The sequence below is a fragment of the Trematomus bernacchii genome, unplaced genomic scaffold, assembly GCF_902827165.1.
Source record: "Trematomus bernacchii unplaced genomic scaffold, fTreBer1.1, whole genome shotgun sequence".
NCBI classification, from domain to species: Eukaryota; Metazoa; Chordata; class Actinopteri; order Perciformes; family Nototheniidae; genus Trematomus; species Trematomus bernacchii.
The window spans coordinates 346,744-490,922 of NW_022987578.1; the positions used below are offsets into that span (position 1 = coordinate 346,744).

General features: G+C 42.6%; 4 protein-coding genes across 8 annotated transcripts; 1 reads left to right on the plus strand and 3 right to left on the minus strand.

Annotated features, from left to right (window-relative positions):
* The first annotated feature begins 14,236 nt into the window (after nt 1-14,236).
* LOC117479868 lies at nt 14,237-15,993 on the plus strand. The gene is made up of 4 exons (XM_034126972.1): nt 14,237-14,528; nt 14,720-14,939; nt 15,142-15,359; nt 15,832-15,993. Exons 1-4 carry the CDS (start codon nt 14,394-14,396, stop codon nt 15,991-15,993), a joined length of 735 nt encoding a protein of 244 aa, XP_033982863.1. The 5' UTR covers nt 14,237-14,393.
* A 14,195-nt stretch (nt 15,994-30,188) lies between these two features.
* LOC117479852 (NACHT, LRR and PYD domains-containing protein 3-like) lies at nt 30,189-42,620 on the minus strand. Of its 4 annotated transcripts, none has more exons than XM_034126953.1 (9): nt 42,577-42,620; nt 42,211-42,490; nt 39,300-41,091; nt 39,044-39,217; nt 38,722-38,895; nt 38,400-38,573; nt 38,077-38,250; nt 32,116-32,162; nt 30,189-30,912 (listed from the first exon to the last, which is right to left on the minus strand). In XM_034126953.1, exons 2-9 carry the CDS (start codon nt 42,479-42,481, stop codon nt 30,347-30,349), a joined length of 3,372 nt encoding a protein of 1,123 aa, XP_033982844.1. In that variant the 5' UTR covers nt 42,482-42,490; nt 42,577-42,620; the 3' UTR covers nt 30,189-30,346. The 4 variants fall into 4 exon arrangements, with proteins under 4 accessions (XP_033982844.1, XP_033982843.1, XP_033982846.1 ...); XM_034126952.1 differs by having other exon boundaries at nt 39,300-41,103; XM_034126955.1 differs by lacking the exon at nt 38,722-38,895 and having other exon boundaries at nt 39,300-41,103; nt 42,577-42,619.
* Nucleotides 42,621-59,147: 16,527 nt separating this feature from the next.
* On the minus strand, nt 59,148-81,355 carry LOC117479860 (zinc finger protein 277-like). Its single transcript, XM_034126966.1, has 12 exons — nt 81,301-81,355; nt 75,593-75,785; nt 74,569-74,657; nt 69,153-69,235; nt 67,699-67,790; nt 65,021-65,131; nt 63,598-63,730; nt 61,885-61,952; nt 61,658-61,754; nt 61,477-61,519; nt 61,151-61,325; nt 59,148-60,711 (listed from the first exon to the last, which is right to left on the minus strand). The coding sequence occupies exons 1-12, from the start codon at nt 81,326-81,328 to the stop codon at nt 60,531-60,533; spliced, it is 1,293 nt and encodes a 430-aa protein (XP_033982857.1). The 5' UTR covers nt 81,329-81,355; the 3' UTR covers nt 59,148-60,530.
* Nucleotides 81,356-93,417: 12,062 nt separating this feature from the next.
* Nucleotides 93,418-110,192, minus strand: LOC117479854 (NLR family CARD domain-containing protein 3-like). Of its 2 annotated transcripts, none has more exons than XM_034126957.1 (8): nt 110,166-110,192; nt 109,754-110,033; nt 105,951-107,805; nt 105,695-105,868; nt 105,373-105,546; nt 105,051-105,224; nt 101,598-101,644; nt 93,418-94,453 (listed from the first exon to the last, which is right to left on the minus strand). In XM_034126957.1, exons 2-8 carry the CDS (start codon nt 110,022-110,024, stop codon nt 93,885-93,887), a joined length of 3,264 nt encoding a protein of 1,087 aa, XP_033982848.1. In that variant the 5' UTR covers nt 110,025-110,033; nt 110,166-110,192; the 3' UTR covers nt 93,418-93,884. The 2 variants fall into 2 exon arrangements, with proteins under 2 accessions (XP_033982848.1, XP_033982849.1); XM_034126958.1 differs by lacking the exon at nt 110,166-110,192 and having other exon boundaries at nt 105,951-106,423; nt 106,511-107,805; nt 109,754-110,140.
* Between the last annotated feature and the right edge of the window lie 33,987 nt (nt 110,193-144,179).

Here is a 144,179-nt window from a genome sequence, read left to right on the forward strand (position 1 = left end):
TTCACTTCAACATTTAAAAATAATCTTCACGGGGGTGCATGCCCCCGGACCCCCCTAGAGGAGGTGAGGACCCCCCTAGAGGAGGTGAGGCCCGTCCACCCCCAAATAAAGCAGGTTAAAATAATTTAATTGCATGCATGTTCTTTTAGTAAACACTGCAAATGGGTCCCACAGACCCAAACAGCACACAAAGGTTAAAGGTCAGCATATCATCATGTTAAAATGTGCTAAATATATACACTGCAAAAAAGAAAGAAAAAGAGGAGTAAAAGTAGCCCCCGACTTGTTTTATTTTTTAAAAGTAGCCCTCACCCTAAAAAAGGTTGGTGACCCCTGATATACACTATATTATTATATTTATACTCCTTCCACTTTACAGGATTAGGGCCAGAAAACTCTCCGAAAAATGTCCCTTTCGTTCAGATATCAATTCTGAACAAAAGGGACATTTTTCCTAGATTTTCTGACCGTCTTCTTACTTTTTTTGTGTGTGTGTGTGTGTGTGTGTGTGTGTGTGTGTGTGTGTGTGTGTGTGTGTGTGTGTGTGTGTGTGTGTGTGTGTGTGTGTGTGTGTGTGTGTGTGTGTGTGTGTGTGTGTGTGTGTGTGTGTGTGTGTGCACTGCAAAAACTGAAATCTTACTAAGATTAAATATCTTAAATCAAGACAAAATATGCTTATATTTTGTCTGCCAAGATATTTCCTCTTACAAAGAAGTTTTTGCGGTAGTGAATTTCACTTCCATTAAGTGTTTTTTTACTTCATTATCTTAATGAGGTTTTATTACTTGTTCTTGAGATTTTAATACTGATTCTGAGTAAATTAATGTTTAAATTGAGAAATACCATAATTCTAAAGGTATTAGATCAACACTGATAAGTAGAAAACTGCTTTTTCAAAGTCAGAATATCTTATTGCAAGCATCCTATCCTTTTTCATCTCTTAACATGTTAAAAACAGATAATGACCAAATGAAATTCATTGTTTTATTGTCAGTGGTTAGGCTTTTAAATGCTTCAACATCATCATATCAAAGAAACACACTATGAGTCATTTGAACTGTTGTGCAATTCCATTACATCCCCAAGATAGTATTTCACTTGTACATAGGTTTGGCCCTTTCTGCTGATTGTGTAATAAGAGGTAAAATCAACCAGCTTTTCGGCATCCACTAACTCAGTGGCCTGTGCAAGGTGTGGGACCTCAACTTGATAAGCCATAACATTTATATCAAAGCATATGGACTGAAAAGGCTGATATTCCAAACAATAAAGCTTAGAATCAACAAGAAATATGCTTTTGACAAGTCCAAATTCTGGTGTATTACCATTTAGTACATTGGCAAGGATCAAGGACTTCTCAGTAATGTATTTATTACCATTTATCACAAGCCATTTCACTGATACCGCATGGTTAATTTCACTGAAACCTAGGAAGTCCCTCAATTTTCCATGTAAATATTGTAGATCTCTAACCTCAGATACAGGACCCATCTCCTTTTCATTTGAAAAAATTGGGTGCTTGGAAGGGTCAACATTTTGGCAGCTTTCATATATTTGGTTCTGATTAATCAAAGACTTGCATACATTTTTTAAATTGAGCTTGGAGGCCCATTGCTTAAATAAACAATGCTTAGACTCGAACCGCATACACATATGTCTGACCATGGGACCCAATGATTCTATCTGTGATGGCAAATGTATCATGTAATGCTGCTTAGGTGTAACATTGTGGTCTGGAAAAAGCTCCTTCCAATGCTTCAAATGACTTTCAATCAGTAACTTTAACCTTGACACAGTTGCAATGGTAAGAACAGGTGCAAACACTATTTGAACAATCTCTATTAAGTCCATTATCAACTGCACATATGCATTGACTTTCAAATGTTCCAAAACAAATGGCAATACCCTCAATAGGACAAGCATTTGCCCTGATGACTGCCTTAGTTTACCATCAGTTGACATAAGTGTACTCAGAGAAATTGGGGATGGTCGATCTCTAACATCTAGCGGCGAATAAGGGAAACCAAGAATAGCTGAATTCACAGAGTCCAGATTTAACTCTCCTGACTGAATAAGATGATTCAAAACACATTTAATTTCCAAAGGAGCTATACCCTCTAGAATGACATGCATAATGTCTTGCGGGGTTTGCCGAATAATATCAAAGGATGGGAAGTCAACTAACTTGCTCCTTCGATTGATCCCATATATTGTTCTAAGGCTGTTGTGAAGCAAGTCTGTGCTAGCCTTTTCTATTTCATCACACTGTCTGACATGATTCTCCAATGTTCTTTTAATATATGCATCCTCGTTGAATTGTGACTGCATGTCCTCAAAAGAACACTCACAGTGTCTGCACTTACTGTAAGCAAAGCCTACTCCCTCTTTGAACCCTGCAAGTTCATGCTGTGCCAGGGTGTCGCCACAGAGAGAAACCATAGCACCATGTATTGTTTTCTCCCCGTTAATAGTTTGCATTTTAACACCACTGTACAATGCATCCATGTCTTCCTTTATTCTATTCAATATTACATCTACACCAGATTGACGGAGGTCTGCTGATTTAGCCATCGCAAGTAGCCTAATAGCAGCCAGCTTAGACCTGTAGTTTGGATTTATATTACCTAGGGTGTAGTACACCATTAACAACTTGTTCTTTGATGAAAAGGATCCTAGTGGATTACAGATCTCTATTTCGTCTACAGATGGAGCCTCTTATTTTGGACTCCAGCATACAGCTTCCTGCCGACTGCCAGCCAGTTGCCTGCCAAAGACCAGTATTCAGGAATGTTAGGCCCTCCCACTATTCTCCAATTTCAGGGTTTAACCAGGAGATGGCGCTATATATTAAATAACTAAGACTTAGTTTTTCACAATAGAAAATGCAGATATTATATAAAAAACTAAAGTTAAAATCTTGTTTTTAATGCCCCAAGAGCAATAACATCTTGTCACAAGCTTTTTGGAAGAAAAAGACTGACTCAAGAGACCTGTAGTTGACTAATTACAGGCCTCAATAAAGTTCTGCCATTGGTTGTGAAAAACAACGGTGGACATAGTGGAAAATGAAATTGACATTGTCGAATTTAATAAAAATACAAAATAATGTATCTGTGTACGTGTTTTACTATGTGATCTGCACTTATCAAACATCTAATTAAGGCGAGACACCCCAGGTGAATAGGGTATTTTTAACTTAAAGATATCAGCTAAATATTTCTCCAGTTAATTACTTACAATAAGGCAATTGTTTTTTGTATTACAAGTTTTCTGAAATAGCATGTTTAAATATCCAAATGAACCATTATCTCATGAAATATGCGCATATTTTAACACATTTCAGGAACCGAAATCTGAACTTTGGATAAAGCCAGGATCAAAATTATTGTTTCATTTTGTAGTCATATTAGTATCTAAGGCTTTTACAGAAGGGATTTTGGATATCTCTTTGTATCACTCCATAAATCAGAAAATACTGTCAACAGCCCTAAAATATCAATTTTCACCATGTTTTTAGGTATAAAATGTTATATAATTCAGGCTATGAATTATATATGACCAAACCCTTCTGTAAAAGCCTTCATAATATTGATAGGAATATAACTGGAAGGTTTGGTGTATGTAACTGCTGAGTGATTCTACAATTTAGGGTACATTCCATGTCCATTGATGTCCATTGATGATAATTATAATTATTCTAACTATTTTCTTCAAAAATATCATATTTTGCCTATTATTGGAAAGCATGTTATAATATCACACAAACATTATGTGTATCCTATGCTTTATTTAGCTTGAAATGTGTCATGATGTTCTTAAATTGTCAGTTTTTGCTATGTCCGTTTTTCAGTTGAGGGTGTCTTGGATTCAAAATAATGAATAAAAACCATTAAAGTAAATTTAAAAAATGATTCATTTATTTCAAAAGTCTAAATACTAAAGAATAATAACATATTTTTAATTGATTTCCCCCTTTAAATAATTTAAATATCTTAATATATGAATGTCCGCAAAAGTTCTGTCAACTATGTTTCTAACAGAACTTCCCCCTTTAACTCAAAAATTGTTTGTCCCAATACCATGTCACCAGCATCACATGATGCCATGTTCCTCTTTGGCAGACATTTTGAACACACTGTGGTGATTGTCCTCTACATTTTTACAATATTTTATGTATAATAGCACATGGTCAATTAATATACTCATTGACAATCAACAATGTTACGTACATTGTTATGATTTACAATTGTTTAATGATTTTAATTCAATTATATGTGCAAATGTGATGTTAACCTGTTCAAGAAAATGACATGTGGTCATCCAGGCAAGGCCTACCATTGAAATGATGGGTCAAAATAGGGAAATTGTCAACTAGGTTACCTGTCAACTGAGTTACCCAGTACTGTAATAACTGTAGTAACTTAGTTGACAGGTAACCTAGTTGACAATTTGTACGACATGTAGACGTCATTACACATCATTATCAATGGAATTTTGCACTTCTGCCTTGAAATTAACATAGTGCTGATGGTTAATAATGTGTCCAGTCAACTATGTTATTTGCGTCAAATGTTTGACTTTCATTGTCAACTATGTTGCACCTCATTTTTTCAAATTTAAAATATCTAAAATAGTGCTTCTGATATCCTTTATAGTATAATGTATATCTACACAGGTTGGAGTTTTACATGACATCTCTTAAAACTATCAAAATGACCTGTATGGTAGTTTTATAATACAAAATATCCCTAAACTTAATGACAGTGCTGAACATATCACATGAAAAAACAAAACTTTAATACAATTATTTTTTAAACTTTAAAAAATCTTTGGATATATGGTAGAATAGACTCAAGAGCCTTTCAAATTTGATTTTACTTGAAGTGCAGGACTTAATCAAATGATTGTAATGACATCAAGTTTGTCCGTAACATAGTTGACAAACTGAGTAGTGAAAACATCCTTTCCCTTAAAATAAAAAAATATATAAAAATGTTTAAGCTTTGCAACTAGTGGATATGTTACACTGAGGAATATACTAACTTGAACCACTGATTGTTCTATCTATACATTTTATTTGGCATTAGTAAATAATTATGCACATTTACAGATATTTTACATGATATGAGTGATAACACGTGTTATAAGGGCTATTTCGCACAATAGGTGTGCCTTGAGATTTTTACTTGTCCTTTGGTGTGCCTTGGGCACAAAAAGTTTGGGAACCACTGCTGTAGAGAAATGTAAACGTTCACCATCCCCCACCCGCCTACTGTATGTTGCTTTTTGACATGTAAATGAGTAACTACCCCCCTCTGAGTGAATACCTGTTGTACCTGTCCGGGGCTAAGCCCATAGGACGATGCTCTGATGTCATCACCCTCGCACATTGGTCATATGTTTACAAAAAACGATGTTAACACTTTCTCGTTCTTAATATATGCTATATTTAGGGTCGATATGTGTTGAATTTACTTTAAAATAGCAGATCACTGTGATTCACTTCTCCGCGGCTCCTCCGTGCAGAGAGGCCCCCCCCCGTTGACAATTCACGAGCGTCTAACTCTCTCCCCCCTGTGAAGAGATATCACAGGGGGGGGTTGGGACACACACATTCCGATGGCCAATTCGTTTTAAACAAAGAGTGGGGTGGGGGCTGGTGAACGGTATGGTCAATGTTTGTAAACACTGTGACATTTTGACTTTATTTGATCATTTCAGTTAAAAACTAACGCTCATATTTCATATTACTGTTTTGCCTGGCTGGACCTGTAATTTACAGGAAAGGAGTGCACGCTACTAAAGAGACACGCTACCATGGAAACCAAACAATGGTGTTGCTGTATTGAAGTCCGAGTGGAAACAGTCATATTTGGAGCGTTATGTTAGAATGAAACAGCGAGGTCGTGACTCACAAAAAAAAAGTGTTACTTCACTAACTGTAAGCTTGTCACTCAGAGTAACCTACAGTTAACTTAACTGTTGGAAAAGAAAGATCAGAGTTAGGAGTGTGAACACACAGCTGAGAGCTGCCGTTTCATTCTGACTGTTTAAAAAACGGTAACAACGGACTATTTTTCTTAGCGGATGCATGTAAATTTAAATCAATACATAGAACTATGTTTTAAATCAATTAAAATATTTTCTAAATCCATAAAAGCATTTTAATTAATATTGGGAGTCATGTCGTTACTTTGTTGAGAATGTGGCCATGTAATAAGCGGGATAATTTGCAGCGACTTGGTCATTATGGGGAAAAATAACACCCAGGGATCAAGATCCCTCCGCGACGCGGAGGGATCAGTAATTTTTAGTGAATTACTGAGTTTAGGCACGTTAATAACATTTTAATGAAGTTGAATACAGTATATTCATATTTGTCAGTGATTTCATGTCAATTCGGCGAACATAAACGATTAAATTAGGATTAAAAATCGAGAGCCGGCTGCTGTTCGTTACGGTAACCCAACTAGGACACTTGACACAGTGGCTTTTGGCAAAGCACACAAAGAAAACAAAAAAAACCGAGAGAGATGAGTTATTGTTATTACAACGTGACTTCACTATTATTTAACAACTATTTTTATTGGGTTCTTTTATTTGGGGTTAAGTACATTGTCAGAATAAGTGAGAAATGGATTTAACTTCTGTTAGACAGCTATCATACTGAATAAATATTTATGCAAAAATGTATGGCATTAATAATGTATATCTAATTACATTTAAAAATGTATGGCATTAATAATGTATATCTAATTACATTAACTGTGAATGTCTTTCATTTTATTTAAAATGAAATAAAATTACATAAAACATTTTCCATAAAAAAGTTGATTCAAGAACAAATCAGTACTTTTCTTATTTGACTATTATTGCTAAATTTGAAAGGTCTTTACCAGCTTTGGAATTATATATATATATATATATATATATATATAGCACCTTCTGCCATCCCATCTCTACTGACATATGGATCTTAACAAAGATCCGCTATACATTAGTACCAGATATACTGTACACGGACATTTTAGTGAACCAGACCAGCTGTTTCCGCCGGGTCTTCGCTTCCCGGGCATCACGTTGTTTACAAGTGTGTTCAGATGCTAAATGACAAGTGCAAGTGACAATTGTTGTCGTCTTCTCTGTGAACGTTTTTTTTCTCCGTTATTTTGCCATTTTCAGATTTAAATTTCGAGCGGAAAGCTAACCAGGAAGTAATAATTACTTAAGCGGAGAACGGAGAAAGTAAACGTTACAGCAGGCATAACAACAGCCGGTGTTTATTTTATTATAATATATATCATTTGTTTTAAAGCTCAATATATAGTTCTATCCGTGACATATGGATCTTAACAAAGATCCGCTATACATTAGTACCAGATATACTGTACACGGACATTTTAGTGAACCAGACCAGCTGTTTCCGCCGGGTCTTCGCTTCCCGGGCATCACGTTGTTTACAAGTGTGTTCAGATGCTAAATAAAAGTTTAGCTTGTACTTTTGATACCCCGCCTCTCGGCACCACAACATCCAGTTTACTGTATTTCACATGAGCGATGTCGAACATTGAAAAGTCCTTATAAAATCTCTGTTATTAGATCAGTACTTTTCTTATATGACTATTATTGACTTGAACACTGAGAATGTATTTATTAACTTCAGACATTTGAAATATTTGAAATCAGATGAAAACAAACTGTAACGGACCCTGCCGTGTTATCTATGATTACTATGCCTTACTGTACATTCATAATTTCAGCCGGAGGTAGGTGGTAGGCGTTGCGGAGGAGCAGATTGCGAGTGAGGTGCCTGTTCTAAACGAACTATTCCAGCTGTTATAAAGCATTAAATAAAAAGTAAGCAAGGAATACAGAATGTTTCGTTACGTAACTTTGTTGAGAATGTGGCCATGTACATGTAATACATGGGATCATTTGCAGCGACTTGGTCATTGTGGGGAAAAATAACACCCATCCTGATCGTTTCAATGAAGTTGAATACAGAATATTCATATTTGTCAGTGATTTCATGTCAATTCGGCGAACATAAACATCAATGATGATGATTAAATTAGGATTAAAAATCGGGAGAGCCGGCTCGTTCGTTTTTTCCGACTAAACAACATCTATTATTTAGAAGTTGATTTCACATGACTCCAGTGTGGAACCCCACTGCACCCCCTGGTGGATCAATGATCCATTGCAGCTGGCTTCACAATAATTAAATGTATTTATCATGGGGGCGGTATCAAGTCTGACTGGGGGCCGGCCGGCCATCACGGAACGTGCATGAACCGATCACGACCCTCGCACTTTAAACTGTCCAAAATAAGACGCTTCATCTGTATATACAGAATAATCTGCAGTGCATTTGGTTTCTCTGAAAATAAGGGATGAGATTTTAAAAGAGAACCATCAACAAGGTCATGAAAAAAACCTTCACTGCACCTCTGGGGTCCCTCTTCAATCATAGTCAAAATCCTCGGATGTAATAGAAACTGCTCTACACTTTTGACTAATGGTACATAATAAAATAATTTGTCTTTGATGACAAAATCTGTTGATCCTCCACGTTTCTTCCTGCATATGGTTCGAGCAATTGGAATTTCCTCTGCATCCACACAACAAAACTGCTTCCTAATAACACTGTTCTGGCGAAATGTTGTTGAAACATTAGCAAAGGGGTCAATGAAACCGTCAAATATACCCATTGCATCTTTTTCAAGTTGATTGGTTGTACTTCCTGAATTCTTCTTTAGAACTTCCTTCATCTGCGTCCTGAGGTTGTCCAATAGTGATGATTGATACTGCTGTACCCCAGCAACAATGTCATTTTCTGAAAATGAGAGATCGAAAGTGATGTGATCAATCTTTGATGTTGGAACACATTATCATGATCACTGTAGCTTTATGTGATATACAGTTTTGCTTATGACATAGACACAACAGTAAAGTGGATAACCACTAAGACTGAACTCGGCCATCAGTGAACCACTATTAACTGCTAAATGTGTACAATAAGTAGCCAAATACTGTGCTCTGTTCTCATGTGTAAGGAAGCATCTTACCTGTGACAGACGATGCTTGGATCGGGCATTGATAACAAAGGCAGTGGCATGTGTTGTCAGATCCTACAATACAAAATGTAGTAACTTGACATTTGCAGGTATAACATTACTCACTGTGACAGAAATATATAACCATTAAATGTATGCACATCTGATGATAAAAACACTGGTGAGATGCGGTGAGCAAAGATAGATAATTTAATATTTTGTAACTCTGACCAAAACATATCAAACATTAGTATTCCAACAAGACAATAAGCCGTTCTAACTCTTTATGTGTTCATTTAGTTTTGCTAGTACAGCACATAGAAATACATCTTCACATATACCTCTAGGTTTTATGAATCATTTGGTGAATTTAAATGAAATATTTTGACATAATATTGATATATAAATGATATGCTAGGCCAATATTAGCCACTACTATATCAGCCTGACCTTTATTTAGCATCCCTTAATTTTCAGTAGATAGTCAACAACAAAGAAAACATACTTGGTGCACTGTGACAGCTCCATCTTGGTCGATGCCCATTTGCTCTTCAACTGAGTCAGGTGTGTGAAGGTTCTGATCCTTGCTGCTGGAGTCGGCTGGAAGCTGATCGGGTTGAATGTTGTCCTGTGTACAACATATCAAAGAAACAAGATTGTTTGAAATTGTATTTAGCTTCACTAAAAGAGCAATTTAAATATTGAATTCCTATCTATCTAAGATTATTTTCACATTAAACAAACTTTGGGGGTAAGAGTTATTTCAGCAACAATTACTAACTTTAAGTAGTAGCACTTTGTCCATTGTCTGGGTAACACTCTTTATTACATTTTTTCAGTCCAGAAAACAAAACCATGAAACTTTTTTTTCTAATCAAATCTGAAAATGTATTTATTTTGTTTTAAGTTTAATAGTGGGTAAAGAATTTGGGATGTATTTCTGATTAGCTAAAACTGTGAATTCAACAAATCATGTGCAGATCCTGACAGTGATGCATGCACCTTGCAGGATCTTGCAGAGTGAAAAAGTGGAAAACCATAATTTTTGTGATTTACTGTTGTTTGTAAGTGTGGCCAAACGTTACCAACGTAATGCATATTTTTTAACGGTTTTTTCATCCGCACAAAAACACTACATAGCTAACTGCTGATTTAAAAATATATGGTTGACAGATGCCGCCTGCTTGTAGCCTAGCAGATTGATAACTAAATAATAACTAAATGTGGCTGATCAGTATTGGCTAACGCTATCTGTAACATCACAAAACGTACGAAACTAACCCTGTATCCAAGTTTTTTAAGCACGTGGCCCAACCACTGTAGCTAACAATCTTAGCTCACTTAGCAGACGTTACTTACTTTTTGCTGCGGTGCTTGGGTTTCCTCCTGTCGGTTTTCATCTCCACGTGTGGCGTCGCCAGGTCTGGTGTCTTCAAGAAGATGTTGAAAGTGTCTTCTCTTTACATGATGGTAGAATGAGTTGTACACTCTATATTCCTCAGTGCATCCATCAATGCCACAGAGCAACCTGAAGTCAGGGCTGCGACTGTGCAGTCGATTAATATGGCTCAATAATAATTTCAGTGAAAAAGTTATAAAAACGCAGCAGATAACGCACCGCCAAAGCATCGTGAAATCTTCCAAAAGTTAAAGTTATTAAAACGTTTCTGCAGCAGGCCATGTGTTGGGGAAAATAACTAATGAAGTGGGTTTATCACATTCTCTAGCTGTATAGGGGAGGCCAGTGAGTCATGTTCCTATATATATATATACACGTTCTAATAATGCCTGGGAATAACTTGTGGAATGATGTGCATCTTGAAACAGATGTTTGAAATGTTACCTATGAACGCATCAGTTATTAATATTCCTAATATTTGCAACATATTCAATATCTCTGTCACCCCTCTTTAAGAATAGTTGGTACCTTCCAATGGGAACCACGAAGAGGGTCCATTAAGGGCGTGTGTTAGGTCAGGTGCACCTAGCTTCAGGGTTGCTGGCTAGCTTCCCTTCAGGCAGAAGACTGAACCTCCGCAAGTGATTTCACATTTAAAGCTCCCATGTCATGCTTTTCCGGTTATTACCCGTCCCCTTGTGTGTTATGAAGGTTTTTATGCATGTAAACGGTGTGCAGAGTCAAAACCCTCAAAGTACACCCTGTAGCGAGTAAAACTCTAACACAGAAAATACCTCCCCAAAACGCCTCGTTGGAGATACGTCACTGCCCATTTGATTCTTCCGGGTACCGCCTGATGTCATGCGGTACCCGGAACGAAATGGACCAATCCCGAAGAGCTATGGCCACACCAGCAGCGGCGTGTTCCTCCTCCAGAGGTTCGAAGAACCGGCATTTCACAGACGAAAGCTTCCAAAACATTGCCCAGTTTGAGGCCGGATATGCACAGCTTGTTTGGACCGTTTGGAGCAGGGGAAGATCTGGGTATACAACCTGTAAGTTTGCATTGTTATTTGTGTATTTATCAAACAAGACTGTTTAAATGTGTAAACTGTGTTGGACTGCTAAGCCATTGACACAGTGCTAACTAAGTTGCTAGAGTTTCCATATATCAACTCTAATATCAGCAGATGGCCTTGCATACATGTATCTCATAGCAGGAGAATGTCTGCATTCACACACAAAATACCTATTGACAGTATACTCCGGGTGATTTGCCGTGCGGTCAGTCACGAAACGTAATTACATTATAGCTGGCGTAGCGATCTAACACACGGAGCTAGAGCTAGTTTTGGTCGGAAAAACATTTTTGTGATGCTACGTTGCTAGCGTTTAAATATATCAACTACAATGTCAGCAGATGGCCTTACATGTTTGTCATGGCAGGAGAATGTCTGCAGTCACACACACGGAATACTCATACAGTATACTCCGGTTTACCGTACATTGTGACCGTACATATACTGCATGTAGCTAACGAGGCTAGCTGTATGCTAGCGCAAAACAATGTATTCATGCAAGTTACATTGTATGGTAGCAGAATACCCGTATACGATTGCAATTATAAACACGTTATTGCTAGCCTAATATGAACCACTAGATTTTGTTCATAGTAGTTTTATTACACTGCATTATAGTTGCCTTTCCTCCAAGCTAACGTTCATATCGTGTTAGCTACCAAGGTAAACAAAGCTAGGTTAGCATATTAGCAGGCAAGCTGTTCATTACACAACTACTACTAACGAATCTAAAACAACTAAGTTTCTCTAATATTTTGTGATTTGCATTTGATTTCGTCCAGCCAGATCCTGGCGGACAATCCATGACGGGGAAGGGACTTCTACTGAGGCCTCGTGCTAAAAGGCACCGCACCGACTGTGCGCAGGCAAGATGCGAGGAGGAGGAATATACCGTGTGTATATATGTATATTTATGTTCATTTTGTACATTTCTAAAAATAAAGTTTAATGGAAATACTTAGTAGGCCTATCCTTTCTTCCCTGAATTCATATATAGCAAACCATGATTTGATTTCTCATCAAACAGTAGTAGTTTATAACGGGTAAAAATAACTTACTCTTTGTTATGAGAGTAGCTCGTAGGCCACAACGGAAAGACAAGGAGACATACACGAGTTTACAAAACCACAGCACATTTATTGTGGTAAATGCAGAGATAGGTGGTTGAGAGGATCGCAGAGTTAGTCTTCCTGCAGCCGCTTTGGAGAGAGACTGGGGCCGTCGTGTCCGGAGGTGTCCGTGATCGTGCTGATTAGCCTCTTCAGCTCCACCCCATCGTAAGACAAAGGCCCTGGGGCCGTCACACTCTTCTATAACAACAGTTCCGTACCGACGCCATGATAAGACTGATGTTACGCTGAGAGCAGCCGGGAAAAGCACTGACATGGGCGCAGCCTCTCTGGTGGTTGACTAATCAGAACGAGTGGCCGAGCTGACCAATCGGAGCACACTAGGCTCACAGGGAGGGGGGGGCAAGAGCTCCAACGAGTCGTTTAGTGGAGAAAGTGAATACTGCTGAATACACATGCTTGACAGAGATGCTGTATGCGAAACCAATGTGAGTTTGGAAAATTGCACAGTATAAATCTATTTTAGTATACCTCAACAATGTAATTATGATCAGTGGAAATGGCCATGACATGGGCCCTTTAACTACGCCATGGATGAAAATGGAAGAGATATCACATATCCGGGCATGGATCCTATAGCAACTGCAGCATTAAAAGGTAATGTAATTGTGTATTTTATGCTGCACCTCTCCAGCAAGCTTTACATTATTTTAATCGGTTGGACAACAAGTTAGCATGCAAAGTAAGCTAGCTAGATGGCTACATATCTAGCGTTAACTTAGCTAATATCTACTGTAAGCTGTTAATAACTGCACAAATGACAAATCGTGGTTAACATTTTAGTTGATACTGTATTATTGCCAGAAATAATGTCAAGAAGCAAATGAGCCTTCCACGACTGACAGTAGACAGCATTTAAAAATGCGTTGTTGTATGATAGTGCAGGCTATTGAAACTAAACTGTCCTTTGGATATAAGCAGGCTTGGGACGTAAATTATGCTTATTTGAATAAAGATTTCAAGGTAAAGACACTGTTTTGAAAAATCTTGTGAAGCCAGCCAGAAATGTACATTACTCTTTCATTTTATGTATTTAGATAAATATGTTATTAGTTGCTTTTTACCTTATTATTAACTGTGTGGTTAAATCTGTTTTCAGCTGCTAATATAAGCAGAGACATGCTGCCCAGCCTCTCTAAGGAGGACTTGCGCGATCTCCTTCCCGGGCCTGAGCACTTCTTCAGAAGAAGAACCATTTGGAGACTCACTCATGATGAAAATGAGGTAATTCCAGATTCTAACATTTGAGGGACTTTAAACCTGTTACCAAGTAAGCCTTTCCTAGTCATCATGCAGTTATTTGAAGAAGTGGAGTTTTTTGGTTGTGTTGATTTTTGTTTTTTTGCTCTTTTCATTGTAAATACCATGATATGCATCTTTTATACAGGGCCAGGAGACAGACCTGTGTAGACCGAGTACCTCTCATGGGACTTGTGATTTCAGCCCTATTCCCACCCCCCAACCTTCCTTGTTTCCCTCCTCCTCCTGCCCCAACCCCTCTCCATCCCCCGTCTTTTCTCCACCATCCTTCCCCTCTCAAAGCCCACAACCCCAACATTGTGCCAGCAGAACCGTACAGCTTCCTAGTCCACTGTATGTCTTATACACAGACACAGAATTGGAGCAATCACGAAGCACCTTTTCTGAAAAGCAGCGCGCTGGAGAAGAAGGAGACTACGTCCTTTCCAAAGATCTTCGCTGTCGATTAATCAGGAATACAGTCACAAGCATGCTTTCCATTAAAAGAGCAGCTGGGGATGACTTTAACTATCCATGCAGCCGTGAACTCACTGTAATGGCGAAGCGTCTAATCGAGTACTACCCAATGCTTCGGGACAGATCTCAAAACAGTAGAGCTGAGTGGGTATGTCCCTATTCAAGTTTTCAACTCATGGTTCAGACAAAGCACTGCAATCATTTGCCTATCAAACTGGGAGTGATGTGTTTCAGTTCAATAAGAGCTCTGTGCAACTGCTTGTATGGTGTATTTTGTTTGATACAAGTTTGTTTAATGTGAGTTATAACACAACCTGTTGTGTGTGTGTGTCTTGTAAGGAAACTGTGAAAAAGCAGCTTTTGAAAAGGGTCCAGAATGTGACAACCCCCAAAAAGAAGCAGGGTTCAACTCCTTCAAGAAAGAGGCCTAGGAGTTTAAGCTTTCAGAGCAGCCATGAGACGTCCACTGATGAGACTGATGAATCCACCGCATCAACCTTGATCTTGGAGAGATCACCACCATCTCGATGCAGCGCCCCGGAGGTTGAACAGTTATGTGGTAAGTACAGAAATTGAAATAGTAGATGGTTCAATCTCTTCAAGAAAATGTAACAATATCAATAAGCTATTTTAGAACCCTTTTTTATTCAAGATTACTCATCTATGTTTGCCCTGTGTCAGTCACTATGGCTGTTTGTGTGTTAATGTCTCATTTACATTTTAGCATCAGAAATGAAAATAGTGGGGTTTATGTTTTCTAGCATCAGAAACTGAGAGCCCACAGTCCCAGGCGAGACACGATAAGACTCTACAGGCGATGTATAAAACCAAGGCCAGACCAAACAAGATGGATGTTGCTCAGCTCCTGGACCTCGAAATCCAAGCGAGAAGGGCCTTCATTGACTCTGATGTTACAAAGGAGCAGGACAGGCCTTCCAAGATTCTTAAAGCTTATCCTTGCTTTGGAGAACTGGATCATGTAAGCAGATGTCTTCGTTTTATGTACAACTATGCTTCCTAATTCGGTTAACGTTAGACCAAATTTGAAATGAGAAATGGTATGACAATTAAATCAGATCTGTCTCATTATTTATAAATGAATGACTCATATGCTTATTGAATACAAATATTTATTCTGCATAGATATATAAAAACCCTCCACTTATTTAAAAAGAACACATTTCACAAATGTGCTTCTGATACACACAACATTATTTTGTTAGTAGTATTGGTCCACAATACGTATTTGAAAATAGTGTGTGCATCAGACATACATTTGCAAAAAAACACATATTTCTATGTGCACTGTAATATTTTTGTTAAGTGACTATTTAAATCACATTATACACATATTCATATTTTTTGGGAAATTCAGTTATGAGACGAATTACTAACCCTTGGAATGTAGATTTTAATATTTCTCCTATATATTTTCTCTCTCGTTGTCTTAGCTAATGGATGAACTACGGCGGGTCCTCAATCAAGGCAACTCCCACTTCTTAACGGAACTTAAGACCCGGTGGGGGACCTTTTGTGAGAGGGCACAGTTTTATGGAGTTTTCAAAAAGCTCACGAGGCGTCCGCAGCTTGACAAAGGTGATTATTGTCTCTGACCATGTCTGTTTATTAACTGACTGCAGGAAACGGAATGACACTTTTTTTCCCAACCGTAAAGCACTCAATTGCCATGATGAAGGCTTTACCAGAGATGTTCCCATCACCTATGGCCCCACCCAAGAAGTTAAGGCATGCAAGTGAGGCTGTGCTCCACGTCCTTGAGGTAAGAACATTTATAAGAACTTTCTCATGTCGATACAAAGACTGAAATGTTGTGATCATATTTGTTTCCCTTTTTGTGATGATTTCTTTGTCTGTTTTTGTGTCAGTCTGCAGAAGACCCCAACACCTTTCTCCAGACACGACCACTCTCCAGCACTGTTGTCATCATCTGCGAAACCAACTGTATACTGGCCATTGGAACCATGCCCGTGCTCATCTTCCCAAAAGAGGACATTCATGAAAGCGTGATGTATCTCATGTTATTACACCTTTCACCTCACCTATCCTAAGTGCATTGCAACACTTCTGTCTGTGGTGCAGACAGAAGTGCTCTTGGACGCCATTCACGACCGTGACATGACTACTTCATACAAAAAGGCTATGGCCGACTGGAAAGAGTTCATAAGTGATTAGGGCACTTGTATATGAGGGGCCGCTAGGGACATTACTCAGAAATACCGTTCACAGACACATGTGAAACGCTCTCACACACACAACTGAAACCAAAATCATTTACAAACATATGTAAAAATCTCTCATATACACATATGAAACGTTCGCATACACATGAAATCCAAAGTTATTCACATACACATGTGAAACGCACTCATATACACATATACACATGTGATACGCACTCACACCTGAAACGCTCTCACACACACATGAAACGCACTGACACACACACCTGAAACTCTCACACACGAAACGCTCTCCCACAGATATGGGATAGTGTGTTTTATGTGTGTGTGAGAGCGTTTCAGGTGTGAGTGTGTTTCACGTGTGTGTGTGTGAGTGCGTTTCATGTGTGTGAGAGCGTTTCAGGTGTGTGTGTGAGTGCGTTTCAGGTGTGTGTGTGTGAGTGCGTATCACATGTATATGTGAATAACTTTGGATTTCATATGTGTGTGAGAACGTTTCATATGTGCATATGAGAGATTCTTACATATGTTTGTAAATGATGTTGGTTTCAGTTGTGTGTGTGTGAGAGTGTTTCACATGTGTATGTGAACGGTATTTCTGAATAATGACCCTAGCGGCCCCTCATACTTATAGTCCTATTGAAAATTGTTCGCTGAGTCAAAAGTGTCATGAGAATTTCACTTGCGTTGCATTTTACAGTGAAATAATGTTCTCTTTTTTTCTAAAGACATTTCTGATGACTGACCTTTACTACGCAGTTTGAAAACAATAAAAACATTAAAATAAATCATTTGAGACTCATATTTTTCTTTATGCAAGCAGTTAAAGTTTATATCTTGATAGGATTAAAGATTTTTGAAGGTTTTGTCTCTACGTTTCTTGGTATTTAGCCTTATTTTAAGAATACTTTAATAGCACCAAATGCTGAATTTAAGTAGATTTTTCTACATATTAAGAAAATAATTCTTAAATCTTATCTTTGTATCTAGACAAATGTACCTGTTTAAAGTGAAGCTGCACTGGATTTAAGATATGTTGCCTAACATACAATTGAATTTTGGGACAATAGCAGTAGAATATGCTGAATTCAAGCACATTTTCCTTATAATTAGATTATAATTCTTAAAGATATTCCTTGCTTCAATTCAAATGTACTTATTTTTGGTTTAAAAACACTTGTTTTAAGATATCTGTAGATCTTTTTAGGCTAGATGTATTTACTTGTTTTAAGAAGGTCTTGGCAAGTGCATTTTTCTTGTTCTGTTGGTAGATAATTTTTCTTATTTTAAGTAATATATTACTCATTTTACTATTTATTTTACTTGTTTTTTGAGGCTTAGTTTTTGCAGTGTGTGTGTGTGTGTGTGTGTGTGTGTGTGTGTGTGTGTGTGTGTGTGTGTGTGTTTACATGCACTAAAACCTATAGAACACACTCTACAGGAGAGGGAAAAAGCAGAATAGGGCCTCTTTAATGAATCAGGAATTATATCACAGTGATTCAGTTATTCTGAAAGAGCCCATCTTCATAATGATTATTTTTATATTTGGTACTTTAAGTTTATTTTCATGATAATACACTTGTACTTTGACTGAAGTAAACAAACGACTGCAGGACTTTTACTTGTAAGAGAGTATATGACCACATCTTTTAATTATTCAAAGGATCTGAGTGAACTACCTGAAGGTCAGTTTTCCATTAAACCATGACTTTAAAGTCCTTTCTCCTGAATATTCCTGCTCACAGAGTCCCGTCTTCTGATTGTCTCGGTGCGCTCGGCAACCTTACAGAGAATTAAGGGTCCGGACATTCATCAACCTGACGTTACTCATATTCCTCCTCTATCCTTCTGCTGGCATAGCGCCATGTTATAAATGAGTTTGAAGGGACAGAGTGCATGCACTGGAAAAAGCTGCTTCAAAATCAAGTAAAAGAATAATAAAAACAAGGTGTGTTCTCTTGTAATAAGTAAACAAATCTTCCAATAGAACAAGGGAACATTTGCCTGGTAAGATCTCTTGAAATAAGGAGGGATATTAAGATAAATGAGATCCTGTAATCAGCTGGGATAACTTTTGTTGAACCAGGATCAGGACATGTTGTGTTGATTTTCCAATAAATTGTAAATGAGATGTTTTCGAGAGTCTGATTTAACAAGATATCTATGATGCATCTTCTAAAAACAAGACCCTATATCTCACTGCATTGTTAAAGTTATTAGGTCTTATATCAAGTGTAAATACATGTTCTGACTAGAAATTAGACGAATACTTGATAAGATTTGAGAGGATCACAAACAACTCACACTGATGAAGCTCAGCATGAATTCAACCAGGAAGACCGTCTTTATATCTGTCATTCACATATTTCCTTCTCACTACGCTCACCCCTCCAATCAGTAATTGGCATCACTCCCCAGCTGAACCTATCACTTTCGTCTCTATTCCCACAAGCCAATCACAGCGCATCGTCACACCTTTAAATCTGCTCTCCCCCCCTCCTGACAGCGTTGGGGTAAATAACCCAAATGAGTACGGAGACAGGAAGGCTGGTTTCAAAGTTTTAACAGAAGGCGAGCTTTATAGAGTGGTGCAGGAACGAGTCCTAAAACCCTGAAGTGAGTTAGCATTTCCCCACTTCCTGTTCCCTCGTCTCAGAGCCAATGGGATCTCTCCATAGGATTTTGGAAAATATCTGGAAATAAGGTCTGTGGTTGAGACACATTGAAGAGACGGATCACGTTTTGTTCTACGACATTAAATCCATCAGCAGTGACCCCACTGGTGATTTCTGAAGAGTTGACGTGTCTGAAAAACGATGGTTGTTACCAAGTGGCTGAATAGGACTACAGAAGTTGTGGAGGCCGTTGTACGTCATTACGCCGAACACGTAAACACTCTAAGTTTGTTTGCCCTGTTCTGATTGAAAGCAAGTACCTGCCTCCTGCAAACTGTTCAAACAAACGCTTCAACTCGTACCATTTAGAATCTGTGTGTTTGAATATGGATCTGAAGTTGGCGTGACGTTGAAGTCGTGCTGCTGGACTCGCCTGTAGTTCCTTTATAGCATCACGTTAGCATTTTGCTTCTGGACATTAGATTTATGATTAGAAAATTATAAAAGTAGGGTAGACATGTGGAGATTATCCGGCTGAACAAAACGTGCATTTATCAAACAGGTTCGTTTTCCACAGACATTATTTTTTACAATATTCCAAAATCTTATGGAGAAATCCCGTTGCTTTTTGTCGAGGGAACCAGCCGCTTCCTTCAGGGTCGAACTACACAAATACGTCATCACTGCACCGCTTTATTCAAAAGCTGATAACATGAGGAATACATTTCAAAACCTCCATCAATCCCTTCATGCCTCCACCACCACCAGGGTCTAATAGTTTTATCTGATAATGATACTCCCGCACAACGGGGTAAAAAATAAATACATTTTCAAACTAGTCTCTCCTGGTTGAACTGGTTTGCTCTTGTGTTTTCAGGACGAGAAGAACCAGGTGCTGACCACCAACATCTGGCTGCAGCTGGTGAGTCTCACTCTGCTGTTTGGGATACAACCAGTGCTGTAGATGAATTATAAACCTGCGTTAATCACACTAGATATCTGTGAATAATCATGATTTATTATACTTTTGAAACGCTAGTATTTCCTTGCTGGAGATAAAACAAATACACGTGTGGTGATGTAATAAAGAAATGACAAACTGATGAGAGAAATCAGAGCTTTTACGTTATTATAATAGGATTTCTGACTTTAAGGCATGAAGTCCAACGTGGATATAACTGTATATATACTGTTAAGGAATAATTCTTCTAGATATCTAACCTTTTACTCTGACATGTGTTATCTCCTTTAAGGAAAGGCCTTGGTGCCATATGTGTTGTTGTCACCAGTGTGAGACCGGTCAACTTGACCGGCACGAAGGGTAATTGTTGTGAGAACACTGAGGCACTTCTTTATCGGTGTTTGTGGGCTCTCGGATGTGAAATCCTTGAGGCCATGAGTGTCGGACGCAGATGATTCAGTGTTTAGTCTACTCCTTCAGAGATGTTGATTTCTCTCTGTGAACCTGTTAAAAGGTCTAGCATAGAGAGAGGTTCTTCAGAATTGATGTGGCAACTCTACCGTGTAGTCAGAACCTCTGACTCTTTGAATTGTGATGTGAATCCTCCGGCCGAATACTCTGAATAAACCCATCAGTGTTTGACATCAAAGCTCCAACTCTCACCGTGTCTCCTTCCTGAGTCGGTGACTCCATGCATTACTACACAGAAGTTTCCTCCACAAATTGGCGTTGTCGGCAGGATGCCAACATATCTTCAGAGACTGGTAAGTGTGATTTCAAATCTACATTTGGACATTGCCTTACCAGAATCTGTGATTGACGGTATCCTAACATTATCTGTGAAGCTAAGCAGCTGCGTTTCGTTTTGGTTAATGAACATTTGGGGCTATTAACCCCAGGGGATCATCCAGGGACTCTGTCCTGGCTGGTTCCCTCTGTGTGTGCTGCTCGGGACTTATGTGCCGTGCAGGCATACACGGAGATGTTTAAAAAAGACCTTAATGAGGGCAGCAGTAAAGTGGAACTTCTGTGTGAAATCAAAATAGAGATTTGTAATGAACAAATCGCCGAGATTCCGGGGGTTTCAGCGGCCAACACTAGCAGTTAACTAAAGCAGCCATAGATATTACCCCCAGCGCCTCTAAAAAAAACACGGCTCCAGCTGCTGCAGCTCCGGGGAATGTGTGTAACATACCTCCCCGTATCTGCATGAGCTGGTGAAGTGAACTCAGAGGGAGAAAATCACAGCTTTTGTCTATAGCTTTAACTCACACCACCGCCGTCTCTATTAAAAACGAGACTGTTTAAAAGCACTCTCGTGGCTTGTGGCCATTTACATTCAGAGGTGTGCTGGCAGGTGCGAGGTGCGTGCATTACCTGATGCGACAGGCACCCTACATTGCTGAGGAGCTGATGTCGGTCCGGGGTGCATACATAAAATTATAGGCTAATTGATCATGGGTGGGCAGTGGTATGCAAGTGTAGAGCAAAACTGTGTTTCATCGTTGGGATGAGCATGATGGGAGGTGTATAGGCTGGTCGAGTAGGACTACAGTTAACTGTGTGGTTTCGGATAGAAAGGGTAGAGGAACAAAGTCTATGTGCTCCAGATCGGGGGGGCATAGCACCACTAGAGCAGGGATAGTGGAGTCGCAAGAGGATAAGCTAGTTATTGCTCTTGGACGGTCTTCAGGCACCGATCTAAGGACTTGTATACAAGGGTGGCGGCACGAGTCAAGGTGCCCCACTGGATTCCCACTGGGAGAGATCAAATAGTCCCTACCCCCTCTGAAACCTCTTTAATCCGGACTAAATTGAGCTGGATGAATTTTTGCTGTCACGCTGGTGTTTATTATGAGTTCATCATGTTTGTTTGTCTGATTGTTTGTATCAGGGGTCTATATTGGTTTGTCTAACCGCCGTCTTGTGCATGTTTTGTAACAACTAATAATGAATCAGTCCATAGCCAGAGTAAAATAAACTAAGCTTTAGTTAACTCACCAAAAGTAAATGACTTGAGAAAGTTAAATAATATATAGTGTTTTGCAAAATTCTGGTAGTATAGATGTGCTGCAAAATGAAAATAAATAGCAAAAGAGTGTTTTTATGTCCTGCATCTGAGTGTGCAGAGGAAATGTAAACAAGGAGCACACTGTTCAGGGTGTGCGCTGTAGGTGTAAGAAGAAAATAAGATTATATTACTTTTAAGAATACATTCTTAAATTGTATTGCTGGTATGTTAAGATATGTTTGTGACCTTTTATAAACCCTATGCCCCGTCCTGCACCCTGAGACCCTAAGAGGCATCACTGCTGGTCGTAAAAACCCTGCCTGAGGAGGTCAGGGTGGCAAAATCTGTCTGCTGTTTTAGGTCAATGTTGTATTATTTGTTTCATTTATTCTTAAATCTATGTATTGTATGGTAATAATGAAAAAAAAAAAACGTAATGTATTGAACACATTCCGAAACAAAGCTGATAAGACAGAACTAGACTCAAACATAATACAAATTATTGTTGAAACCTTTTGCGCTGCTGCTGCAAAATGGAAACTTTGTTGATTATCTGTTCCAACTGGCCACTGGATTCAGATAATTAATATAAGTTGAAGTTTAATTACAGTTTTAAATATAGTTTAACATTCTTTATTAAACTGCTTCAAATTATTTCTCGTATCAACCAATTGGTCTCCAGAGACATTACTAAAATTCTAATAGTTGTTAAACTACTGACAAGTTTTCTGAAACCGAGTTTATGAACAAAAGAGTAAAGGTCGCTGGTTAAGCCAGGATCAATATATTTGTTGACGTTTTCATTACAGTGTGCATAATAAATGTGTTAAATGAATTGAGCAATTCTTTAAAAAGTATAATGTTGCAATCTCTTTACAATAAGTAATTACAGTTAACAGAGAAGTAGAGGTTGTTTTCCAAGGGCCTCTCCTTCACAGGCCTACACTTTAAATCATGAGACTTTCAAATCATAACAGACAGAGATCGGTATCACTTTGTGTTGCAAGCCAAATCCATGTAAAGGTTCTACTTGAGCCCAATTTAAATACCATAAAGAAAGTATTGAACCCAGCTCAAGCTAAATGTCAAATGTATTTAATTAAGGTGCAAGTGTTTTTGATTTATTTAAAATGTTCCAGTCTAGCTTCTTTCGAGTTCAGTCTAAGCAACAAATTGTTTCTCATAACATTCTCACTGCTGTCCCAAATGTTTTAACCTTGGGCAGACAAGCTGTTCACACACCCACACACACACCCACACACCCACACACTTTGGATAAGTAGTCACCTTATCCACATTGTAAATTGTTGCCTTCTTTAAAGTTATTAGTAATTTAAGATTAATTATTAAATTAAATGTGGTACATAAGATAAAATAAATAAAATAACTTTGACTTGATCATTTTGTTCACAACATTAGACCTGTCCTCTAATCTCTACTAGAATAAGATAAGTGTGCATGTTTGGATGTTTTATCACTCCTGTGATGTACCTAATCTTGATATCCTTTTCATTACAGAGCTGGGAAAATGGTGTATTGATTAGATTCTGATCCGTGCACGTCCAATTTTGACTGACTTTAGTTTTAATGTTAATTTGACTTCAACCCATAAGTAATTATTTGAATTAACTCTAAATTTCACATGATGATGGATTAGTGTTCCACATTTCTTCCACTAATTTGTTTTACAATTAGGCCAAAGGTAAAGAGAGACATTGATGACCTGGTGTCCCTTTTGTTAGTACGTGGTTCCATTTTGTCTATGGCCTTGGACGGCTTCACTAAAAGTCACCCAGTTCTGCCCTGCTGCAGTCCGGCTGAGTGCAGTCACAGAGATGCTATGGCTGCTCTACATGACATTAATGGTCTGGTCTGAATGGACACCATTTCCTGCTCCCAGAACATTACAGCCGTTGATACTGTCTCACATGGGTCTGCTCCCCCCCACTGAGCCATGAACTGAAAGCATGACATCTGCTTTGAACACTTGGAAGCCTCCCTGTCACACCAGCACCAACCCTTGGGTCAGTCAGATGAGACTAACGGCTTCACTTAGGGCATTTGGTTCAGATACATGACTCTCGTTACCACAGAGTGGGTTGTTTTTAAGGCTATTCATACTGCTATGCAGAGGATGCCTGTATGTTGGCGAGCTGGTAAAAGCCCCTACTATTGTTCAAATAGGCCTAATGTCAGGGGTCTCTTAATGTCTAGTTCTACATGTATTCACATTATATAGACAATGTTTCCACCTGGTAAAACTAAAGGCTGCACAAAACTCAGGCTACAATACAACCATTCTGTTCTGCTCTAACGATTCAATGTATAGATTCTACATCAAAACAATTAGCTTTTATTGTTTCCAATGATAACGTCACCTTCAGTGGAGGAATGCAAACCTGTTTTCAAATGTAAGGTTTTGATTTTGTTTGACATTTCTCAGTAATGACACCCTCAGACACCCAGTATCATTCATGCTATGCCTTCAGTAATAACTCAGATGTTAAAGGGATGAAACTTTTCCTCCCAAATCAGATATGCTTTGTTTTTCAACAAATGTATCAATTTCCTGCATAATATATGTTTATCACAATGGTTTTTGTAAGCTGCACACAGGTGATACTGAGTCTTCTCGATTAATAGATTATAAACTATACCATGCTTAAATAGACTCCTAAGTTATTATTTCATATGTACCATATGCAAGAAAAGGGAGGGAAGAGTCAATTATATTGAGTAATTTATTATATTTCTGATAAACTAATATGTTATCAAAAGGTAAATGGTGAATTAATATACATTTAGAATCATTGAGAAGGGGTTATATCCACAGGGACAAGCTCACCTTTAATTTACAATAACATTTCTCTGCTATGGACTGATGAGTATATGATTCTTGCATGTTCAATGACTAACACAAACCTTCAAAATGATAATGTGCATGTGTCAGGAAGGCTCCCAAATAATTCTGAGGGGCCTATCCTATTTTTGTAATTAAATGATAATGTGCTAATCCATTACTTTGAGTTGTCTTCACTCAGAAAAAACATCCCTATCAGGTGTTAACCCAATAACTAGGACAGCTCTCAAGGCCAAGGGTCAGAGAGAGAGGGTCACACTCTCCGGGTGCAGAGAGCACCCCCAGCCATGTGCAAGGAAGCACGAGGTCGTTCGAGATGGGATGCTTCTCTTCACCTTTCTGATAAGATGGGATGCTTCTCTTCACCTTTCTGCTAAGAGGGGGTTCTTCTCTTCATCTTTCTGCTCGGTGGGCTCTAGCAGACAACCCTGCAGGACGAGCGAGGGCTTCAGAGGCTTCTATAATACAAGGTTCCATGTTTCTTGGAGGAGTTTGATGTCTTCCTAACCTCTCCCATCACGGGGGGGACACCTGGATGCATCAGGACTACGCAGTTGTACTCAAGCAGATAGCAGAAGGAATACCGGCAGATGAGCCTCCGTCTCACTGGGGGATCAGCTACAGTGCTCACTGGATGAGCCACACAAAAGCAGAGCAATTGGGGGTGTTGAAATATGGCGCTCTGATGAAGAAGAGTTTGAGCCAATCAGCACCTCAGTGCTAATCTACAGTATCAGGATGCCTTTACATACCAGACACTCAGTGTCATAAAGGGAGGAGGAGAACGAAGACTGACGGACATGTTCTTCCAGCTCTCGTACAAAGATGAACTTTGAATTGAATGACCAGATGTTTAAAGATGTACAATTAATGATTGTTTTTTATATTTCCAATGACCAGACATGTGTTAAATAGTGGTGATAAATATATTTAGTCAGATCAGATTACATTTTCACACTAAACAAAATTAATAAATAAATATTCTCAGATTATAAAGTATTGAATAATAAGGTATTTCTAATATTATAACAGATAATGTTAATATCCTTAATCATCCAGCAATCAGGCTTAACAACACAACTCTTTAATGTATTACCCATGCACAGACAGACCTAACATGATGTTTCAAGTACTGGATTAATTTCAGTTTTGGCCCAAAACAAATATTTATAATAATTGATATAACAATTATGTAGCATATTTGATCCTCAAATTAGAGAATTATAATTTAAAGAAATTGATATTCTATATTCAACATTAGATAAACACAGAAGAACCCTTTCCAAGTACCATAAGTAGATGTTCAGGTAAGTATGGCTAATAAGAATAAGTGATAGACTTAATTTGGTACAGATCAGTTGTAGCATTTACAAATGTATGAATTAAAGTTTTAAGAATGTTTAATCTTTCCTTTCCAGGTTTTTACAAAAGTCTTTGAATATTTGCCTAACTTTTCCTTTTCAGACTAAAATGAATGTATTGATTTTACTAAGACTAAGTGCCTTACTCTTGACTAAAGCGTAATGAAGTAAACGTAAAGTAATCCTAAAATTGAGGACACTGCAACTTTGCCGATTACAGATTGATCAAATCACCACTGTGAATGTTATGCCTTAGCTGGATCTCTGATGATCCTAAGTTTTAAATGCTTTTGACTAGTGATTGCCTTAAAGCAAATCTTTAAGCTGTTTCTGGTTTTGATTTTATAGTTTGATAAATGACATTAACTAATGGTTTAAATGATAAAAGATATTAGTTTAAAACAAATATTTTGCTATTATGTATCTGTGTTTTTATGTGTGTTTATTATTGTACTTATTGACAAAAGATGCTCCAAACACTGATGAGAGATAATTGTTCCTATTATGATTGCCTGTATCAATCATTGTGATTGAATGTTTCAATCTTACTCTACTTTGTGATGTAATTGAATGTAAGGTGAGACCACACTCGAATCTGAAGACGCCTATTGATTTAAGTATTGACCAGAATTATTAGACTAATGTTTTAAGGTTATCAAAAATGATAAAAAGAGAGGAACTGTTAAGGAATAATTCTTCTAGATATCTAACCTTTTACTCTGACATGTGTTATCTCCTTTAAGGAAAGGCCTTGGTGCCATATGTGTTGTTGTCACCAGTGTGAGACCGGTCAACTTGTCTGGCACGAAGGGTAATTGTTGTGGGAACACTGAGGCACTTCTTTATCGGTGTTTGTGGGCTCTAGGATGTGAAATCCTTGAGGCCATGAGCGTCGGACGCAGATGATTCAGTGTTTAGTCTACTCCTTCAGAGATGTTGATTTCTCTCTGTGAACCTGTTAAAAGGTCTAGCATAGAGAGAGGTTCTTCAGAATTGATGTGGCAACTCTACCGTGTGGTCAGAACCTCTGACTCTTTGAATTGTGATGTGAATCCTCCGGCCGAATACTCTGAATAAACCCATCAGTGTTTGACATCAAAGCTCCAACTCTCACCGTGTCTCCTTCCTGAGTCGGTGACTCCATGCATTACTACACAGAAGTTTCCTCCACATATACCTGTATGTACTGGACCTGTAATTAACTGATTTTGCAAGTTAGTCGATAATTTTTCCATATTTTTGAAGCTGGCATTTTCCCTGAGTGTCAAAGACCGCCGCCGATGGGAATACATTGCAATCAGTTGAAAGCTCTTTGCGTCCGTTTATGAAGCTGAAGGAGACTCGGCGCGTCACAAATGCACGCCAAAGGACCCTGACCAAGCGTCGCTCTTGGACGATCAGGGAGTACTGTGTACTGTGTTGGTCCCTGACCCTCCTCCGTATAATACATTCCCCTCTTATTTTTACGCTGTATTTAAATCTGCTATGTTTAGAATTTCTATATGTTTTCTCTTTGTTAAAAGACAGACATTATAACACCAATAGCTTCTTAGTTCATATTACATGTCATGGTTACATTTCATTATTTATCCACAGCACACAAACCATGAGCTTCAATACAGGTCCATATTGGTTACTTCAAAACTATCCCTGATAAAGACAAGAATAAGAATTGTTTGTAATAAACTTGAAAGAAGTAGATACGTTTTACTTCATGTTTATTAGAAATATATAATATTGAATAGAAATGTGTTAATAGTTAACTGCATAACACAAGTGTTATTAGTCAACAAACGCATACTTTGTTGGTCTTTATTAAAGTACTTCTGTATATAAATACTTGTACATGCTACAGAAGGGAAACAGGGAGCCAGAGAATCTCCTCTTCTTCTCTCCTCTGCTTCATGATCTCACTGCATCCTCACAAAGTCACAACATGATGTGAAACTAATGAAACCTTTACACCAAAAAAACCTTAAATAGTCTTGAGATCAAGTCACACATTGAGGAGATGTTCCTTCATAGATACAGCTGTAAATATCAGCAGAAAGGTTACTGAGGAAAACACAGACTCTCCACACCGCGAGTGTTTCAGGTGAGAGTCACTTTTTAAAAACACAAGGTCAAATCAATCAGATCTTCTGCACTTTAAAGGGTTCTGCTGATGTTCAGGTGTATGTAACATTGCTCTGTAACACTCAACACACGATCACATGATGTATGTAGAAGGTTCTTTTCAATGAGGAGTAAAACATAGAAGGAACACAATCTGAAGTTGTGTAATTGATACGGTTTTTACTCAGTCCTCACACACCACCTCGAGGTACCGACAAACTCCCTTCTTTCTATACTACCTCCATTCATCAATTTTACACCATTGAACTTTCCCCTGTTAGTTTCTCCCTTTAGACTTTGATCACAGACCTTAATGAACACACCTCTGAAACCTTGGGATTCAATACCCGTAAAGCACTGCTGCCGTATTTCAGATCAATCGATCACGGCGACCTCCAATATGACCCAGAATTCAGCAACAGAGTTACCTAGGTGCGACTTACCCGCTGTTCTCTCTGGGAGACTGCAGACTCCGTCAGGGATCGATCCTCAGCCAAGGAGACAGGACGCTGGAATCAGTCTGGACTCAGGACTCAAGCTATGTGGGAACAGGTTACATTTCCGTCTCATTTGTCACTTATCCAGCAATAATCAGAAGGGCTACGTGAACTTTAGTTTCCTCTCACAAGTGTGAACAGGTCGTTTTATTTAAAGTTTCACAAGTTATAACACCACACACTATAATGAACTGCGTTTAGCTCAGATATAGATGATATCTGCTCCGTCTAGGTTTGCCCCACTACTAGTTAGTATCGGGGGTTCTTCAGTCTTCTGCAAGAAGAACTGAGTTCAAGAGGAACTGATTTCAAATGTTCTTCAGTCTCCTTATATCCTCTTTGTTCACGTGGTTTGTCACATCAGGTGTCCTTCTTTGTTGCTTTATGGTTAAATGTTCACTTCCCGCAAGGAAGTGCATAACAGATGTTCATCTCCTGGAAAGAGGAAGTGCGTACTTTGCTACATAGGTCTTTACAAGTACCCATGTAAGGATTTCTGTTATACATCCTGTTTATATTGCTAAAGCGTTAAACTATACGATACATGACTATGGCATTCAGAGTTTAACACAGTTTTTAACATATTTAAGCTTTATATAATAAAATACATTGTTCCATTTTCTTCCTTTCTTCAACAGTTGACATAGCCGCCATTTTATTAAACATTAAACAACACTTTGGGCCCTCAGCTAATTCAGACAGTATAATGAGATATGGCCCACAGATTAAACTTGTCATATATTGTACTACTTCAATATATATGTACAAATATATATCACGGTATTCATGTGTGCCCACCTTTCTTTCTATCTGCTCTCATTATAATCACTCTGAAGTTTCTGTTTGAAGGAATGAGCTGCTAACTCAATAAAGTAAACCCTCTGGAGAGCTGAGATGAAGGCTGTTGTGTTTCTTAAAGCATTTTCAAGAATCAACAATCATTGACCTTTTGATTCATCTGTCCAACTTATAACTGAACTGATAAGGAGAGATTCATCACCCAATGAAAGACTCTCTGGGGACACAGCCTTCAGAATAAAAGACTCTCTGGGGACACAGCCTTCAGAATAAAAGACTCTCTGGGGACACAGCCTTCAGAATAAAAGACTCTGAGGACACAGCCTTCAGAATAAAAGACTCTCTGGGGACACAGCCTTCAGAATAAAAGACTCTCTGGGGACACAGCCTTCAGAATAAAAGACTCTCTGGGGACACAGCCTTCAGAATAAAAGACTCTCTGGGGACACAGCCTTCAGAATAAAAACACTTCTGACAGTAAAGACACAATCAGTGAGCCAGATTTAAAACAGCAACCCTTAAACCCAGGACAGGAAGTGATCTCCTCCTACAGAGGACACAGAGACACTGAGGAGTCATATGACCAGAACCCTAACCGAAACCCAGCGTAGAGAGGTTCAGTGAATGTGGTTCTGAAGGTGTGGAGGTGGGTCAGTGTGTCAGAGGAGACTCTGTAGAAGGAGAGAGAGCCAGCAGCATGATCCAGATACACTGCTACTCTACGAGAGGAGGAGGAGGAGGAGGAGGAGGAGGAGGAGGAGGAGGAGGAGGAGGTGCTTGTTTCTCTCTTATTGTGCCGGACAGAGTAACCTCTATCAGAGCATTTCAGACTCCAGGACTGATCATTCCTTCCAAACTCACTGTCATCTCTGCCTCCTTTCCTGCTGATTCCTCTGTAAGTCACTGCTATATGAACCCCTCCTCTCCTCTCGACCTCCCAGTAACAGCGACCAGTCAGAGCTTCTCTGCACATCAGCTGATTCCAGGAGTCAAACCTCTCTGGATGATCAGGATGTGGCAGACCCTCTCCCACATGTGTCACCTTCCTGTTGTCCTCAGACAGTTTGAGGTCTCTCTGTACTGTGTTTGAGTCCAGGGTGAGTCCACAGGAATCTGAGGAGAGACACAGACAGCAGTTTATCACCAGACTCACCTGAAGGCTTTCCTCTCTGTTAGTGATCTTTCTATAACAGCGCTCTATAAGAGTCATGTATTATTATTATAAAGTTTAAAGGTGATGCAGCTAGTTCAGCAGGTTCTGACCCAGTTGCTGAAAGACTCCAGCTGCACATGTTCAAGTGACATGCTTCAATCACTTTGAGCACACCATCACTAGAGACCTGATCTAAGGGGGTAACACGCTGAGAGAGCGAGAGAGAGAGAGAGAGAGAGAGAGAGAGAGAGAGAGAGAGAGAGAGAGAGAGAGAGGAGAGAGAGAGAAGAGAGAGAGAGAGAGAGAGAGAGAGAGAGAAGAGAGAGAGCGAGAGAGAGAGAGAGAGAGAGAGAGAGAGAAGAGAGAGAGGAGAGAGAGAAGAGAGAGAGAGAGAGAGAGAGAGAGAGAGAGAGAGAGAGGAGAGAGAGAGAGAGAGAGAGAGAGAGAGCAGAGAGAGAGAGAGAGATGAGAGAGAGAGAGCGAAGAGATAGAGAAGAAGAGAGAGAGAGAGAAGATATATAGATCTCAGATAGATATATATATATGATCTACTATCAGATCTTATCTATCTATATATAGCTCTATCTCTCTATCTATCGACTCTCTATCCTCTCTCTCTCTCTCTCTACTCTCTCTCTCTCTCTCTCTCTCTCTCTCTCTCTCTCTCTCTCTCTCTCTCTCTCTCTCTCTCTCTCTCTCTCTCTCACAACGGTCGGAGGAGCGTGGTGTGAGTGAGTTACTAACTTTTTCACGTCGGTGTGAAATGTCTTTTTTAGCTGTTCTGTCGTCATTCCCTGCGATCTTCTTCTGCAGTCAGTCAGAATGAATATTAATACGGGGCGTTTCTTTGACTATTTATAGGCAAATATGGGCGTTACGTGAAGCCCGCAAAAGCTGCGCCGCATTTCGAGTTGATTGTGATTTATAAAGGGAAACCGGCGTAGGACGTGCCGCACGCAAGGCTTTATAAATGAGGCCCCTGGACCCACCTGAAGGCTTTACTCTCTGTTAGTGATCCTTTCTATAATAGCGCTATATAAGTGTCATGTATTATTATTATTATTATAGAGTTTAAAGGCGATGCATGCCAGTCATGTTTTAATGAATAAATACCACCTCCATCATCTTTGTCTTTAGAGAGAAGCTGACTGATCCACACTTACACTTCCTCAGACCTGGTTTTAACCTCTGCTCTCCACCATGGTCCAGCCTGGAGGAAGAAACACAGTCAGGATGATGTTCTATCCAACATGAGTCCTAGCTGCTGGTACCTCGTGGAACAGAGGTTACTTTCTTAGAGCAAGCTTTTTTATTCTGAAAAGGTTGGCGTTTAGTGTCAAACATTGTCACAGCATATTGTACATTGCATCTTTACATGAAGGACATACATCTATTCATAGTTCTTTTCAGCAATATACACATGATGACACAAAAAACACAGAGGAGAGAGACATAAAGAAAGAAATGAAAATAAAATAGAACAGTGAACAATTAGGGAGTAGACATTTCTTTCCAGCAGAGTTCTGGATCTGTGGAAACTAAGTCAGGCCTTTAGGGCTTTACAAAGTGAGTCCACTTCTCACAGGTTGGAGTAAATTGACCAATGTATGATTGACAGATGCTGTTATCTTTTCCATATTATAAATATCCATTGAGATGTCCATCCATCCATTTAGAGTCGGCCTATGCTTCGATAACCACTTCCTGGTTAATGCCTTTTCAGCAGAATGTTCAAGAAGTATTTGTCCTTTCTCAAATTCCTAAAATATAACATCTTGATCTCTAGAGCAGTGGTTCCCAAACTTTTTGTGCCCAAGGCACACCAAAGGACAAGTAAAAATCTCACGGCACACGTATTGTGCAAAATAGCCCTTTTCACACGTGTTATCACTCATATCATGTAAAATATCTGTAAATGTGCTTAATTATTTACTAATGCCAAATAAAATGTGACAAAGACAACTATATTACTCATGAAATAGTTATTAACGAAATATTTCAATTAATTTGAAACTTTATCAAATTAGGCTTCATCAAAGCAGCAACACACTCATTTAAACCAGACAGGTCACAAAATAAAAAATGAGGCAAAGGAAACTCAGCAGAAATTCAGCACAGAGAACTGTCAATGCAAGGAAGCTGCACTGTCCATGGTCCTGAACTACAAATTATAAATGTAACATTTCAGCATTGAAACATGTGCTATTGTAAATATTTTGCCGACTTACAAATTAGTGAGATACATGTGCCTGTCGGGGCGCGCAGATGTTCAACAGAGAGCCGTGACCTCCTGTTGTTCTTCATGTAAACCAGAGTAGAGAACGCCAACTCACACAGGTAGGTAGTGGGAAAAAGAAGAAGTTGCTCAATTGCGTGGTGGGAGATGCTTGGGTACTCCGATGCAGAAGCCAACCAAAACTGATCCAGTGGGAGCTCACTAAATTTGAGTTTCAGTGTGCGGTCCACACGGAGCTCTGCGCACTCCTCTCTCTCTTTCATAGTGAGCTTTTCTGTTGGGAATTCCGGGTGGAATGGGTCTCGGATCCAGTCATAGTCCTCGATGTCAGCCACATGTGGAAAATAGCGGTCGAACCTCTCTTTTAAGGTCTGAAGGTGTTCGGCATATACAGCGCGCTCCCTTGCTGCCTGCGGCGCAGCTGATGCCAGCGTGAACATGTCCATGGAGCCCTGTTCCAAAGCCTCGCGCCACAGGATAAGTTTGCCCATAAACCCCCGAATCTTGTCTGTGGATGATCAAATGTTTTCATTCCTGCCCTGAAGCTTGGCGTTTAACTCGTTGAGATGCCCAAATATGTCAGCGAGGTAAGCCAGCCTGGCGCACCACCTCTCATCCGCGAGCTTGTCTTTATGTGGGACAGCGTGTTCACGTGAAAACTCCAAAAGCTCTTCCCGAAGCTCATAAAGACGGGATAGGACTTTCCCCCGTGACAGCCAACGTACCTCTGTGTGGAGGATCAGGCTTTGGTGGTCGGCTCCCATCTCGGCGCACAGCTGGGAGAAGAGGCGAGATTTCAGGGGCCTTGATTTGATGTAATTCACCATCTGCACAGCCTGATTCAGCACCTCAGTCAACTCCGGGGGCATGGTTTTGGCAACTAATGCCTCTCTATGCAAAATGCAGTGGTTTGTGACGATATGTGGGTTTTGTGCTCTCACCTTAGCAATAAATCCTTTCACTCTCCCCGTCATGCTTGCTGCACCATCTGTGCAAAGACTGACGCACATATTCCAGGTCAGACTGTTCTCTTTTAAATAGTTATGAGTTACCCTGAATATTTCTTCTCCCGTAGTATGGCTTTCCATTTCTTTGCAGAAGAAAAACGTCTCTTTGATAGAGTCAGCATCAACATATCTGACGTTTGCCAGAAGTTGGGCAGCCCCACTTATGTCAGTAGATTCGTCTATTTGTAGGGAAAATCTGCCGCTCGCCTGCAGTTTCTCTGTCAAATGTTGCTCAATGTCTTCTGACATGTCGTCCATTCTTCTTTTGATGGTATTATCAGACGACGGCACTTTGGATAGCTCATTTGCGGCATCTGGACCCAGCATGATACCTACAATTTTTTTGCAAGCGGGGAGGATGAGTGTCTCCGCTATTGTGTGAGGTTTCTTCTGCTTTGCAATGAGCTCCGCTAGCATGTAACTAGCCTCCATTGCCTTTTCAGACACTTTCACACAATCCAACAAACGGTCTTGCTGCCTCTGGTTCAGATCCCGCGCTCTTTTGAAGTAGGCCAAGTTTCTCTGAACATGGAAGGGATGTTTGGTTTCCAAGTGCCTCTTCAGCTTGCTTGGAACCATGTTCGCATTAGCTAACTTCTCCCGACAGACGACGCACTCGGGTTGAGGATTGTTGACATCCCCGGTCCAACTGAAGCCAGAAGACAGGTAACTTTCATGATACTGTCTGCTGACAGTTTTTTTCCTCTTTTCTTTCGGTGGTGGGTTTTCGGCAGTCTCTGCACTGGTGGTTGGTGGTTTGCTCCGCACAAGAAAGCGCTCCATTTTCCCTCTTGCGTGTTTCTTTGTTTTAATGTTGTCCTTCAGCCTTCGATGTGTCACGGTCGTATAATTCCCACCTGCAACTGCGTTACCTGCGAAATATGGGGTTCCGTCCGTGAGGATTTTTTTTAAAAGAATTGTTTTTAGGTATAGAGTTTGCCTCTGTATTATGAAATGAGTGCATACAAAGTACTGATATAGTAAATTAAAAAATTATTATTTTTGTGTAGTTGTATATTGCAATAATAACGTATGGTTGTCACAAAATCCCACGGCACATCCGGACTTGCCTCACGGCACACCAGTGTGCCGCGGCACACCGTTTGGGAACCACTGCTCTAGAGGTATTATGTCTTTGAAAATGTCTTGTAAGGCGTTGTGTATCTCCTTCCAGTAGTCTTTGATACCTGGACAGTCCCAGAATACATGGAAGTGGTTTGCATTCTGGTCACCACAGTTCCTCCAACATATAGGGGGGGTCCTATCATAGTGGGACTTCTGAGAGGGCGGAATAAAATATCCTATCAGGTTCTTCCAGGTATATTCCCTCCAGTTCTGCCAGCTGGTACATTTCCATTGATATCTCCACATTGTTACCCATTCTTCTCCAGATATATGTATCCCTCCTTCCTGCTCCATCTTCTTTATTATGTAAGTAGTTGAGTATTTTTTAAGGTTTGTCAATCCTTGGTATACACATGATATGGTTCTACCGTTAACATCTGCGTTATACGCTTTCCTAAACATTTCTATCAAACCTACACTTGCCTCTGACACTTTTTCCACTTTCAAATGAACATAATGCCGTACCTGAAGATATCCATAAAAGTCCTGTTTCTCCAAAGTGTATTTCTCTTTGAGGGTATCCAAACTGAGCAATGCTCCCCCTTTCATCAGCTTGCACAGAGCTGTTAGACCTTTTAGAGCCCAGTCCCTAAATCTAGTATCCAATCTGTTAGGCATGAAATCTGAGTCATATGCACACCATTTGAGAAAGATACTTTCATTCTCCAATTTATATTCTTTTTTAATAGTTTTCCACATTTTAAGAGAACATTTCACCCATGGATTTGTGATAATGTTTATGAAATTGTGTAGGTTATTGTCAGCTATAATTGCCTGTATGGGAGTACACCTTCTGTTCTATATGTTTCCATTGAGCATCATATGCTGGGTTACTCCAGCATATCATTGTTCTTATCTGTGTTGTGAAATAGTAATCTCTGAGAGAGGGTAAACCCCATCCCCCTTCTTCTTTGGCCAGGTGTAAAGGTTTGAGACGAACCCTTGGTGTTTCACCTTGCCATATATATCTTGATATCATTTTATCTCATTCATTAAATTGACTTTGGTTGATCTCTTTAGGTAGGGTTTGGAATAGATATAATAATCTAGGTAGTATATCTTTTTTAACCCATTCAATTCTTGAAGAAATATTAAAGAAAGGAATTAGGTTCCATCTTGCTATATCTTCCTTCATTATGTTCTCTACAGGTAGGAAATTGCATTCGAATAATGTTGAAAGATCTTTAGGGATGTTAATGCCCAAATACTTGATGGATTTTGTGTGCCATATCAATGGGTATGTATTCCTAATATCTTCAGGTGGATGGGACTTGTCTCCTGAAGGAAGTTTCTCCCTGATATTCCTCCCTCGCTCCTCTCCTCCCAGCGTCTCCCAGGCAGACAGCTGCTCAGCCTCTCTCTCGGTGTGATCACGGTGACGGCAGTCCTCTGTCCTTCACGTCTCAGGATGCTTCCACAGCAGTCTGGTACAGCCTCGCCCCGTCCTCCTAAAATACTCGTAGTTTAGCAGGGAACGGGGTCTGGAAGCGAATATTTCTCTGCTTTAGCACTCGCTTTGCCTCGGAGTAGTCTTTACGTTTTTGCAAAATAGCTGGTGGGTAATCTTGGTCGAAATATCCCGTTCAAAAACACCTTTATTTTCCCATGGCTTGCGTATAATATCGTCTTTAGTTGAGTATCGGAGAAACTTGATCATTCTTGACGCGGCTTGTCCTCCCTGTCTCCGGAGGCCCTCGGTACGAGAGCCCGCTGCGCTCTTTCAATGCCGAGCTCCGTGGTGGGGGGGATCTCAAGTGCCTCTTGTACTAAACTCTTCGCCAAGTCAACCATAGATGACCCCTCCACTTCCTCTGGGACTTTATAAATCCTTATATTCTCCCGTCCGGATCTTCCTTCTTGGTCAGTCAGTTTATTTTCTTGCTGATTCATTACCTTTATCATCCTGCTCAGCACCTTTCACGTTTTCAATTCTCATTTCTGCCTCCTCTATTTTAACGTTGCCGTTGGTAAGCTCGGATTTCATTTTGTTTATTTGTTGTTTTGTGTCTTTGCGAAAGTCCCGTATCTCCTCCAGAACTTTAGCTAAGCTAGCCACGTGTGGCTCTGCGCTAGCTTCCTCATCATCGACCTGTGCAGGCGAGTTGTTCGTTGTATTTTCTTCGTTGGTAGACTCTGAGCCAATGTTTTTCTTTTGTCCGTCCTTTCTTCCCATCTTCGCCCCGTTAACTATTTCTAGTTTTACAGAGACATTTCTTATTTGGCAATTAAACGAGGCGAAATTAATCTCTTACCGGGAGAGAAGCTGCCATTCGGTATGGTGACGTCACCGGAACCATGACCATCATTTTCAAGTCAATAAAATCATCTGAATTCATATCAGGAGTCTTAGTAGTTAGTTTGTTTATCATGTAGCCGTGTAATAAGCGGGATGATGTGCAGCAAGGCATCCCGTACACATTCAACTGCTAACAGCTAACTGCTAAAGGCTAACTGCTAACAACCAACTGCTAACAGCTACCTGCTAACAGCTACCTGCTAACAGCTACCTGCTTACAGTCAACGGCTAACAGCTAACGGCTTAGTTTACCAGCTCTCCTCCTGCTGATATCAACGTGAATGTGATGTTCATGATGGCATTATGAGGAGAAAAAAGGATGCGTACCTGGACGTGTCGATTATAAGTTAACGTAATAAAGAATCACAAAAAGTAAATAATTTCAATAACTGTGTCATAAATGAGAAGAAGAACATGACATTTGAGATATTAGAGACACCTTCAGTCTGTCTGTCCATACCTGAGTGTCTTCAGTCTCCAGAGTGGATCCTCACGTCCAGCAGACAGCAGCTTCTCTCCTGAGTCTCCTGGATGATTGTAGCTCAGGTCCAGTTCTCTCAGATGGGAGGGGTTGGAGCTCAGAGCTGAAGCCAGAGAAACACAGCCTTCCTCTGTGACCATACAGCCTGAGAGACTGGAACCAGGGAATACAGTAAACTCAGTGTTTTAAAAAGCAGCAGGAAAATCATACAGAGGTCGACCATCTTCATCAACATGAACCTGAAGATGGATGAGCAGGTTATAAATTAAAACTATCAACAACAAAAAAACCTGTGCTCTGACCTGAGAGTCTCCAGTTCACAGTGAGGAGTCTCCAGTCCAGCAGACAGCAGCTTCACTCCTGAATCCTGCAGGTCGTTGTTACTCAGGTCCAGCTCTCTCAGATGGGAGGAGTTGGAGCTCAGAGCTGAAGCCAGAGAGATACAGCCTTCCTCTGTAACCATACAGCCTGAGAGACTGGAACCAGGGAATAGAGTAAACTCAGTGTTTTGATTATGTCAGCATGAAGATACAGATGTTGACCAACTTTATTAACATGAACCTGAAGCTGGAAGAGCAGGTTTTAAATTAAAACTATCAACAACAAAAAAACCTGTGGTCTGACCTGAGAGTCTCCAGTTCACAGTGTGGACTCTCCAGTCCAGCAGACAGCCGCTTCACTCCTGAATCCTGCAGGTCGTTGTTACTCAGGTCCAGCTCTCTCAGATGGGAGGGGTTGGAGCTCAGAGCTGAAGCCAGAGAAACACAGCCTTGCTCTGTGACCATACAGCCTGAGAGACTGGAACCAGGGAATACAGTAAACTCAGTGTTTTGATTAAGTCAGCATGAAGATACAGATGTTGACCAACTTTATTAACATGAACCTGAAGCTGGATGAGCAGGTTTTAAATTAAAACTATCAACAATAAAAAAACCTGTGGTCTGACCTGAGAGTCTCCAGTTCACAGTGAGGACTCTCCAGTCCAGCAGACAGCAGCTTCACTCCTGAATCCTGCAGGTCGTTGTTACTCAGGTCCAGCTCTCTCAGACTAGAGGACTGGGAGCTGAGGACTGAGGACAGAGCTTCACAGCTTCTCTCTGACAGCTTACAGCCACTCAGCCTGGGGAAGGATTAGCAATGAACACAATTTATTTTATTTCTCATTTTTAAAACTGATCAATGTTGTTTGTATCTCCACTTACAGAGCTTTCCTGGAGGCTTTGACCACTGGCAGCAGCCTCTGAAGAGCCTTCTCTGAAGCAGAGTATTTCTTCAGGTCAAAGACGTCCAGATCTTTTCCTGATGACAGTAAGATGAAGACCAGAGCCGACCACTCAGCAAGAGACAGTTTATCTGTGGAGAGACTTCCTGAACTCAGGTACTGTTGGATCTGCTCCACTAGAGAACTATCATTCAGTTCATTCAGACAGTGGAACAGGTTGATGCTTCTCTCCGGAGATGGGTTCTTTCTTATCTTCTTCTTGATGTACTCAACTGTTTTCTGGTTGATCTGTGAGTTACTTCCTGTTTCTTTCAGCAGGCCATGTAGGAGTTTCTGATTGGTCTGCAGTGAAAGACCCAGGAGGAAACGAAGGAACAAGTCCAGGTGTCCGTTTGGACTCTGTAAGGCCTGGTCCACAGCACTCTGGTAGAGATGTTTAAGTTGAGGCTTGTCTCTGAACACTTTAAGCAGCCAGGAGGTTGTTGGTTCTTCTGCCAGCAGGTTGACTCCAGAGTTGATGAAGGTCAGATGGACATGAAGAGCAGCCAGAAACTCCTGAATGCTCAGATGGACGAAGCAGAACACTGTTTCCTTGTACAATTCACTCTCCTCTCTAAAGACCTGTGTGAACACTCCTGAGTACACTGAGGCTTCTGTGATATCGATGTCACAGTCTGTCAGGTCGTGATCATAGAAGATCAGGTTGCCTTTCTGCAGCTGCTCAAAGGCCAGTTTTCCCAGAGCCTCCATCATCTTCCTGGTCTCTGGACTCCAGTGGGAATCTGTCTCCCTTTTTCCATGATACTTGACGTTCTTCATTTTGGACTGAATCACCATGAAGTGGATGTACATCTCAGTCAGTGTCTTGGGCAGCTCTCCTCCTTCTCTGGTTTTCAACATTTTCTCCAGAACTGAAGCAGAGATCCAGCAGAAGATTGGGATGTGGCACATGATGTGGAGGCTTTGTGAGGTCTTGATGTGGAAGATGATGGTGCTGGCCAGCTCCTGATCTCTGAATCTCTTCCTGAAGTACTCCTCCTTCTGTGGGTCAGTGAACCCTCTGACCTCTGTCACCATGTCCACACACTCAGGAGGGATCTGATTGGCTGCTGCAGGTCGTGTGGTTATCCAGATGCGAGCAGAGGGAAGCAGCTTTCCCCTGATGAGGTTTGTCAGCAGCACATCGACTGAGGTGGACTCTGTGACATCAGTCAGGATCTCATTGTTGAGGAAGTCCAGAGGAAGTCGACACTCATCCAGACCGTCAAAGATGAACACAACCGGGAACTGATCAAACCTGCAGATTCCTGCGTCTCTGGTTTCAGTGAAGAAGTGATGAACAAGTTCCACCAAGCTGTACTTGTTCTCTCTCACCACATTCAGCTCTCTGAAAGGTAATGGAAATGTGAACTGGATGTCCTGGTTGGCTTTGCCTTCAGCCCAGTCCAGAGTGAACTTCTGTGTTAAGACTGTTTTCCCGATGCCAGCCACTCCCTTTGTCATCACTCTGATGGGTGCATCTCTTCCAGGTGAGGCTTTAAAGAGTTCTTCTTGTCTGATGATTGTTTCTGGTCTGTCTGGTTTCCTGGAAGCTGTTTCAATCTGTCTGACCTCATGTTCTTCAGCTGAAGTTTCTCCCATGGTGATGTAGATCTCCGTGTAGATTTCATTTAGAGGTCTTGAATTACCCGTTTTTATGATTTTCTCAATTTTTATCTTCAGGTTGAATTTGAGGTTCCCTTGGCACTGAATAAGACTCTCTGAATGAATCTCTGAATGAATCTCTGAATGATGAAAAAAGAATCCCTCAATTGAGACAATGATACTTTCCACATAAAATAACCATCACAAGTTTGGTTCCTAATTTGACACATTTTTGACAAGACAGTAGATTATTTTCCTTCATCAATAAGCTGTATCTTCCAAAACTGTTGCTTTGAAAAAAAATATTTTCGAAACTAGAATGAACAATCTGTTGTCCCCAGAAAACCATGGCCCTAAACCTGAGCGACTCTTATTCCTGCTGCTGGAAGACGAGGCTCGACCCTGGCAGATCGACCACTGAGGATGTGGACTCAGCTCTCACTCCAGTTATACAGGAAGTGTATTGCTCTTAGTAATTGTCCAAATACTGCGTAATCCTGCAATAGCCTACTATCAACAAGACGCCCTGGGGGTCACAGTAATAGTCTTTCCCTTAGTCGATAAGACAGGGTGGATGGAAAACTCTATTGACCCAAATGTGGAGCCCCAGCCTAACTACTGAATGTATCCCCAGCTGGTGCCATGACCCAGAGACTGCAAGAGAGGAAGTTACTCTGAACTGTTGGTCGATGCATCGGCAGAGAGAACAGGGACAGCTTTCCTCTCAATGAACCTCAAAGGTGACCTGGGTAACTCTGGAAAAGCAGAGAGTCTAATCCCTATCCAGGAGTTTCTTTCCAGAGCCGGTTCAATGTGTAGAGGTGAGCCCAACTTTGTATAGTTGGTCCTGCTCCAACACCGGATCCGTCCCCAGCAGAGAGGTGACGGCTGTTTGAAGTTTGTATACCATGTTCCTCTCCTTCACTTACAACCCAACTGGCATTGATTGGACCCTTAGACCCAGTGGTGTGTAGACCCCAGTGCCTGGCTGCAGGATGAGGACCTGGTCTGCCTAATAGGGTTGCTTTTTTTGTAAGTAGCTGATCTAAAAAGTGACCCTGCCAGAAACTATTGACCCTGACCACTGAGCTTTCAGGGCCATGGGGGTACCTAATCCCTGACACCATGAGCAGGTGGTGTTTCTCTGTGTGGTATATCAGGAGGACACATCCAATCCATGTTATCATTGTGATTTACCTGACCTCAGGTTCCCTGTTTGTAAAACAGTTTTTTAACTAATGACCTACCTGTCGGTTCTGATGTGATTTCTGATAATTTCTCCTCCAGAAGATTCTGATTCATCTCCTTCAAAACGTTTCTGGTCACTTTAATAGTGTTAATGCCGTAGTTCAGAAACATATGGTCCACAGTTTGCGTCCGACATGCATCCTCTAGTCGACTCTTTGGGATTCCTTCAAATCCTAGGACCTTCAGCTGCAAGTGCCACTTGAATTCTTCAAAGTCCTCTTTCCCCAAATGTTCTAAAGTACTGAAGAGGATCTTTTTCAGTGACGCCATATTTTCTCCCTGCAGAGATCCAAAAGAAACCAACAGAAAATATTATATAATCTTACATCTGAAATAACATGGGTTCATGCAAAAAAAATACTTTCTTTGTTTTTCAAAGGTCCAGGTCCAGTCCAGCTTCAGGTCCAGGTCCAGGTCCAGCTTCAGGTCCAGGTCCAGGTCCAGCAGAATGTGGTGTGTTCCTCTGGGCTGGAACACAACACAGAGCTTTGAGTGAATAATGAGTGCTGAGCTGTGACATGGAGAAGAGTCATGGACAGTTGGAGATCTCACCTCTGAGCTTTAGTCTGGCTGTCATGTTCCCCACACAGAGAGGGGGGGGGCTCCCTCCTCTCTGTCCTCACACTGATCCATAGCAGAGCCTCCACCTTCACACAAACACAACAACATGCTCATCACAACAAGAACATCACAGGACACATTAGTGCCCCTCCTCTCAGATGTCCCACAGCCCCAGGCCCACACAGAAACTCAGTTTGTTGACCCCCTAAATATGATTTTGTGATTGTCAAGACTTATTACAGCACACCAGAAGTGAACACATTTCTCAGTTTTTAAACATGTGGTTAACTTGTTCATTGAGACAAAACTAAAGACATAGGCAACAAAACTACTTGGTTATGTTTAGAAAAAGATAACAGATTTGCTTAAAATGTGTAAGTTTGTTACTCTATGCATTCAAACTTAATCAAAGCTTCACGCAGCGTTTGAACGGGCCCTCACCCACCCCCTGCCCTCTTTGGCATGCGCTCCAGTCACCTTTACTATATTTTCCACTTTAAAAAGGCGTTGCTAGGACTTAGTCTGGGCATGATGCTTGGGTAGCCTCAGGACTGGACCCCTCATGTAAGGTTTGGAGCAGTTTAGACAATGTTTAGCTGACAAATGTAAATTGTAAAAAATGGTGTGTTGTTCTCTTTTGACCTACAAAACTTGTCATTTGAGCTGCAGATATTAATTTGCAATTTAGTGTTACATTTCAAATTCCATCTGAATTATTTTTTATTTACGACCCTACTCTCTAGCAAGAGTTCGTATTTGATTTGCTTTAGCCCGTTTCTAATGTTATTCAACAGAAATGTACACATTTTCTGTACGTTCTATAAAGTTCATGAGTTGTGACGTGTGTACGCAGTTTAGCGTTTGTAGCTTATTCTAGATCATCGTAAATTAAGAAAATGTAATATGGCCACGCCCACATTATTAAATCACCACGATACATGAGATCTCATTTAATACCCCCCCCCCCCCCCCCCGAGCATGTATTATAATTTTCTTAATTTCTGTTAGAAAGTTACACATTGTGTTGATCTTAGCGGCCCCCTCTGGGTCGGTATCAAGTTTGAGCATATCCAATGAGGCATGAGCATTATTTCCCATTTCGATTTATGGCAGCCATGTTTTTTTACTGATCTTGCTCATTTTGAAGAGTAATGTGTAGACTGTCCCCCGAATGTTTTATAAAAAAGTATGTGTTGACAGATTCAAATGGAAAAGATTGTAGTAAGCTTTCACATTATGCTAATGAGCAACACATCTGAGTGGGCGGAGCCTGGTAGTTCTTTTTGTAAAGCGTCTTCAGCTCAATGTCTGTACCACATTTCAAGTCAATCAGACTTTTTGTGCGAGTTGTGTGGTCTTTCAAACATGCTACCTTGGTGGCGCTAGAGAGCCTGCTGGTCATGTCAGAATGGTATGTGTCCATGGCAAGATGGCGGCGCGCTCAGGCGCTGCGGCTCACGGCTCTCTGTTTTGGTTGTGCACTGTTTTTTGTTTTTATGTGTGTGTGTGTGAACGCCCTAGAACAGGCAAAATATATATACAGTCGCATGGACTTATTTGACATCGGGATGAGTTGTCGCTCTGACATCACAGCCGATTTCCACCGGACTAACAACATACCGGAGGACATAGCGAGACCACTCGGGTCTCCCCGGATTGTTTTCGGGCCTGTGAAGCAACGCAGGCGCCGGAGGGAGAGGAAGCAGAAGCGAGGATGCCGTGCAGGCCTGCTCGCTAGGCTAAGGAAGCGGCCGCACCGACCACCACTACCAAGCCTCTTCCTCGCAAATGCCATGTCCATCGTCCACAAAATTGACGAAATGGAGGTACTAATAGCTGCTAACACGAACGTACGCGACTGCTGTGTGATGATCATCACGGAAGCCTGGCTACACTCGCGGATTCCGGCCGCAGCAGTGCAGCTACCAGGCCGCTCTACCCACTGCTACGACAGGAACAGCGCTTCCGGTAAGAGCCGAGGGGGTGGTCTGTGTGTTTACATCCACAACGACTGGTGCATGGACGGCAGGGGTTACACATACACATTTGCTCTCCCCGACCTGTAAGTAATGCTATTATGTGCAGACCCTTTTACCTGCCTAGAGAGCTGACAGGGGTGATAATCACACACTGTTTATATCCCACCCTGATGCTGGCAATGCTGACGCCAGCATTGCACTTGACCACCTCCAGAGATTAAAGTGGACCTATCATGCTATATTTGAATAATATTTGTAGGGCCATACCTATATAAAACATGTCTGTGAAGTTTTTTTTTCAAAATACCAAACAAGATCATGGCATTTTTAGCCATGCCTCATTTTGCGCTATTGCACTTTTTTAGCCCCTGTTTTTTGCAAAGGCTGATTCTGTTGAGAACAGCACCACCTACAGCCTGGCATATGTACTACAGCGTCTCCAGCCTGCTTTTGAATGGCAATGGCCGTGGCTGTCTCCTCTGATAGGTGGAGAGTTGCCCATATAGGCGGAGCTCCTCGTTCCTGACGTCAGAGGACTTTCAAATCTGTATCAGTCTGTATCAGAATCCGTTGCAGCCCCGTTTTTTAGCGATTTGGGTATGGGAGGAAAAGAGAGAGGGTTGTGTTTTTCTGGACACTTGGTGAGTTCCCTGACACACCGGGACCACATATTCATGTATACAAGATTGTACAAAAGTGCATTTTGCATGATAGGTCCCCTTTAATTATAATAACAACAGATGGTCCCATCCCGACTGAGTTCGTATTGTAGCTGGAGACTTCAATCATGCAAGTCTAAAAATATGTGCTCCCAAATGTGTACAATATACGATGTACCACCAGAGGAAAGAATACATTGGACCGGGTGTATTCTAACCTGAAGCATGCTTACAGAGCGGTAGGTACCACTCCCCCATTTAAGTCTATCTGACCATCTCTTACTGCTTCTCATCCCAGCTTACACCCCCCTCAGAAGTAACACCAAGCTGGTGGTCAAATATATCAGAACCTGGCCCGAGGGGGCACTCTCACAACTGCCAAGACCAGCTTCGAACACACAGCGTGGGACATATTTGAACAGACAGACTTGGAGGAACACACAGAGGCTGTCTTATCTTACATCAAGTTCTGCACAGGCACTGTAACTGTGGAAAAACGCATTCGGGTCTACCCAAACCAAAAACCATGGATGACAAGAGCGGTGCGGTCTCTCCTGAGTTCCCGTGACACAGCCTTCAGGTCGGGGGACGCAGCCCAGTACAGCATGGCAAGGGCGAACCTGAGGAGAGGCATCAAGGATGTGAAGGAGGACTACAAGGGAAAAGTGGAGGAGAATCTCGCTCATAACAACGCACGGTGCGTTTGGCAGGGCCTTCACCAGCTAACCAACTATAAGGGCAAAACATCTGGCACTACTAGAGCTGACGCCACCCTGCAGAGGAACCTAAAACAAACTTCTTTGCCCGCTTTGAGGCTAGCAGACCCCCCCCACTTTTCTACTCTGCCCCTGTACCTGCAAAACTACCAAGGCTCCATACCAGTCCATACCACCTCCCACTCTCAAAGACATCAGGTGACGCTTGAGGTCTGTGATGAATCCTGGAAAAAGCCGCAGGACCAGATGGAGTACTCTGCAAAGTACTCAAAGCTTGTGCTGACCAGCTTTCAGGGGTCCTGACCAGGATATTCAACCTGTCCCTGTCACAAGCTAGCATTCCATCCTGTCTGAAGACCATCATTCCTGTCCCCAAAAAGACACCAGTCAGAGAGCTCAACGACTACAGGCAAATAGCCCTAACATCAGCGGTGATGAAATGTTTCGAAAGACTGATAGCCGACTACATCAAAGCCAGCCTGCCACCCTCCCTCGACCCTCATCAGTTTGCCTATAGAGCTAACAGATCCACGGATGATGCTATCGCCACGGTCCTTCACACAGCTGTGAGCCACCTAGAAGGCCCAGGCAACTATATAAGGATGCTGTTTGTCGATGTTAGCTCAGCTCTTAACACCATCATACCCGACATACTAGTGGAAAAACTGTCAAGCCTAGGTTTCCCCTCCATCATATGAGCCTGGGTAAATCATTTCCTCACAGACCGTCCTCAGACAGTGAAAATAGGCCCTTATTGCTCCTCCACCCGCAGCCTCAGCACTGGCTCCCCGCAGGGCTGCGTGCTGAGCCCGCTATTCTACACACTCTACACACATGACTGCTTTCCCACCCACCCCTCCAACTCCATTATAAAATGTGCAGATGACACCACCGAGGTCGGCCAAATATATAAGGGAGACGACGAGTCGGCATACAGAGATCCTGAAGCTGTCTGCGTGGTGTTCAGCTAACAACCTACATCTGAACACAAGCAAAACTAAAGAAATCATCATAGACTTCAGAAAGCACCGTCCAGAACGCGCCCCCCTTCACCTCAATGGAGAGAGAGTGGAGAGGGTCTCCACCTTTAAGTTCCTGGGGGTTCACATTTGGGAGAGCCTCAGCTGGACAGCACACACCACTGCAGCAGTTAAGAAGCCCCAGCAGCGACTACACTCCCTGAGGGTGCTTCGGAGGAACCGACTGAACAAGAAGCTGCTGGTGTCCTTCTACCGGGCGACCATCGAGAGCGTGCTGTCATACTCCATCTCGGGGTGGTATGCAGGATGCTCAGCTGCGGACAAGAAAGCCCTGCAGAGAGTGATCAGGATGGCAGAGACAACCGTCGGCTGCCCCCTGCCCTCTCTGGAACTCATCTCCACCTCCCGCTGCCGCAGCAGAGCTTACAAAATAATAAAGGACAGCTCTCACCCAGGTCACAGACTGTTCTCTCTCCTGCCTTCTGGGAGGAGATACAGGAGCTTCAAGTCACGGACAAACAGACTCAAAAACAGTTTCTACCCCTGGGCCGCCAGGCTGCTTAAAACCCTGTAAGGCCCACTGTTGTAATTTTACAACATTACTTTAAGCTATCCTAAAAAAGTCAGTAAATGGTTTGTTTTTTAAAGACTACATTTACATAGTCAAAAGATCCTTTTGTTCAGCCTCACAATGCTATTGGGTAGTAAATGTGTTTATAGGTCCTGCCCTCTGGCCATACACTCACACAACTTCAGAATCTTTAAACGAGCAACATCTCTTTCAAGTAAGTAAAATGCCTCAAGTATTTTTGTTGTGATTATTACAATGTCTAGAACATGTACATATTCAGTTTTTGTGGAATACATTCATCAAATGTGATTTTGAGCAGCTTATGTCTTTGTTGTAATATTACAACACTGGGTCAGTGTGGTAGTCAGAATAGCATGAGCACCTGTCATGGACCCCGCCCTTCTTACATGTTCACATATGGAAATAAAACACTAATAGAAATATCATGTCTTTGATAATTCACTATAACTAAGTTCTAAATGTGTCCTCTGTTAAGATTTTGAATTAAGACCAGAATTGAATGAATTAATACATTATTTCTGATAAAAGTATGTGAAATTATATCTCTAGCAATATTTTAAACTCTACTTGTATCTTATCAGTTAATTAGTTACAACAATTCATTTAAAGGTAGGGTAGGTACGTTTGAGAAACCGGCTCGAGATCGCTAGAATTTGAAAATACACAACCGGAGAAAATCTGCCACTTCCTTACAGAGAGAGGTGGTGAAAAGTTTTCACTGGGTTTTTTATTTTCTACTGAAACAGCAACGAGGAGAGAGAATGAGGACGTTTGATCCAGACAGCACCATGTGGCCCTCTGTGTGTGTGTGTGTGTGTGTGTGTGTGTGTGTGTGTGTGTGTGTGTGTGTGTGTGTGTGTGTATGTGTGTGTGGTGTGTGTGTGTGTGTGTGTGTGTGTGTGTGTGTGTGTGTGTGTGTGTGTGTGTGTGTGTGTGTGTGTACACTACACTGGCTTCCAGTTCGGTTCAGAATTGATTTTAAAATCCTTTTATTTGTTTTTAAAGCCCCAAATGGGCTGGCTCCGGCCTATATAGCCAAACTCCTCCAGCGCTACACCCCAGCCAGACCTTTAAAGCTCCCATGTCATGCTTTTCCGGTTATTACCCGTCCCCTTGTGTGTTATGAAGGTTTTTATGCATGTAAACGGTGTGCAGAGTCAAAACCCTCAAAGTACACCCTGTAGCGAGTAAAACTCTAACACAGAAAATACCTCCCCAAAACGCCTCGTTGGAGATACGTCACTGCCCATTTGATTCTTCCGGGTACCGCCTGATGTCATGCGGTACCCGGAACGAAATGGACCAATCCCGAAGAGCTATGGCCACACCAGCAGCGTCGTGTTCCTCCTCCAGAGGTTCGAAGAACCGGCATTTCACAGACGAAAGCTTCCAAAAACATTGCCCAGTTTGAGGCCGGATATGCACAGCTTGTTTGGACCGTTTGGAGCAGGGGAAGATCTGGGTATACAACCTGTAAGTTTGCATTGTTATTTGTGTATTTATCAAACAAGACTGTTTAAATGTGTAAACTGTGTTGGACTGCTAAGCCATTGACACAGTGCTAACTAAGTTGCTAGAGTTTCCATATATCAACTCTAATATCAGCAGATGGCCTTGCATACATGTATCTCATAGCAGGAGAATGTCTGCATTCACACACAAAAATACCTATTGACAGTATACTCCGGGTGATTTGCCGGTCAGTCGCGAAACGTAATTACATTATAGCTGGCGTAGCGATCTAACACACGGAGCTAGAGCTAGTTTCGGTCAGAAAAACATTTTTGTGATGCTACGTTGCTAGCGTTTAAATATATCAACTACAATGTCAGCAGATGGCCTTACATGTTTGTCATGGCAGGAGAATGTCTGCAGTCACACACACGGAATACTCATACAGTATACTGTACTGTGATTTACCGTACATTGTGACCGTACATATACTGCATGTAGCTAACGAGGCTAGCTGTATGCTAGCGCAAAACAATGTATTCATGCAAGTTACATTGTATGACCGAACGTAGCAGAATACCCGTATACGATTGCAATTATAAACACGTTATTGCTAGCCTAATATGAACCACTAGCTTTTGTTCATAGTAGTTTTATTACACTGCATTATAGTTGCCTTTCCTCCAAGCTAACGTTCATATCGTGTTAGCTACCAAGGTAAACAAAGCTAGGTTAGCATATTAGCAGGCAAGCTGTTCATTACACAACTACTACTAACGAATCTAAAACAACTAAGTTTCTCTAATATTTTGTGATTTGCATTTGATTTCGTCCAGCCAGATCCTGGCGGACAATCCATGACGGGGAAGGGATTCTACTACTACTGAGGGTGCTAAAAGGCACCGCACCGACTGTGCGCAGGCAAGATGCGAGGAGGAGGAATGGATGATATACCGTGTATATATGTATATTTATGTTCATTTTGTACATTTCTAAAAATAAAGTTTAATGGAAATACTTAGTAGGCCTATCCTTTCTTCCCTGAATTCATATATAGCAAACCATGATTTGATTTCTCATCAAACAGTAGTAGTTTATAACGGGTAAAAATAACTTACTCTTTGTTATGAGAGTAGCTCGTAGGCCACAACGGAAATACAAGGAGACATACACGAGTTTACAAAACCACGGCACATTTATTGTAGTAAATGCAGAGACAGGTGGTCGAGGGGAGAGGGTCGCTCAGTTCGTCCTTCTGCAGCCGCTTTGGAGAGAGACTCCGGGCCGCTGGGATTAATAGCACCGGCTACGGAGGTGTCCGTGATCGCGCTGATTACCCTCTTCAGCTCCACCCCACCGTAAGACAAAGGCCCTGAGGCCGTCACACTCTTCTATAACAACAGTTAAAAATATATATGTATATAAAATATACCGCTGTACCGACGCCATGATAAGACTGATGTTACGCTGAGAGCAGCCGGGAAAAGCACTGACATGGGCGCAGCCTCTCTGGTGGTTGACTAATCAGAACGAGTGGCCGAGCTGACCAATCGGAGCACACTAGGCTCACAGGGAGGGGGGGGCAAGAGCTCCAACGAGTCGTTTAGTGGAGAAAGTGAATACTGCTGAATACACATGCTTGACAGAGATGCTGTATGCGAAACCAATGTGAGTTTGGAAAATTGCACAGTATAAATCTATTTTAGTATACCTCAACAATGTAATTATGATCAGTGGAAATGGCCATGACATGGGCCCTTTAAGGTCTGCTGACCAGCTGCTGCTGGTAGTGCCCAAGACCAGGCTCAAAACCAGAGGGCACCGAGCCTTTGCAGCAGCTGGCCCTAGGCTCTGGAACACTCTGCCCCTCCATGTGAGGTCGGCCCAGACCCTAGGGGTTTTTAAATCCACTCTAAAAACACACTTCTTCTCTCTGGCCTTCTAGTTAGAGCGGAGCACGACTCCTGACTGTTCATTGTGTTTTTTTTGTTTTTTTTTATATATATCTGTTGTAATTTATTGTCTTTTATTGTGATTGTAGTAATGTGTTTTTATTACATGTACAGCACTTTGGCTCGACCAAAAATCGCTTTTAAATGTGCTTTATAAATAAAACTTGATTTGATTTGTGTGTGTGTGTGTGTGTGTGTGTGTGTGTGTGTGTGAGTGTGTGTGTGTCTGTGTGTGTGTGTGTGTCTGTGTGTGTGTGTGTGTTTGTCTCCATGTGTCTGTTTCTCTGTGAGTGAGTGAGTGAGTGAGTGAGTGAGTGAGTGAGTGAGTGAGTGAGTGAGTGAGTGAGTGTGTGTGTGTGTGTGTGTGTGTGTGTGTGTGTGTGTGTGTGTGTGTGTGTGTGTGTGTGTGTGTGTGTGCGCGTGTGAGCCAAACAAACACAACAACACTGTGAAGTAGATAAACAACTTTGATTTCATATTTAGCAGAGAGAGCGATGTGGTTTGTTCCTGTGGTTCCGCTCAGGGTGTGGTTACTTTAAAGAGTTACTTTAAAGAGTCCCTATGAGGGTCCAGAGACTTACAATCATGCAGCAAATTTACAAAACAGTTCTAAATTGAGATGAGATTTTTCATTAACCGCACGTTAAGTTTGACAATCTCAATTCTAAGGGTCTTAATTGGGTCATGAGTTTGCACAGATGTACTATTTTCACTTTAATTAATAAACTAGGGATTGTTTTGAGTCTGCGGGTGTTTTTCTTGTTGATTTTTCTGCATTTGGTACTTTTACATTAAATACTTTAAGGACATTTTGCTCATCATACTTTAGTACATACACACGTGTCAATGTAGGATTGTTCATGCATTCTTCCAGCGTGTTATTTCATTTTATTATGGATTTGTTGTCAAAGCTCTTCAGATATTCATTGCTATCGGGATGTTAAGAGCATTCCATGGAATATAACAACAAGTGTATCTCGAGCCGGTTTCTCAAACTTACCTACCCCACCTTTAACTTTAACTTTTTTAAACTTTTAACTTTAACTTAAATGCATTCACTACAGGACCTCCGAACTTTTAACATTCCTGACGTCTGTGCAATGTTTTACAACTGACAGAGCCAACTGTGCTCGGACCCAGCCAGCACTGGAAGTCAGAATCAAACATCCACAAACATTTAAATTGAGAATGCAGTTTGGATGTATAGGAACATATTTGTTGAGGCTGATTTTGTATAAACCTTCAAATGTAATATATTCTCTGAATTGCTTTTCCTGCTAATGTGCTGTACAGCCCACCAACATGAATATATTATTATCAACATAATACCAAGTGTTGTTATTCTTAGTTATCATTATAGTAGTTCCATCGATTCTCAAATGTTTAATCCCAGACTTTAAAAAGTCTGGGATTAAACAGACTAAAGACGACTGAAGCTAAGCAGAGACACATAGATACATGTTTACATGTTTCTTCCTGCCCCGATGTCAGACCGGTTCAGACTGCATTCTTCACTGATGACGTGAACTCAGAGTACAGTCTGAGAAACAGCAGGACATGGAAATCTTTCTAAAATCATTCTGCTAAAGCTTAAGCTAAACAGATGGCGCCGGTGATGAGGGCTGCCGTGTCTTTAGCTCCTCTCCAACTCGCCTTTTTTTTCGCTTTATTTCAGTGTTTGTTTACTTTCCGTTGTGTGCTTTTAACTTTGTCCGCAACATGCGAGTCGACCACACCAACTCTACTGTACATTATAGTAGAGAGGAACTTCAACACAAACTGATTCTCACCTGCTGAGCTCTCTTCAGGTCCACAGAAACACTGCTGATCTGGTCCTCTTCAGTCCTGGTTCTGCCTGTCGTTATCTCTGCTTGTTACTGAACACTGACGGTTCTTCCCGCCCTCACCTGCAGAGAGAATGGGGTGTGTTTGTTTGAGGGGCGGAGTTTGATATGAAGGTAGATATGGTGCAAAATGCGAGAGCGTGTAAAACCTGATGTGAGCACTTGCAGAAAGAAATCTGAGCTTGTGTGCATACATTTACACTTGTATAACATATCCACGTATCTGTGAACCACATTTGAAGTCACAGAAGAAAAAAAAAAGTTTTGTAGCTTAGAAAAAAAATGAACTTAGTGATGAAATGTTCACTTGCAGAAAAAAATATATTTTTTAAATATATTTTCCATTACAACTGCAACTTGGTTATTACAACCTCTCAAATCAGTCATTACAACTTCACGAATCTGCTCTGTGGCAGTATTTGGTACACTTCTTGCGATGAATGTGTCGCAAAAGTAATTTTTAGGGTTGTGCACAGATGGAAGGCTGACAGGCAGGTAGGCCATCCAGTTATTTTAGCCGGGCCGGCTAAAATGATTGGTCGTGCTTTTTACAGTACTACGGCTTCCACTGATGAAATGTTTTTATGGATTTTTTGTCAAAGCTCTTGGTAATTACAACCTCTCAAATCAGTCATTACAACTTCACGAATCTGCTCTGTGGCAGTATAAATCCACAAATCTGCGGCCTTGACTTTTGCTACACTTCTTGCGATGAATGTGTCGCAAAAGTAATTTTCACCTGTAGATGTGGGGGGAGGGAGGGGGGGTTGGAGCGAAGGGGCGGAGCTATCACAACGACGAGGCTCGGGTCAGTCACACAGTCACAGCCATACTCAGGTCAAACCGGATGACTGCGGGGCTAACGGTCCGTGTCGCTACCAGTCCGCTGACATGGCGCGTCAACCAACGGTAAGTTTTGCCCATTACTTCCCCAGTATTACTTTGAATATTATTATTGTGATTGAGGATTAAATCCGCTATGAAGACCACCGTTTTATATTGTGCAGTTTAGCGGCAAAATAACGTCAGTTAGCCAGCTAATGCTAGCTTTATTGAATTTATGTAAAGTAATAGTATTGACAATCTAAAAAAACTGAGCAACTCAACAGTCAACTTTATATTTCTTATTGTCTAAAGCATTTATTATTTTCATTTTCCCCTCTCATATTCAGTGTGGACGGATTGAGACAGCGTGTTGTCCAGAGAGCTGCAGAGACTTCAGGGAGAAACCTCCGTGTGATGGACGTCCTGCCTGTTGGTTTGGCCGGAGAGGACTGAGGGTCTTTCCTCAGCGAGGAGGACCAGGCCTGATGGAGGAGCCCATGCTGGGCATAGCTGATACCAACTGCAAGGTTCAAGGTTCAAGGTTCTTTATTGTCAATCTGACATAGCTACAGAGTAATTATGTAGTTGAAAATCTTATGTCACAGGCTTCTCCAACAATGCAACATAATAACATAATAACAATAAGAGCAAGAGCAATACAAAAAGAATAATAGTTATAAAATAAAATAAAGTGATGATGTGGAATAGTGCAGTACGAGTCTATATACAAGTTATTGGAATGATATATATATATATTAGGTATTAGATACATAATACTGAGTAGCAGATGAATGTTTGAAGTTGTTTCAACAGTTCAATTTTTTAACAGTCTCACTGCCCGTGGGAAGAAACTGTCTCCGAATCTTCTTGTCCTTGCCAGGATGCTGCGGTAACGTCTGCCAGACGGCAACAGAAAGAACAGTTTGTGGCTGGGGTGATGGGGGTCTTTGATAATCCGTAGTGTTTTCTTCCTGAGCTGCTGGGAGTAAAGGTCCTCCATGGATGGCAGCTCCGTCCTGGTGATGTGCTGTGCAGTTTTCACCACCCTCTGTAAAGCCTTACGATCGAGGTCGGTGCAGCTGCCGTACCAGGCCGTCATGCTGCCAGTGAGGATACTCTCTATCGTGCACCTGTAGAAGTTGCAGAGTATCCTGGAATCAATTTTGAACCTCCTCAACCTGCGGAGGAAGAAGAGCCGCTGTCGAGCTTTCTTGGTGATGGTGGTGGTGTGAAGAGACCATGTCAGGTCCTCAGTGATGTGGACCCCAAGGAACCTGAAGCTTTTGACTCTCTCCACCGTAGTCCCATTGATGGCGATGGGGGCGTGTCCCTCTCCCTGCTGCTTCCTGTAGTCCACAATCAGCTCCTTTGTTTTGCTGATGTTGAGATGGAGGTTGTTATCCTGGCACCAAGATGTCAGGTTTTCGACCTCCTCTCTGTACGCCGTCTCGTCATCGTCTGTGATCTGGCCGATGACGGTCGTGTCATCAGCAAACTTCACAATGGTGTTGGAGCTGTGTGTGGCCACGCAGTCGTGAGTGAACAGGGAGTAGAGGAGAGGGCTGAGCACGCAGCCTTGAGGGGCTCCGGTGTTCAGAATCAGGGTGGAGGATGTGATGTTTCCCACCCGCACTGCCTGGGGTCTGCCCGTCAAGAAGTTCAGGATCCAGTCACAGAGGGCGCTGTTGAGCCCGAGGTCTCTGAGCTTGATGGCCAGCTTGGAGGGCACAATGGTATTGAATGCTGAACTGTAGTCAATGAACAGCATTCTCACATATGTGTTCCTGTTCTTCGGGTCCAGGTGTGAGAGGGCAGTGTGGAGGGTGAGGGCTATGGCGTCGTCTGTGGACCTGTTTGCTCTGTAGGCAAACTGCAGGGAGTCCAGAGATTCTGGGAGGGAGGAGGTGATGAATGATTTGACTAACCGCTCAAAGCACTTCATTATGATGGAGGTGAGTGCTACTGGGCGGTAGTCGTTGGGGCAGGTGATGATTGTCTTTTTTGGGACAGGAACGATAGTGGAATGTTTGAAGCATGTGGGGACTACAGACTGCAGCAGGGACCTGTTGAAGATGTCTGTGAACACCTCTGCCAGCTGAACTGCACACACCCTGAGAACACGGCCAGGGATGCCATCAGGTCCAGGAGCCTTGTGTGGGTTAACCCTTTTAAAGGATTTACACACATCTGCCCTGTTTAAAACAAAAGGGCAGTGTAGCTCCTGGTCCCTCTGTACCTCCACAGCCCGGCTGCTCTCAAAGCGTGCAAAAAAACTGTTCAGCTCATCTGGGAGAGATGCGCACGCAGACACTCCCGCAGCACCCCCCGCTGCTCCTTTGCAGTCAGTCATTGTCCTTAGTCCCGCCCACATGTTCCGGGTGTTACAGCCTTTGAAGTCAGATTCCACCTTCTCTTTGTACTGTCTCTTTGCTGCTGATTGCTCTCTGGAGATCAGACCTAGACTTCCTGTACTCCTCCAAATCTCCAGCTCTGTGCGCGATAGTGCGCGCTTTCAGCTTGCAGCGCACATCGCAGTTTATCCAGGGCTTTTGATTTGGGAATGTCCGTACAGAAACCTTCGGTACCACGTCATCGATGCATTTCCCAATGTAGCAGATGACAGTGTCCGTGTGTGTGTTGATGTTATTGTCCTCAAACACACTCCAATCCGTAGATGCAAAGCAATCCTGCAGTGCTGCATCTGACTCCTCGCTCCATCGTTGTACTGTCCTTGTTATCGGTCTGTCCCTTTTAAGTTTCTGCTTGTAAGCAGGCAACAACAGTAGTGAGATATGGTCTGATTTGCCGAAGGGAGGGCGAGGGAGAACCTTATATCCATTCCGGAAAGGGGAATAAACATGGTCCAGTATGTTTCCCCCGCGCGTCGGGAAGTTGATGTGTTGGTAATATTTTGGCAAAACCTTCTTCATGTTGGCGGTGTTGAAATCTCCGGCCACAACGAACGCCGCATCTGGCCGTGAAGTCTCGGTCTTATCAATAATCCCAAACAGCTGATCGAGTGCCGTGTTGTTGTCGGCGAGCGGCTGCGGGGGGATATACACTGCTGTTATCACAACAGATGTGAATTCCCTCGGCAGATGAAAGGCCCGGCATGAGATCATGAGGTGCTCTAGATGTGCGGAACAGTCCGATGAAATAATCTTCACATCTGAGCACCAGTTGTTGTTAGTCATTACACACACACCGCCTCCCGAGTTAGCAGTCCGGTCCTGACGAAAAATAGAGAGGCCTGCACAGGCCTAGTCTGTCACTTTATTTGACTAAATGTGTTTACTTATACATTTAATAGGTTTACACCCTCTGTCCATATGTGCTTTTTATTTAAAACATGTTTGATTAACTTTTGGTTCACATTTCAATAAATTGAATTTGTATTTGCACTCCTTTTGTCCATTATTCTTACTGAAAATGTTAGATTACACATTCACATCTGACTGAAGATTGGCCCCATTTATTTGTGACGTTGCAAACTCTGCGGTACAAGGTACATGTTGTGAAGCTCATGAAGTGAGGCAAATAGAAATAATCAGCTGATGGAGTGTAGATGTGGAAATAGGTGCATCCGATCAGCTGACTGTGTTTTCACAATAAAAGTAGTTTCTCAGTGAATGTCCTGTACAGAGGCCTGTACTACGAAGCTGGATTTTCTCTTAGCCGGCTAACTTCAGGGAAATCTCGGGCTTTCCGGTCCTACGACGCTGGTTCTCTTCTTAGCGGGCTAGATTTCCATGGTAACTTATGCTGAGCGGCAAACCTGCTCCGGAGCAGGTTAGGTTGCAGGCTGATCAACTCAGTGAAAGCACCGCCTGCTGACCAATCAGAGCTCCGTGTGCGGAGTTTAAAGATCAAGTCATATTACAGGATAGAGGAAATACAGAAAAACTGCCGTTGCAGGAAAGACAGCCGGCAAAAATCACCTGACTGTGTGAACGTGAAAATTAATAGAATATCCCCTCCCATCTTCAGAGCAATCTGACTATTATAACATTAGCGTTAAGAAAGCTTACTTAAATATCTGCCACGACATAAGTAACCGGATCAGAGTAACATTAAGTACAGTCCGCGGCACTGTGAGTGCAGACGTCGATGTGTCTCATTATCATTCATATCATATCACATCATAATGTATCATATATTTCCTTATCTGAGTCAGCTGAGCCGTATATGGCCGTGCAACACTCACAGTGTCACATACTGTATGCAGAAGTATTATTTTAAGCAACACATTAAGTTGACGAAACACTCGAGTCAAATGTAATTAAAGTCAGATCGTGTCTTGGACGGGGCAGTGATTTCATAAACCTGTTAATGTACGCATTCAAACACTTTTTCTTTTACCAGCTGTATTCACCTAGCAGGTGCAGCTATGTGGCTTTGATCCTGGGTAAAGTGTTTAAGTCATGGATGTTTAAAGTTTAACTTCTTCATATTTGACTAATATTAAAGTTCACTTTTCATTCAGGAAGTATGACGCTGCGCTGTCAGTACGCTTGTCCGTGTTTGAGATTGGTCGAATGCTCCAAATACCACCCCTTTCATGTGAACGCGCACCTAACTAGATAGGACACGGCGGCTTGAGCGATCCACTTGATAACCAGCGTCGTAGTACAGCTTAGTGAGAGCGTGTATGTTTTGGATTGGGCCAACCGGCTAACTCCAACATATCCAGGTTAGGTTGAACCAGCTTCGTAGTACAGGCCTCTGGTCTTAACATCTCATAACATCAGCTTTTAATTTTCCTCTTGGATGTTCTTCTTGACCCTCGGAGAAAGAGGAGATGTTGAGTCGCGTCTTTCAGGCATGTCCTTTCCTAACAAAAATTACAGGAAACATAAAACATATTATTGCAGAACAAGTGTGTTATTTATGAAAGAGGTGTGTTTGTGTTTAGGGGCTGTAGATATAATTATTTTGTAATTGTAATGTTTTATTTTATTTCAACAGTGAGCTACAAAGACAATCAGATTATGAATGAACAGTATGACATTCATCAACATTGAAATGTATTTTATTATCAAAATAATATTTAACTGTTATCAAAACGTAGTGCAACTGTAGAAGCTTGCTCTGTTGTCTCACTGAAAGAATCACTTTTACCACGTTTTTTACAGACAATATTGAGAGATAAATAGCAGTTCTCACTATGCGTTAAATATCTTTGCCTTCAATACATTAAATTAGAAAGCTGACAAGTCATATTGCTTGTTAACATCTAAATGTAACCTTTTGCATGGAAAAAACCCTAAACTTAACTGATGTGTAGGTGACACCCCAAACTAGGGATTGTTTTGAGTCTGCGGGTGTTTTTCTTGTTGATTTTTCTGCATTTGGTACTTTCACATTAAATACTTTAAGGACATTTTGCTCATCATACTTTAATACATACACACGTGTCAATGTAGGATTGTTCATGCATTCTTCCAGCGTGTTATTAGGTTATGGCTAGAAAGGATCCGTCTTGTGTAAATATGACGTCACGTTCTGGTTGTAATTCTCGTTGGAATCGGAGCGGCTCGGGAAGCGCTCGGGAAGAAGGATGAAGTGTTCCTTTATGTGTTGAGAAAATGCCTCTCCTTCTTAAGCCAAGTGAAGTGTTTAAAAAGCCTCTTGGATCAGCTGGAAAATGCATCGTCACAACAGCTGTTTTTCTGAGGAACTCTTGAAAGGTTTACTTTTGAGAGATACGTGGTTCTCACAGGACAGAGACAAAGCTACACATGATGATCTTATAGAATATGATGCATTGCTGCAGATTGAACTACCCAACGGGATATAAAGGAGGTCAACACATCTCCAGCAGTAACATGCAGCATACACATTAATGCAGCAGCAATATGAAGAGAGACATATCAGATATAATAGTAAAACAGGGAACCGTTTACTGCACCAGGAGGACTTTGTCATCGGCTATTTTTTTACTTTTACTGCGACAACGTTGCCTGTGAATACAAAATAAACCATAGTGTTGGTGATCTGCAGTGTTGTCATTCTCCTTTCAACAGCAAGATCGCTAACATCCTATTTGAACAATCACACTCCCTGTAATTGACATAATGAATAGATAGTTTAGCGAGTCACCATCATTTGCTGTGGCCCACTGATGTTAACGATCGTAACTGAAAGGCTGCCAAACGTGACTTACAAACTCTTGGGAGAGTTTTACACGAGACGGATCCTTTCTATTCATAACCGTGTTATTACTGATCAACATCTGATATGTTATCAATCATTTCCCTTGTTTTGATGTAAACAGGTACGTTAAGTTTCGACCCTGACTCATTTCCAGGGTCTAAATCGACTCCAGATGAGTTTGCACTTCTGAGAGAGAGCGACCTACTTTATTGCATTCTGATCTCAAAGCATTTTCACATGAAGTTATAAACTTTATAATCAAAAGAAGCAGAGTCTGAATGTTCCTCTGTGGCGTGGACAGACGTGTGTATCCTGTAGAGCAGGGGGTTCAACTCAATTTCATGGTGGGCCACATCAGATCACATAATTAACTCCGTCTGAAAGCAGAAGGCTGGGGCAAATCATTCAAAGCAAATATTCAACTATTGTATATTCTTTGCAAGCTCTTGTGGGATTTGAGTGTGACGCCCCCTGCTGGAAAAAGGTTGAACTTCACTTCTGAAAATAGAGTTTTGAAGTGTTCAGGGAAGCAGCATGGCTTTGATTATTAGAGTTTCTTTACAGAGGATGAGGAGGAGGAAGAGTCGTCCAGGAACAGGAAGTCTTCTACCTGCAGGACCCTCGGCTCTTCAGCATCGATTTGAGGACGGAGTTCTGTTTCAAAGCTCGAAGGTTGGAAACGTCCTCTGAGATCACCGGGACATCTTCGCTGACGTTACGCTCGTCTTCATCGCCGTCAGACAGCGTGCAGAGGAGGGCGTCGTTCTCATACGTGGGGAAGTAATACCTGAGGAGAGAGGACTCTTTAAAGTGGAGACGCTACATACTGATATACACCTGAACATCAGCAGGAGAGGACTCTTTAAAGTAGAGACACTACATACTGATATACACCTGAACATCAGCAGGAGAGGACTCTTTAAAGTAGAGACACTACATACTGATATACACCTGAACATCAGCAGGAGAGGACTCTTTAAAGTAGAGACACTACATACTGATATACACCTGAACATCAGCAGGAGAGGACTCTTTAAAGTAGAGACACTACAAACTGATATACACCTGAACATCAGCAGGAGAGGACTCTTTAAAGTAGAGTCACTACATACTGATATACACCTGAACATCAGCAGGAGAGGACTCTTTAAAGTAGAGACACTACATACTGATATACACCTGAACATCAGCAGGAGAGGACTCTTTAAAGTAGAGACACTACTCACTGAGGCTGGTTCCAGGTGGACTTGTGAGGAAGCTGCATCACATGTCCCGCCTCCTTCAGGTGTCGGAGGACTTCCTGTCTGCAGCTGAACGTTTCCTGGCAGCCGTAGCAGCGGCTCTGATGGAGCTGACGGCGGAGGAAATTCACCAGCTTCACCTGGTCGTAGAAACGCAGACCTGCACACACACACACACACACACACACACACACACACACACACACACACACACACACACACACACCACACACACACACACAAAAACAATATTCATTTTAAGGAGGTGCACTTTGATTTCAATATTTATTTGTTTATGTGGTTTTACTCACTGAGCTCCGTCCTCAGCTCGTGGAGATCAAAGCCATGAGCCTCCTGTAGAGAAATGAAGAGGAGCAATAATTAAACAAGATAAGAGATGTGTGTGTGTGTGTGTGTGTGTGTGTGTGTGTGTGTGTGTGTGTGTGTGTGTGTGTGTGCGTGTGTGTGTGTGTGTGTGTGTGTGTGTGTTACCTTCATGTGTGTGGAGATCTGCTCCATAGTTTCTGACTGATGTTCGCAGAAGAGACAAACAGCTGAGACGGGATGAGACTGCCAGTCCGACCAATCACTGCGCAGCACAGAGAGACACAGGAAATCACAAAATTAACTTCATCCATGTTTTAGGTTTTCTTTCATTTTCATCACTTTTTTAATGTTTGCAATGAGATCTGATCTAATCTAACGATGGATCCACTCACTCGTCTCCATCGTCCACCATCTCACGGTCGTCTTCGCTCTGAACCTCCTCCCACGTTTTCCCCAGCTCCTGAGAGACGAAATGTATTTAAAGATTTTATAGAAAGAGGAGAAAAACCTCCACTAAAAATGTATCTAGTGCTGAAACAACATTAGCCGCCTTTAGCTTAGCAGTGGTGACGTGAAGTCATGTGACCGTGCTGTAGTTCCTTTATAGCCCAACATTAGCCACCTTTAGCTTAGCAGTGGTGACTTGAAGTCATGTGACCGTGCTGTAGTTCCTTTATAGCCCAACATTAGCCTCCTTTAGCTTAGCGGTGGTGACGTGAAGTCATGTGACCGTGCTGTAGTTCCTTTATAGCCCAACATTAGCCTCCTTTAGCTTAGCGGTGGTGACGTGAAGTCATGTGACCGTGCTGTAGTTCCTTTATAGCCCAACATTAGCCACCTTTAGCTTAGCGGTGGTGACGTGAAGTCATGTGACCGTGCTGTAGTTCCTATATAGCCCAACATTAGCCACCTTTAGCTTAGCGGTGGTGACGTGAAGTCAAGTGACCGTGCTGTAGTTCCTTTATAGCCCAACATTAGCCACCTTTAGCTTAGCGGTGGTGACGTGAAGTCACGTGACCGTGCTGTAGTTCCTTTATAGCCCAACATTAGCCACCTTTAGCTTAGCAGTGGTGACGTGAAGTCATGTGACCATGCTGTAGTTCCTTTATAGCCCAACATTAGCCACCTTTAGCTTAGCGGTGGTGACGTGAAGTCATGTGACCGTGCTGTAGTTCCTTTATAGCCCAACATTAGCCTCCTTTAGCTTAGCGGTGGTGACGTGAAGTCATGTGACCGTGCTGTAGTTCCTTTATAGCCCAACATTAGCCTCCTTTAGCTTAGCGGTGGTGACGTGAAGTCATGTGACCGTGCTGTAGTTCCTTTATAGCCCAACATTAGCCTCCTTTAGCTTAGCGGTGGTGACGTGAAGTCATGTGACCATGCTGTAGTTCCTTTATAGCCCAACATTAGCCACCTTTAGCTTAGCGGTGGTGACGTGAAGTCATGTGACCGTGCTGTAGTTCCTTTATAGCCCAACATTAGCCTCCTTTAGCTTAGCGGTGGTGACGTGAAGTCATGTGACCGTGCTGTAGTTCCTTTATAGCCCAACATTAGCCTCCTTTAGCTTAGCGGTGGTGACGTGAAGTCATGTGACCGTGCTGTAGTTCCTTTATAGCCCAACATTAGCCTCCTTTAGCTTAGCAGTGGTGACGTGAAGTCATGTGACCGTGCTGTAGTTCCTTTATAGCCCAACATTAGCCTCCTTTAGCTTAGCAGTGGTGACGTGAAGTCATGTGACCATGCTGTAGTTCCTTTATAGCCCAACATTAGCCACCTTTAGCTTAGCGGTGGTGACGTGAAGTCATGTGACCGTGCTGTAGTTCCTTTATAGCCCAACATTAGCCTCCTTTAGCTTAGCGGTGGTGACGTGAAGTCATGTGACCGTGCTGTAGTTCCTTTATAGCCCAACATTAGCCGCCTTTAGCTTAGCGGTGGTGACGTGAAGTCATGTGACCGTGTTGTAGTTCCTATATAGCCCAACATTAGCCTCCTTTAGCTTAGCGGTGGTGACGTGAAGTCATGTGACCGTGCTGTAGTTCCTTTATAGCCCAACATTAGCCTCATCCATTAACTATGTCATGTATTTCAATGAGGGGTGTAGTTACCAGGTAGTTGATGATGTAGTATCGGTCGTACTCGCTGTTGTTGGCGTTGATGCGGCGGTGAGCTTTCTTCCTCATGTGATCCTTCAGCGTGGTTTTATCTCTGAAGGTTTTCTCACAATACAAACACTGCAGACGGAGCACACACACACACACACACACACACACACAACACACACACACACACACACACACACACACACACACACACAACACACACACACAACACACACACACACACACACACACACACACACACACACACACACACACACACACACACACACACACACACACACACACACACACACACACACACCAACACATCACACACACACACACACACACACACACACACACACACACACACACACACACACACACACACACACACACACACACACACACACACACACACACACACACACACACACACACACACACACACACACACACACAGATAATCAGTTGTCTTGTGTTAAAATATAGAAATGAACTAAATAGGAGTGCAGGGATCATAACTGTGTCGTTATAATAACACTGTGTTCAAACAGAAACTTCAGAGTGATTATAATGACAGGAAATATGAAGGTTTATTTCAAGCTTGTTATGGAAATAAGTTATTGGGCTTTTTTTTTGTATCAACTAAGATTTGTTTGAAAATGTTTTCTCCTTTAATTGATTGAAATATTAACACATAAATACAACTGTGTAGTATATTTGTATATACTTATAATTAAGAAGTACAATATAAGACAAGCACAAGTTTCTGGTGTGGGCCGTATTACATTATACTTTTAGCATTTGCTGCGGGACAATTAAAAGTAGGCAACGGGCCGCATTTGGCCCCCGGGCCGAAGTTTGGCCCCCCCTGATCTATAGTTTATACAACCCAGTCTCACGGCATTTCGTGTTACAGTCACGACATTTAATCTATTGATTCGTGTTCACTAACACCATTTTCACATTTTTTTCGTGTCACATAGAACAATTGTATTTCTATTGGTAGATGTTTCGTGCCTGCACCAAAGAATAACAAACTAGAAGGAAAAACAGATTTAAAAAAACACAGATTTCAGTATTCTGAGGCTCTGAGACATTTCTTTTCCTCACAGACGGCAAAGAAACTCCGACATTATACGATTTAAAATAAAAACAATAATCGTGGCTTGATTGAGTAAGAACATGTTTTTATGAACCACACAGCTTCCGGTCTTCCAAGACCCGACCGGACAAAAAGACGTGGTGCAGGCACGACACACACTACCAATAGAAATACATTGCTTTTTAAAATCGTTCTGTGTGACACGAAAAAAAGGGGGAAATGGTGTTGGTGAACACGAATCAATAGATTACATGTCGTGACTATTACACAAAATGCTGTGAGACTGGGTTGGTTTTCATGAATGGATTGAAGGTCTCTCACTTGTCCAGCTTCCCCTGCAGCGCGTCCAGGAACTGGTTGCAGTAAACGATGTTGTCGGGCAGACCGATGCTGAACGAGTGTTCTCTGGCCATGTGGTTCAGCAGAGACGATCTGACACACAGACAGGATGCAGCTTGATTTGAAAGGTCACCTATTAAACAAAATCCACTTCTTCATGTCTCTTCTACATCAACATGTGTCCCCTCTTCTTCATGTCTCTTCTACATCAACACGTGTCCCCTCTTCCTCATGTCTCTTCTACATCAACATGTGTCCCCTCTTCCTCATGTCTCTTCTACATCAACACGTGTCCCCTCTTCTTCATGTCTCTTCTACATCAACACGTGTCCCCTCTTCTTCATGTCTCTTCTACATCAACATGTGTCCCCTCTTCTTCATGTCTCTTCTACATCAACATGTGTCCCCTCTTCTTCATGTCTCTTCTACATCAACATGTGTCCCCTCTTCTTCATGTCTCTCCTACATCAACATGTGTCCCCTCTTCTTCATGTCTCTTCTACATCAACATGTGTCCCCTCTTCTACATCAACATGTGTCCCCTCTTCTACATCAACATGTGTCCCCTCTTCTTCATGTCTCTTGTACATCAACATGTGTCCCCTCTTCTTCATGTCTCTTCTACATCAACATGTGTCCCCTCTTCTTCATGTCTCTTCTACATCAACATGTGTCCCCTCTTCTACATCAACATGTGTCCCCTCTTCTTCATGTCTCTTCTACATCAACATGTGTCCCCTCTTCTTCATGTCTCTTCTACATCAACATGTGTCCCCTCTTCTACATCAACATGTGTCCCCTCTTCTTCATGTCTCTTCTACATCAACATGTGTCCCCTCTTCTTCATGTCTCTTCTACATCAACGTGTGTCCCCTCTTCTTCATGTCTCTTCTTCATCAACATGTGTCCCCTCTTCCTCATGTCTCTTCTACATCAACATGTGTCCCCTCTTCTTCATGTCTCTTCTACATCAACATGTGTCCCCTCTTCTTCATGTCTCTTCTACATCAACATGTGTCCCCTCTTCTTCATGTCTCTTCTACATCAACATGTGTCCCCTCTTCTTCATGTCTCTCCTACATCAACATGTGTCCCCTCTTCTTCATGTCTCTTCTACATCAACATGTGTCCCCTCTTCTTCATGTCTCTTCTACATCAACATGTGTCCCCTCTTCTTCATGTCTCTTCTACATCAACATGTGTCCCCTCTTCTTCATGTCTCTTCTACATCAACGTGTGTCCCCTCTTCTTCATGTCTCTTCTTCATCAACATGTGTCCCCTCTTCCTCATGTCTCTTCTACATCAACATGTGTCCCCTCTTCTTCATGTCTCTTCTACATCAACATGTGTCCCCTCTTCTCCATCAACGTGTGTCCCCTCTTCCTCATGTCTCTTCTACATCAACATGTGTCCCCTCTTCTCCATGTCTCTTCTACATCAACATGTGTCCCCTCTTCTCCATGTCTCTTCTACATCAACGTGTGTCCCCTCTTCTTCATGTCTCTTCTACATCAACGTGTGTCCCCTCTTCTACATCAACATGTGTCCCCTCTTCTCCATGTCTCTTCTACATCAACATGTGTCCCCTCTTCTTCATGTCTCTTCTACATCAACACGTGTCCCCTCTTCTACATCAACATGTGTCCCCTCTTCTTCATGTCTCTTCTTCATCAACATGTGTCCCCTCTTCTTCATGTCTCTTCTACATCAACATGTGTCCCCTCTTCTTCATGTCTCTTCTTCATCAACATGTGTCCCCTCTTCTTCATGTCTCTTCTACATCAACATGTGTCCCCTCTTCTTCATGTCTCTTCTACATCAACATGTGTCCCCTGTTCCTCATGTCTCTTCTACATCAACATGTGTCCCCTCTTCTCCATGTCTCTTCTACATCAACATGTGTCCCCTCTTCTTCATGTCTCTTCTACATCAACATGTGTCCTCTCTTCCTCATGTCTCTTGTACATCAACATGTGTCCCCTCTTCTTCATGTCTCTTCTACATCAACATGTGTCCCCTCTTCTTCATGTCTCTTCTACATCAACATGTGTCCCCTCTTCCTCATGTCTCTTCTACATCAACATGTGTCCCCTCTTCTTCATGTCTCTTCTACATCAACATGTGTCCCCTCTTCCTCATGTCTCTTCTACATCAACATGTGTCCCCTCTTCTCCATGTCTCTTCTACATCAACATGTGTCCCCTCTTCCTCATGTCTCTTCTTCATCAACATGTGTCCCCTCTTCCTCATGTCTCTTCTACATCAACATGTGTCCCCTCTTCTTCATGTCTCTTCTACATCAACATGTGTTGATCATTCCTGCCTACAGTATGTCCATGAAGCTTCTCAACACTCACATAAGAAAAGACAGAATGTAAATACATGTAATGTAATATACTTTTAAATGTTGGCCATGAGGGTTGTGCAACAGGTCACCATGGTCAGTGTGTCTGTGTTTGTTCAAACGGTGCACGAGTGATCATATGTGTATGTATTTGAATGTTTATTATGTTTGTATATGTACATGTATGCTGCAGGACGGAGTCCAGAACAAATGTCCTTACGGGGACATTAAAGTATATCGTATCGTATAACGTCTTCAGTAGGAACCAACGGGATTGCGTGGAGTGACAGGTGATGTAATAATAACAACAAGTACCTGTTTCCGGAGAACTCGTCGCTGCAGAACATGCAGACGCGCTGGAAGCTTCTGTCCTCTCTCTCCTGCTGCTGCTGCTCCAACACCTCCTCCTGCAGGCAGAGGGGGAAGGAGTGGAGTACAAATACTTTGTTACTGTACTTAAGTACATGTTTCTGGTATCAGTACTTTACTCCACTACTTATTTTTCTGAGGACTTTTTACTTTGACTTCTTACATTTTGAACCCAAATACCTGTACTTTCTACTTCTTACATGTTGAACCCAAATACCTGTACTTTCTACTTCTTACATGTTGAACCCAAATACCTGTACTTTCTACTTCTTACATGTTGAACCCAAATACCTGTACTTTCTACTTCTTACATGTTGAACCCAAATACCTGTACTTTCTACTTCTTACATTTTGAACACAAATACCTGTACTTTCTACTTCTTACATGTTGAACCCAAATACCTGTACTTTCTACTTCTCACATGTTGAACCCAAATACCTGTACTTTCTACTTCTTACATGTTGAACCCAAATACCTGTACTTTCTACTTCTTACATTTTGAACACAAATACCTGTACTTTCTACTTCTTACATTTTGAACACAAATACCTGTACTTTCTACTTCTTACATGTTGAACCCAAATACCTGTACTTTCTACTTCTTACATGTTGAACACAAATACCTGTACTTTCTACTTCTTACATGTTGAACACAAATACCTGTACTTTCTACTTCTTACATGTTGAACTCAAATACCTGTACTTTCTACTTCTTACATGTTGAACTCAAATACCTGTACTTTCTACTTCTTACATTTTGAACACAAATACCTGTACTTTCTACTTCTTACATGTTGAACTCAAATACCTGTACTTTCTACTTCTTACATTTTGAACACAAATACCTGTACTTTCTACTTCTTACATGTTGAACTCAAATACCTGTACTTTCTACTTCTTACATTTCCCAAACAGGCTGGTTCCTTTAGTTTGAATGTGTGTTTGGTGGCGTGATCATTATTATTTAGAGTCATTGCGTGCCTATTGATTTGAACACGATCCGTGTATCCATCATTTCCTGGTCTTCTCTAAAGAAGAGGGACCAATGAAAACGTTGTCATGTTGCCGTTGTTCAGCATGGAAACATTCATTAGCTAACAATGACATTATTGTTCTATTAATATAAAGGGAGGTCAGGTACTCTTTAAAACAGCTGCTAGTTATGGGTACTTTTTACTGAAGTACATTTACTTTTACTTGAGTAAAGAAGTTTAGTCAGTACTTCTACTTTCACCAGAGTATTTTTAAACACGAGTATCTGTACTTCTACTTGAGTAAAGGATGTTGGTGCTTTTGCCCTCTCCTCCTGCAGGAGAAACACCGTCAGAAACACCACAGAAGAAGACCTGCCAACCTCAGGCTTAGATCAGGTCTTCCAGATAGACGGACATTTCCTCACCAGGCGTTTCTGCTGCAGCTTCTCTCTGAGGACTCGATCCTCTGGGAGGACGTCACACAGCAGGAAGTAGTCCTCCTGCTTCTCTGTAACAACGACACATGAGACATGACAGAGATGTCAGTTTTTCTGAGCAGAGAACAACATGTTTAAGTGATTTTTGCTACCAATTTCAAGCTAATGTTGCTTTCACATCGTAGGAGATCAGGGGTGCATGAACAGTGGTTCAGAGTGTTGACCATCTCAGGGACTCAGGGTCTACACGTGAATTCACTAGCAAGAACCACGCCACAACAGTGTGATGTTTGTACGTTTATTGAAGTAACATGTGAAGGATATGAGGGGGGTGAAGAGGTGATCTGGGAGGACGAGCTATGGTCCGTGCAGTGGGAGACTCAGAGTGGGGGTTCCGTCTCCGGCATGAACTGCGTGGGCTGATTACGGTCCCCCAGACGATACCTGGAGTTTAATGTTAGTATACGCAGTATATAGATATGCACCGATTAGATATAAATGGTGATGGGCAGAGGATGTTTATGGGTAGAAGGGTGAGGGAGGGTGGGTTGAAAGATGAGACAAGCGGTGGCCGGAAGCTTTCGCCGGATATAAATAGGGGTGGCCGTGGTTTGAGGCGGAGTTTTAGGCGTGGCCATGCTCCTGAACCTATGTTAACATTTTAACCTCATTTCACTAGCAAGAACCACGCCACAACAGTGTGATGTTTGTACGTTTATTGAAGTAACATGTGAAGGATATGAGGGGGGTGAAGAGGTGATCTGGGAGGACGAGCTATGGTCCGTGCAGTGGGAGACTCAGAGTGGGGGTTCCGTCTCCGGCATGAACTGCGTGGGCTGATTACGGTCCCCCAAAAGAGTCGGATTAAAAGCAGCTGACTTAAGCGTGTGCATGTCAGACGTCGTTTAGATTGTTGCGGAAGTAAGCGTGGTACGCTTTGGATGACGAGCGGCCGAGGGCCTAGGTGGTTGGATAAGAGATGCCTGGTCTAGCTGCTGTGGACGCTGCGCCGATGCGGGAGAAATGGCTCTAATTCTGAGAGTGCCCCCCAAAATGTGCGGGATGTTCTGAAAGTGTTTCTGGACCAGAAACATGTGGCTTGAAGATAACGTGCCCGGAACGAGTGACTACATCTTCACTTCTAAATCCGGCTAAACATTACCTTTGAGGAGTTAGAATGATGCACGCGCGGTTTGCCCAGAACCGGGCCTCCGTTACGCTCTAAGGGAAAATACGTTTATGCCGTAAATGTTAGGATGGGTCTGCTCGCTGCGAGGGTCGGAGAGAGAGAGACCGGAGCGTCTGCTCGCTGCGAGGGTCGGAGAGAGAGAGACTGGAGCGTCTGCTCGCTGCGAGGGTCAGAGAGGGAGGGACCGGAGCGTCTGCTCACTGCGAGGGTCAGAGATAGAGACCGGAGCGTCTGCTCACTGCGAGGGTCAGAGGGCTTGCTATGCCTGTTAACTGTTCTGGACTATGAGGAGATCTCTAGTCATCCTGAGAAGTCTACTGGGTTCAGGTCTGTTCTGGACTATGAGGAGATCTCTAGTCGTCCTGGGAGGTCTACTGGATTCAGGTCTGTTCTGGACTATGAGGAGATCTCTAGTCATCCTGAGAAGTCTACTGGGTTCAGGTCTGTTCTGGACTATGAGGAGATCTCTAGTCATCCTGAGAAGTCTACTGGATTCAGGTCTGTTCTGGACTATGTGGAGATCTCTAGTCTGTTCTGGACTATGTGGAGATCTCTAGTCATCCTGAGAAGTCTACTGGATTCAGGTCTGTTCTGGACTATGTGGAGATCTCTAGTCATCCTGAGAAGTCTACTGGATTCAGGTCTGTTCTGGACTATGAGGAGATCTCTAGTCATCCTGAGAAGTCTACTGGATTCAGGTCTGTTCTGGACTATGTGGAGATCTCTAGTCATCCTGAGAGGTCTACTGGATTCAGGTCTGTTCTGGACTATGTGGAGATCTCTAGTCATCCTGAGAAGTCTACTGGATTCAGGTCTGTTCTGGACTATGTGGAGATCTCTAGTCATCCTGAGAAGTCTACTGGATTCAGGTCTGTTCTGGACTATGTGGAGATATCTAGTCATCCTGAGAAGTCTACTGGATTCAGGTCTGTTCTGGACTATGTGGAGATCTCTAGTCATCCTGAGAAGTCTACTGGATTCAGGTCTGTTCTGGACTATGAGGAGATCTCTAGTCATCCTGAGAAGTCTACTGGATTCAGGTCTGTTCTGGACTATGAGGAGATCTCTAGTCATCCTGAGAAGTCTACTGGATTCAGGTCTGTTCTGGACTATGTGGAGATCTCTAGTCATCCTGAGAAGTCTACTGGATTCAGGTCTGTTCTGGACTATGTGGAGATCTCTAGTCATCCTGAGAAGTCTACTGGATTCAGGTCTGTTCTGGACTATGTGGAGATCTCTAGTCATCCTGAGAGGTCTACTGGATTCAGGTCTGTTCTGGACTATGTGGAGATCTCTAGTCATCCTGAGAAGTCTACTGGATTCAGGTCTGTTCTGGACTATGTGGAGATCTCTAGTCATCCTGAGAAGTCTACTGGATTCAGGTCTGTTCTGGACTATGTGGAGATCTCTAGTCATCCTGAGAGGTCTACTGGATTCAGGTCTGTTCTGGACTATGTGGAGATCTCTAGTCATCCTGAGAAGTCTACTGGATTCAGGTCTGTTCTGGACTATGTGGAGATCTCTAGTCATCCTGAGAAGTCTACTGGATTCAGGTCTGTTCTGGACTATGTGGAGATCTCTAGTCATCCTGAGAGGTCTACTGGATTCAGGTCTGTTCTGGACTATGTGGAGATCTCTAGTCGTCCTGAGAAGTCTCAGTTGAATGTGGTGGCTGAAAACGGTGGGCTGGATGGGTGGTGTTGCTGTGGCTAGAGTGTAGCTGGTTGCACAGGGAGGAAAAACATTTGGGTGTTGGGGAAGGGATGGGGTAGGGAGGGGGGGAGGGGGAGGGGGAGGGGGAAAAGATAGAGCAGTTGGAAAGGAAGGTACTAGGTTAGCATGTGGCATGGCCCCTGCCCCTTGGTATACTGGGTGGGACGCTGTTGCTACGGGGTTAGCTGCTAGAGGAAGAAGGTAAGCAGAAGCTGGGTAGCTGTGGACTGCTGAAGGTAGAGAAGAAGAAGGGATGGAGGGATGAAGGGATGTATGTGCGAGGGGATTTTGTGAAGCCTGTGGGCACAGTGATGAGAGAAAGGTTGAAATGAGCTGAGACATGTCAGGCACAGAGAGAGCAGGCACAGAGGGCAATACAACCTGGCCCCCGCCAGGGGGTGCTGGTGAGTCGGGCTGTGTCCGTGGTGGAGGACGGAGGCCTGTGACGTCACGGCCCGTGGTGCGCGCGCGCGGTGGTTGATTCTGGGGCGGGAAGAGCTGTGTGTGTTGTTGTTCTTGCCGTTGTGCTGCTGTAGGCTTGGTAGAGGTTGAACAGTCTAGCCTTGTTGTCGTTTCGGTGAAAGTGGATGCCGTTGTCTTTCAGGAAACGTTGGAGTTGAATGACTGTCCACCTCCGTAGTTCGGGCTCTGTTGTGGAGCGTCGAGTGCGTTCGGGCTCTGTTGTGGAGCGTCGAGTGCGTTCGGGCTCTGTTGTGGAGCGTCGAGTGCGCCGCTGTGAGTGGCCGGGAGCTGCGAGTGAGGCAGGCTGCCGGTGGTGGGGAGATTGGAGCTGGCTGCACCTGTTGCGGCCCCGGCTGTTTGCCCTCGCTGGCGGAGTAGACGAAGCCTGGGACCTGTCTGGAGTTGGAGGTATCTCGTTGGGGGAGCTTGAGTGGGAGCGGTGGCGGCTGGTGTGTGGGACACTGATTGCCGAGCACACGCGGCTCCGTTCGGATGCTTGGCTTGGATCCGTCTGCTGACCCGAGGATGGCGGGTAGCCGATGTCGAAGAGATCTTCATCTGACTCCGGCGAGTTGATCAGGAATTCGGGATCCATGGTGAGTAGAAATGTTCTTGTGGTAGCGTTTGTTTGTATTGATCTGTGACGACGCGCAGCGTGAATCACAGTCTGCCTGTCTATCTTTGAAAGATGAGACAAGCGGTGGCCGGAAGCTTTCGCCGGATATAAATAGGGGTGGCCGTGGTTTGAGGCGGAGTTTTAGGCATGGCCATGCTCCTGAACCTATGTTAACATTTTAACCTCATTAAAAGTAAGAAGTCAACTGGGTTTTGATACCAAGTGTTAGAAAAATATCACTCGTCCCCAGCTTGAGCTTCAACATCAGGATCCATGTATTTATTATCCTCTCAAGAATGGAAGTAGTCAAAAGAAAAAAAGAGAATTTGTTGGTATTTTTCTCAAAAGTGTAAAAAATCTTACTTTTTCTCAAAAACCACAAAATTATGACTTTTTCTCAAAAAACACAAAATTATGACTTTTTCCTCAAAAAACACAAAATTATGACTTTTTCTCAAAAAACACAAAATTATGACTTTTTCTCAAAAACCACAAAATTATGACTTTTTCCTGTGGAACAGGGGAGGTGTAAAGCACTGATGAAAGTGTGGAACTACACCACAGAAGACACGTGCAGCTGTGGATCAGTGCAGACAATGTCCCACTTACTGGAATGTGCCGATGCCCCCCAGTGCAGTCCAGAAGACCTGGCAGAACCTACCCCATCAGCTGTGGCCTGTGCCCGATACTGGCAGAACAACATTTGAGATTGCTACGGACTCGAAGAAGGAATGACTTTTTCTCAAAACCCAAAAAATGATGACTTTTTCTCAAAAACCACAAGATTATGACTTTTTCTCAAAAACCACAAAATTATGACTTTTTCTCAAAAAACACAAAATTATGACTTTTTCTCAAAAAACACAAAATTATGACTTTTTCTCAAAAACCACAAAATTATGACTTTTTCTCAAAAACCACAAAATTATGACTTTTTCTCAAAAAACACAAAATTATGACTTTTTCTCAAAAACCACAAGATTATGACTTTTTCTCAAAAACCACAAAATTATGACTTTTTCTCAAAAAACACAAAATTATGACTTTTTCTCAAAAAACACAAAATTATGACTTTTTCTCAAAAACCACAATTATGACTTTTTCTCAAAAAACACAAAATTATGACTTTTTCTCAATGTGTTTCTAAATGTCTGTCCGTGTCTTCAGAAGAACTGACACATACATGTAAATATATCTAACATGTATATATGACTCAAACATGTTCATTTAATTCATTTCTCATTTTAAAAGTTACTGGATATCATTTTTTCTTTAATTGTATTAATCTGTAATCTTGTGTGAATCTGTGCTGCTTTTCTTTCTCACCCTGTTGCTGTTAAACTGAACTTCCCCACGGAGATTAATAAAAGGTCCATTTGATATGATCTAATCTTATTTTATCGTATCTTAGAAAGTGACCTCACCTATGGGGCCGGTGGAGTTAGTTTTGATGACGCTGCAGAAATCTGTGATGGGCTGTTCCAGGAACCGTCCTCTCCAGAACACCAAGTACCTGAGAGGGGGGGGGGAGGAGGAATCAGGATCAGCGTCCATCACACAGGAGAGAAGAACACACACCTCAACTTGGAAGGACCACATTGAACATCTGGACAAAACAAAGAATGTATTTTCTCCGCCGTCTGAGGTCTTTCTGGGCGAGCAGAGAAATTCTTCTGTTGTTCTTTACCTCTGTGATTGTGTCTGTTCTAGAGTACTGCAACACTACCTGGTACAAGTGTTTGTCCAAATCAAAATCCTGTCAGAGCCTTTGTGACTCAGCAGACCATAATAACCTGAGAGGCTCCAACAGCATCCTCTGGGACCCAAAGCATGCTCTGACAGAGAATATGAAGTGCTGCCATCTAATGGAGATCAATCATGAGACAGGATGGAGTTGATTCTGTTCTGGCTTTATGGGTCAGTATTTGTAAGCAGCTGTGACTGAAAGAATATTGCTTTGATTTGACTTTTGAATGGTTAGTTCATTTTGTTTTGGTTTTGAAGAGGCAGGTCAAATAAGAGTTTCTTCTCCCTGCTCCTTTCCACCATGCGCTATAAAAGGAAAAGAATACAAGTGTACATGTTTTGTTTTCAAATACCTGCCACTTCTTCTTAGACTGCAGCCACTATTTACAAATATTTAGGGCTATTCTACTGCATCCTTTGGTTCCTATCAGCCTTTAGAAACACACAGTTAGAAACACACTACATTCATACACTTCTGTACATTTCATGTATTTAGACTGAGTAAATATGCACATTGACATTGAGTGTTATCTCGTTGCGCTGTCATCGCTACGACCTCTGCTTTCACCTCTGATTCATTTATTTGTGTCTATTTGTTACTGCAGTGAGAGTTGCCAAAGAAATGTCGTTGTACTTTGTATGATGACAATAAAGATATGTTCTATTCTATCCCTGAGTTTGATCTCCAGCTGCAGCTCGTACTTTGGGAGGTCAGCGATGAGTTTGACGTCTGCGATGACCAGCTTGTGCTCCAGCAGCAGGTGTTTGAGGAGGACGTCTTTCTGTCTCTCTGAGTCGGGACAGAAGAGACAGACCAGCAGCTCCTCACCGGGGACACCGGGAGCATCAGGCGGCTGCTCCGGGAAACTCAGAGGCTCCAGGATGCTGTCGTCACCTGAGGGTTACATTATGTTAGTGGCAAATCACAACATTCAAAACTGTTATTTCATTTATATTTTAAGACGCAGTGCAGAATACAGAATTAAAAAAACAGTGTTCCTCTTAGTCTGAACTGCTCTTTACTACAGTACTGAAGACTAAGTTAAGTCACAGTTAAGACTAAGTGAAATTACTGTTAAGTACTTAGTTAAGACCAAGTTAAAGGTCCCATGTCATGCTTTTCTGGTTATTACCCCTTGTGTGTTATGGAGCTTTTTCTGCATAGTCTGCAGAGTCACAAACCCTCAAAGTGCACCCTGTAGCGAGTAAAACTCTAACACAGAGAAGACCTGTCTATGCTGCCCCAGAACGCCTCGTTGGACATTTCTCTTTTTCCATTGTTTACTTCTTGGGTATAGTGACGTATTTCGGGTATAGTGACGTAACGTAACGTCGGCGGAGCCCTTACGTTTGGACCAATCCGCGGACTTGCTCACACACACACACACACACACACACACACACACACACACACACACTCGCTGCTACGAGGAGCGGGACACTGTGAGCTGGTGTGGGGTCGGCGAGACAGCGAGACACCGCGGAACTCAGCCTGAGCACACACACAAACTCCCAGCCAGGCTGCGGGTGTGTGTGTGTTTCGGGCTGGGTTTCGCGGCAGGAGCTCAAACAAGCCGTTTAGGACAGAGAGTGAATACACATACTATACAGAGATGCTGTATGAGAAACCAATGTGAGTTTGGAAAATTGCACAATATAAATGTATTTTAGTATACCTCAACAATGGAATTATGATCAGTAGAAATGGCCATGACATGTGACCTTTAAAGGAGAGGTGTCATGCTTTTCCGGTTATTACCCGTCCCCTTGTGTGTTATGAAGGTTTGTATGCATGTAAACGGTGTGCAGAGTAGGGATGGGTACCGAGCCCCGGTATTAAACGGGCCCCGGGGCTGAATTATTAAAGACCGTGGTACCGTTAAGCTCCGACGTTATCGGTCTTTTTATCGGTACTGGAGACATCTAAAAAATATGTCATGTGTATTATTGCTATACAAACATTATATTGCAGTTTTAGTGTCGCCAACTCCGTTTCTAATACGCAAAAAGACTGCAAAATGCGTCATTTTTTGTATTTTCGATCTCTCCAATCCAGACGAGAGATCTCTCTCCCCCGCCTGTGTGCGAGGGGGCGGGGCAGTTTACACACACGCAGCTGCTACATGCAGCAACACACACACACGGAGGAGATGGCGGAGAGAACGCGCTCCGAGGTGTGGTTAAACTTTACCCGTCTCGCCTAAAGTGCAATAAGAGTTTAGCATGTCAGGGCGGTAACACGAGCAATTTGTCTAAACATCTTGCAAAAGTGCACCACGTTCAGACGGAGAAATGCTCCGGGTTCGACTGTCTCTCTAGTAGCTCTGTAGCCCCATCCACGAGTAACGTTTCCACGTCAGGTATATTATGTATGCTAGCAGCAACACACGGAGCTAACTCAATGATTCAAACATGGGTTAATGATTAGAGGGAACTGAGTTATTTAGTTTGTTAAAGTTTCAGCTATTCTGTTCACAGTTCTGTCATCAGATTATTTAATATGATTTGTTAAAACGTTGTTGTTTCTGTTGATGTGAAATATTATGTATTTCATTTAAATAAAAAGCAATGTTAGTTTTGTTCACAATTTGTTTATTTTCATTTAATTGTTTATTTGAATAGGGACAATGCACATTAATGAACACTTTAGACCAGGGGTGGGCAATTATTTTTTACAAGGGGCCACTTCAGAAACTCGAGCTGTGTTGGGGGGCCGAATCAAAAATAAGTTGAACTTAATTCTGCTCAATATACCAATACTGAAAAGGTGTTTTACAGTATGTTAAAGATAAGAAATGAATCAGCTTTATACAAAAAGAAATGAGTGCTTTTGATTTTTGTTTTTCAGTTAATTTTACTTGTTCAGTGAGAAAAATCCAGTCTGTCTTGGGCTTGAACAAGTGCACGGAAATCTGGTTCAATGTCTGAGGTGGATATGCGAAGGACAGCTGAGAGGTGATCATCAGTGATAGAGGATCTGTATCTGGATTTGTTGAACTTCATCACTGAGAATGTCTGTTCACATATGTAGGTAGATCCAAAGAGGACCATCATCTTCTGAGCACGTCTCCTGATGTGTGGAAAGTTCTCCTCTTTCAGGGAAGAGTAAAACTCAGGCAGTGAGACTGACCTAAAGTGCTCTGACAGAAGTGTGTCAGACTGCAGGTCAATGAGTTCAAGCTGAACATCACTGGGTGCATCATCCACATGGCATGTAAATGGGGAAAAGATCATGTTCATTTCATTCTCAACTGTTTTGAAGTCTTTAAATCGCCTTGAAAACTCACCATGCAGTGCTTCTAACATGGATGAGTACCTCTGGAGGTGATCAGCTGATGGTGTGGCTTCCTTCAGTGTTGGCAAGTGCGTGAGAATGTTGTCCTCCATTTGGCTTGAGAGAAGCTGCAGCTTTCTCATGAAAGCCTTCACTGCACTGTACATGTCATGCACAAAAAGGCCCTTGCCTTGCAGACATTTAGTTCACTCATTAGTGCAGTCACATCTACAGCAAAACCAAGGTCTGCCTTCCAGTCTGCATCTGAAAGCTGTGGGATGTCGTTTCCTTTCTTCACACAGAAGTCTTGAATCTCTTCTCTCAGGTCCCATACTCTTTTCAGCACTTTGCCCAGGCTGAGCCACCTGACAGCTGCATGGTAGGGTATGTCACGATGTTCAGTCTCACTTTCCTCCAAAAGTGCAACAAACTGTCTGTGATTCAATGCTCTTGCCCTGATGAAGTTAACTATTTTAGTTACAACATCAACAACATGGTTAATTTTTAACACTGACTTACACAACACTTCCTGATGTATAATACAATGCAAAAATACCTATTTCTGCTCAGGGTTAATTTCTGTCACTTTATCCTGCATTCTCTTCAATAGTCCAACATTTTTCCCTGTCAGATTTGGACAACCATCCGTTGTCACGCCTGCCAGCTTGTCCCATTTCAGTCCCAACTTTTCCACACATGCATTTACCTCCGTGAACAAATCACTCCCTGTTGATGTACCTTTCATTGACTGCATGGCTGCCAGCTCCTCCGTGATTTTGAAGTCTGTAGTTATCCCACGTAGGAAGATGAGTAGCTGGGCAGTGTCACGTACATCGCAGCTCTCATCCAAAGACAAGGAAAAAAAGTCAAAGTTGACCGCTCTGTTCTGCAGCTGAAGCTCCAGATTTCCCGCGATGTCCTCAATTCTCCTCGTAACAGTGCGTCGGGAGAGCGGCACTTTCTCAAATGCCTCCTTTTTCTCCAGGCATATTAGTGTCCAACAAACACTCCTTAATGAACTCTCCGTCCGAAAACGGTTAACTTTTAAGACATAACTCGTCTTGACAGCTGCATCTCTGGATGTGGAATGTTTTGTGAAAATGTGTTGTTGGCTTTGCAGCTTAGCTAGCAAAGCATCCGACCCCTTTTGCCCGCTCTTCCTCAGACAGGTTCTTGTATTTATCTGCGTGTTTGGTAGCATAGTGGCGACTCAAATTGTACTCCTTGAACACAGCGACCTGCGCACCACAAACTAAACACACAGCTTTACCTTTCACTTCTGTAAATAAATACTTAGCGGTCCATGTCTTGTTGAAAACGCGGCATTCAGTATCGATCTTTCTTTTTTTGCCCTTAGCGGACATTTCGAGGACTAGCCGGCCAGCATCACTCGTAGCTGTTACGGCATGCGCGTTTACGTAAATAAATAAAAAAAACAGCAGCTTCCTTTTCAAAATAAAAGCAACACAGTTAGAAAAGTATTTACGCCATGCAAGCAATACAGCTGTGTTGCTTTTATTTTGAAAAGGTTGCTGTTTTTTTTCATTATGTTATAATTTATGATCAACCTCACACGGGCCGGCCAAGGCCGGCCAACGGGCCGGATGTGGCCCGCGGGCCGTAAAATGCCCACCCCTGCTTTAGACAAATAATGCTTCAAGTGTAAATATGCCGGATTTTAGCTTTGAGCTAATTTCCATCCGTAGTCCCTGACATACAACATATAGTTAGTTTACCTAATTTTTCTCTCCAAAAGAACCGATAAGAGTACCGTTAAAAGACCGGACCGATAAGCGGTATCGATAAAAGTAGTAGTACCGTTAAAACCTTAACGATACCCATCCCTAGTGCAGAGTCAAAACCCTTAAAGTACACCCTGTAGCGAGTAAAACTCTAACACAGAAAAGACCTCCCCAAAACGCCTCGTTGGAGATACGTCATTGCCCATTTGAGTCTTCCATTTCGTTCCGGGTACGGCATGATGTCAAGCGGTACCCGGAACGAAATGGACCAATCCCGAAGAGCCGTTACGTTACGTCCGCGGAGCCGTTACGTTAAGCCCCCGCTGATTGGTCCAAATTGACCGATCCACGGACTTCCTCACACACACATCTGTGTGCAGGGAGCAGGCAGCTCAGCTGAGTTCTCCTCCCTGGCTGCAGGCTGATAACAGACAGTTGGGATCGCGGCAAAATTCTCTCTGCAGACCCATTCTCTCTGCAGACCCATTCTCTCTGCAGACCCATTCTCTCTGCAGACCCATTCTCTCTGCAGACCCATCTCTCTGCAGACCATTCAGCGTTTATCAACCTTTTTCTTACTCAATATCAAGCCACACTTATTGTTTTTACTTCGGCTGTGACTTTGTGTGTGCTCAGGATGAGTTTGGCTGTGTTTCGCTATGTATCCTAAACAAGGAAGCAACACCTCCACGGAGCTCAGCGCGATTCACAACGTCCCGACCAATCAGAGCACACTGTGCTCACAGGGAGGGTGGGGGCTGGAGCTATTGGAGCTACAACGAGCCGTTAAAGGCAGATAGTGAAATTCAGTGAATACAAGTAGTTTACAGAGATGCTGTTTGAGAAACCAATGTGAGTTTGGAGAGATGCACAGTATAAATCTATTTTAGTAGACCTCAACAATGGAATTATGATCAGTGGAAATGGCCATGACACCTCTCCTTTAAGACTAAGTTAAGATTAAGTTGAGACTAAATTGAGACTAGGTTAAATTACTACTACTACTACTACTATTACTACTACTACTACTACTACTACTACTACTTTCAGAATATGAATCTATGTATTTCTGTTTCATTATGTTCTATGTTTTTTACTCTGTGTTCCTATGTTTAGATGCTGTTTAATTCACTTTCTCTCTGTGTATTTTATATGTAAAAGCACTTTGTAACTATGTTTTTATAACCGTTAAAAAACACAGGCTAACAGTTAGCATGTTAGCACAGCCGGCTAGCTCTCGGCTGTTTAGCTTCATTACAAACTGCAGACAGGAACATTCTTCAGATGAACATAATCCCTGACTGACTCTGAGTTTCATCTCCAGCTGATTATATTATTTACAGCACTAAACCTATTTTTAAATCAACTGCAACTTTTAAAAGAAACCAACTCACCATCTCTGTTTCGGGTACAGGCTGCCATCTCTGGTGTCACATGTCCAAACAGCGACGGACGGACCAATCAGAAGCCGGGAAATCTTCTTCTTCTTATTAGCGGGTCGCAAACTACTTAAAGGTGCATTTACCGCCACCTGCTGTCGAGAGCGAGCATCATCATTTCACAAAATCACCAACCATGTTTACTCCTTATAATGTAATGATTTAGTAGATTTATTAACCCTTAGATGCACAAGTGGGTCTTTTTTGACCCGGTGAGGTGGTTTTCTTGAAGTATCTTTGTAATTACATTTTTTTATCATTTCATATTCCAGCTATTCCTCAAAAAACACGTTTTAGATTTCATGCCATTCACATTTTTAATTTACATTTTAAGAAATTGTAGTTTTTGTATTTCTACCCCAAGCTTCCATAAGTGGGTCAAAAAAGACCCAAATGCATTTCCTATGGGATCCTTTGGGAACCTTTGATTCTTATCACCTGCTGTCAGGAATACATTCACTGTAGACCACACAGACTACATCACAAGTGACACCTCTCAGGAAGATTACTTTACACAGCAAGATCTGATACCTGTCAGTATAATAATAATAATAATACATTATATTTGTATAGGGCTTTACAAGGACTCAAAATCGCTTTACAATATAAGGGAAGGTTAGGGTGGGGGGTATAGGACTATCAAACTTGATCAACCGGCATGGATTGATGGGGGGTGGGCTATGAGTAGACAAGAGGAGAAGAGATGAGTTTTGAAAAGGGACTGGATATGTTCAAAACGTTTTTTTCAAAATGTAAAAAAAAATTCTACAATTATAAATAGTGAAATATTAAATATTTCTAGCATGAACCAAAATATAATACTAAATATTATACAAGTGATTTTTCTTAACCAAAATGACAGAAATGGCATAAAAACACATATTATTCTAATACGGGTCCTTTTTGACCGACTTAGTGTAGGGTCCAGTCACTCGGGCATCTAAGGGTTAAGTATATAAGTATAAGTATTTTCATCTAAATGCCATCTTTCAGTTGTTATCCCTGAGCTGACTGAATCCGACCAATAAAAACAGCTTAAATTAATAACAAAAGTTGATTTGGCCATAAAGTAGAGATGAGCCATAAATCACATGAAGCCATTATATTCAGGTTTGAGCTGTTAGTCTTTCTTTGTGCCTTGTCTTCTTGTAACAATAGTACAAGTATTTATAATAAACTCAAATGTATTTAGCACTTTCCTTAACACAACAACAAGAAACAATACATTGAACTGATAAAACACAGTTTAGATCAATATCATTCACAGATAATCAAACTGTACAAAGGTTTCTTATTGTGTTACTCATCCTGACACACACACACACACACACACACACACACACACACACACACACACACACACACACACACACACACACACACACACACACACACACACACACACACACACATACTCTACAAAACACCTCGCTGTTCACCAGTTTAATTTGATATTAGATTATATTAAACGATGTTGTGTGTCTCTACCTGCAGGTTGGAGTTCCTGTGGGTAGACACACATTGTTTACCCTGAAGATATTATATTAAATGATATTAAACGATATATATATCTGTTATTAACTGTCTCTCTCGCTCTCTATATGTAATTTATTCGGAAATGTTTCTACATAATATTTTGTATTGCTTGTATTTGATATAATATTTTTCATTTTGTTTGTAATTGTTATTTTCTCTATTTCACTTTTTAAAGTATTTTTCATGTCTAACTTTATATGTCCAGTTCCGGTGATTGACCACCAGGGGGCGCCAACACCTCAGCTTCTCCTCCCTGGTTGCATTTTATTTGACTTTTTTTGCAGTTGAATTATTTCACAAAATCAGAGACAGTGTGTTTTCTTTCTAATCAAATAAACATGGTCATTGAAGGAAACTCATGTTAGGTTCAAAGGATGAAGTTCTTCTGCTCTTCAGAATCAGAACTGGCTTTATTACCTGTCGGTTCACACAAGGTTCAAGGTTCAAGGTTCAAGGTTCTTTATTGTCAATCTGACATAGCTACAGAGTAATTATGCAGTTGAAAATCTTATGTCACAGGCTTCTCCAACAATGCAACATAATAACATAACATAATAACAATAAGAGCAAGAGCAATACAAAAATAATAATAGTTATAAAAATGAAATAAAGTTATGATGTGGAATAGTGCAGTATGAGTCTATATACAAGTTATTGGAATGATATATATATATTAGGTATTAGATACATACTACTGAGTAGCATAAGAGGAATTGGCTTTTGTAAATGTGGTGCATACAGAGACACAGAAAGAACAATACGGAGCAAATTCAGAGGCAAATATGATGCTTTTTATACGTGTTTACATATTAAAACACATGATATATGATATGATGCAGCACTGATATAACATGCTCTCCTCATTGACAAACGACATCGTTAAAATGCTCCTTTTGACCTCTTAGTGATAGAAATAAGATAATATATTATTCTATAATTGTATAATACTGTAATAAAGAGCCATTCTACATATCAGAATCAAAATCAGAATCCCTAAGTTAAGGTTAAGTTTAGTAACTGTTAAGACCAAGTTAAGTTAAGGTTAAGACTAAGTTATTTAAACTAGAATCAGAATCCCTAAGTTAAGGTTAAGTTTAGTAACTCTTAAGACCAAGTTCAGTTAAGGTTAAGACTAAGTTAAGTTACTGTTAAGACTAAGTTAAGTTAAGGTTAAGACTAAGTTATTTAAACTAGAATCAGAATCCCTAAGTTAAGGTTAAGTTTAGTAACTCTTAAGACCAAGTTCAGTTAAGGTTAAGACTAAGTTAAGTTAAGGTTAAGACTAAGTTAAGTTACTGTTAAGACTAAGTTAAGTTAAGGTTAAGACTAAGTTATTTAAACTAGAATCAGAATCCCAAGTTAAGGTTAAGTTTAGTAACTGTTAAGACCAAGTTCAGTTAAGGTTAAGACTAAGTTAAGTTAAGGTTAAGACTAAGTTAAGTTACTGTTAAGACTAAGTTAAGTTAAGGTTAAGACTAAGTTATTTAAACTAGAATCAGAATCCCTAAGTTAAGGTTAAGTTTAGTAACTGTTAAGACCAAGTTCAGTTAAGGTTAAGACTAAGTGAAGTTACTGTTAAGACTAAGTTAAGTTAAGGTTAAGACTAAGTTATTTAAACTAGAATCAGAATCCCTAAGTTAAGGTTAAGTTTAGTAACTCTTAAGACCAAGTTCAGTTAAGGTTAAGACTAAGTTAAGTTAAGGTTAAGACTAAGTTAAGTTACTGTTAAGACTAAGTTAAGTTAAGGTTAAGACTAAGTTATTTAAACTAGAATCAGAATCCCTAAGTTAAGGTTAAGTTTAGTAACTGTTAAGACCAAGTTCAGTTAAGGTTAAGACTAAGTGAAGTTACTGTTAAGACTAAGTTAAGTTAAGGTTAAGACTAAGTTATTTAAACTAGAATCAGAATCCCTAAGTTAAGGTTAAGTTTAGTAACTCTTAAGACCAAGTTCAGTTAAGGTTAAGACTAAGTTAAGTTAAGGTTAAGACTAAGTTAAGTTACTGTTAAGACTAAGTTAAGTTAAGGTTAAGACTAAGTTATTTAAACTAGAATCAGAATCCCAAGTTAAGGTTAAGTTTAGTAACTGTTAAGACCAAGTTCAGTTAAGGTTAAGACTAAGTTAAGTTAAGGTTAAGACTAAGTTAAGTTACTGTTAAGACTAAGTTAAGTTAAGGTTAAGACTAAGTTATTTAAACTAGAATCAGAATCCCTAAGTTAAGGTTAAGTTTAGTAACTGTTAAGACCAAGTTCAGTTAAGGTTAAGACTAAGTGAAGTTACTGTTAAGACTAAGTTAAGTTAAGGTTAAGACTAAGTTATTTAAACTAGAATCAGAATCCCTAAGTTAAGGTTAAGTTTAGTAACTCTTAAGACCAAGTTCAGTTAAGGTTAAGACTAAGTTAAGTTAAGGTTAAGACTAAGTTAAGTTACTGTTAAGACTAAGTTAAGTTAAGGTTAAGACTAAGTTATTTAAACTAGAATCAGAATCCCTAAGTTAAGGTTAAGTTTAGTAACTGTTAAGACCAAGTTCAGTTAAGGTTAAGACTAAGTGAAGTTACTGTTAAGACTAAGTTAAGTTAAGGTTAAGACTAAGTTATTTAAACTAGAATCAGAATCCCTAAGTTAAGGTTAAGTTTAGTAACTCTTAAGACCAAGTTCAGTTAAGGTTAAGACTAAGTTAAGTTAAGGTTAAGACTAAGTTAAGTTACTGTTAAGACTAAGTTAAGTTAAGGTTAAGACTAAGTTATTTAAACTAGAATCAGAATCCCTAAGTTAAGGTTAAGTTTAGTAACTGTTAAGACCAAGTTCAGTTAAGGTTAAGACTAAGTTAAGTTACTGATAAGACTAAGTTAAGGTTAAGACTAAGTTAAGACTAAGTTAAGTTAAGGTTAAGACTAAGTTAAGTTAAGGTTAAGACTAAGTGAAGTTACTATTAAGACTAAGTTAAGACTAAGTTAAGTTAAGGTTAAGACTAAGTTAAGTTAAGGTTAAGACTAAGTTAAGTTAAGGTTAAGACTAAGTTAAGTTACTGTTAAGACTAAGTTAAGGTTAAGACTAAGTTAAGACTAAGTTAAGTTAAGGTTAAGACTAAGTTAAGTTAAGGTTAAGACTAAGTTAAGTTACTGTTAAGACTAAGTTAAGGTTAAGACTAAGTTATTTAAACTAGAATCAGAATCCCTAAGTTAAGGTTAAGTTTAGTAACTGTTAAGACCAAGTTCAGTTAAGGTTAAGACTAAGTTAAGTTAAGGTTAAGACTAAGTTAAGTTACTGTTAAGACTAAGTTAAGACTAAGTTAAGTTAAGGTTGAGACTAAGTGATTTAAACTAGAATCAGAATCCCTTTATCTGTGCTGCAACGGGGACATTTACATGAGAACACAGCAGAGTAGTGCAGATGAAGGAAACAGACTGACATGGTAACAAAGTCAAAAAGAACTATGTATGCAGACGTGAAGAAGCACGATAAGTCAAAGAGAAGTACACCATGGTGTTACAAAGTGACTATATATAACGAAAGAGATAGCTGCTACTGTTTGCAGATGGATTGTTTTTTAAGAAACAATAAAGTGTCAATTGCAGTACTTGTACTTGTGCTACTTAAAGTACATTTAGCTGATACCTCCTTACTACAAAAAAGGATGTGAGGACCTCTACAAAGAGACCCTTCCTCACCAGCAGCAGGGACACAGTGACACATTGGCATGAATAATGTTTCATCTTTATGTCCTTATTTCTGACATTACTACTCTGTTCACACTTTATCTCAGAATCTCACTCTGGAGGGAACACAGGGATTTGTACCCTTTGCAGACCTTTGACATGCACTAAAACCTATTGACCTACAGGAGAGGAAAGAGCTTAGTTTGATTTCTAATGTTCTTGTTTATTATGCCTTCATTACATGTCTTGTTTCCAACAGGTAGACATCAATCAAATATCCACATTTAGGAGATTATTTAACTGTGTTTTGATTGTTAGGCCTGCTCCTAGTCCTGCTCCTAGTCCTGCTCCTAGTCCTGCTCCTAGTCCTGCTCCTAGTCCTGCTCCTAGTCCTGCTCCTAGTCCTGCTCCTAGTCCTGCTCCTAGTCCTGCTCCTAGTCCTGCTCCTGCTCCTGCTCCTAGTCCTGCTCCTAGTCCTGCTCCTAGTCCTGCTCCTGCTCCTGCTCCTAGTCCTGCTCCTGCTCCTGCTCCTAGTCCTGCTCCTGCTCCTAGTTCTGCTCCTAGTCCTGCTCCTAGTCCTGCTCCTAGTCCTGCTCCTAGTCCTGCTCCTGCTCCTGCTCCTAGTCCTGCTCCTAGTCCTGCTCCTAGTCCTGCTCCTAGTCCTGCTCCTAGTCCTGCTCCTGCTCCTAGTCCTGCTCCTAGTCCTGCTCCTAGTCCTGCTCCTCATAGTCCTGCTCCTAGTCCTGCTCCTAGTCATGCTCCTGCTCCTGCTCCTAGTCCTGCTCCTAGTCCTGCTCCTAGTCCTAGTCCTGCTCCTGCTCCTAGTCCTGCTCCTAGTCCTGCTCCTGCTCCTAGTCCTGCTCCTAGTCCTGCTCCTAGTCCTGCTCCTAGTCCTGCTCCTGCTCCTAGTCCTGCTCCTAGTCCTGCTCCTAGTCCTGTTCCTAGTCCTGCTCCTAGTCCTGCTCCTAGTCCTGCTCCTGCTCCTAGTCCTGCTCCTAGTCCTGCTCCTAGTCCTGCTCCTAGTCCTGCTCCTAGTCCTGCTCCTGCTCCTAGTCCTGCTCCTAGTCCTGCTCCTGCTCCTAGTCCTGCTCCTGCTCCTAGTCCTGCTCCTAGTCCTGCTCCTAGTCCTGCTCCTAGTCCTGCTCCTAGTCCTGCTCCTAGTCCTGTTCCTAGTCCTGCTCCTAGTCCTGCTCCTAGTCCTGCTCCTAGTCCTGCTCCTGCTCCTAGTCCTGCTCCTAGTCCTGCTCCTGCTCCTAGTCCTGCTCCTAGTCCTGCTCCTGCTCCTAGTCCTGCTCCTGCTCCTAGTCCTGCTCCTAGTCCTGCTCCTAGTCCTGCTCCTAGTCCTGCTCCTAGTCCTGCTCCTGGTCCTGCTCCTAGTCCTGCTCCTAATCCTGCTCCTAGTCCTGCTCCTGGTCCTGCTCCTAGTCCTGCTCCTAGTCCTGCTCCTAGTCCTGCTCCTGCTCCTGCTCCTAATCCTGCTCCTAGTCCTGCTCCTAGTCCTGCTCCTGCTCCTGCTCCTAGTCCTGCTCCTAGTCCTGCTCCTAGTCCTGCTCCTAGTCCTGCTCCTAGTCCTGCTCCTGCTCCATCCAGCCACACCCTGACCCGCAGAGTACTGGCCAACACGTGTGAAGGTGTGGGAGCTTTGGGACAGCGGACACTGAGAAGGGGTGCAACATGTATCTCCCCCCCACCAGAGGCATGGACACTGGACCCAGCCAGTACAGGGAGTAGTGAACTACATTGTGCCAAAGGAGCAGTGGTTGGAGGACATAACAACATGTATCTCCCCCCCACCAGAGGCATGGACACTGGACACTTATTCATGGATATAGTTCCGTGTATAGTTTGATATTTATTTATATATATGATATGTATATATTTGATGAAGTTTATGATAATGTTTCTTTGATGTTAAAACTCATTTAGAGTGTTATTTTGTTATACTGCACCTTACTTACTTTGAAGGGTTGTTTTACATGTTATTAAGTTGAAGTACTTTCAAATAAAGCTGTGGTTCTATCAAGTACGTGACTGTCCAATAATTGAGTGGAGTGCTATGTTTAGAATTTCTATATGTTTTCTCTTTGTTAAAAGACAGACATTATAACACCAATAGCTTCTTAGTTCATATTACATGTCATGGTTACATTTCATTATTTATCCACAGCACACAAACCATGAGCTTCAATACAGGTCCATATTGGTTACTTCAAAACTATCCCTGATAAAGACAAGAATAAGAATTGTTTGTAATAAACTTGAAAGAAGTAGATACGTTTTACTTCATGTTTATTAGAAATATATAATATTGAATAGAAATGTGTTAATAGTTAACTGCATAACACAAGTGTTATTAGTCAACAAACGCATACTTTGTTGGTCTTTATTAAAGTACTTCTGTATATAAATACTTGTACATGCTACAGAAGGGAAACAGGGAGCCAGAGAATCTCCTCTTCTTCTCTCCTCTGCTTCATGATCTCACTGCATCCTCACAAAGTCACAACATGATGTGAAACAAATGAAACCTTTACACCAAAAAACCCTTAAATAGTCTTGAGATCAAGTCACACATTGAGGAGATGTTCCTTCATAGATACAGCTGTAAATATCAGCAGAAAGGTTACTGAGGAAAACACAGACTCTCCACACCGCGAGTGTTTCAGGTGAGAGTCACTTTTTAAAAACACAAGGTCAAATCAATCAGATCTTCTGCACTTTAAAGGGTTCTGCTGATGTTCAGGTGTATGTAACATTGCTCTGTAACACTCAACACACGATCACATGATGTATGTAGAAGGTTCTTTTCAATAGGTGCGTTCACACCGGAGTACTTTGGTGTACTTTTCCCACAATAGTTCATCAGAACTACGATATATTTGCGTTCACACCAAAAAGCCCCAGGAACTAAAGTAGCTCAAATGAGTTCGTCCGACCCGCTTTTCAGTCCCTACTACAGAGCAGGGTCTGTTGTGGGAGAAAGTAGTTCGTACGTCTGATTGGCTGTGCGGAATGCAAACCACGCCCGTTTGACTCTGATTTTTTTTTTGGAAGCGGCCATTGTATTTGCTCGTTTACCCGAAGAGATTACTTTTGTGAAAGCAGTTATTATAGCAACACTAAATAAATCATCGGAGCGGTGGAATTGATGAGGATGTCTCGGCGCTTCTGGCGATTTACTCGGAGGACGCGAAGCGCGGCATTCAGAAGCTTCTACTGAATGCAGTTTCCGTGGCTCAGCAAAGTTAGCAGACCTGGCAAAGTCATGTCGGGACGACTACCAAGGTAAAATAAAATACATGCACTGCACTGTTTTAATCTGCACAATACTGGTCTTAGATGTACTTTTATTTGCTCAGTAGATCGAGCTAGCCATGCTAGAACTTGCTAACGTTAGGTCCAAGCTGGCTAACAACATCTAGCTCGCTAGCTATTCTCAGCCGTGCCCGCTATAAACACGTATTGACTTGTGAATAAGTGTGCATTGTTCTGTAATTTGCTTCACTAACTCATGGCACTAATCGTGTGTTTCAGGCGAGGTGTTTCTCTCAGGATTAGAAACTAGTTTTCCCCTCCGGGATAAAACGATAATATAACGTTAGCAATTAGCATGCTAGCTGGACCTCTGTGGCTACACTGAATGCATAGAGGTAAACAATAGATTGTAGTTGCTATAATTTCAAGTAATTTGCAACATTCATTCTACATGTTAATGGTAAAAGCTTAAACAGTTGATTACCTGCATGCCACAAAGACTGATGTTCTAATATTTTTGCACATTTAAGTAGAAATGTAATTGAAATTCTATTTACTGCTTAAACATTGTTCCTTGTATTATCCTAAATAGTTTGACCTTGTTTCCTCAGAAGGCTTCTCAGACTACATGGAGGATCCCTTAGAGAAACACAGTTTCCACGTTCAGTTCCCCCCCGCTGAGAGTAGGCAGCTCCACACCCTGTGCCCGGTCAGCGGACACCATCAGGACTACCATCCTGACCGCTGCTGCCATACTGCAGCAAACAGGAGGGAACGGAGGTGAAAACACACTTTATACATTTAGATATGTGGAGCACAAAGAAAAGCATTGCTAAAAAACATTTAGCAGCTAAACTGTGGATAACAAGTAAACCACATTGGTTTGTTATTCAATATTCAAAAGCTTTTTGAATCATTACATGTCACTTGTTAGACGCTTTTATCCAAAGCTTACATACTCAATACTGTGGGCAATCCCCACAGGAGCACTTTGGAGTGAAGTGTCTCAGGGACACAACGACATGCTGACTGCAGTGGGGTTTGAACCTGTGCTCCCCTGATCCGAACACCAATGCACTTATCCACTGCGCAACACGCCTCCCTATCATGTCCTGAGAGCCCTCCATCCCCCAATTGCTAGTGCCTTCACCATTTAAAATGTTAATAGTCAAATCAAAGGTGTTCCCCGTGTTCCTCCTGTTGTGTGCCTGCAGAGACAGATTTGGACAATGTTGTCTCGTTGTTGCGATTAAACTGATCTTGTATCTTGCATATTTCACCTTAGGAAAGTGGGCACGCGATGACAGCTTCCTTGACACCATCATGGCGATGGACCGCCGTGCCATGGTCAGCAAGGAGAATGAGGACCTGCGTGCCAAGGAGATGCACGACGAACGGTTGCTGCATTCACACAAGGCCCAGGAATCGAGGTGGAGCAACAAAATACCTTTCAGGCTGGGCTTCTGGCAGTGCTAAGAGAGCTGATTAAATCCAACAGGCCTTCAATACAAAAATTAAGAAAAACTTGTCGTCGATAAACTGTACAATGACTTGTTGGGAGGCGTGTTGTGCAGTGGTCTGGTGCGTTGGTGTTCGGATCAGGGGAGCACAGGTTCAAACCCCACTGCAGTCAGGATGTCGTTGTGTCCCTGGGCAAGACACTTCACCCCAAATTGCCTACACCTGGGACAGTTCATTTTGTATTATTGTGATTATATATATATGCCACTGTTATTAATACTGACACCTAATTTTGCACTAAGGTGTGTCTGCTGCTGAGCCTACCTATTATTATTATATATATATATATATATATATATATATTGCCACTGTTATTATATTGTTTTGATACTACTGACACTTATTGATCTGCTTCTGATAAATAAAAGAGAACCTACATGCACGGCACTAGCATCATGACTGTCTTTGTTTAAACCAGCAGCAGTGCAGCGGTACACAGACTAACCTGTGTGTGTGTAAAGTAGTTCTTCAGGTGTGCATGCTTAACATGTATGTATTTATCACAGTAAAGATGGTATACAAAAGCTTTTTAAAGAGCTTTCAACCTCATCCCATTGTCTTTAACACACATTTAACATAATATACTCATATTAATATCCAAATATACAGTATGAGTACTGTTTTGATACTGACATTTCATCTTTGCACTAAGATGTGTCTGCACTATTGTAATTGTGTCTGTTGACTGTGGTAAATAAAAGAGAGAACCAAATGCACAGTACAAAAGATCAGCTTTATTGTCAATTTACAATTTCCATGCTGTTCAGATGCCTCAAGGGCTGTGCGCGTGTCTTGCCCCGTGGCGATTTGTTTAGGTTGCGTCTCCCCAATGGTTGCTTCCAGGCGAATACAGAGGAGTTGAAAAGATCCACTTTGATCCACTGCACATTGGTGTGCACCAGGCCGAGGTTCTATTGTTCACCCAGAGAGAGCGCGGGACACGACGCGTTCCGTAGTATTCGCATATCTGGAATACATACAAAGACACAAATTAGCCCTACATAACTCCATAAATCCTACATTAGATAGTATTAATGTGATTTAATGAACGTACCATTGCTGTTCTTTGGGCGTGATAACGGTCATCATCCTCAGCTATCGAAACATGTCCATAGCGTGTGCTTTTCGTGGTCCAATCCTTTTATTAAGGCTTCTTAACCGCCTTCGCCTCCGACTCAGCATTTCTATTGCATTTGAATGGTCGATCTGTATTTTTATTTGTGGCTGAGTTATTGGCTTAAATAACTCAGTTACGAAGCTGTATAACACGACCACCATAACGTCAACTCCATACCGTGTCTGAGGTCGGAAGGTAAACAGAAGCATACAGCGGAAGCGGAAGCTTTTCTTCTTCTTCTCTCGGTTTTTTGGCGAATTGCAACTTTAAGGTGCATACCGCCACCTACTGTACTCGCCGTGAAGTTGTTTGCGGCCTGCCAGTAAACCCAAAGCAGAAGAAGAATAAGTGACGTCAGCGGCTCATTTGCCTAATCCACCCCCAGGAACTCATTTTGGTGTGAACGCGATATGCTTTAGTTCGTCAGAACTAAAAGAACTCTCATGAACTAAAGTTCTCATGAACTACTGTGGGAAAAGTACTTGGTGTGAACGCGCCTAAGGAGGAGTAAAACATAGAAGGAACACAATCTGAAGTTGTGTAATTGATACGGTTTTTACTCAGTCCTCACACACCACCTCGAGGTACCGACAAACTCCCTTCTTTCTATACTACCTCCATTCATCAATTTTACACCATTTAACTTTCCCCTGTTAGTTTCTCCCTTTAGACTTTGATCACAGACCTTAATGAACACACCTCTGAAACCTTGGGATTCAATACCCGTAAAGCACTGCTGCCGTATTTCAGATCAATCGATCACGGCGACCTCCAATATGACCCAGAATTCAGCAACAGAGTTACCTAGGTGCGACTTACCCGCTGTTCTCTCTGGGAGACTGCAGACTCCGTCAGGGATCGATCCTCAGCCAAGGAGACAGGACGCTGGAATCAGTCTGGACTCAGGACTCAAGCTATGTGGGAACAGGTTACATTTCCGTCTCATTTGTCACTTATCCAGCAATAATCAGAAGGGCTACGTGAACTTTAGTTTCCTCTCACAAGTGTGAACAGGTCGTTTTATTTAAAGTTTCACAAGTTATAACACCACACACTATAATGAACTGCGTTTAGCTCAGATATAGATGATATCTGCTCCGTCTAGGTTTGCCCCACTACTAGTTAGTATCGGGGGTTCTTCAGTCTTCTGCAAGAAGAACTGAGTTCAAGAGGAACTGATTTCAAATGTTCTTCAGTCTCCTTATATCCTCTTTGTTCACGTGGTTTGTCACATCAGGTGTCCTTCTTTGTTGCTTTATGGTTAAATGTTCACTTCCCGCAAGGAAGTGCATAACAGATGTTCATCTCCTCGAAAGAGGAAGTGCGTACTTTGCTACATAGGTCTTTACAAGTACCCACTCTCTGATAAAAACACTTCTGACAGTAAAGACACAATCAGTGAGCCAGATTTAAAACAGCAACCCTTAAACCCAGGACAGGAAGTGATCTCCTCCTACAGAGGACACAGAGACGCTGAGGAGTCATCTAACACTAACCCAAACCCAGCGTAGAGAGGTTCAGTGAATGTGGTTCTGATGGTGTGGAGGTGGGTCAGTGTGTCAGAGGAGACTCTGTAGAAGGAGAGAGAGCCAGCAGGATGATCCAGATACACTGCTACTCTACGAGAGGAGGAGGAGGAGGAGGAGGAGAAGGAGGAGGAGGAGGAGGATGAGGAGGAGGAGATGCTTGTTACTCTCATATTGTGCATGACAGAGTAACCTCTATGAGAGCATCTCAGACTCCAGGACTGATCATTCCATCCAAACACACAGTCCCCTCCGCCTCCTCTCCTGCTGATTCCTCTGTAAGTCACTGCTATATGAACCCCTCCTCTCCTCTTGACCTCCCAGTAACAGCGACCAGTCAGAGCTTCTCTGCACATCAGCTGAGGATAGTACTCAAACCTCTCTGGATGATCAGGATATGGCTGCTTCTCTATCACACCTGTCACCTTCCTGTTGTCCTCAGACAGTTTGAGGTATCTGCTCACTGTGTTTGAGTCCAGGGTGAGTCCACAGGAATCTGAGGAGAGACACAGACAGCAGTTTATCACCAGACTCACCTGAAGGCTTTCCTCTCTGTTAGTGATCTTTCTATAACAGCGCTCTATAAGAGTCATGTATTATTATTATAAAGTTTAAAGGTGATGCAGCTAGTTCAGCAGGTTCTGACCCAGTTGCTGAAAGACTCCAGCTGCACATGTTCAAGTGACATGCTTCAATCACTTTGAGCACACCATCACTAGAGACCTGATCTAAGGGGTAACACTCTGCTCTCTCTCTCTCTCTCTCTCTCTCTCCTCTCTCTCTCTCTCTCTCTCTCTCTCTCCTCTCTCTCTCTCTCTCTCTCTCTCTCTCTCTCTCTCTCTCTCTCTCTCCCCCTCTTTTCTTGATGACGGTATCGCCTCAAGAAACACATCACTGCATTTAGGCCCCGCTCACACGGGACCGTTTGCGTTTATGCACAGTATGCGTATTCAAAAAAGTCTTCCGTTCACATGCATTTGTTTCATTTAACGTGTCTGTTCAAACGAGGCCGCTGGAAACGCTGTAGTACATATGCTGGGACTGTAAGTGGCGCTGTAACTTCCGCCAAAATACACCAAAAGCCGCGAAGAAGAGCAACCGAGCAGCCCCGCAGCAATGTTGCCATGGCTACCCTTCTGTTTATGCCCCGAAACTGAAACTGAAACTGAAAGAAACTGAAAGAAACCGAATCTGTGGATATTGCATCCCGACCAAGAAGCATGTCTCCGTGGAGAGGACGGCTCAGAAAGAGAGAGATATTCTCTACAAACACCAGGTGAGATCCTCCTTTGTCAATATAATGGATCAATGCATGAAATCTGACTCTGTTTATTTTGTTTAAGGAGTATATTGGGCGTTAACAATTCTGGTTTGCCTTTTATAATATTATTTCATTCAAGAACCCCTTGTGCGTTTAATTAACACAGCTATTTTTGATAGTTGCTACAGCAGTGAGCAGGAGAGGCGGGGAGAGGCGGGGCTATCGTTATTTTTTCAGGAAATATTTGTATAGAGGTGATTACACGGACTCGGTTGACCCCCCAGAGCGTTTCGTTTGCAAATCTATCCACCTTGGGACCCGTTATTGTTTGTGGGGTCAGTTTCTATCGGCCTCGTGTAAATAATAGGGCTATACGCAAGCGAAACTATGCAGATACAAGCAGTTTTCTCCTCGTGTAAACGGCGCCTTAAGCACCAAGACCAAAGTGGCTAAAAAAAGGAGTCGTAAATAATGATCATACAACACCGGGTGCAGGTGCAGCTATTTTATTCTCCCCTCTTTGAAATATAAAGATAATATCCAGCACAGAGGAAGTGAAGGGTAGAGTTATTCTAGTGAGAGCTGGAATAGATGAGTTTCTGATTAGCTTTATTAATGTGCACCAAACCAAGGCTCTGAGCGTGAAGAGATCTTTAAAGTATTGGAAGAGAGAATAAGTGATATTGGTCAAGGGGAGTTTATTGTTTTGGGCGGAGACTGGAATTGTTGCACTGACTTGACTTTGGATAGGACTGGAGTTGAGCCACATCTTCAGTCTTCCTCTGTATTGTCTCATGTTCTAAAGAAAAGTGATTTAGTGGATGTGTGGAGGAGGATGCATCCTACATGCAAGCAATACACATGGGTTCAAATATCAGATGGTAGAGTTAGTGCAGCCAGAGTGGACAGGTTTGATTTACCCAAGGCCTTTTCTGCTAGGGTTACAAACTGTCAGATCATCCCTGTGGCTTTCACAGACCATCATTTAGTTTTGATGGAGCTGATCTTATCTTCCAACGGAAAACCCAGATCTTTTTGGCATTTTAATAATAGATTGTTACAGGATTTGAATTTCTGTGAACATTTTAAAATGTGTTGGGCTTACTGGAGATCTAGGAAAGATGGCTTGTCTTCCCTTACTCAGTGGTGGGAGGTGACCACGGAGCCGGCTGAGATGAGGAAGCATGCAGAAGATTTCTACACAGATTTGTTCAAGGCTGATGAATGTGATGTGGACTCTGCTGCAGAGCTTCTGGAGGGACTTCCTCATCTGAGCTCAGAGGGACAGAACACGCTCAGCTCTGTGATGTGGACTCTGCTGCAGAGCTTCTGCAGGGACTTCCTCATCTGAGCTCAGAGGGACAGAACACGCTCAGCTCTGTGATGTGGACTCTGCTGCAGAGCTTCTGGAGGGACTTCCTCATCTGAGCTCAGAGGGACAGAACACACTCAGCTCTCTGATGTGGACTCTGCTGCAGAGCTTCTGCAGGGACTTCCTCATCTGAGCTCAGAGGGACAGAACACGCTCAGCTCTGTGATGTGGACTCTGCTGCAGAGCTTCTGGAGGGACTTCCTCATCTGAGCTCAGAGGGACAGAACACGCTCAGCTCTGTGATGTGGACTCTGCTGCAGAGCTTCTGCAGGGACTTCCTCAGCTGAGCTCAGAGGGACAGAACATGCTCAGCTCTGAACTGACTCATGACGAACTAACTGCCGCTGTGTCTCAGATGGCGTCAGGAAAGGCTCCTGGAATAGATGGATTATCATCCGACTTTTTTAAGCATTTTTCGAGTCTTATGGGACAGGACATTTTGGATGTTTTTAAAGAATGTGTTGAAAAGGGGATGCTCCCAGCTTCCTCCAGGCGGGCAGTTCTCTCTCTGCTTCCTAAAAAGGGAGATTTGACCTCTTTAAAAAACTGGAGACCAGTGGCTCTTTTATGTACGGACTACAAAATCCTCTCAAAGGTTTTATCAAACAGACTAAAACTGTTTATTGGTCAGTGAATTGTTGTGGATCAATCATACTGTGTGCCAGATAGGTCTATGCTTGATAGTTTGTTTTGAATGAGGGATGTGTTTGACAATGTAAATTGTATAATATCAATGCTGGCATCATATCTATTGACCAAGAGAAGACAATTTTCTCTTTACCACACTGCAGGCTTTTGGTGTTGGGGAGGGGTTCCTGTCCTGGGTAAGGATTCTGTATCATGAAGCGTTTTGTGTAATAAAAGTGGGGGGAGGGTTGAGTGTCCCTGTGCCGGTTGGGAGGGGGATCAGGCAGGGCTGTCCTATCTCAGGTCAGCTTTACAGTATTGCCATTGAGCCTCTTCTCTGCAGGTTGAGGAGCCGACTGAGGGGTCTCTGTCTACCAGAGATGTCTCACAGCCCTCCTGTTGTTGTGTCAGCATATGCAGATGATATTAATATCATTATCCAGGGTCACACAGATGTTCAGGAACTGAAAGAAAGCCTTGCCCTTTACGAAAAAGCATCTTCAGCCAGGGTCAACTGGGGAAAGAGCGAGGCTGTTTTAGTGGGCCAGTGGAGAGTAGGGGACATTCCTAGTCTTCCTGGCGGCATCAGGTGGGGTAGACGAGGGATTAAAGTCCTAGGGGTGCAGTTAGGGACTGAGGAGTTTCAAAAACAGAACTGGGAGGGAGTGCTTGACAAGGTGGAAGCTAAGTTGTCTAAATGGGAATGGTTGCTACCTCAGCTGTCATACAGGGGAAGAGCTCTGATTGTGAATAATCTCGTTGCCTCTTCTCTTTGGCACAAGCTCATAGTGTTGGCACCACCACCAGGGCTGGTGAAAGAACTACAGCGGTGCCTTGTAAACTTTTTCTGGTCTGGACAACACTGGCTGAAGGCTTCGGCCCTGTATCTCCCTGTGGCAGAGGGAGGGCAAGGGCTGATAGACATCCAGTCCAGAACAGCTGCTTTCAGACTGCAGCCTGCTCAGAGACTGCTGTACGGCAGCGGGCAGCGCTGGTTGGATCCTGCTCGGCTACTCCTCAGGAAGGCTGGAAGGCTTGGGATGGATAAACACCTTTTCCTAATCAGGACGACTGAAGCTGACCTGACGGGACTTACATCCTTCTACAGATCAGTTCTTAACGCCTGGCAGACACTAAAGGTCACACGGACCCCGGACCAGAGACCGGGAATGTGGTTGTTCGAGGAGCCACTCCAAAAGAATGACCTCTTCCCAACTGCAACCTTTTCATCTGTAGCTTTGGGAACAAAGTTTGTTGAGGTTGGCATCACTAAGCTGGGTCATCTAACAAGAACATCAAACTCTTTGTAACACCATAAACATCAGGTCTTCCAGAGTGCTACAGAGGATCGTTGAAGACATCATGCAGTCCCTGTCGGCGCCAGAGAGGGCATTCATTGAGGATCCTGCTAGATTGGACACTTGGAAAGAGGAAAATGACTATGAGTTTCCCTCACTCACCGTTAGTCCTGCTGTCGGAGAGTGGCAAGAGGAGCGTGGAAAACTTCTCTCGCTAAAAACTCCAATTCTGGGCAGTTTCAGTTCCTGTGGGAAAAAGCAGCTGTACCAGTGCTGTGTCAAGACTCTTAACATCCGTCTTCTGGCTGAGGTCAAGGAGTCAAGGTGGAACGAGTTGTTCCCTTCAGACTTTACCCCTAAAGGCTGGTGGAGGGTCCTGTATAAGCGTCCTGTTGAAAAACGGATGGCTGAACTCCAGTGGAGGATTATACATGGAGCTTTAGCTACAAACAGACACCGAGCTCACCTTGACCCAAGTGCTGGGGAGGAGTGCCCTTTTGGCCAGCAGAGTGAAACAGTTGAGCACCTGGTAGTTTCTTGCACGCGGCTAGCAGGCTCATTTGGGCTACTGAAAGGATGGGTGGAAGGGTTAGGGGAAGTGTTTTCACTTCCACTCTTTGTATATGGGCCTAAATATGTGGCAAAAAAAGGAGTAACTCTCACTCTGATTAATGCTATCTTTGCAACTGCTAAGCTAGCAATTTGGAGGAGCAGGAAGAACCAGATGCTAGGGCAGATGTTGTTCAGAGTGTGAAGGGTTTGGTGGCTGCTCGGCTAAAAGTAGAACATGCCTTTTACAGTGTGACCAACAACCTGCCTGCTTTCAGGACTCTTTGGGGGGTCAATCACGTTCTATGTACGGCAAGGGAAGATGGTACACTGGAGCTGAATAAAAAAAAAAAATTGGTTTTCTATGTGTGAGCTATGATATGAATATTTAAAAAAAAAAAGTGTCATGAATGTGATGATTTTGTAAGTTTTTATTTAAAATGACTTAAATAAAGGTTTTATTAAAAGTCAAAAGTCTCTCTCTCTCTCTCTCTCGGAAATAATACCATAAATAAAATGTTACCTCTCATTTATCATATATGAAGATCTTAAATCTTAGATCTTTAAGTGAAACCTATCATGCTATATTTAAATTATATATTGTAGGGCCATACCTATATAAGGTATATTTATACGTTTCTGTTTTCAAAATACCAAACAGATCATGCATTTCGCTCTATGTGCTGTTTGCTGTCTACGGGTCTGATTCTGCTGACCACGCCCCCCTGCAGGAGAGGTGAGCCGTGCTCTGATCAGCTGCTGGGCTGTCAGAAGAGGGGGAGAAAAAGAGATCTCCGTCCTCCGTGTTTTATTATATAGAGTCGTTATTCATTTGTTTTAAAGCTCAATAAATAACAAAGAAGACCTTTGACCGGCACTTTTCTAATTTTGTCCGGAAGATTTAAACTTTAACGGACATCTTGACCGGTGAAAGAAACTGAAACTGAAACTCTGCCGCACGGTCCTCTCGTTCCTTGGAAGAGGCGGAGAGGTGGGTGTTTGTCATCTGCTGGTGGACTAACCGGAGAGAATTACAGTGCTTGCCTCGACGGGGAGGGATTGCATTGAATTAAAGCAGCGGGAGCAAACGCTTGCCTCGGGGAGGGAGAAAGAAAGCCACAGCGGAGAATAAACAGAAGGGTAACCATGGTAACTATGGGCGGGAAGTCTTCTTCGCTGCTTTTGTGGCAGACTACAGCGCCACTTACAGGCCTGGCATATGTACTACAGCGTCTCCAGTACAATAGCCATAGCGCCACCGTCCTGACGTCAGGACAGTGTTCAAATCTGGATCAGTTTTTATCAGATCCGTTGCAGCCCTTTTTTTAGAGATTTGGGTATGGAGGAAAATAGAGAGGGTTGTGTTTTCTGACACTTGGTGAGTTCCCTGGAACACCGGGGACACATATTCATATATAAAAGACGTACAAAAGTGCATTTTGCATGATAGGTCCCCTTTAAATCTTAAAATGATTTAACAAACGCCTGTTTGAGACTCCTCAGTGTACACAAAAACATAACTTGGAGAAATAAATAAATACTGATATGTTATTTAAGAGCACCTCGTGTGTACCATGTTGTCTTAATGTTATGACTTGTATTCTCATAAATGATGCGGTAAGCAGAAGGACAGAATTACGTCTCAACTGAGGCCGTTTTGCTTTTCTATAGGTAGTATAAATAAGAGCATGGTTTTATATACTATCATGTTTAATCATGTTTTATGCCGTTTGCCAAGACTTGATAAGTCGCTCGTAAAACACAGGTATGCAAAGTAAGAGAACACCATGTTGGTGAATTGTACAGAAACATTAGTTTGATTTCATTTAAGTGGTGGATAGAGTTGCTGCGGGGGATTGAGACGCACAGGCTGCAGTGGAGACGCAGCGCACAGCTGATTGACAGCTGGAACACAAACCACCAGATAGGTCTCCTGTCCCCGGTACAAACACACTGACACACTGACCGAGGAAGGTTATGTGTATTTTGTCATTAACTTTTTTCGGACCACTTATTTATTTATTTTGGTGACGATCCGACCTCCATGCTGCTACTCTGGTTCAAACTGCATCCACCAAACAATGTGATTTATCTCCACCTCCCCAAAAGAACCAAAATCTGACTCGGTGTGAGATGTCTTTTTTAGCTGTTCTGTCGTCATTCCCTGCGATCTTCTTCTGCAGTCAGTCTGAATGAATATTAATACGGGGCGTTTCTTTGACTATTTATAGGCAAATATGGGCGTTACGTGAAGCTCGCAAAAGCTGCGCCGCATTTCGAGTTGATTGTGATTTATAAAGGGAAACCGGCGTAGGACGTGCCGCACGCACAGCTTTATAAATGAGGCCCCTGGACCCACCTGAAGGCTTTACTCTCTGTTAGTGATCCTTTCTATAATAGCGCTATATAAGTGTCATGTATTATTATTATTATTATAGAGTTTAAAGGCGATGCATGCCAGTCATGTTTTAATGAATAAATACCACCTCCATCATCTTTGTCTTTAGAGAGAAGCTGACTGATCCACACTTACACTTCCTCACACCTGGTTTTAACCTCTGCTCTCCACCATGGTCCAGCCTGGAGGAAGAAACACAGTCAGGATGATGTTCTATCCAACATGAGTCCTAGCTGCTGGTACCTCGTGGAACAGAGGTTACTTTCTTAGAGCAAGCTTTTTTATTGTTATTTACTTTTTGTTGGCGTTTAGTGTCAAACATTGTCTCAGCATATTGTACATTGCATCTTTACATGAAGGACATACATCTGTTCATAGCTCTTTTCAGCAATATACACATGATGACACAAAAAACACAGAGGAGAAAGACATAAAGAAAGAAATGAAAATAAAATAGAACAACAGTGAACAATTAGGGAGTAGACATTTCTTTACAGCAGAGTTCTGGATCTGTGGAAACTAAGTCAGGCCTTTAGGGCTTTACAAAGTGAGTCCACTTCTCACAGGTTGGAGTAAATTGACCAATGTATGATTGACAGATGCTGTTATCTTTTCTATATTATAAATATCCATTGAGATGTCCATCCATCCATTTAGAGTCGGGCTATGCTTCGATAACCACTTCCTGGTTAATGCCTTTTCAGCAGAATGTTCAATAAGTATTTGTCCTTTCTCAAATTCCTAAAGTATAACATCTTGATCTCTAGAGGTATTATGTCTTTGAAAATGTCTTGTAAGGCGTTGTGTATCTCCTTCCAGTAGTCTTTGATACCTGGACAGTCCCAGAATACATGGAAGTGGTTTGCATTCTGGTTACCACAGTTCCTCCAACATATAGGGGGGGGGTCCTATCATAGTGGGACTTCTGAGAGGGCGGAATAAAATATCCTATCAGGTTCTTCCAGGTATATTCCCTCCAGTTCTGCCAGCTGGTACATTTCCATTGATATCTCCACATTGTTACCCATTCTTCTCCAGATATATGTATCCCTCCTTCCTGCTCCATCTTCTTTATTATGTAAGTGAGTGTTTTTTAAGGTTTGTCAATCCTTTGTATACACATGATACGGTTCTACCGTTAACATCTGCGTTATACGCTTTCCTAAACATTTCTATCAAACCTACACTTGCCTGACACTTTTTCCACTTTCAAATGAACATAATGCCGTACCTGAAGATATCCATAAAAGTCCTGTTTCTCCAAAGTGTATTTCTCTTTGAGGGTATCCAAACTGAGCAATGCTCCCCCTTTCATCAGCTTGCACAGAGCTGTTAGACCTTTTAGAGCCCAGTCCCTAAATCTAGTATCCAATCTGTTAGGCATGAAATCTGAGTCATATGCACACCATTTGAGAAAGATACTTTCATTCTCCAATTTATATTCTTTTATAATAGTTTTCCACATTTTAAGAGAACATTTCACCCATGGATTTTCAATAATGTTTATGAAATTGTGTAGGTTATTGTCAGCTATAATTGCCTGTATGGGAGTACACCTTCTGTTCTATATGTTTCCATTGAGCATCATATGCTGGGTTACTCCAGCATATCATTGTTCTTATCTGTGTTGTGAAATAGTAATCTCTGAGAGAGGGTAAACCCCATCCCCCTTCTTCTTTGGCCAGGTGTAAAGTTTTGAGACGAACCCTCGCTCTTTTACCTTCATATATATCTTGATATCATTTTATCTCATTCATTAAATTGACTTTGGTTGATCTCTTTAGGTAGGGTTTGGAATAGATATAATATTCTAGGTAGTATATCTTTTTTAACCCATTCAATTCTTGAAGAAATATTAAAGAAAGGAATTAGGTTCCATCTTGCTATATCTTCCTTCATTATGTTCTCTACAGGTAGGAAATTGCATTCGAATAATGTTGAAAGATCTTTAGGGATGTTAATGCCCAAATACTTGATGGATTTTGTGTGCCATATCAATGGGTATGTATTCCTAATTTCTTCAGGTGGATGGGACTTGTCTTCTGAAGGAAGTTTCTCCCTGATATTCCTCCCTCGCTCCTCTCCTCCCAGCGTCTCCCAGACAGACAGCTGCTCAGCCTCTCTCTCGGTGTGATCACGGTGACAGCAGTCCTCTGTCCTTCACGTCTCAGGATGCTTCCACAGCAGTCTGGTACAGCAGTCCTGGCTTGCGTATAATATCGTCTTTAGTTGAGTAGTTGCTTGTCCTCCCTGTGGCGGGGGGGATCTCAAGTGCCTCTTGTAGTAAACTCTTCACCAAGTCAACCATAGATGACCCCTCCACTCCCTCTGGGACATTATAAATCCTTATATTCTCCCGTCCGGATCTTCCTTCTTGGTCAGTCAGTTTATTTTCTTGCTGATTCATTACCTTTATCATCCTGCTCAGCACCTTCCACGTTTTCAATTCTCATTTCTGCCTCCTCTATTTTAACGTTGACGTTGGTAAGCTCAGATTTAATTTAGTTTATTTGTTGTTTTGTGTCTTTGCGAAAGTCCCGTATCTCCTCCAGAACTTTAGCTAAGTTAGCCAAGTGCAGCTCTGCGCTAGCTTCCTCATCATCGACCTGTGCAGGCGAGTTGTTCGTTGTTTTTTCTTCGTTGGTAGACTCTGAGCCAATGTTTTTCTTTTGTCCGTCCTTTCTTCCCATCTTCGCCCCGTTAACTATTTCTAATTTTACAGAGACATTTCTTATTTGGCAATTAAACGAGGCAAAATGAATCTCCTACCGGGGGAGAAGCTAGACTAGGCTGCCATTCGGTATGGTGACGTCACCGGAACCATGACCATCATTTTCAAGTCAATAAAATCATCTGAATTCATATCGGGAGTCTTAGTAGTTAGTTTGTTTATCATGTAGCCGTGTAATAAGCGGGATAATGTGCAGCAAGGCATCCCGTACACATTCAACTGCTAACAGCTAACTGCTAAAGGCTAACTGCTAACAGCTAACTGCTAACAGCTACCTGCTAACAGTTAACTGCTAAAGGCTAACTGCTAACAGCCAACTGCTAACAGCTACCTGCTTACAGTCAATGGCTAACAGCTAACGGCTTAGTTTACCAGCTCTCCTCCTGCTGATATCAACATGAATTTGATGTTCATGATGGCATTAAGAGGAGAAAAAAGGATGCGCACCTGGACGTGTCGATCATAAGTTTACGTAATAAAGAATCACAAAAAGTCAATCTCGGTTTCCCATCAGCGACTAGGTAATATGCTGATCATCGGCCAAAGCAGGCCAGTAAATAATCAAGATACAATTATAAAACATAACTGGTAGATTGTGTTGTAAGCCTGTAACCTCTGAACAGAGAATCTGAGTCCTGCGGTGAGTTTAGCTCTGTTAGCCGTTACCCGAACACAGTCAGAACTATCCAAACTGAACCACTGTTGATCACTTGCGTCCGTTATAGAGTAGAGTGGACTCAGCCGTCAATGAGGGTGTAAAAACTCAATGAAATATAATTTCAATAACTGTGTCATAAATGAGAAGAAGAACAGGACATTTGAGATATTAGAGACACCTTCAGTCTGTCTGTCCATACCTGAGTGTCTCCAGTCTCCAGAGTGGATCCTCACGTCCAGCAGACAGCAGCTTCTCTCCTGAGTCTCCTGGATGATTGTAGCTCAGGTCCAGTTCTCTCAGATGGGAGGTGTTGGAGCTCAGAGCTGAAGCCAGAGAAACACAGCCTTCCTCTGTGACCATACAGCCTGAGAGACTGGAACCAGGGAATACAGTAAACTCAGTGTTTTGATTATGTCAGCATGAAGATACAGATGTTGACCAACTTTATTAACATGAACCTGAAGCTGGATGAGCAGGTTTTAAATTAAAACTATCAACAACAAAAAAACCTGTGGTCTGACCTGAGAGTCTCCAGTTCACAGTGAGGACTCTTCAGTCCAGCACACAGCCGCTTCACTCCTGAATCCTGCATGTCGTTGTTACTCAGGTCCAGCTCTCTCAGATGGGAGGTGTTGGAGCTCAGAGCTGAAGCCAGAGAAACACAGCCTTCCTCTGTGACCATACAGCCTGAGAGACTGGAACCAGGGAATAGAGTAAACTCAGTGTTTTGATTATGTCAGCATGAAGATACAGATGTTGACCAACTTTATTAACATGAACCTGAAGCTGGATGAGCAGGTTTTAAATTAAAACTATCAACAACAAAAAAACCTGTGGTCTGACCTGAGAGTCTCCAGTTCACAGTGAGGACTCTCCAGTCCAGCAGACAGCCGCTTCACTCCTGAATCCTGCAGGTCGTTGTTACTCAGGTCCAGCTCTCTCAGACTAGAGGACTGGGAGCTGAGGACTGAGGACAGAGCTTCACAGCTTCTCTCTGACAGGTTACAGCCACTCAGTCTGGGGAAGAATTAGCAATGAACACAATTTATTTTATTTATCATTTTTAAAACTGATCAATGTTGTTTGTATCTCCACTTACAGAGCTTTCCTGGAGGCTTTGACCACTGGCAGCAGCCTCTGAAGAGCCTCCTCTGAAGCAGAGTATTTCTTCAGGTCAAAGACGTCCAGATCTTTTCCTGATGACAGTAAGATGAAGACCAGAGCTGACCACTGAGCAGGAGACAGTTTATCTGTGGAGAGACTTCCTGAACTCAGGTACTGTTGGATCTGCTCCTCTAGAGAACTATCATTCAGTTCATTCAGACAGTGGAACAGGTTGATGCTTCTCTCCGGGGACAGATCTTCATTTATCTTCTTCTTGATGTACTCAACTGTTTTCTGATTGATCTGTGAGCCACTTCCTGTTTCTGTCAGCAGGCCATGTAGGAGTTTCTGATTGGTCTGCAGTGAAAGACCCAGGAGGAAGCGAAGGAACAAGTCCAGGTGTCCGTTTGGACTCTGTAACGCCTTGTCCACAGCACTCTGGTAGAGATGTGTTAGTGTAGGTTTGACTTCAGAATGCTGGGAGGTTAGTGTACGTTTAGGTTTGAGGATTTTAAGCAGCAAGGAGGTTATTCGTGTAGGTTTGGGTCTGAACACTTCAGACTGCTGGGAGGTTGTTGGTTCTTCTGACAGCAGGTTGACTCCAGAGTTGATGAAGGTCAGATGGACATGAAGAGCAGCCAGAAACTCCTGAACGCTCAGATGGACGAAGCAGAACACTGTGTCCTTGTACAGTCCTCTCTCCTCTCTAAAGACCTGTGTGAACACTCCTGAGTACACTGATGCTTCTGTGATATCAATGCCACAGTCTGTCAGGTCGTGATCATAGAAGATCAGGTTGCCTTTCTGCAGCTGCTCAAAAGCCAGTTTTCCCAGAGCCTCCATCATCTTCCTGCTCTCTGGACTCCAGTGTGGATGTCCCTCAGTTTTTCCATGATACTTGACGTTCCTCACTTTGGATAGAATCACCAGGAAGTGGATGTACATCTCAGTCAGGGTCTTGGGCAGCTCTCCTCCCTCTCTGGTTTTCAACATGTCCTCCAGAACTGAAGCAGAGATCCAGCAGAAGACTGGGATGTGGCACATGATGTGGAGGCTTCGTGAAGTCTTGATGTGGGAGATGATGGTGCCGGCCTGCTCCTGATCTCTAAATCTCTTCCTGAAGTACTCCTCCTTCTGTGGGTCAGTGAACCCTCGGACCTCTGTCACCATGTCCACACACTCAGGAGGGATCTGATTGGCTGCTGCAGGTCGTGTGGTTATCCAGAGGCGAGCAGAGGGAAGCAGCTTCCCCCTGATGAGGTTTGTCAGCAGCACATCCATTGAGGTGGACTCTGTGACATCAGTCAGGATCTCATTGTTGTGGAAGTCCAGAGGAAGTCGACACTCATCCAGACCGTCAAAGATGAACACAACCGAGAACTGACCAAACCTGCAGATTCCTGCGTCTCTGGTTTCAGCGAAGAAGTGATGAACAAGTTCCACCAAGCTGTAATTTTTCTTCAGCCTATTCAGCTCTCTGAAAGGTAATGGAAATGTGAACTGGATGTCCTGGTTGGCTTTGCCTTCAGCCCAGTCCAAAGTGAACTTCTGTGTTAAGACTGTTTTCCCGATGCCAGCCACTCCCTTTGTCATCACTCTGATTGGTGCATCTCTTCCAGGTGAGGCTTTAAAGAGTTCTTCTTGTCTGATGATTGTTTCTGGTCTGTCTGGTTTCCTGGATGCTGTTTCAATCTGTCTGACCTCATGCTCATCAGCTGTAGTTTCTCCCTTGGTGATGTGGATCTCCGTGTAGATTTCATTTAGAGGTCTTGAATTACCCGTTTCCATGATTTTCTCAATTCTTTTCTCCAGGTTTAATTTGAGCGTCCTTTGGCACTGAGTAAGAATCTCTGAATGAACAAAAATAAAATCACAATTGAGACAATACTCAAATTAACATAAAAGATCCATCACAATATTTGTTCCTAACTTTACACATTTCTGAAAGGATAGTAGGATATTTGTTGTCGGATCGAAGCTGCATCTCAATCATCTGTAGCTATCCAAAAATATTGTTCCTTCTTTCTATTATTTCCCACTCTGGTGAACAATCTGTTGTCCCCAGAGAACCATGACCTTAAACCTGACCGACTCTTATTCCTGCTGCTGGAAGACGAGGCACGACCCTGGCAGATAGACCTCTGAGGATGTGGACTCAGCTGTCACTCCAGTTATACAGGAAGTGGATTGCTCTTAGTAATTGTCCCAATACTCCGTAATCCTGCAATAGCCTACTATCAACAAGACGCCCTGGGGGTCACAGTAATAATCTTTCCCTTCGTCCATAAAACAGGGTGGATGGAAAACTCTTTTGACCCCTCCTAGCATATGTGGAGCCCCAGCCTAACTCAGTGTAAGAAAACGTTTTTAGAGAGTACTTGTCCATGGACAAGTGAGTTTGGCAATTTACTCCGAATACATTTTTCACTTGTCCAATCTGGACTTGCCTGTTTTTTTTTGTTCTAAAATTATTTTACATACCCCTTTTCAGGCCCATCAGTACATCAATTGTAGGGTCCCCTTTCAAGCCCTTAATCCACTATTTTCTGACAGAATTTTTTTCAATTTTTTTCCTTGCTAACTGAACACACCATTTCACCATCGACATTTTTTAATTGTTTTTAAAGAAAAAGCCCTGACAAAACAGCAGGGCTCTCAGTATTAACTAAAGACAAAAAGACAGCAACAGCAGACATGAAATCTTTGCTGAGCCTAAAGATAATCATAAATAAATAACAGTGAAAATAAATATATTGCAATGTGCAGAACAGCAGCATCCAACCGTCTCTAATACTTGGATATTACATGTCACTGCATGCATGCACGGATCACCTGTAGCGCGGAGATCATCATATCATTCTGTTTTGTATTACTTGACAAAAACAAATAAAAAATAAAAAACGGCTTGTTCGCAGGCGCGAGCCGGCTCCCTTCGTTCACTTAAAAGAGCCGGCTCTTGTTTGAACAACAATAGCGGACACGGACAATTTAAGAATGAGTTCTGCCTTTTGTAAGCTGAATTTATAAATAATTTGAATAAATATGGGGAAAAACGTCACTTGTCGGTCGGACACGTCAATGGAAAGATGTACTTGTCCAATATTGTAAATAACACGCCGGACGATCAGACGTGTGCTTTTTCACACACTGCTAACTACTGAACGTATCCCCAGCTGGTGCCCTGACCCAGAGACTGCAAGAGAGCAAGTTACACTGAACTGTTGGTTGATGCGTCGGCAGAGAGAACAGGGACAGCTTTCATCTCCATGAACCTCAAAGGTGACCTGGGTAACTCTGGAAAAGGAGAGAGTCTAATCCCTATCCAGGAGTTTCTTTCCAGAGCCGGTTCAATGTGTAGAGGTGAGCCCAACTTTGTCTAGTTGGTCCTGCTCCACCTCCCACACCAACACCGGATCCGTCCCCAGCAGAGAGGTGACGGCTGTTTGAAGTTTGTATACCATGTTCCTCTCCTTCACCTACAATCCAACTGGCATTGATTAGACCCTTAGACCCAGTGGTGTGTAGACCCCGGTGCCTGGCTGCAGGATGAGGACCTGGTCTGCCTAATAGAGTTGATTTTTTTCTAAGTAGCTGATCTAAAAAGTGACCCTGACAGAAACTATTGACCCTGACCACTGAGCTTTCAGGGCCATGGGGGTACCTAATCCCTGACACCATGAGCAGGGGGTGTTTCTCTGTGTGGTATATCAGGAGGACACATCCAATTCATGTTATCATTGTGATTTACCTGACCTCAGGTTCCCTGTTTGTAAAACTGTTCGTTAACTAATGACTTACCTGTCGGTTCTGATGTGATTTCTGATAATTTCTCCTCCAGAAGATTCTGATTCATCTCCTTCAAAACGTTTCTGGTCACTTTAATAGTGTTAATGCAGTAGTTCAGAAACATATGGTCCACAGTTTGTGTCCGACATGCATCCTCTAGTCGACTCTTTGGGATTCCTTCAAATCCTAGGACCTTCTCCTGCAGGAGCCACTTGAATTCTTCAAAGTCAACTTTCCCCAAACGTTCTAAAGTACTGAAGAGGATCTTTTTCAGTGACGCCATATTTTCTCCCTGCAGAGATCCAAAAGATACCAACAGAAAATATTATATAATCTTACATCTGAAATAACATGGGTTCATGCAAAAAAATACTTTCTTCGTTTTTCAGCAATAATACTATTTATTTTAAGGCAAATAAACTACTACTCCAGGTCCAGCTACAGGTCCAGGTCCAGGTCCAGGTCCAGGTCCAGGTCCAGCTTCAGGTCCAGCTTCAGGTCCAGCTTCAGGTCCAGGTCCAGGTCCAGGTCCAGGTCCAGGTCCAGGTCCAGGTCCAGGTCCAGGTCCAGCAGAGTGTGTGTCCTCTGGTCTGGAACACAACACAGAGCTTTGTGTGAATAATGAGTGCTGAGCTGTGACATGGAGAAGAGTCATGGACAGTTGGAGATCTCACCTCTGAGCTTTAGTCTGGCTGTCATGTTCCCCACACAGAGAGGGGGGGGCTCCCTCCTCTCGGTCCTCACACTGATCCATAGCAGAGCCTCCACCTTCACACAAACACAACAACATGCTCATCACAACAAGAACATCACAGGACACATTAGTGCCCCTCCTCTCAGATGTCCCACAGCCCCAGGCCCACACAGAAACTCAGTTTGTTGACCGCTAAACATGATTTTGTGATTGTCAAGACTTCTTACAGCACACCCAGAAGTGACCAAATGTCTCAGTTTTAAACATGTGGTTAACTTTGTTAATTGAAACAAAACTAAACACATAGGCAACAAAACCACTTGGTTATGTTTAGAAAAAAAGATAACGGATTCGCCTAAAATGTGTAAGTTTGTTACTCTATGCATTCAAACTTTAATCAAGTTAATCAACTCTCACCGTGTCTCCTTCCTGAGTCGGTGACTCCCACTGCATTGCTACACAGAAGTTTCCCCCACATTTTCCACTTCAAAAAGGCGTTGCTAGGACTTAGTCTGGGCATTGATGCTTGGGTAGCCTCAGGACTGGACCCTCATGTAAGGTTTGGAGCAGTTTAGACAATGTTTAGTTGACAAATTTAAATTGTAAAAAATGGTTTGTTCTCTTTTGACCGACAAACTTGTCGTTTGAGCTACAGACTATTAATTTGCAAATTAGAGTTACATTAGCTTTACATTTGAAATTGGGTTATTCCATCTGTATTATTTTTTATTTCCGACCTACTCTCCAGGAAGAGTTTGTATTTGTTTGCTTTTGCCCGTTTCTAATGCTATTCAACACAAATGTACAAATGTTCTGTACGTTCTATTAAAGGTCATGAGTTGTGACGTGTGTACGCAGTTTAGCGTTTGTAGCTTATTCTAGATCATCGTAAATTCAGAAAATGTAATCGGCCACGCCCACATTATTACATCACCACGATACATGAGATCTCATTTAATACTCGCCCCCAGAGCATGTGTTTACAATTTTGTTAATTTCTGTTAGAAAGTTACACATTTGTGTTGATCTTAGCGTCCCCTCTGGGTCCGTATCAAGTTTGAACATATCCAATGAGTTATGAGCATTTATTTCCAGGCCTCGGCTTTTGTGAAGACATTTCAATTCATGGCGGACATGTTTTTTGACTGATCTTGCTCATTTTGAAGAGTAATGTGTATGACTGTCCCCAGATGCTTTATACAAAGTATTGTGTTGACAGATTCAAAATGGAAAAGTTTGTAGTCATTAAACTGCTTTCACATTATGCTAATGAGCAACACATCTGAGTGGGCAGAGCCTGGTAGTTCTTTTTGTAAAGCGTCTTCAGCTCAATGTCTGTACCACATTTCAAGTCAATCAGACTTTTGGTGCGAGTTGTGTGACCTTTCAAAGATTCTACCTAGGTGGCGCTAGAGAGCCTGCTGGTCATGTCAGAATGCATTCACTACAGGACCTCAGAACTTTTAACATTCCTGACATCTGTGCAATGTTTTACAACTCTCTGAGCATGATCAGTGCCTTAAAAACGGGCTTTACCTGCAGGAAAATAATAATGCAAGAACAGCAGACAGAGCCAACTGTGCTCGGACCCAGCCAGCACTGGAAGTCAGAATCAAACATCCACAAACATTTCAATTGAGAATGCAGTTTGGATGTATAGGAACATATTTGTTGAGGCTGATTTTGTATAAACCTTCAAATGTAATATATTCTCTGAATTGCTTTTCCTGCTAATGTGCTGTACAGCCCACCAACATGAATATATTATTATCAACATAATACCAAGTATTGTTATTCTTAGTTATCATTATAGTAGTTCCATCGATGCTCAAATGTTTAATCCCAGACTTTAAAAATACATCTGAAACATGTAAGTGCATTAACAGCCACATGTTTCTAATGTTGGTTATTACAGTCTTTATATAAGTGACGACTGAAGCTAAGCAGAGACACATAGATACATGTTTACATGTTTCTTCATGCCCCGATGTCAGACCGGTTCAGACCTGCCCTGCATTCTTCACTGATGACGTGAACTCAGAGTACAGTCTGAGAAACAGCAGGACATGAAATCTTTCTAAAATCATTCTGCTAAAGCTTAAGCTAAACAGATGGCGCCGGTGATGAGGGCTGCCGTGTCTTTAGCTCCTCTCCAACTCGCCTTTTTTTTTGCTTTATTTCAGTGTTTGTTTACTTTTCGTTGTGTGCTTTTAACTTTGTCCGCAACATGCGAGCCGACCACACCAACTCTACTGTACATTATAGTGTGAGAAAAAGTTTTTAGAGAGTACTTGTCCATGGACAAGTGAGTTTGGCAATTTACTTGTCCGAATACATTTTTTTCAGAATGGACAAAAATTGGGGCCACTGGAATCTTCTTCATCGCCATCGTATTTTTACATTTTCCCACGGTTTTTACGACACCGCTAACGTAAGTGAGCGGTAAGATTTTACTGCATCACACATAGGGTTGGGTTACTTGGGTATCGTTTGGATTTTAACGATTCCGGTTCTGCTTTTCGATTCCGGTTATTTTCGGTTCTCGATTCCGGTTCTTTGAGAGGGTAAAAATAAGTCCCATGACAAACTGGGAGAAAAACATTTATGAAAACATTAAGTCAAATCTGTATTCCTATTTAGAAATCACTTCATACTGTTTAATTTCTTACGATTATTGAATAAAATTATATTAAAATAATCTCTGCATTGTTTAGTTAGCTCTAAGTGGTGCAGTTTGAGAATGTACAATTGGCCCAGTCTCCTCTGATGTTACACTGCAACCTGCCTGTGGGACAGAGTCCAACCACACATGTCCAACACATAGGCCTATAATAATAATATAATAATAATACATTATATTTATAGCCTATAGGCCTAGCGCTTTTCTACAACTCAAAGACGCTTGCATGCTTACACATGTCCTGCAATACACATGCTGCAGCTGCTCACTGTTTGTAAAAGTAAATAAATACTATTTTCATTACAAGAATGTACTTTCTATACCCTGCTTCATAAACAATACTGACATCCCTGTGCTCCTCCGAGTCTGGGGGTCCGGGGATGTGAGGACAGCGCGAGGACACAGACAGGGAGGCTGCTTTACTTCATAAAGGAAATGGCGTCAATATTAACAACATAGGAGCTAAAACGCTTAATAACCTTCATTACGTGTTAGAGAAAGAACATAAGAAAGGTTGACAAAGATGAGGCTGTTAAACGGGCAGCGGATCCGTTGTGTGTAGAGAGAGAGAGAGGCCGTTTCTCAATCGCGAGGATATTGGCTTCCAAGCCAATATTGCAAGGATGCTACGTCATCGAGTGCCGCCGAAGGACTGTTCCAATCTCCAGCATACTTGGAATTCCACCGAGGCCGCGTCCTTGGTTTGGGGGAAATTTCGAGGCTGCACATGGGTAGACTTCGCGTCCTTAAAATCCCCACAATGCTTTGCGCATGGACCAATTTCCCCAAATCTGTGGCGGAAGATGTAAAGCGGGGCCTCTCATATGACACACACCTGCACACTTGCTCGCCTGTTCCACTCTTTGTTTTCCGAATGCCAGGAAGTATTCTTGCCTTGCTTCTGAAGCAAGACGCTCAGCTCGGCTGTGCTACCAAGCCAGCATCCTCGCGATTGAGAAACGGCCAGAGAGAGAGAGAGAGAGAGAGAGAGAGAGAGAGAGAGAGAGGGAGAGGGAGGGAGGGAGAGAGAGACGCTGAACTGCACCGTGCAGCGATCAGATGATCCGGAGCATAGAGAGAGAGAGCTGCGGTCAGCGGGGCTCGGCCTCGCCTTCTGTCCTCATAACTCTTATTAATCAAGGTACCGGACAATTGTTATTTGTTCCTACTCGGAACCGAATTTTGCTTCCCAACCCTGACACTGTGCTACACTTCCCGCCCCGCCCCCGTCTAACAGTACAGAAAGCGGCGAGATGCATTTCCTGAATCGACAAGAAGAAACAAAACTACAATTTCTAAACAAACAATGGCGGACAAGGACAATTTGCGAACGAGTTCTACCTTTTGTAAACTGAATTTATCTATAATTTGTCAATAAATGAGGGCGAAAAACGTCACTTGTCCGCCGGACAAGTCAATTGAAAGATCTACTTGTCCGATATTGTAAATAACACGTCCCGGACGGTGGGACCAGTGGCGACTGGTCATTAGGGGCAGGTGGGGCACAGCCCCACCTAGTGTCAGCAGAAAGTATTACAAATAATGATTACAAAAATGCAAAAAAATAAATAAAAAAATATATAAAATATATTTTAAGATCATGTTTAATCTGATTCGTCTGTACATTGCTGTTTTAGTCTGTGTTCTTCTAATTAGTGTGTCTACAGTCACAGTGTGTGCCTATTGAGCTGTTTAGAGCCATGTGGGACAAAACCTGATTATGCCCCTTCCTCTCGCTGTGAAGTGGACGTTGACTGTAAAAACTTCACTGCGCATGCTCAGAGTATTTTGTAATGAAATGTGTGTGGCAAAAAAATAATGACCAGAGGGGCATGGAGCTGCCATCCCCACCATACGTCATCTCAAATCATTCAGAGCTGATTGGCTGTAAGTACGTGTGCCGCGAAAAGTGTGGTGTGTGAAGAGGAGACGAGAGAGCTGCAGTGACGCGTCCTAAAACCAGGAAGTAAGCACAAAAAAGCAATGAGATTTCTCCAGAGGATTTTAGAAAATAGCTCGAAATAAGATCTGTGGGAAACGTACCTGTTAGATAAATGCACGTTTTGATTAGCCGGATAACATCCACATGTCTACCCTACTTATATAATTTTTTTATCATACATCTATGGATTAGATTTATGATAGACTTTTGAAACTACAAGAACATAAGGAGGACTTTTACAAAAAAGTAATAGAAATGTTTGTCCAGAAGGATAGGCAAATGGACTTCATCTTCAAGTCAAGGTAAGACCGCCATTTTATTGAAAATGGGATCTTACTAAGAGAGAACAATTCAATATTTAAATGATAAAATGACATTTTTTGGGTATCCTTTTGTTGAACTGTCTGTTTAAAATTAATCGAAGCATCAGACAAAAAAAGCTTTTGAAAATAATATTATATTTTGGTTTAGGTCAAAATATAATATTTGTAAACCTGAAGAGTCAGTGCCAGTGCCTCACCAGCCATGAACCTCACTGCACGTCACTGCAGAAGCTTATATATAGACATCTAAGTTTTTTGTGCCCCACCACTTTTGTACATATAAAAACGCCACTGGGTGGGACGTGTGCTTTTTCGCACACTGCATTATAGTAGAGAGGAACTTCAACACAAACTGATTCTCACCTGCTGAGCTCTCTTCAGGTCCACAGAAACACTGCTGATCTGGTCCTCCTCAGTCCTGGTTCTGCCTGTCGTTATCTCTGCTTTTTACTGAACACTGACGGTTCTTCCCGCCCTCACCTGCAGGAGAGGTGGTGAAAAGTTTTCACTGGGTTTTTTATTTTCTACTGAAACAGCAACGAGGAGAGAGAATGAGGACGTTTGATCCGGACAGGAAATGATCTTAAAATCAGCTTTTAGTTCATGTTTTATTAAATGTAGGGTAGGTAAGTTTGAGAAACCGGCTCGAGATCGCTATAATTTGAAAATACACAACCGGAGAAAATCTGCCACTTCCTTACAGAGCCCCTCCTCCAACACACACGAACGTGCACATGACCAATGAGGGCACGAGATAAGTTTGTGCACAGATGGAAGGCTGACAGGCAGGTAGGCCATCCAGTTATTTTAGCCGGGCCGGCTCAGATGATTGGTCGTGCTTTTTACAGTACCACGGCTTCCACAGATGATGATTTTTTATGGATTTTTTGTCAAAGCACTTCAGATATTCATTGCTATCGGGATGTTAAGAGCATTCCATGGAATATAACAACAAGTGTATCTCGAGCCGGTTTCTCAAACTTACCTACCCCACCTTTAAATGTTCTGCTAGTGACATAATCATTTTCATCTGAACACTGCACCATGTGGCCCTCAGTGTGTGTGTGTGTGTGTGTGTGTGTGTGTGTGTGTGTGTGTGTGGGTGTGTGTGTGTGTGTGTGTGTGTGTGTGTGTGTGTGTGTGTGTGTGTGTGTGTGTGTGTGTGTGTGTGTGTGTGTGTGTGTCTGTGTATGTGAGTGAGTGTATGTCTGTGAGTGAGTGTATGTGTGTGATTGGTGTGTGTGTTTGTGTAGGTGTGAGTGTGTGTATGTGTGTGTGTATGTGTGTGTGTGTGTTTGTGTGTTTGTGAGTGTGTGTGTGTGTGTGTCTGTGTGTGTCTGTGTGTGTCTGTGTGTGTGTATGTATGTATGTATGTGTGTGTGTGTGTGTGTTTGTGTGAGTGTGTGTATGTGTGTGTGTGTGTGTGTTTGTGTGTGTGTGTTTGTGAGTGTGTGTATGTGTGTGAGTGTGTGTATGTGTGTGTGTGTGTGTGTGTGTTTGTGTGTGTGTGTTTGTGAGTGTGTGTCTGTGAGTGAGTGTGTGTATGTGTGAGTGTGTGTATGTGTGAGTGTGTGTGTGTGTCTGTTTCTCTGTGAGTGTGTGTGTTTGTGAGTGTGTGTATGTGTGAGTGTGTGTATGTGTGAGTGTGTGTGTGTGTGTGTCTGTTTCTCTGTGAGTGAGTGAGTGAGTGAGTGAGTGAGTGAGTGAGTGAGTGAGTGAGTGAGTGAGTGAGTGTGTGTGTGTGTGTGTGTGTGCACGCGTGTGTGCACGCGTGTGTGAGCCAAACAAAAACAACAACACTGAAGTAGATAAACAATTTTGATTTCATATTTAACAGAGAAAGATGCGGTTTGTTCCTGTGGTTCCGCTCAGGGTGTGGTTACTTTAAAGAGTTACTTTAAAGAGTTACTTTAAAGAGTCCCTATGAGGGTCCGGAGACTTACAATCATGCAGCAAATTTACAAAACAGTTCTAAATTGAGACAAGATTTTTCATCAACCGCACGTTAAATTTGACAATCTCAATTTGAAGGGTCTTAATTGGGATCATGAGTTTGCACAGATGTACTATTTTCTTGTGTTTGTGTTTTTCTTGTTGATTTTTCTGCATTTGGTACTTTTACATGAAATACTTTAAGGACATTTTGCTCATCATGCTTTAGTACATACACACGTGTCAATGTAGGATTGTTCATGCATTCTTCCAGCGTGTTATTAAGTTATGGCTAGAAAGGATCCGTCTTGTGTAAATATGACGTCACGTTCTCGTTGTAATTCTCGTTGTAATCGGAGCAGCTCGGGAAGCGCTCGGAAAGATTGGTCGTGCTTTTTACAGAACTACGGCTTCCACAGACGACATTTTATTATGTATTTTCAGATATTGTTAGAAATTAAAATCAATATTCAATGATGTAATTTAGCGTAAACACATAGCGCAGGTCGAATATTTATATCAACAAAGTCACGTGTGACCTCATATGACCCCGGAAGGCATAAATTCCGGTGCTGTCAACGAGTTCAGTCCTTTTTCATCTTCTCGCTGCACAGGTTACTACTTATGAGTAGAAGCCAAGCTAGCTTACTGAAAATTAAGATTCTAGCTCATCGCTACCTGTAGCCTTGCGATCGTTTCGATCGGAGCTGCGGGCTAGGAAAAACGCTCGCCCTCCAAAGGCTGCGACGAGCTGTCCGCCCTCCCAAGGGAGGGGACCACGGTGTTCACCGCTCGGACCCCAGGAGCTCCGGACCGGTAAAGAGCGGACGCTCCTGCACACAGCCGGTGAGATCGCTACCATTTATTGCTGATTGTGCTATATCCTATATACTCTCAAACTAATGAGATAATTGTGTACAAATTAGCCGAGGGCTCTCGCTAATTTGTTACTGCGCTAGTGAAGAGAGCGTCTCCGCCCTCCTCTCACTACATACATTTGGTTATTTACCTGTACTATCATCCAGTTAGCTGAGTGCTCCCGCTGGAAGCTAACTTTCTACAGCGCTAGTGAAGAGAGTGTTTCCGCTCCCCTCTCCCTGCACACAGTTGGTTTCTGTTCCATCCTCCAGTTAGCTGAGTGCTCTCGCTCAAGCTAACTTGCTACAGCGCTAGTGAAGAGAGTGTTTCCGCTCTCCTCTCACAGCATATATACCACTAACTGACTTCATTTTTGTCTCACCCCAGTTAGCAGAGTGCTCACGCTCACGCTAACTACTATTGTGCTCACTCCCCTCCACTGCGGAGTTTGTTTCTGGCCCAGTTATTTACAGTCAGCTGAGTGCTCTCCCCCTTGGCGCTATGTTTAACGGCTGTAACACCTGTATGGCTTCTCTGCAACCAGAGGATGGCCATGACCTTTGCCCCTCTTGTCTTGGCCTCGAGCATCTGAGGGAGGGCCTTTCGGAGGACCCGTGCATGAATTGCACCATCATGCCTCGTGCGGTAAGAACTGCTAGACTAGCCGAGGTTGAACTACTGACTGAGGGTGGCCTTACCCCTGCACAGTCGACTACAGCCCAACCTACCCGTCCTAGGCGTCGGGCAGCAGAGGCTGCGGGTGCCCCGCCCAAGAAGAGGACTAAGCCTGATAGGCTGTCCTCTAGGGTGGACCTACTCACTACTGAGCTAGCCCAGATGAAGTCACTCCTCTTGGCTCTCCATTCTGGTGCCCGTACAGAGCACGCCACTGCACCCAGTCCACCCATGGCGGAGCTGATTCCAGATGACGATGTGTTCTCGATGGCAGCTTCAGCCACTCAATTTAATGAGTATGATGGGGAGGGCCCGTCCCAGGCTTCTGGGCCTGGCTCCTGTACCTCAGCTCATGCATCCTCGGGGGCAGATGACGGCTCCATGGGTACCGTCATTCGCATGGCACTGGCTCGCCAGCAGCTGGATGTACAGCAGCCCGAGACAGTGCCTGCCAGTGCGTTCTTCAGGCGCACTTTGGCACCCGCCACCTTTGCAGTTCCTCCCTCTGGTGAGTATCTGAGGGAGTTACATGCATGCTGGAGGGACACTAAGACTCTTTCCCGTTTTACGTCCGATGGCCGAGCCCTGGCAGCCATGCAAGATGCGGCAAAAGTTTCTTCGCTTTGCCTTCAGAGGTCGTCATTTCCAGTTCAGGGTGCTCCCATTTGGACTCTCCCTCTCCTTAGACGACTGGTTAATCTGTGCACCATCCCGGTTGCAGTCGACCCAGGACACGGCTCTCCTTCTCTCTCATGTCGCCCGGCTAGGCCTCAGGGTGAACATGGAGAAGAGTTGTCTGAACCCCTCTCAGAGCCTAACCTTCATTGGGGTGGCTCTGGACTCAGTCACTATGCGGGCCTGTCCATCTGCTCAGCGCCTGGACGACATCCTCCAGCTTCTTCCCCTCTTCAAAAGGGGCAGGTCTCTGGCATATATCCTGTTTCTCCGCCTCTTGGGCAAGCTGACAGCTGCCTCAACTGTCGTTCCCTTGGGCTTGTTGTCACTGCGCCCCCTGCAGAGATGGCTGAACGGCCTCCACTTAGACCCCAAGTGGCACAGGCACAGAAAAATCAGGGTGTCACAACAGTGCCTCTCCACTCTATCCCCATGGAGGGGGAGGTCGTATATGTCAAGGGGCGTGGCCATGGGCTCCGTCCCTTTCCGCAGAGAGACCGTTACGACGGATGCCAGCCTCTCGGGATGGGGTGCGGTGTGGCAAAACAGGACAGCCTTAGGGTTAGGGTTAGGGTTAGGGTTAGGGTTAGGGTTAGGGTTAGGGTGGCGGGCAGTGGTCTGCTCTGGACTGCACAGAACATATCAATGTGCTAGAGCTACGAGCTGTACACCTAGCACTCAGGCACTTCCTGCCATACCTGAGGGGGAGGCATGTGCTTGTCCGCTCGGACAACACTACAACGGTTTATCATATAAACCACCAAGGGGGCACCAAATCTGCACGCTTGCTAGAGGTGTCCCAGACTCTCCTGACCTGGGCAGCTCCTTGCCTGGCCAGCCTACGGTCAATGTATCTGCCCGGAGAGCGGAACCATGTCGCAGACTTCCTCTCCCGTCACAAGCCTCCACCAGGGGAGTGGCGGCTTCATCCAGAGGTGGTGGCCAACATCTGGGGTCTCTTCGGCAGGGCAGAGGTAGATCTCTTTGCCTCGAAGATTTCGACCCACTGCCTCCTATGGTTCTCCTTGATGGAGAAGACCAGCCCTTTGGGTCAGGACGCCCTGGCTCATTCATGGCCAGGGTGTCTTCTCTATGCCTATCCACCCCTTCCTCTGATCCTACCAACACTCCTCAGAGTGCTTCATCAGGGCCACAGGCTTCTTCTGGTGGCCCCCTTCTGGCCAGCCAGGTGTGAGGATCTGCAGTACTTCCTCCTTCTTTTCCCCTTCTATGTTTGTCTGTCTTCCTGGCTGGGCGTGGCTGACCTACATTCTGATTCCCGCCAACTCACCTCCACTGCTGTTGTTCATCTCACTGATTGCCACTACTCACCTGCACCTGCTTAAAACCCTGGTTCCCATCCTCAGACTTCGCCAGTTCTTCGTTTATTCTTCAGTGGTAAACTATCGTCCAGGCCTACTAGCAGTAATTCTAGTAAACCTTTTTGATACTCCTAGTGAAAGGTTATTCCTTTCTAACCCTGCATCTTTCCTGTTCCAGATCTACACACACCTGCCGCTCTGCTTGCCACGTCCAGCCTCCGACTCCTCGTCTGAGTTTCCTCCGTGCCTCCACGCACACCAGCTCATCCTGACTACATTCGCCAGCTCTGGATTCCCGGCTCTCCTCGTCGGTGTTTCCTCCGTGCTTCCACGCACACCAGCTCATCCTGTCTACATTCGCCAGCTCTGGATCTCCGGCTCTCCACGCCGGTGCTCCCTCCGTGCATCTCCGCACCTCCGTCTCCCCCTGAGCTATCCAGCTCCACGTCTGTCTTCTCTGAGCTCCTCTCTACACCTTGCCTGTGCCGTGGTCAAATAAAGACTATTGTTTGACACTTCACCACTGTCTCCGTCTAGTGTTTGCGTAGCGGGTTCTCATCTCCAGTCACTTCTCGGGAAGCGTAACAGAAGAACTGGCCAACAATGAACCCCGCAGGAACTGGAGCGGATCCCGCCACAGTCCATCAGGCCCTGTCTAGTCAGGGTTCCCTTCTGGGTCAACACGACCAGCTCATTCGGGCATTAGTTGAGAGCAATCAATCCATGGCTCATCATGTCTCTGAGTTAGCTTGTCAGATCTCAGCTCTAACTACCTCGGCTGCAGTTTCTCATGCCACTCCCAATCCAGTTTTTTCTCCTACTCCACGCCAGGATTTCCCCATCACCGACCCTGAGCCATTCCACGGTGAGGTGGAGAAATGCAGAGGATTTCTTTTCCAATGTAACAAGGTTTTTCGCCAGCGTCCTGTTTCGTTTGCAGTTGATGTTACCCGGATTAATTATGTTCTGAGTTTGCTCCGTGGCAAGGCTTTAACCTGGGCAGAGGCTTTGAGCTCTTCAGTGGACTATGACAATCTGCGTTTTGAATGCTTCTCTGAGCGTTTTTCTGCTGTTTTTGATCATCCCAATTATTCTGGCTCCGCCGAGAATCAGCTGCTCGGTTTACAACAAGGAAACCGGAGTGTGGCCGAATATTCCATCGAGTTTCACACACTCGCTGCAGAGGCTCGATGGGACGAGGCGGCTCTCAAGGCGGTGTTTTTGAGAGGATTAAAGGATCAGCTCCGGGATGAATTAGCAGCACGAGACGTTCCAGCGGATCTCCAAGATCTGATTTCCTTGGTGTCCCGTCTGGACTGTCGTTTGCGGGAGCGCAGAGCTGAGCGGACACAGCGGAATCCACCTGTCTCACACAGTAAGCCCAGTTTTTCCACCTACCCTGTTCCCTCTGTGTTTAAGTCTCCCTCCGTTTTCTCGCCGCCCAGCGGGCGCACCTCTTCTCACAAGGAGGCTATGCAACTGGGTCGCGCTAGACTATCTCCGGAGGAGCGTCAACGTCGGGCGTGTGCTGGCCAATGCATGTATTGTGGCAACGCCGGGCATGTCATTGCCAACTGTCCTGTACGCCCAAACGTGGGAGCTCGTCAGTGAGATTGGGGGTCCTGACGAGTCCACAGCCATCATCTCTACCCCCTTCTTTGTGCCGTTTTCTAATACCAAGATCTGTGTTAATACTATGATTTTGCCTATCCAAGCTCTCATTGATTCTGGTGCTGAGGATAGTTTTTTGGACCGTGAGCTAGCTGAACAGCTGGGACTCTGCCTGGAGCCGTTAGATGAACCTCTAACAGCCTATGCACTTAATGGACAAATAATCTCCTCTGTAACAGCACAGTCAGCCCCTTTGACATTGATCACCTCCGGCAACCACAGAGAGCTCATCCAGTTAAAAGTAATCTCTGCACCTTCCACACCTCTGGTATTGGGTTATCCGTGGCTTCGCACCCACAACCCTTATGAAACAAAAATATATTGTAATATATTGGTAAATATAATACAATATATTGGATCATACATTTCCATATATGGGAAAGTAGTCCTTATATTTTTAAATATATTGCAATATATGCATGGACCATGTATGGCTATATATTGATACATATAAAAAAAATATATTGCAATGAAAACAAAAACTGCACTATACATTTATATGTAATAGTTTTATTGAAACACTCATTTATCTTTCATGAGTTTACATAAAATTGAACAGATATTCATAAACAGTTATCTCACTTCGTTTTGTATAGTTACCCACTTTATATATGAACATATGTTTGATGGTAGCCTACATATAAAAAAAGTACAAATTGTCCATTGAATGATGGAAAATAATATACAGTTTATAAATATATATAGACACACACATATATGCACGCATATATATATTCATATATGCGTGCATATATGCACGCATATATATATTCATATATATATATATATATATATATATATATATAAATATATATATATGCATATATGCACGCATATATATATGAATATATGCACGCATATATATCTATGCATATATTACGGCCGACCGGCTATTTGGAGTGGAACGCAGCCCATCCACGGCAGACAGCCCAAACAGTATTCGAATGCGCCACTTCCGGCTGATTTCGGGGAGCCCCCCCCCCCTCTCCAGCAATAGATTGATCTGATTGGCAGATTCAAATCTGCGTTGCTGCCTCTGTCTGTTGATTCTGTCGCTGAGTGTCAAAGAGAAAGCATTCATCAGGTGCTTCGAAACGGAAAATTAAAAAGAAACGAGAGGAAAATACAGCACCTGAGTCAGGTATGTGTGTGAGCATTTAAAACTATTTTAAATTGAAATAATTCTGCATGTACACTATAAGTAGTCTAGTTGCTTAATCCGTATGTCCCGTCTCTCGGCACTACACCAGCTACATTAGCTAACGTTAGTTAAATTAGCTATGTTAGTTCCCTCGTGTATGAGTGTATAACCGGTCCGCAGCTTTGTGAACATTCAATTTCGAAGATTTTCGATGTTACAGTCAACTGAAGTCGACCCAAAACAGCCAAAAATAGCAGACCTTTAGATCGCTAACATTTTAGCATAAGTCAATGGAGTTTAACATAGCGAAAACTAGCCCCACGGCTAACGGACATTTTCTGACTGGTGACGATGATGAGCTAGTTAAGTAATGTAACCACAGTTAGTCTATGTCTTGTAAATTCCCCTTGTTCTCCTTGATCTGCATTATATCGTTCGTGTTTTAGTCAGGCACATTTAGGGACAGCTAAAGTAGTTCAGCTACGGGTCTTCGAGCTGGTTACACATGTGCGTTCAGGACATTATTGCGCATCGTCACATGCATAATTACCATCGTCACAGAGAGAATGCGTTCGTGAAGAATGTGAGCATATATGCAGATCTTTAGTGTTGGTAATATTATAAGATTGTATGCATAGTGTCCTGCTGAGTCAGTGTGTTAATGAGTCTTGATGTCCCGTTTTTAGTTTCTATGTTGTTCAGGAATTGAGCTAATGCTAGCTAGTTAGCTAAGTTAAGCTATGATAGTGTGTGGATGAGATGCTAACTTAGCTTTTATTAGCCGTGTGTTTGCAACGTGTCTAATGTGTTTTAGCAACAATTAGTATTGCTGTTGCTTATTGTTAATAACCATCGTCTGGTTAGTTATTGTAATTTGAACCTTATTTCTATTTCTGTGTATTTTGCAGAAACCATTCATTCATTCTCCACTCTACGTTAGGCTATGTGTTGTGGACTAATGCATTCAAGTTAGTTCACATTTTAGTTGTTATTGCCCCTGCTGACAATTGTGTGGATAATATGTAGCCTACAGTCAATGGCATTTCACATTTTGCTCTCCAGTGTATGTTATTTTAATGTTGTCCCATAATACTATATATCTATATATTTTACAGGAGCATTGTTGAAATTCATAGGTCGAACTAAGCCTGCAGAACCACAAGTCAAGAGGACAGAGGAGCCAGATAGCAGTGGTGACTGAGACAGAATAAATAAGGAGAGAGGGCCCATGCAGAGGCAGACATCAGTAGTGAGGAATCAGACCCAAAAGATACGAGGACAGAGGAGCCAGATCGCAGTGGTGAGGAACGCACTGTCATTTTACTTTTCACATATCACTTTATTCACTATTCAGCTTAGTTATCCTTGCCATGAAGGAATGAATGATTGAATGGATGAATGTTCTATATTATTTTAATGACAGATTGAACCACAGCAATATTGTTTTAGAGATTTTATATGTTTAACTGCTATGCCTGTCATCTCTGCTCTGTGTCATTGTGTTGTCTCCTGGGTTCTGTAGTGCCCGGAGTCTGTCTTTTTATTTTTTTCCTCCAAACCCCATCCCCTCAGGACGCCTTTTGCCTCCTGTCAGGTCATCATTGTAATAAGAATTTGTTCTTAATTGATTTTCCTGGCTAAATAAAGGTTCTACTACTATTTATTCAGTTATTTTATTACTGGTACTGCTAATTGCATTATGCGTATTGTTGTATATTGTATATACGTATGTATTTACTACTACTACTTACAAAATCGAGGGTTGTAGCTTTGTGTCAGTACATATTTCAGGGTTTTTCTATGCCTTTGTTCATCTAAATTCTAATACTCATAGGCGACTACAACTCCTGCCGATGCCGAGGCCCAGTTCTCCCTTCCCACCACCCCAGGCTCATTGTGCTAGGTAAAACTCTCATTCAATAAAAGTAGTCTTTTAAAGGTGGGGTAGGTAATTTTGGAGAAACCAGCTCGAGATCGCTAGAATTTGAAAATACACAGCCGGAAAAAATCTGCCACTTCCTTACAGAGCCCCTCCTCCAACACACACGAACGCGCACATGACCAATGAGGGCACGAGATAAGTTTGTGCACAGATGGAAGGCTGACAGGCAGGTAGGCCATCCAGTCATTTCAGCCGGGCCGGCTAAAATGATTAGATGTGCTTTTTACAGTACCACGGCTTCCACAGATGATATTTTTTTATGGATTTTTTGTCAAAGCACTTCAGATATTCATTGCTATCGGGATGTTAAGAGCATTCCATGGAATATAACAAAAAGTGTATCTCGAGCCGGTTTCTCAAACTTACCTACCCCACCTTTAAAGATGAATGCAATTACATTTAAAAAAGTTTTAAACAGAACTGTTACAGATGCAGATGCTTGGTCCAAATTCCATAAAATATACCAACCAGTAGCGCCACACTCAGACGAAAATGTACAAAGCCTATTCTTCCACTATTTGTATTCCCACATTATTCACCAAGCCAGCCCATGCTTTAATATAGATATTATGGATATTGTTATAATTCCTGCTGTCTTTTGTGAACTTCTAATTATTTGTAATTGTTCTGTTCCACAGATGCTGTAGTAAACCACCATCCAGGGACCAAGACATCAGATATAAGAACATCCATTAACACAAGAATTTGTGAGTAAAGGCACGAAAAAAACAAGATTGACGATCAAATAGGGTACAAGACTGTTTTTTTGGCCCTGTTCCGGACCTTGTTTTAATGAGTGATCAGCTCATGTTTAAAGTTGTCACCAGGTGAAACAAAAAACAAGATTGTTAAATAGGATAACAGACTGCTCTTTTTGGCCCTGTATGAAATAACAATGCATCATTTATTAACTATACCTATACAAAATGTAATACATTTTCCCTTCATTATGTAATAACACCTCCTTTTGTAATAATTTGCCCATTATGTAGTAAACAAGTTCAATGCAAATATGTAATACATGTCGCCACATTTTGAAATATATTATTACATATTGCTGTGGTTATTACAAAATGAGTTGCAAACAATAACATTACAACTGTTTATTTATTCATTCAACCATGAATCATCCTTACTCATAATTTAAAAATACTTCAGTAGAATATCTTTCATTGGCCAAAACTAGATCAAGTGTTACCATATTCATTAGCCAACATGTATATCAACATCAATTTTGGGATATATTTACAGTTTGGTTATGGTTACATAATGAATATTACAGTTTTTTAAAAGGGCAACTCACGCATTTTGTAATAACCATTGCAAAATGTAATAATTTATTACAAAATGCAGGGACATTTATTTTATATTGCGTTCAGGCTGTTACAGAATGCAGCAGATTATTACAAAATGTGGGTTTTATTACATAATTACATGAAAATGTTCTTGAGTCATGACATAATGTGTTGTTTATAGGCCTTTTCTTTTATTCGTTCCTTGTCCTTCTTTTAATGAGTATTTTGATAACTGTTACACATTGATAGAAAAAAACAAATTAAGCTTCTCATTATTCAGACTCAGCTCTCAGCGCTTAAGCTTCTTTTAAATGTTGATAAAACCAAGGTAATGCTCTTTTCAAAAGCTAAAAAGACACCAGAGCCTGTTTTAGATATTTTAATTACACAAGGAATAAAACTTGAAGTGGTTACCTGTTACAAATACCTTGGTATCTGGCTTGATGATTGTCTCACTTTTAAACTTCATGTCAATAACCTGCTTAAAAAACTGAGGGTTAGGCTAGGTTTCTTTTCCAGGAACAAGTCCTGTTTCTCACTTGAGGCCAGGAAAAGGCTAGTCACTGTGACCTTTTTACCTGTACTGGACTATGGTGATCTGATCTATATGAATGCACCTGCCAATTGCCTGGTCAAGTTAGATGCCGCCTATCACAGTGCACTGAGATTTGTGACAAACTGTAAAGTATTAACCCATCACTGTACCCTGTATGCAAGGGCAGGTTTGCCTTCACTAACTGTACGGAGGCTCAGTCACTGGTACATTTTTATATACAAAGCCATGTTAGGGAAACTTCCTTCCTACATCTGCTCCCTGATCTCACGGCGAATTGTAAGTGGCTACTGCCTGAGATCGAATGCTGTGGTTTTATTAAATGTGCCAACTGCTAGGACTGTCTTAGGGAAGATAGCATTTAGATGCGCAGCTCCGCTAACTTGGAACAGTCTGAGCAATTTGGTTCCGCTAAATGTTTTTAAAGCAAGGATAGATACTATCCAATCGGAAACTGTTGGAACCTGTAAATGTTACTAGCTATGTAAACTGTAGTCACTGTAAATATGCTGTATGATGTCCTTTTTTGTTTTTCTGTTATGTTTATATGTATTCATGTGGAACCTACTTGCAGTAGGTCACCCTTGAAAAAGAGATCAATGATCTCAATGGGATTCACCTGCATAAATAAAGGTTTGAAATGAAATGAAAGATTTTTTTTATCAGAACATGCATTTCTCCTCATTGTGAACATATATTGCACTCATGTTCAGAATATATGGTACGTACATGGTCTTTTATAAATCTGAATATATATAGTGCATACATGTCCCCATATAATTGTGAATATATAGCGCATACATGTCCCCATATAATTGTGAATATATAGCGCATACATATCCCCATATAATTGTGAATATATATAGTACATGTCCCCATATAATTGTGAATATATTCTGCATACATGTCCCCATATAAATCTGAATATATAGAGCATACATGTCCCCATATATTTGTGAATATATATAGTACATGTCCCCATATAATTGTGAATATATTCTACATACATGTCCCCATATAAATCTGAATATATAGTACATACATGTCCCCATATATTTGTGCATATATATATAGTACATGTCCCCATATAATTGTGAATATATTCTGCATACATGTCCCCATATAAATCTGAATATATAGAGCATACATGTCCCCATATATTTGTGAATATATATAGTACATGTCCCCATATAAATGTTAATATATAGTAAAATGTATGTTCACATATATACACAACCAATATATTATATATATTTACATATATTACTCAATATATGGAAAGCGGCAATTACTGATGTATTATCCCATATATTACAATATATTATCACAATATATTATTCAATATATATATATTGTAATATATTAACACAATATATTATTCTATATATCTTCAATATATTTTCAATATATTTTGTAGATATGAATAAATATGTTTTTCATGTTGATTATTAATCAGTATCACTTGGTGTAGCCAACAGCAAGATTTCCTTTATTAAATCTTTTCAATTAACCAGTAAATCAGAAAACAAAATAATGCAATATATTGACAGTTAATATATGGGGAAATATATTTTCTTTGCGTAAGGGAACCCACACATTGATTGGGTCAAGGGAAAGATCATTGAATGGGATCAGCACTGTCTCGCTAACTGTCTGTTATCTGCCGTGCCTCCTGTCTCTGTCTCCCCAAACTCTGCTGCTTCTGTAGACTTAACTGGAGTTCCTGCGACCTACCACGACCTGAGATTGGTCTTCAGCAAGGAGAGGGCTCTCTCTCTTCCTCCTCATCGGCCCTACGACTGCTCCATAGATCTGTTTCCTGGGGCTCCTCTACCCACCAGCCGCCTCTACAACCTGTCCCGTCCTGAGAAGGAGGCTATGGAGCTATATATCACTGACTCAGTGGCTGCTGGGATTATTCGTTCTTCCTCCTCTCCCGTGGGTGCCGGTTTCTTCTTCGTTGGCAAAAAGGATAAGTCACTGCGACCTTGCATTGACTTTCGTGGGTTAAACAACCTCACTGTTAAGAACAAGTACCCATTACCCCTTCTCACCTCTGCTTTTGAACCTCTCCATGAGGCAACCCTGTTCACCAAGCTTGACCTTAGGAACGCCTATCACCTGGTCCGTATCCGTCAAGGGGATGAATGGAAGACGGCTTTCAACACTCCCTTAGGTCATTTTGAATACCTGGTCATGCCCTTTGGACTCACTAACGCTCCAGCAGTATTTCAGGCTCTGGTCAACGATGTTCTGCGTGATTTCCTTAACCGCTTTGTCTTTGTTTACATAGACGACATCCTGATTTTCTCCAAAAATCAGGAGGAACACGAGAACCATGTCCGCCTGGTGCTTCAGAGACTGCTGGAGAACAAGCTCTATGTCAAGGCTGAGAAGTGTGAGTTCCACCAGAACCGGATCAGCTTCCTGGGCTATATCATTAGTCAGGGCAGAGTGGAGGCAGATTCTGGAAAGATCGAGGCTGTGGTCGAGTGGCCAGCCCCTACTACGAGGAGGGAGCTTCAGAGGTTTCTGGGCTTCGCCAACTTTTACCGCCGCTTCATCAGGAACTTCAGTAAGGTTGCTGCACCTCTCTCAAGACTCACCTCTGTCAACATTAAGTTCTTCTGGACCCCAGAGGCTAATGAGGTGTTTCTCAAACTCAAGTCCCTGTTCACCTCTGCTCCCATCCTCATCCAGCCAGACTCTGAGAAACAGTTTATTGTGGAGGTTGATGCGTCAGACACTGGGGTGGGAGCTGTCTTGTCACAAACAGCTGGTCCTAATAACATCCTTCATCCTTGTGCTTTCTTTTCACGTCGCCTCTCTCCTGCTGAGCGCAATTATGATGTTGGAAACAGGGAGCTTCTGGGAGTAAAGTTGGCGTTAGAGGAGTGGAGACACTGGCTCGAGGGCAGCAAACAGTCATTCCTGGTCTGGACAGACCACAAGAACCTCGCCTACATCCAGTCAGCGAGACGGCTGAACTCTCGACAGGCCAGATGGGCTCTCTTCTTCAGTCGCTTCAATTTTAGTCTCACATACCGTCCAGGTTCCCGGAATGTTAAGCCCGATGCTCTATCCAGACTGTACTCTTCTGACTCTCCCGAGCCCTCTGCTGTTTCAATCCTGCCCAAGAGTTTTGTTGTAGGCGCCCTCTCTTGGGAGATTAATAACACCATCCAGGAGGCTTTGAGAGAGCAACCAGATCCTGGTAACGGTCCTCCGAACCGTCAGTTCGTTCCCGATGCTGCTCCAAGGTTCTACAGTGGGTCCACAGTTCTCCATCCATCCCGGAGTAAACCGCACACGCTCTCTTCTTAAGAGACACTTCTGGTGGCCAACTGTCAACAAGGACACTCAGGAGTTTGTTTCTTCCTGTCCCACGTGTGCTAGGAGTAAGTCCTCCCACCAAACACCTGCAGGATTGCTTCAGCCTCTACCCATCCCTAGTCCTCCCTGGTCACATATCGCCTTGGACTTTGTTACCGGTCTGCCTCCCTCCCAGGGTAACACCACTATTCTCACCATTGTTGATAGGTTCTCTAAGTCTGCCCACTTTGTAGCTCTTCCTAAGCTCCCTTCAGCCCTGGAGACCTCCCAACTCCTCTCTGTACACGTTTTCCGGCTACATGGAATCCCTTCAGACATAGTTTCTGACTGCGGTCCTCAATTCACCTCTCGAGTGTGGAAGGAGTTCCGTCAATCCCTGGGAGCTTCTGTCAGTTTAACATCCGGATATCATCCCCAGTCAAATGGTCAAACTGAGCGAACCAACCAGGACCTGGAGTCAACCCATCTTCCCTGGGTTGAGTACTCTCATAATTCCCTAACCTGTTCTGCTACTGGTCTCTCCCCGTTTGAGGCCTCTTTAGGGTACCAGCCGCCCCTGTTCCCTGAAGAGGAGAGAGAACTAGCAGTTCCCTCGGTCCAGCAGCATGTTCGTCGTTGTCAGAAGATCTGGAGAGACACTCGCTCTGCTCTTCTCCTGACTTCAGCTCGGAACCAACAGTCGGCCAACCGCCACAGACAGCCTGCCCCTCCTTACGTCCCAGGTCAGTCTGTCTGGTTATCTTCCAGGAACATTCCTCTCCTCACAGAATCTAAGAAGTTGTCTCCACGCTTTATTGGTCCCTTCTCCATTCAAAGGATTATTAACCCCTTTGCAGTCCGGCTGAAGCTTCCCAGAACATTGAGAATCCATCCTACTTTTCATGTCTCCCAGATTAAGCCTGTTCACACCAGTGACCTGAGCCCTCCAACCGTTCCCCCTCCTCCTCCCAGAATCATTGATGACCATCCTGCATACACAGTGCACCGTCTCATGGACGTCAGGCGCCGGGGCAGGGGCTTACAGTATCTGTTGGACTGGGAGGGTTACGGCCTCGAGGAGCGATTCTGGACCCTGTAATGATAAGGGCCTTTCACAGGGCCCATCCAGACAAGCCTGGTGGTCGCCAGGAGGCTCCCGTTGAGGGGGGGGTACTGTGAGGATCTGCAGTACTTCCTCCTTCTTTTCCCCTTCTATGTTTGTCTGTCTTCCTGGCTGGGCGTGGCTGACCTACATTCTGATTCCCGCCAACTCACCTCCACTGCTGTTGTTCATCTCACTGATTGCCACTACTCACCTGCACCTGCTTAAAACCCTGGTTCCCATCCTCAGACTTCGCCAGTTCTTCGTTTATTCTTCAGTGGTAAACTATCGTCCAGGCCTACTAGCAGTAATTCTAGTAAACCTTTTTGATACTCCTAGTGAAAGGTTATTCCTTTCTAACCCTGCATCTTTCCTGTTCCAGATCTACACACACCTGCCGCTTTGCTTGCCACGTCCAGCCTCCGACTCCTCGTCTGAGTTTCCTCCGTGCCTCCACGCACACCAGCTCATCCTGACTACATTCGCCAGCTCTGGATTCCCGGCTCTCCTCGTCGGTGTTTCCTCCGTGCTTCCACGCACACCAGCTCATCCTGTCTACATTCGCCAGCTCTGGATCTCCGACTCTCCACGCCGGTGCTCCCTCCGTGCATCTCCGCACCTCCGTCTCCCCCTGAGCTATCCAGCTCCACGTCTGTCTTCTCTGAGGTCCTCTCTACACCTTGCCTGTGCCGTGGTCAAATAAAGACTATTGTTTGACACTTCACCACTGTCTCCGTCTAGTGTTTGCGTAGCGGGTTCTCATCTCCAGTCACTTCTCGGGAAGCGTAACACAGGACTTGGTTCTCCCTGCTGCACAGACTCTGTTGCGGGACACCTTGGCGTCTCCCCAACAGGAAGGACCTCTTGTCTCAGCTGGAGGGTCGGATATGGCACCCCGACCCCTGCCGCCTCTAGCTGTGGGTCTGGCCACTGGAGGGCCCGACCCACTGCTGAGCGACTGCGTAGAGCCTGTCAGGAGGACTATTCTCAATGCTAGGGCACCATCTACTCGTAAGCAGTACGAAAACAGGTGGAAACTGTTCTCTGACTGGTGCCAAGGGCGAAATGAGGACCCAGTACATTGCTCGGTGCCTACTATCCTTGAGTTCCTGCAGTCCCTCCTGGACGACGGCCGGTGTCCCGCTACCGTCAGAGTGTATGTGGCTGCTAAATCAGCTCAACACGCAAGGGTTGACAACAGCACAGTGGGGAGCCATAGGCTGGTATCCCTCTTTTTAAGGGGAGCACTGAGGCTTCGCCCCCCGAACATCCCAAGGGCCCCTACATGGGATCTGCCCTTGGTGCTGGATGCCCTATGCTCGCCTCCCTTTGAACCCTTGTTACAGGCAGAACTGAGGTGGCTCTCAGTCAAGACTGCTTTCCTTCTTGCCAACACCTCAGCAAAGCGTGTAAGCGAGCTTCAGGCCTTGTCCGTGAACAGCTCGTGTCTGAGGTGGAACTCAGATGGCTCAGGTGTCACCTTATGGCCGAACACAGCGTTCCTCCCTAAGGTGCTGGCACGCTCTCATTTTAATCGGCCTATCCAGCTGGCACGGTTTGACCCCCCATCAGGAGAGGGGGAAGAGAGGTCGAGACTCCTATGCCCGGTGCGGGCCCTTAGAGCTTATGTCCAGACTACCGCAGGCATGCGTCAGTCTGAACAGCTCTTTTTGTGTTACGGTGGTCCTAGAAGGGGCTGTGCGCTCTCAAAACAGCGCTTGTCCCACTGGATCGTGGACGTCATTGCCCAGGCATACAGGGCGAATGACCGTCCCTTGCCACCCAGAGTAAAGTGCCACTCTACCAGGAGTGTCTCCACGTCATGGGCGACCTTGAGAGGTGTGCCCCTGGAGGACATATGTGCTGCGGCCACATGGGCATCTCCGAGCACATTCGCCAGATACTACAGGGTGAATGTTGCCGCCCCTCACCCGCTGGGTGTGGTCCTCCTGCAGAGTCCGTCTAGGCCATCCTTATAGGTGAGTATTCAGACTTCCTCGTGACTCTGTTGGTATAGGTCATCCAGTGCTAAAGCACCGCCTCTGGCGGTCAGTAAGTATGAAATAGAACGATAGTTACGTATGTAACTACGGTTCTATGAATACTGGATGACCGCCAGAGTTCTTGGTCACTCGGAATTTCGTGTTTCTGCGAGAAGATTCCATAGGACTGAACTCGTTGACAGCACCGGAACTTAAACCTTCCGGGGTCATACGAGGTCACACGTGACTTTGTTGATATAAATATTCGACCTGCGCATGCGCGAGACAGAAGATATCCAGTGCTAAAGCACCGCCTCTGGCGGTCATCCAGTATTCATAGAACCGTAGTTACATACGTAACTATCGTTTTATTGCTTATGGATTATCAGAAATAATTTCAAAGAAGGCACAGATACATAGGATTAACCTATGGATTAACTGCAGCTTCGTTTTTTTATCGTTTTAATGCCATTGAAGACCAGTTTTGACCAAGGTAAGCCATGTTAGCGTTTCTAGCTACTTAGCTCCACATGTTATGATGTACGCTTTCGTTTATAGCGTCGCAAATGTTTATCACTGAGTGTTGAGGAGGGCACCACTAGATTCAGTGTCTCCAGGACACCAAAAACGAGTGGTTGGTTGTGCATCTAGGATAAGTAATAAGGGAGTTATGAGTGAGTTTAAGTGCCGTTTTAGGTTACATCTTTTCGCTCGTGGCTAATTCAGAGGCTGAGTGCTAGCATTGTGGGTTTTTTTTTTTTTTTTTAATTAAAAAGATCAGTTAGCTGAGTTTCTTCCCGTTACATGGATATAACACATTCATAGTTTTATTCAATATTAAGATTCCTTAGACGTTGTTTCCTGCAAATGATGCGTTTATCCGCCCGGTACCGGGCGGGCCGTGCGTAACATGTTAAGAGCACCCGCAGTGCCAGGCTCAACTGCAGATATTAAGGAGAGAGTACACGTCAGATCAGATGCTACAACACATCCGAATGATAGACAGAAAGTAGGGAATCAAATACAGGAATTGTTGAAACAATGGCAAACATGACGATTGATTCCAGCAGATGATCAACCTGGACCAACGAAAGCCCATAGAAAAGCTTTAAGTGCATATGAGAATGAGAGATACTTACACCAGCAAGAAGCATGGATCAACACCAGACACCCCTTTTGGTATGGACCTGAAAAAAGCGCTATGAACAAAGCTGAAAAAAGAAAAACGACAGTTACAAGTCTGCTGCTCCATCTGAAATATGCCAGCCAGGGATTGACAAACAGCATACATGTGTTAGAAGCGGCAGATCTGCCAGTGAAGGAAGACACAGCAGGAATAACAGAAGAGGCTCCAGTTATCCAAACTCAAGAGCAGAATCCAAGTCTAACCGAAGTGTCTCTTTCCAACATATCAGAGAACAACCCTTTTCACCAAGCCCCTATAGGAGAAGTATTGGAGTTGGATGGACTCCCCACAGCTACACGTGTCAAAGACTTGGAGTATGAAGTAAGGATGCTATCTGGTGAAGTTAACCAGCTGAAGGAGGAACTCAAAAGAAGAGAGGAAGACGGATCTCAAGACGCTACAACAGTAGCTATAGCTGGAAGACTCAAGAACTGCACAATCCACATGTTACCGGTGATAGCAGCTGGAGAAGGAGGATTTCAATACCAACCATGGACTCACAGGGACATGGAAGCATTAGTGTCCAAGCTACCTCCACTCACCAAAGGAGGTCAGAAGTGGGTGAATGATCTGGAGAAGTACACTGTCCAAGACGACCTGTGCTTGGGAGACATGAGGGCACTGCTAAGACGGATAGAAGGAAGACTAGAGGCAAGAGCAGTAGATTTCAAGGCCCAATGCGCCAACTCTCCAGATGACATTTCATTCAACAAAATCAGGTCGAGCTATTGGGCTGCTATTTGTCACATCTACCCGACAACACGCAGTTTACATGCCCTCACCAGCCTGTAAAAAGGAACGGAGGAAGACATGCATGCCTTCTTGAAGAGATGTGAAGGAGTGTGGGAGGACTGCACTGGAGAACGACATGACGCTTCTCCGGCTGTCGTGATGTTGTGGAAGAATGCGGTCATTAAAGCCCTTCCCCGATCTGTGCAGGCATGCCTGGAAGACAAGGTGGGATTAGACCTTAAACCCATTGAAGAATGGAGACAACATCTCATTCACCACGATATGAAATACCAGACAATAAAGAGAGAACATGATGAAGAAATGAAAGCACTACAACTAAGACTTTTGAGAATACAGGTAGCTGAGGAAGATACCAAAGCTAATAACAAGAAAGCGGCAAGGCAGATGGCGGCTGAGACAGGGATTCAGATGCAGAATCAACAAAGAGGTGGAGGAAGTTTCCGAGGAAGACAAAGTGGCAGAGGAAGAGGACATTTCCAAGGGAGTGATCGATCAACAGGAAAAGGTTTCCAAGATGAAGGATGCTTCAAATGTGGTCAGCTGACACATTGGTCCAGAGAGTGTCCGCAGAACATTGCACCAAACAACGGCCCTCCACACAGTTAGTCCAGGGGAGGTTTCCATGACTACAACAGAGGCAGGGGGTCTCAGGGATGTCAAAGAGGAACAGGATTTCCAAACATGAATGTGTTGAATGTTATTTAACAATCGTGAGTAGCATATTGCATTTAAATATAAATCATCCACAGATTAGTAGAAGAAGATTAAAACATAGTAGAACATTTAGCAGACTATTTTTGTAATTATGAGAAGGAAAGAGATTACGAGTGATGATGTTCCCCCACACAGAAAACTATTGTGTTCACACAGCTAGTGAGGTCAAGACAATGGGTTTACGCCCAAAAGATGAAGATGAAAGCCTAGTCCTCGCCCAAGACGGAGGGTCCTTACCAAGTCCTCCTGTTTAAATCGACTGCAGTTCAAGGGGCGAAGATACACCTGATGTGGAGCTGTTGAGACTTGAAAACAGAAACTCGATTCTGCTGTGGTGAAGTCTGGCTACAAAGGGAGGTGTTTCAATAAGATCGCTTGTCTCAAACCAGTGAAGAAGTCAACAAGAACCCAGCAGAACTAGAGAGTGACTGTTAGCGGGAGAACAGTGACAGAGTGACAGAAACTGGCACAACATTTACCAGCCAGTACATAGATAGACCCCGTCAGAAGACCGGGGCTGTGTTTAAAGGGGAACTTCATTTATTATAAGTTGAGGAGATTACATTCTCTCATAAACACATTTTTATAATAGGTCTGAAGTTTCTGTTTTAAGGCATGAGCTGCCAACTAAATAACATAACACTGAGCTTGGATGAAGAAGTTGTAGGGTATTTTACAACAGTTTCAAGAATCAGTCTTCATTTATTTATGTTCAAGTGAATTTGCTGATTTATAAAGTAGTGCATAAGGCAATATCTATTTTTAAGTGAGGGACATCAGCCCTCCATGTTCTTCTGCGTGTAACCCTCTGTGAGAATAGTTCGTATTTCCCTCTAGTTTAAAGAAATATTATTTTGTCATGATTTGTTTGTTCAGCAGTGTCAGCCAATCTCTAATCTTAGAGCTATTAAGACGCATTAGCAACACCAAGGGTGTGGTTTTTCGCAGTAACACTGATACATAGTACCATGACAAAAGCCATTATTGAACTAACAAGAAGTAAACTATATTTTTGTGCTAATGGCAGATTTTTAGTCAATGTGCATTTATACCATTGGAAGACGATACATCACACAACATCTTTGTACGCCTTGTGGGTACACAGAGGATTTATATGTGTTTGCTACGACGTTATGGGTTTTTCCATGTCCTATTCATAATAGAGTAATCATTGCGATATTAATTGAGCATTTTATGCTCAAAGGAGGGAAGGTCATGATTAGTCTGATAATGGATTTCGGTAACGTTGTAGTTAATAAATAATAACATGTTGTCAACAATAGGTCGCATAACAACAAAAGGTACACCAAAGCTTGGGCCTCCTCCAAGGAGGGAGTGGTCCAGTTTTAGATATTAGACAAATAGAAGTGGATGAATATGTCAGAGCTTTGAGTAATATTATCCAAGTTTTTGTCTACACAGGCTCGGAAAAACTGCACAGATACCAGACGAGACATCAGAAGACACTCCTGTTCGGCCAGGTGATTGGGTGAGGGTGAAAGTTCCCAAAACACAGTGGGCTGATCCCCGGTGGTCGGAACCGTGACAAGTTGTAATGAACTTCACACGCGCTCCGGTTTAAAGGTAAAGAAAAAGGAGCAAATTGACACCACCTCACACATTGTCACCCTTCACTGGCAACTTCCAGAGAAGTATTGGAAGCTAGGACTGATTTGGCAGAGCTGGAACAAAACAATAAATAGAAATAAGATTAAGATAGAAACTACAGGAAAGACGAATTGTCTTTAGATTTGTATAAGATTGCACACACGGAATATTTAAGTGATGGGGATTTACAATTTAGGGGAATCTCCAAATACACTGGATCCATGTTTTAGTCTGTACCAGAAACACCCCCTGTTAAGACTATGGACAACCGACTGGTGACCTGAGCACAATTATTGTAAAGTTATTACAGTAGAAACAGGGTACTAACCCACGAGGACAACTGTATGTACAAACTCTATGAACAAAATTCCCCAACAGATTGTGGCGACATTGCACAGATGTATCCAGTCACAAAAGTTACTAATGCTCTAAGTAATAGTGAGATTTAAAATATTGGAGAATATATGGGGACGTCCTTTTATAGTGTGTGAAATATCTGGTGCTTGAAACATGTAAGTATTTCAATTTATAGAAGAAAATGGTTTCCTGAAAGAGTTATTTGGAGTAGACGTGTTACAGTGGGTGAAAACAATGTTTAGAGATATAGTACATTTATTAGTAGACATTAATTGCGTTTAGATGGCATTTAACAACTAAAACAGATAGTATGATTAGAAAATAGAGTGGAGAAGGTTGGATTTATTTTACCTCAGTGTGTTAGAATTTCTATAGGTAATGCGTCCCGAGACCTGGACTCTCTCTCTCTCTCTGCCTGTCAGACTGCTACGACCCCTATCAGACAAAATACCTCACTACAGGAGACTCCTCCTCCTTCTCCATCGAACAGACAGAGAACCAGAGCTGAACTAACAACGACAAGACTGCATCCAGAACCATCTCCACCTGAGGCATCCAGAACCAGAACAGCATGCTGACATAATGAGGCATACTCTCATCAGTCCCTCAGACAGGACATAAAGTTCCAAGCTGAGCCACGAGATTTGGCACAAGAGCAGAGTGTGGGACATGAAAGCAGAATACGCCCTCCATACAACAGCGAAGAGACTGTAAAGAAGGAGATGAAATGCAAAGCAGTTGGGCCACTGAAAAGAGTAACAGCGGAAGGATTCAAGAGCTGATGGACTGAGGAGAAGACAGACCCTGAGGAGAAGACAGACCCTGAGGAGAAGACAGAACCAGAGGAGTTGGAAGGTCTAACAGAATGTGAGGGGGTCGTGGCCTGAGACAACAAGAGGAGGAGAAAAAGGAAAACGGGAGTGAGTGAGTTTATACATAAACACACTTATTCACAAACAAACTTGAATTGATTTGATAAATGCGAAAAGACAAAAAGATTTATTAGCCATGAATTAATAAATTGGTAAATTAAAATAGTAATAAAGAGGAAACTGTTAAAGTAAAATGAGGAAATAATCCTAAAACACACTGAGGGTACTGTGAGATAAAGGGGTAGACATGATGGAAATATTCACTACACTTTACACTTTAAGCAGTGAGTGTTTTGGACTTAGGAGTACAGAGTAGAACATATTTTTCAATCTTTCTATCATGTAAACGAATTATTCCCTAAGACATTTTATTCATGGGTGAATTTGGTAGAGATCTAATGTGTTACAATATTGATCTACAGCTAAAGGGATAGTTTTAGTGACCACTCTATAAGAACAGACAAATCTGTGTTTGTTGGACAATGTTAAAGGGAGAGCTAATACTAAGCCAAATATAGTATTCCAATCTAAAGTATTGATTTCACCATTGTAGCATAGATATTACCATAGGAGAACCAGTGGAAATAACATCAGTTTGTCGTCTAAGATGGAGAGTTGTAAAAGACACTGGGCAAAGAGCGATTGCAAATTTAATTTTGGAAAAAGCAATATAATTGGGAGTAATACATGCGGGGCCTTGGATCACTCATTGCAATGGTGCATATTTTTGACAACCCATATCGTTTAGGCAGTTGTTTTAAATCTTACTTGCAGCTTCACAGGGAGCGTACGGCACCAAATTATGAGTTTAAAAGACAAGTGCCACCACCTCCTAATGGTCATCCATTTAATCAGTGATGACCCGAAATTTAGAGATGTTATTTAAAGTAGAAACATATCCGCTATATGTGAAAATTCCTAAATTGAACTACAAACCATTGATGAAATAACTTTCTGTTAACTGTTTTTAAAATCCTTGATAAAGGAGGGAGTAACTGTTACATGCTCGGACACCTAAGTTTCCACACACTGTTAAAGGGGTTAGCATAGTTCTTTAAGCAGACCAGAATTGAAGAGAAATTAGTATAATGAGTTATTGATATTCCACCGGTTTTCACACCATTTAAGGAACTTTATCACTGCATTAGAACAGACCACCAAAGGTACTGAAGTAGGAACTTTTAAGTGATGAAATTCTCCAATTGTTGTAACTGACCAAAATCTTCTCCCAGAAATGACTGTCTGAAATGCCGTATCCCAGAGTAGATGTTTGATGATATCATGGAACTAAAACCTTGTACGCAGTCTTGTCACAGGATTGGACTGGGACCTGTGCACTTGTACAGCCAGTGATGTTTTATATGCAGTACCAATGACAGCGGGGCAGTTAATCAACATGGCAAAACACCCCAAAACCAGTTGGGCTAAGAGACCAGTCAAAGGAGGGAGTTTAGGCTCCACAGTGTACAAGGATAGCATAGGGGTGCCCAGGGGAGTGCTAGATGTTGGAGTTGCATTCCATGTACCCGCACCCTAACGTACCGATTGATCACCACGGCCCTTTCTAGAGAACATATTACTTTCATACTTTAAAAGGTATGAAAGGAGGGAGGGTACATTTCTCACAAGGGAACAGTTTCAATTGCTAGCAGAACAAGACGACCCAACCCATATACAAATAATAGGAATGTTCAATAATGAGATCGTTCAAAGAATGTCCAAATGATGTGATATTTCAAATGATGAAATCATTTGAATGAAGAACCAGCTACAATGCTAATATGAAGGGAATCCAATGCAATTTACTATACTATTCCAAGATGGTGTATTCTTTATTACCTTATACTATTCCAAGATGGTGTATTTTTATTTACTTTGTACTATTCTAAAAAAAAAGTTTGTTTATTTTATACTTTGAAAAAACAAGTGCCTTAACACTGAATGTAGTATGAGAAGGATTTCTGTGAAAGGAGGGAGTAAGAAATGTTCTGATACCAGGCTAATTGCTGCTATTTTGAAATGTGATATTGAATGTTAACACTAGAAGTTATGCACAAAGAAAAAAAAAGAAAAAAAAACGTTCATGTGGAAGACCAACCAATGTATTCTTTGTATTTTTTGTATTTGTGATGACTGTTATTTGAACCATTCCATTTTGATTGTATGTTATTGATATGAGTTATGTACTATGCCAAGTTCAGATGAAGAACTCATTGATTTCAGTATTGTGTTCACACCTTAAAAGGTGTGAAAGGAGGGATTGTTAGAAATTAAAATCAATGTTTTATAGCATAATTTAGTCTAAAACATACCGTCAGTTTAAAAGCTGTCTTATGAAGAACTCATTGATTTCAGTATTGTGTTCACACCTTAAAAGGTGTGAAAGGAGGGATTGTTAGAAATTAAAATCAATATTCAATGACGTAATTTAGTTTAAACGCACAGTAAGCTTTGTCGTAGCAGCTGATACACAGACACAGTATGCAAAACCTCACCCCCTAAAAAAGCGTCTGTTGATCACACATGCATTTAAGATTCACTCTCAGAGAGATGACCTAATCAGAGAAACTAAGACAATGAGAAAGAGGAGGGAAGTTCCCTCCCTACGTCACCGCCCACCATTGATGAGGAGGGGTCATGACTGAGATATAGAGAGAGGTGAGGGAGCTCTGGAGAGCACTTTTTCTTCTTCACGACGGGACTTCACCCCTTCACCCCGGCGAGGCAACAGCTGCTCTGTCTCTCCTCTTACCCTCTGCTTATTGTATCATCGTGCCATTTAATTAAACTCAACCAATTTGAACCTTTCCGGAGACCCCATTAGTCTCTTCATTCTAAGCTTCTCTCCTGGGCGCGAGAACAACGAATACTTCTAACAGTAGTGTAGTGTCTTCTGCCATCCTAAACAAAAAATATTTGTTTCTCCGAATCAAAGGGGAAACACACAAAAGCATTGCACACAATTTAAACCAATCAATGTTGTGTAATTAACAAGGATAATCTGGTGTTTTTGAGTTGATGAGTAGTGCAGATATCACTGTCAAATCAATCGACAGTAAGGGGAATACTTACTTCCGGGTGTACAATTCTCCGTTATCCAATGGGAATGGACGCTCACATTGCCTTTAACAGCCGCCGACACAAACGAATGCCGTGCTTCCATGAGCGTCAAATCCCGCCGCAGATGGGAATACATTGCAATCAGTTGAAAGCTATTTGCGTCTGTTTATGAAGCTGAAGGAGCCTAAGAGCATCCCAACTGCACGCCTCGGGACCCTGACCAAGCGTCGCTCCTGGACGTTTATGGAGTGAGAGTGTGTTGCAACACTTAAATCATGTCCACATGGATAGGAAACTAAATACATTTGCACACATCTTGTGTCCATATCTTTCTGTTTTGGGGGTCATGCCACAACCGTGCACGTGCATGCATGTGCGAGTCATGATAAGATATCTGGATTAAGAGGTTGCTTTTTCTTTGCACAGCATGAAAGAAAGGCCAAATGAATGGGCTGTGATTTTAGTATTTTTAAGCAGAGGTCAATAATTTGTACGGCCCTCAGAGGATATTGAAAAAATTGAAATGGCCCTTGAGAGGAAAAAGGTTCCCCACCCCTGTTCTAGATCATGGTAAATTAAGAAAACGTCATAGGTCACGCCCACATTATTAAATCACCACGATACATGAGATCTTATTTAATACTCGCCCCCAGAGCATGTATTTATCATTTTCTTAATTTCTGTTAGAAAGTTACACATTTGTGTTGATCTTAGCGGCCCCTCTGGGTCGGTATCAAGTTTGAGCATATCCAATGAGGCATGAGCATTTATTTCCATTTCGATTTATGGTGGCCATGTTTTTTGACTGATCTTGCTCATTTTGAAGAGTAATGTGTATGACTGTCCCCGGATGTTTTATAGAAAGTATTGTGTTGAGAGATTCAAAATGGAAAAGTTTGTAGTCATTAAACTGCTTTCACATTATGCTAATGAGCAACACATCTGAGTGGGCGGAGCCTGGTAGTTCTTTTTGTAAAGCGTCTTCAGCTCAATGTGTGGACCACATTTCAAGTCAATCAGACTTTTGGTGCGAGTTGTGTGGCCCTCTTGTGTGGCCTCGTGGCGCTAGAGAGCCTGCTGGTCATGTCAGAATGCATTCACTACAGGACCTCAGAACTTTTACCATTCCTGACGTCTGTGCAATGTTTTACAAATCTGAGCATGATGAGTGCCTCAACAACTTACCTGGACAGGCAGCAACATTAAGAGATCTTTGGAGACATCTCTCAAGACCCATATGAAACAGAACTGTATATATTTCAACAGTCAAGAAACCATTAGAATATGACCACAACCAATAACATAGCAAAGCCAATAACACATAATGTAAACTTGTTTATTTAAAGTTGTGAGTGTGTTTGGGCTCCTGAATCTCAGAGTGTGTGTGTGTGTGTCTCTCTCTCTCTCTCTCTCTCTCTCTCTCTCTCTCTCTCTCTCTCTCTCTCTCTCTCTCTCTCTCTCTCTCTCTCTCTCTCTCTCTCTCTCTCTCTCTCTCTCTCTCTCTCTCTCTCTCTCTCTCTCTCTAAAACTGTATGTTTGGTTTTCTGTCCAGTAGTATTTCATACCTGTTATTATTTATTCTGTAATTTTTGTATAACTATAATAATTATATAAAAGTGTACCTTGGAAATACTTCTTTACCTAAATGGTGACCAAACCACTGATAACTGAGCCTCTCAGTCTGACAGGACACGCACGCACACACGCAAGCACGCACGCACGCACGCACGCACGCACGCACGCACGCACGCACGCACGCACGCACGCATGCACACACACACACACACAC

Excerpts from the sequence above, each read along its gene's own strand:
- LOC117479860 (XM_034126966.1), bottom strand. The coding sequence starts at position 81,328 with ATGGCAGCCTGTACCCGAAACAGAGATG. Across the intron at positions 69,236-74,568 it reads TAACTCCACCGGCCCCATAG|AGAAGCAGGAGGACTACTTC; the intron begins GTGAGGTCACTT and ends TCGTTGTTACAG. Across the intron at positions 67,791-69,152 it reads AGCTGCAGCAGAAACGCCTG|GAGGAGGTGTTGGAGCAGCA; the intron begins GTGAGGAAATGT and ends CTCTGCCTGCAG.
- LOC117479868 (XM_034126972.1), top strand. The coding sequence starts at position 14,394 with ATGCTTTCCATTAAAAGAGCAGCTGGGGATGACTTTAACTATCCATGC. Across the intron at positions 14,940-15,141 it reads GGAGGTTGAACAGTTATGTG|CATCAGAAACTGAGAGCCCA; the intron begins GTAAGTACAGAA and ends TATGTTTTCTAG. Across the intron at positions 15,360-15,831 it reads GCTTTGGAGAACTGGATCAT|CTAATGGATGAACTACGGCG; the intron begins GTAAGCAGATGT and ends TCGTTGTCTTAG.
- LOC117479854 (XM_034126957.1), bottom strand. The coding sequence starts at position 110,024 with ATGGCGTCACTGAAAAAGATCCTCTTCAGTACTTTAGAACGTTTGGGG. Across the intron at positions 105,869-105,950 it reads AAAGCCTCCAGGAAAGCTCT|ACTGAGTGGCTGTAACCTGT; the intron begins GTAAGTGGAGAT and ends ATTCTTCCCCAG. Across the intron at positions 101,645-105,050 it reads TGGAGACTGGAGACACTCAG|GCTGGACCATGGTGGAGAGC; the intron begins GTATGGACAGAC and ends TTCTTCCTCCAG.
- LOC117479852 (XM_034126952.1), bottom strand. The coding sequence starts at position 42,481 with ATGGCGTCACTGAAAAAGATCCTCTTCAGTACTTTAGAACATTTGGGG. Across the intron at positions 38,251-38,399 it reads TGTGAACTGGAGACTCTCAG|TCTCTCAGGCTGTATGGTCA; the intron begins GTCAGAGCACAG and ends CCCTGGTTCCAG. Across the intron at positions 32,163-38,076 it reads TGGAGACTGAAGACACTCAG|GCTGGACCATGGTGGAGAGC; the intron begins GTATGGACAGAC and ends TTCTTCCTCCAG.